Below are 140,507 nucleotides of genomic sequence, written 5' to 3'. Positions count from 1 at the left end.
CCTTGATCTCTCTGGATCTTGACACCTGTCTTTCTCCAGGCCAGGCCTCCACTGAACCCTCATTCCTAGTACCCCCAGCAGGAAGCCAGCAGTCCATCTTTCCCAGAACCTTCTCAGTTAGAAATCAAACTCACCAGAGCAAAGACAGAGTTTTCTTCTAAATTTCTCCAACTCTGCCCTTTAAAACTGCGCTCACACCTTCAGAAAAAATTAAGAGAGCCTGAATGTGTGGAGAGCAGCGAGAGGAGCCAGAGGAAATGTCCCAAGGACCCTGTTGGTCACTCAGCCTGATCTCTGGGAGCCAGCGGAGAAATCCAAAGACTTAGAGTGCTGAAACTGAGAAAGAATCCAAGGACCACCAACCAATGGGGAGCCACCATAGCGGTAGCTGAGGTCCTACCACCAGAGCGAGTCAGTCTCCCTGGGTCTGCTCTGCTTTCCAGGAACTTGGGACATCTCTCAGTGCTACAGAACTTGTTCAGGCTCATTCTCAATCACCCTAAAAGATACTGACTTTTGCGAAAGCTGCCCATGATGGAAAGAAAGCCCTACCCATGGGCTCCTCTTGCACCTGAGCTCCAGAATGGAATTTGCTTGTTGTAGCAGGTGTGGCCGAAAGGGCAGGAAATGCAAAGCAAAGGGACAGGGAACTGCAGTGTCCTCTGGAGCTGGACTTGAGAACTTACAGGATGAGAACAGGGAGGAAGCTGCAGTTCAGGGCAGCTGCTCACAATCAAGATTCCCACCCAGCAGGGACAGCATGGGAGGAGCCCCAGGCAGAGCCCTGCAGAGACACTTCCCACACTCACAGCAGTGAAACTAGCAAGCTGCAGGGGCTCTCCAAATGCCCAGGGGTGTCCTGCAGATTAGGTGTTCTGTTGCTGCCCAGAACAGGGCCTCTTCCCAGTGCTGATCTGATACATTGTATCCCTTCCAGGAATCCCTCCCCAGAATGTCTCCCACAGGTCCCCCTTTGAGTTAGGATTTCTATTACATTCCTCTAGAATTCTCTCAGCATCCCCTGAATTAGAAGCTGAGCATGTGTATAGCTGGGAATGTGGTGAGTTGTCACAGTGGGTGCCTAGCAGGGTGGAGTCCTGGGGTGGATCCTGAGCACTGTGCACACCCAGGTGTGCTGACAGGTGCATGTGCCTGTCTTAGTCACTCTTCTGTTTCTGTGATAAACGCCACGACTGAGGCACCTTATAGGGACAGTGCTTGACTTGGGACTTGCATTTTCAAAGGGTTAGAGGTCATGGCCACCACAGTGGGGAGCATGGCAGCAAGCAGGAAGGCATGGTGCTGGGGCAGGAGGTGAGAGGTCACACTTGAGACACAAACCTGACCAGAGACAGAGAGACACTGGGGATGCCCAGAACGTATTGAAATCTCAGAGGTCACACCCATGTCACATATACTCCAATAATTCCACATGTCCTAATCTGTTCCAATCAGTACCACTAGCTGGGTACCAAGTATTCAGTGATAGGAGCTTATGGAGGCCATTCTTACTAAATCACCAGAGGACACACTGCTTTGGAGCTGGCAGCAGGAGAATCAGGAGGTCAAAGGGCATCCTCAGCAATAGGTGACTTTGATGCCAAGACAGCCTGAGATACATGAGAATTATCTAAAAACAGAAACGCTGCATAAGGGAAACAATGAGCCATCCCCATTTTCAGTCCCAACCCCACTCCTGCACGCCTATCTCATGTGTTCCTTATATTCTCAGATCTACTAAAATATGATATACGGAGTGACAGCGGATATGACACCGCAGTCTGAGTTTTGTTGAACGGTGTACTGATTCTTCTGAATTGTTAACAATTATGGGAAATTCTTTACAACTTTCTGGTTTTGTTTTGGAGGTTGGACATCCAGACTGGGCTGGAGCTCGCTCGTGTTCAGCGTGGTCTCCAGTTGCTGGCAGTACTCCTCCCTCAATCTAGCAAGTGCAGGTGTTAGAGGGATGAGCAACCATCTTTGTCTTTTACAGATTTGAACTAGTGCCTCCTCTGTTTCTTCCTAAGGCCTTCTTGGGAATCAAAATAATGAAATGCTCAGACAGCCATCTACCTCTCCGTGAACTTTCTCTGCAGCCACAATTTCATTGCCACACTGTGCAAAGATTTGACTTTGTGGTCAGGTCTGCCACCAGCCTCGAACCTCAGTGACAAGAATGAACACAGGAGACCACGCTGCTGAGCAGTGAGGCAATGTGTGTGAGTCTAACTGTGTCAATACACGCTGACATTTATTTCAACACAGGAAAGGCTTTCCCATGAAACAATTAGGGAGGAAATAATATGCAAAAAGGACATTGGAGAGCTTCGAAAGTAGAATATTTTTTCTTGAATGAATTCATAGTTTCATAAAAGTAAAATGATCTGGGCTTTTTCTAACCATAAATAAAAAACATTGAGCCTTTAACTCGTGATCCTAGAGAAGCTAAATAAGAATGTGAACCCCCCAAAAAACATATAGTTATCCACCTGGATACTGGAGGTAGACAAGATTGCCGGGCAAAAATTGGGAACTTGGGGTGGGGTGGGAAAGGGGAGATGGGGAGAGAAAAGTGAAAAGGAGAGGTAGGGGAGAGCTTGGGGGAATGGGATGGTTGGGATGGAGGAAGGGTGGATATGGGAGCAGGGAAGTATATATCTTAATTAAGGGAGCCATTTTAGGGTTGGCAAGAGACTTGACTCTAGAGGGGCTCCCAGGGGTCCAGGGAGATGTCCCCAGCTAGTTCCTTGGGCAGCTGAGGAGAGGGAGCCTGAAATGGCCCGATCCTATAGCCATACTGATGAATATCTTGCATATCACCATAGAACCTTTATCTGGCGATGGATGGAGATAGAGACAGAGACCCTCATTGAAGCACCGGACTGATCTCCCAAGGTCCAAATGAGGAGCAGAAGGAGGGAGAACATGAGCAGGAAGTCAGGACTACAAGGGGTTCACGCACCCACTGAGACGGTGGGGCTGATCTATTGGGAGCTCACCAAGGCCAGGTGGACTGGGACTGAAATAGCATGGGATAAAACCGGACTCTCTGAACATGGCGAGCAATGAGGGCTGCTGAGAAGCCAAGGACAATGGCACTGGGTTTTTTTTTTTTTTTATTATTAAAGATTTCTGTCTCTTCCCCGCCACCGTCTCCCATTTCCCTCCCCCTCCCCCAATCAAGTCCCCCTCCCTCGAAAGCCCAAAGAGCAATCAGGGTTCCCTGCCCTGTGGGAAGTCCAAGTACCTCCCACCTCCATCCATGTCTAGTAAGGTGAGCATCCAAACTGCCTAGGCTCCCACAAAGCCAGTACATGGCACTGGGTTTTGATCCGACTGCGTGTACTGGCTTTGTGGGAGCCTAGTCTCTTTGGATGCTCACCTTCCTAGACCTGGATGGAGCAGGAGGACCTTGGACTTCCCACAGGGCAGGGAACCCTGACTGCTCTTTGGACAGTAGAGGGAGGGGAAGGGGAGTCAGGGGAAGGGGAGGGAAATGAGAGGCGGGGAGGAGGCAGAAATTTTTAATAAAAATAAATATAAAAAAATCAAGGAAAAATAAATCGATCCGCATCTTTTAAAAAAAAGGTAGAACCCTGCATAGCGATGTTTTGAGTAACTGATGCATTCTCTGCCAGCATGTAGTGCTAGAATCTCCAATCTACATGCCGCTCTGTAACTGCCTCTCTGCTGTCACACATATGGAGCTACACTAAAAATGAGTCCCCAGGAGCTGCCTTGCTGGTGCCACACTAACCTAAGTGAGTTTTCATGACAGAGGATCCAGTCTTTCGTCACCTGTCTGTCCTGCCTCCTGCCTGGAAATCAGAGAGTCTGGCTATAGGCTTCTGCTGGGAACCCAATGCCAGCTTCACCCTAAAAAGTATTAGAGAAAATGTCTCTGCCACAAGAACCCTTGAAACTCTCCAGATATCCCTCCATTCAGTCTTTCCTGGTGCCAGGTCCTGAACTCTCCTGGAAACAGCATGGTGTGCCCTTTCTGTGTCTCTGCCTACTTAAGGCAATCTGAATCCAAATAGACTCCTTATTGTGCAGTAATCCCTCAGAGTGTCCCCTTGAACCAACTACCTCATCCAAAATCTGGCACTGTCCTCTTTAAAAGCAAAACAAAGAGAGCAGGGTCTTCCTCTGTAACTGAGCCTGGCTCAGATGCACAACCACCGGTCTCTGCCTCCTGAGTGCTGGGGCTGCATCCAAACCATTATGGAGGCTCTGGTACTCAATCTCAGCAATTCTTTATTACAGTCACAGCAAGGAGACAAAACAGACATCTTATTGGATACAATTTACATGAGGTAAGTTCCTAGAAACATTCTATTGTCTATGTTTCACAACACATCACAAGGTAAAGTTCATTGGCATCACTGTTATCACCTTCACTGTAAACTGGAAACCATAGGATTTACAAACTTGATAGGATCTAAATAGTACAATAACACTAAGGATCTGAAAAAGTGTTGGTATCTACTCCCCCAGGCCCAAGACTTCAGGGAGCACCAATGGTCTAGGATCCAGGGAGGAACAGAGACTAGGGTATTAGAAGCCTAGGAAGTCTGCATTGGGGCAGTTGTTTGTTGGGGCAGCAGGCTGGTTTGTGTATAGCATGAAGACAACGGGCTACGCAAAAAGCATTACTTTGCATACACAGGTTGGAATGAGGGCAAGAAGGGGTTATCAGTTCAAATACCAAAGAGTGCCTGCCTAGGTGGAAGTGCAGGGAGGGAACAGGAATGTTGCAGCAGCAGAGGTGGCAGGTCCTTTAGTTTATCAGCTGACAGACTGCTAGCAAAATAACACGTGTTGTTGCTAGCTTTCGGGCAGGGAAAAAAAAGAATTGCTGGCTTTTTAAAATGATGTGACCTTTTGTCCCTTGAAGTGGATCCAGGTTTTCCAAACCAAGTCAGGTTGAAGGTCCTATTCCTATGATAAATCTCTCAGAGATTTCGAGCTACAGTCACACCCAACTGACATGTTTGATTCAGGGGTTATCAGTTCAAATACCAAAGAGTGCCTGCCTAGGTGGAAGTGCAGGGAGGGAACAGGAATGTTGCAGCAGCAGAGGTGGCAGGTCCTTTAGTTTATCAGCTGACAGACTGCTAGCAAAATAACACGTGTTGTTGCTAGCTTTCGGGCAGGGAAAAAAAAGAATTGCTGGCTTTTTAAAATGATGTGACCTTTTGTCCCTTGAAGTGGATCCAGGTTTTCCAAACCAAGTCAGGTTGAAGGTCCTATTCCTATGATAAATCTCTCAGAGATTTCGAGCTACAGTCACACCCAACTGACATGTTTGATTCTGAAATTTCTCGAAAGCCAAATACACACACACACACACACACACACCATACTGGAGTAGACTTGATGACACATTCCAGGACCTAACTAGCAAAGTCAAATATTAGGAAAGTCAAATATTAGGAAAGTCAAATATTAGCCCCCCTCAGCCCTATCCAGTTGCCCATTGCAGCATCTAAACCCAGTACAGCATCTTTGCCCCCACACTAACCTACAACCATTTAGTGACTGCAAAGTAGATGTTTTATTCTCAGTGAATTTATTTCCATTTTAATACTTACATAATACATTTTGCATTTGTGTATACTACCACATGTGTGGGAGGCAGGGGTTAATCTGTAGGAGTTGGCTTCCCTTTACAGGTGGGTTTGAGTGACTAAGCCCTGTCTGCAGGCTTGCTTTTACCCTCGGGGCCTTAGAACAGACCCCACATTTATTTTTTTACACCAACCAAGAGTATAGGAACACGATTCATATAAAAAATGCAAAAATAAAGTGACATAGGTATAGGCCTTTGAGGATGTCATTCAGGGCTACACTGCTATGGGGAGTGGCAGAAATGGAGCAGAGGAAGGTACTCAGAGCACACAAAGTCTTAGTGGGCGCTGTTGGAGATATTTCCTTCTTAGGTTTTGATGAAGCACAGCATTGAGGTTAAACTGATGTACCACTAAGGGCTCATTCCTAGGCTAGACACTCCGACATATATTTTCAAAAGTAATAGACAAGCTGGAGAAGAACTTTCTGTCATCTTCTGTCAGTGACAGAGGAATGGGGTTGTGGAGACTTGGCAGAGCTGAGACAAGTGGCTAAGGGGCAGAGCACCTCCTCAGCATGCACAAGGCCCTGGCTGCCATCTGTGGCACCACAAAACAGTAAGTGAGGGTTAGCAGAGGTCTTACCTTACCTTGTGAGTAAGAGACATTGTGTATGGGAATCTGGGAAGAGATAAATTACTATAACCTCGTAAACAGACAAGCAACTGGATCAAGAAAAAGAACCAATACTGGTTTGTATTTAGAAGTGAAGGTCACTGAAATGGTAAGTCAAAAGGTAGAAAAAGTTAAAATGATGCCACAGACCTCAGACATATGGGATACATCAGATACAGGGACACTGTGCAGACATGGGTGAGGGCTTAGGAAGGTGGCCCACAGACTGTCAATGGCTCTGAACATGTCATAGGATTAAAATATGGATAAACAGCATTAGGGAAGTTTGGTTCATAGAATCTATAGATGAGAGATCCATGGTTGGAAACATCATAAAATGAGAGAGTGCAAGCTTCTCGGTCCAGGAAAACTCCAACACGAGTGGGAGGATGAGTCAGAGAGAGGAGCAAGACACTGGCATTGTGGGTGACAGAACACTCTTCAAAGGCATTATATACAGACCTGTCCGTCATCCCTATAACCCAGTAGCCATATTTGGGCTGATAATTTGCATGCTGTTTATCATCAGAATCATCTTTAACTTCATGTTTAGGTTGATAATTCACATATTGTCTGTCCCCAAAATCATGTTTGTATTCATCGTCAAAGGTGAAAGGGGAAAAATGTACATGTCGTTTAACATTAGAATTATATTTGATGTTGAAGTTCTTTTCATTTGCTGCAGAAAGCTGGGGTTTAGCACATTTTCCATTATTGATTCCCAGGAGCCAGGCGTCACATCTAGACACGTCTACTTCCCAGTAATGTTTCCCTGAGTGAATAGCTGGATACCCTAGGACACCCAATTTGTAGGTCTTAGAAATCTGAGAATTTCTTTTATTACCATTTCGATGTTGTATTTGTCTTTTGTCTTCATTAATGACAATGTTTTTATCTTGTGTTTGATTCAGGGTCACGTGAACTGCAGAAAAATGAGACATAAATTAAGAGTCACATGGGAGGCAGGGTACTGCCTTATTGGTGAAAGAAGGAGCAGAAGCCTAAGGCGAAAGTGAGGAGGAACATGGAGGAGCTGAGTTTAAAGTCAAAGAGAGGCAGATTTCTGTGCATATTGGGAGCAGGAACATAAAACATAAGTATTAGTAGAGAAAAAAACTCTGAAAGACATTGAGACGAGAGAGGCTGATGGTGCGATTTCTCCTTACCCCAGTGGTGCTGGGCATCCAGGAGCCCTGAAATGATGAAAATGCACAGCATTAAATGCAAGCAAGGGAATCAGAACATTAAAGTCAATGTGCTCTGCAGAGTGGGGGAAGATCTGGAAACTGTGACATGGGACGGGATGAATGATGATGTCCATTATATATGATGACATCACTGGGACACACTTTCTGTTCTTCTGAGTTCCTCTACCCATGATCAGAAACATCACTTTCTGTCCAGAGAGTGCAGCCCCAGCCACCCCTAGAGTCCCCCAGGTAACCACAGAATGTAGCTGCTCTCACCTTGAAACACTTGCAGCATGCCCTTCAGATCCGGAGCTCGGAAGATCTTTCTCTGTTTACTCGGGACCATTTTGGGCTGTTTCAGTCTTAAGTTCTGACTCCTAGGGACAAAAGATTGATATCCACATCTCAGATAGTGTGACCTCTAACCACTATGGACTTCCTATTACTCCCTATTATTCTAACCATAGAGGTCCTGGAGCTCTCCTGAGAATTCTGAGCAGGGAAAGAGAGGGTAGATACTAACTATGCAGATGTGACACACTCATGACCTCTCCTATACTTGCTGAGTGATGTTAGTAAAGTCGTGATCCTTACTTGTACATCAAACGACTTGTTCCCACTCTCCCTTTCCCCCACCCCAGAACCCCTACTAACGTAGGTAAAAAAAAAATAATGTGTGGGCTGGGCATGGAGTCACAAGCCTTTCATCCCAGCATTCTAGAGGCAGAGGCAGGTAAATTTCTGAGGTCAATGTCAGCTTGGTCTATAGAATGAGTTCCAGGTCAACCAAGGCTACAGAGAGAAGACCTGTCAGAAAAACTCAAGCAATAGGCAGGCAGGCAGGCAGGCAGACAGACAGAGAAAGAGAGAGAGAGAGAGAGAGAGAGAGAGAGAGAGAGAGAGAGAGAGACAGAGACAGAGTCAGAGAGACAGATAGACAGACAGAAATAAAGAAAGAAGCAAATAAATAAATGCGGTTTTACAGGACAGGCTAAAGTCAGGGTGCAGAAGCTGCTCCGGGGTAAGAGAGTCACATGAAAAATTATCTGGAGAAAGCCAAGACTTCAAACACTATGTTACTATGGACACTCTTGGCCAGATCTGAATCTTTAAGATTTTTTTAAGATGACCGTTTTGGAAAAGAAGAAAGGAACATCAGACTCATGCTGACATGAACTTCATATGTTCAGAAGGAGCCTGCTGCCGACAGCCTGGGTGTGACTCTTTACACACAAGGGCACAGCTTTCCAATCTTCTGAAGTATGTGGTTCACACGGAGCATTGTGCCCACTTTTCTATCCCCATGCGAAATACACAAATCCACAAGAATTTTTCCCAGTATACAATTCCGTGAGCACTGCAGACAAGGAAGATAGGGATCTAGGATGAATCTGTGAATCAAGTACCTGTGAGCTGCAGACAGCCAGACACAAGCACAGAGCGCGGACAGAATGATGGAACCACAAGGAGTCTGAAAGCTCCTGTGGCTCCATTTGCCTCTTCCCACTGCTGAGCCTGACTCTGTGACTCCCCTTACCCAGACCCCTAAAAGAGAATCAAATCAGTCCCCAGTAGTTACAAAACAGTCAGAGCCTGTCTTTCCCTACATCCTCCTCCTTCTTACTGCAACTTCAGAATAACACTTTGTCTAAATTCCCCCAAACCTATGAGAGATTTATTCTAGTCAGATATTAAATCATTCTCATCACACAACAGGGCTATTCTTCCATGTCAGCCCACACATACCTTGTTAGGACATGATTCACACCCTAGAGAGAAGGGAGAAAACAAAGTCAATAACATGTTCTGCATGTTCTTGCAAATCCTGGTCTCACTCTCACTGGGTGCAGAGACAAAGTCAAAGAGAATCAAATCTGTCACCAAAAGTTCTCCAAGACATGAAATAAAGACGATGCTAGGCTCATTAATTGTTTTATAAGTATACTAGTACAATATTTTCTGTCTCATACTATAAGAATTTGGAGACCAAAGCTGAATAAGTGAAGGTTTGAAAACTTACATAGGTTTTGCTGTGCATACAACTAAACATATAAACACATGTGTCTTTTCCAAGTTTCATGTCAGCTACCTATCACCATCCTTGCAACTAACATATCTTAGAAGCTTATTTCCATATTATTTCAGTCATTTAGACACAATTTAATATGTTAACAATGAAGAAGCCACAAGGGTCAGAAGCTTAGATTGTTTGATACTTAAGTCCAGCTAATCATCTCTCTCTTTCTCTTTATCTTCTTTCTCTGTAGTTTTCCTGGGAAAAGAAGTCACTCTAAAGAGACATGTGTGCCTCTCAATTTGACAAACCACTGAATCGATGACTCCCTCTAAAAGTGGAAATTCTCAGGGAATCTCACACTGGGAGAAGGAAAGCACCGATACCAGATGCAGAACTGACCTCCTAAAAGATTTCATGCTGTTTTTGTTACTTGCCAGACCACGTAAGGTCTGAGTCTGTACCTGATAATGATGGGAGAATGATGGACAGGACCACACCTTGACAAGGACTACTCATGTGTGCATATATTTGGTCTCTGTTTAAACTTTGATCTCACTTAGAGAAAATGAAGATGGACAGTGGGCTTTTTAAAAATATTTTTGTCCATCTTCCAAATGTGGCTACATTAATAAATATCCCTTGTCTGCCTTCCAATATTAACTTGGCTCTTTTATATTGGACAGATATCAATGCCTGACCAACCAGGTCCACTTTGATATGTTTAGTAGACAGCTCTGTGAGTCCTTCGTCCCCAGATTGAGGCCCAACACTATGCAAGTGTTCTCACATGTGCGGATTCCATTGGATATTGGTAGAGTTAACTAAAGTTAAATTCTTCGAGAAATGTGATCTTTCTCCTTACAGATAACTATTACTAGGAGCTCCTTGGGTGTGGTTAAACTTCCTACGGAAGTCCACTTTCCGTAGTGGATTTGGCGTGGTTTAGGCTTCTACAGGTCTTGGGTTTGGTGTCAGAGCCAATCCCAGGTCTTATGTGCTGCTGCTAAGTTGTGTCCAGAAGACGCTGTTTCTCTTGTACTCATCCACCACCTCACGCTCTTGCATGTTTTCTGCCCTCCTTCTGCAATGATCCCTGGGCCTTTAGATTAGAAGTGGACTATGTATTTTCCATTTAAACCTGTAAATCCTGTAGTCTCTTCCTCTATCCACCTTGACCACATTTGTTTTTCACTATGTAACCCTGCTGGCCTGGAATTCACTACGTAGACCAGGATGGCCTTGAACTCACCTACCTTCATTTGCTTCTGCGTTCTAACTGCTGGGATTAAAGGAGCGAGCCAGGACACCTGGATGCAGGTTGGGAAGCTTATATCTTATTTTCAAAGCTGTGTTCTTCTCATGTTTTTGTTTCTGTGTATGAGAAGCTCTCATGTCCTGGGATCACAGGCAGTAGATGCATGTAGTTTATATAACATAACCCATTAAATGTGGATCCATAGTAAAAAGAATTCTGAGAGAACTAGAATTCTAGTTATAGAAGAAAACTGATGTTAAACTTGTCCTCACTGAGACATCTGTATGCTCACGTTCACTGAGTCATTATGATAGCAGATAAAATAGAGTCCACTGGAAAACTACAACCAGAGGAATGGAAAAAATATGATATGATAAACATGAAGGTTAAAATATTAGACATTCAAAGCAAGTATTGCCATTTGTGGCAACATGGCTGCACTCGGAGCATTTATGTTATACTAAACCAGCTGAGTAAAATAAAAAAAAAAAAACAAAACACTAAGTGATGCTATTTAAGTAAGTGTCATATCCAAAAACTGATCTCACAAGAGTAATGATTATTATTTGGGTCATTAGGGGCTGGAGGCAGAGAATGGTAGGCAGATTCTGTGACCAAGATATACAATTTCAGGCTTGCAGAGTATGGTGGCTGTAGTTACTACCTATCTGAACTAGCTTAGTTTAGCCAAAACATGTCTAATTCAATCTAATACAGGTGATAAATGAGTGTCCTCGATAATAGTTAAATCAACATGATGGAAACCAAGAAATTAAAGGAGCATGAAAATTTCCTGGAAGTACCAAGAGATTGACAATTCAGACAAAAGCAACAAATTCTTACCGAGATTTTCATCACCAGAATATACCTTTGGTTTAAATGATTTAAAAGTGCGATAGAGATAAAATACAATACAAACTTTATACCTGTTAGAATAAAGAAGACACCTTTCATCTCAGAAACTCAAAGACAGAGGAAAGAAAATCTCCGAGATCTTGGATGGTAACTCCCCTCCCACTGACCAGACCACTGAATCAGGGCAGTGGGGTGAAAGGCTTCAAATATCCAAGGGGAGAAACCATTTCCAGTAATTTCAAATTCAGATAAAGTGACTAATGACTGTCGGATATGCTTCATGCATGCTCACATTTCAGCAGGGGAGTAACTACCCATGATGCAACAGATCTTCTCTACATGGTTCTGTTACTGTACTGTACTTGATAAACTAAAACATGCAACTTCCTCTTGTCATCCATGCTTGCAGTGATTCCCCAGCCTTTGAAACTGATTCAGGAAAGAGTTCGGGGAGGGTCCAGAGAGCCCTACTGTCCTCACCAGGGAGATCACAGCAGCACAGAGGGAGGGAAATGGCTTCCAGGTGTCCTGACTCTCAGATGCCGACCTCCTGCAGTCTTACCTGCAGCATCTCCATGGTTGAACACTGCAGGCTATGCTCCAGATCTGAGATGAGGTCTCTCACTGACTCCCTCTGCTTCACCAGCTCATTTTGAGAACCTTCCAGGATGTCTAGGATGTCTTCCTTTTCTTTCATCAGTTTCTCCACCTCATTCTTCTCCTTGGAGTCCAGGAATTCCCGCAGTCCTTTAAACTCCTTCTGAACGTTTTCTATCTCACTCTGTATTTGGTTCTTCAGGGATAAGAAAACCGAGAGTTATTCAGACTGTCCTAATATGACTGAGAGACAGAAAAAAATTTGTTCTAATTGGGAGTTCTCATGGGAAATGAGTTTGGCTTGGGAAGGGAATCTTAGGTAAGCATGTGTCTTTTTTCAGTATCTGTTCATGATATTCCAAAATACAGATCTTAGGTCATATTTACCATGGTCTTTTATCCAAATTGGGATGCAAGGCTGTGGCTCAGTTTTCACACAGGTGTCCCTGATCCCTATTCCTGTCTGTATACTCCTCATTCTGCCTCTGAACCCCTGAAAAAAGTAGCCCCAAGGATAAAACTGTGACTGTTCCCAAGCATCTTCCCAACAATCAGAGTTCCATAACGCACCACAGGATCGAGTCCCAGGACTCAGAACCATTCACACCAGGCCCCCGCCATGGTGTCAGCTCCTCAACAGCCAGGCTCAGCTGTGATGCACTCTCTGTGCAGTCCCAGCTCTAAGGGAACAGGCAGAGAGGACTAATCACGGCCTCTTGTCCCCATCAGCCTCCAGGGAATGAAGAGCCAGGGAGCTTCTTGCCCAGGTCCCTTCCAGGCATCAGGTTAACTCCCTTAGGAGGTAGGGTCCCCACTTGCCTCCCAGGTAGTTCTCTCCTTTTGAAGGTCATCTTCCCAGTGGTCACATCTTTTCTCGTTAGCCATCTGCAACTCCAGGGCAGCCTGGAGCTTCCCCTGTGGGAGAGGAATTGTAGCAGAGTCAAGCTGTGTGCTTAGTATGACAGCTGCTCCTAGCCAAATGCCAAGAAACCCTTCTGGAAAGACAGGAGGTCTAAGACTGTTCTCTTTTTAGTATCTTGTGCCATGATTTGTGCACATAAAGTAGGCAAATGTTCATCTTTAGCTCAATCAATTTTTGCATTTACACACACAAGCCCCAGACAGACAAGACACAGAAATGTGTCCCAGTCTGTCATTCCACCAAGCACAAACTGGTTTGATGGAGGAAGGTCATTGGCTAAATAAACTGCCTTGGCCCTGATAGGTAAGAACATAGGTGGGTGGAATAAACAGAACAAAATGCTGGGAGGAAGAGGAAGTGAGGTCAGAAATCATGCAGCTCCTCTCAGAGCCAGACACGATAGCTCTGCTCTCTGAGGCAGACGCCATAAAGCGAGCTGCCAGATCAGACATGCTGAATCCTTCCCGGTAAGACTGATGCTACACAGATTATTAGAGATGGGTTGATCGGGATATGAGAATTAGCCCGTAAGAGACTATAATTAGTGGGCCAAGCAATGTTTAAAAGAATACAGTTTCCGTGTAATTATTTTGGGGCATAAGCCATGTGGGTGGCCGGATGCCGGGGATGCAGCCCCGCAGCTCTTACTACACTGGTTACTTTCATTCAGTTATCAATAAACTGGAATAATTTTGCTATGTTTTCTTGTCTTTCCTATAAATGTATACATACATCATATGCCTTGCTGTTGATACATGCACATTCTTAAAAAAAAAAAAAAACTGGATCTTACTATGTAGGCCTGGCTGTCCTGGAATTTCTGTCTAGACCTGTATAACCTCAAACTCAAACTTGCCAGAGTTCTGGGACTGAGCCAAGCCCTACCATACTGGTCACATGCACTTTCTTTTGTCATTTCTTTTTCTTTTTATGAACTGTAGTTTTTTTCTGTATTTAATATATTTTTCTTCACTGAACTTTTTTTATAAAATATATTTTGTTTAAGATTGCCTGGCCTGTACACCTCACAGTTTCTTTCTACCTGCTCTCCCATTCAGATCCATATTCTGTATGTCTCTTGCTAAAAAAGAAATAGTCATCTAGGAAATAATAAGGAAATAAAAATAACAACAAGAAGAAATACTTTGGAATTTGACAAAACAATAAAACCAGAAAAAGAGCAAAATGAAAAACATCTTCAGGAATATTAACCTTCATCAGGCGATGAAAGGAGACAGAGACAGAGACCCACATGGGAGCACCAGACAGAAATCTCAAGGTCCAAATCAGGAGCAGAAGGAGACGGAGCACGAGCAAGGAACTCAGGACCACGAGGGGTGCACCCACACACTAAGACAATGGGGATGTTCTATTGGGATCTCACCAAGGCCAGCTGGCCTAGGTCTGAAAAAGCATGGGATAAATCCGGACTAGCTGAACATAGCGGACAATGAGGAATACTGAGAATTCAAGAACAATTGCAGTGGGTTTTTGATCCTACTGCACGTACTGGCTTTGTGGGAGCCTAGGCAGTTTGAATGCTCACCTTAGGAGACCTGGATAGAGGTGGGCAGTCCTTGGGCTTCCCACAGGTCAGGGAACCCTGATTGCTCTTCGAGCAGATGAGGGGGGGAGGACTTGATCGGGGGAGGGGGAGGGAAATGGGAAGCGGTTGTGGGGACGAGGCAGAAATCCTTAATAAATAAATAAATTTAAAAAATTAAAAAAAAAAGAAATGCATATAAATGCAGAGACACACAAGGTTTCCAACTCATGGGAATCCCATAAAAACCCAAGCTTTAACATAAAAACAAAGGAACTGTAGAGTAGAAAAAGCAAAAAACAAAAATAAAACAAAAAAATAATACCAAAAATCTCTCTCAAACAAAAAACCTAAGAACAACAACAATAACAACAACAACACAAACATAGCAATAAAACGAAATCCCCAGTATTGTTTGACATCCATCAATCATAGGTGCCTAAGTAGAAAGAGAAGCTCACTAATATGCTAAGTTTCATTTTCCAAAGGAGCAGAGAGGTAGGTTGAGTCTCTTTGAAAGGACTGACACCAAGGTAGCTCACTCTAGTTACTTTATCCAAACATGTACAAGGTTTATAGGGCTGGGAATTAATGAAGCTATCTTGCTCTTGCTACCTTTGATTTGTAGCAAGGAGGGCCTTTGCTCATTTCCTGGCAACGCAGTATCTCAGACCCGAAGTAATCACACAGAAAATATATTACTTAGATTACTGGTTGGCCCATTATCTCTAGCTTCTTACTGGTTAACTCTTGGGTATTAATTTAACCCATCTCCATTAATCTGTGCATCACCATGAGGTCATGACCTACCAGCAAAGTTTCAGCACATCTGTATCCAGTGCTAGCTTCATGATGTCTCCCTCACTCTGCCTTCTTTCTCTCAGCATTCAGTTTAGTTTTGCCTTGCCTAGCTAAGTTCTGCACTGCTATAGGTCCAAAGCAGTCTCTTTATTCATTAATGGTAATCACAGCAAACAGAGGGAAATCCCACATCAGAAAGGAGATATCCTACACAAATCTCAGCGTTGTTTGACTATGGCTAGGAATAATCAAAAGTAAAACCTTCAGTTCTTCCAGAAGTATTTTAGGACCGAGTTTTGTGCAGCTGCAAACTCTCATGTAACACCAAGTATAGATTCCCCAGATAACATTCTTCAAGGTTTAAACACTCTCAGAGCACTTTCTCTGCCTCTACTGATTAACACAAACATAGCAAAGGCTTTGATGAATCATTTCACTCAAAGCTAGACATAAAGGCTTAACTGTACATATCACCACAGTCCAGACTTAACAGCTGAGAGGAAGAACCTCCAAATATGGGTTCCCTTAAAGTTGTTCAGTAGTCAGTCTACTGCTGAGAAGCGGAGCTGTAAAAATGGTTCATTTCCCCATTGATACTCCATTGGAGAAAGTAAGTTTTCATTTACAAGTAGCTATCAATTGCAGATTGCTTCTGGGTTAGGGATGTCTCCTGTGCCCACTTCTCCCATCTTGAAAATCCCATCTGGTGCAAACCCTGGTAGGCCTGGTGCATGTTGCAACAGTCTCTGGTTGGGACAAATGCCTATATTCTGGGATTTACCTCCTGCAGGAACTGGGTAAGACAGAAACCCTCCAACAAATGGTACCAACATGTGGATGCCGGTATCCACATAAAGCCTGACAGAGCTTGGGAAGTAATTCTAGACAGAAAAGAATAGAGTTAAGCATGGCTTATTGATAGCAACATTTTCTCAGGTGGGTTCTGCTTGCTAGAGGCAATCATTTAAGAGAGGCTTCCTGACTCAGCTTTAGCTGCAAAACCCTGCAGCTCTTTAAAAGGTCCATTCCTCGGAGTCCTGAACAGCCACAGCAGAAGCAAAATGTGAGTGCCTTGCTGAAAAAGGTACTGAGCCATGTGGCTAACATAGACAAGGATAATGAGCTAATATAAGTCATAAGAATTAATACGAAGCCTGACTAATTGGCCAATCAGTTTATAACTAATGTAGACCCCTGCATGATTTCTTTGGGACTTAACGACTGCGGGAACTGGGCAGGACAGAAAACTCAGTCAACAAGTCTCCATAAATTTACATGTGGACTCAAAACAAACAAACAAACAAACAAACAGACAAAAAACAACCCAGAAAACATAGATCCAACACAGAACTTGCCTCTGTGCATCTCACTATGGAATTCTTTCCCCTTTTCCCAGACATTTCAACTGCCACACACACATTGTCTTCACTTCTGTATGTCAATCATTTACTAGTTACATGGTTGGAAGTCACTGGATTGGATGTTGGGTAGTGTGAATGAATCTGACATAAACAATGAAGTACGACAAATATGGAATAAATAACCTGTTCTACAAGTGGCTTTTCTTGATCATTGACTCAAATTCATAGGGAGAGTTACAAAACAGTTTTTCCATCTTAATATTTGTACTCCAGGTGGATTCTTATACAATTTAGTGGAATAAACCATCATGTCCTTTTAGGACTCTAAATAGAATGATGTAACTACCCCAGAGCCTATGATGTCCAGGTAATTGACCTGTCACACCAAGTGGAGATTTCCCATCTGTTACTGCCTCCTGCTCTGTGTCCCACACCCTCCCACTTCCTACCTTGTACTTATTGGCCACCTCTTCAATGAGAGCTGTTTGGTGACCACGGTGCTCCTGAGATCTCTCACAAAGCCAGCAGATGGCCACCATGTCCTTCTCACAGAAGAGCTGGAGTTTCTCTCCATGCTTTGCACAGACATTCACCTTCTGCTCCTCCTCTGGGCTGGACTTGAACTCCTTGAGCCTCTCCACTATGTTGGCCACATGCCAATTAGGCCTCAGATTCCCAAACAGGTAACATTCTCGGCACACAGGGCAGATGCCCTCCCCTTCTTTGCCTTTGCTGGACTCATAGTTCAGAGTGATGCAGGCTCTGCAGAAGATGTGGTTACAATTGACACTCACAGGGTCTTTCAGAAGCTCCAGGCAGATAGGACAGGTCACCTCCTCCTTGATCATCCCCAGGACTGATGAGGTCATTGTTGCTGTGATGCTGAGTCTTTTTGTCTGTACTCCTGACACTTCTGCTCAGGTACCTGAGTGACTGGGTGGATGAGAAGGGGGACAAGTAAGCAAGGGAAAATCAACATGGAACCGCGAAGAGATCAATGAATGCCCTCGATGATAAGGGAAAAGAAGAAAGGAGAGAAATACAGAGAGAAGTTCAGTGACATGGCAAAGAAGAATGCTGTCATACTTTCAAGTCCTCTGCTGTATTTCATCCAAAATGACTAATTTCAGATGCAGGATTGTTATTTCCTTTCACTGAAGACCAGGAAGATCGTGTTTCCTTCTATCACCTCGTGTAATCGACATTCTATTCTTTCCTTTCTTTCCCAGGACAAAATCACATCTTCAGTGTTACAAGCACCAAACTACTCACTTCTCCCCCACTATACTTCCTCCTTCATCAGCACTAGTCAGTGAGACCCTCTGATCCTGTTTACCAGTCTCTTACCAGAGAGACTGGTGCTGACGTGGAGTGTACACAGCTCATCTCCTGATTCACATAGGCAATGATTTTTCTTATTGTTTATGAGTGTTTATTACTTTGTAGACGATCCTAGTAGACTTCTTGGCACCGACGTGAAGCAGGTCACACCTACTTGTAACTCCAGCTTCAAGGAATCTACCAGCTGTAACCACCCTACCATCCTTTCAAATGTGTATACACACAGGCAGGCCCACAAATATACAACTCAAAACAAAATGAAACCTAGTTTACTTGTTTTTACTTTTTCTTTTTAGACCAAAGTGTTTGGTTTTGAACCAAAGGCTACTCCTCTTTTCCCTTCTGTCAGGTTCAGTGTATCTGCTTTTATTTTGAGGTCTTTGATCCACTTAGATTTAAGTTTTTTGCATGGTGATAGATATGGATCTATTTGCATTCTTCTACATGCAGATATACAATTAGACCAGCACCATTTGTTGGAGATGCTTTCTTTTTCCATCCTATATTTCTGACTCTTTTGTTTTGGTTTTCTGAGACAGGGTTTTTTAGTAGCCATGGAGCCAGTCCTTGAACTTGCTCTGTATACCACCTGGCCTTGAACTCACAGAGATCTTCCTGCCTCTGTTTCTCAAATGTTGCGATTAAAGGCATGCGGCACCACCACTGTCTTATTTCTGGCTTTTTTTTTTTTAAAATTAAAAATCAGGTGTCCACAGTGTGGTGGTGGTGCACACTTTTAATCCCAGCACTCAGGAGGCAGAGTCAGGCGGATCTCTGTGAGTTTGAGGCCAGCCTGGTCTACAGAGTGAGTTCTAGGAAGGCTCCAAAGCTAGAGAGAAACCCTGTCTTAAAAAAAAAAAAGTTAAAAAAGAATCAGTTGTCTAGAGGTGTGTGGATTTATGTCTGAGTTTTCAATTCAATGCCACTGATCACTGTGTCTATTTTTATGCCAATACCATGTTGTTTTTATTACCATAGCTCTGTAGTGTAACCTGATGTCAAGGATGGTGGTCCCTGCAGTTCTTTTATTGTTCAGGATTTGTTTTTCCATATGAAGCTGAGGACTGTCCTTTCAAAGTCTGTAAAGAATTGTGTTGGAATTTTTATGGGAATTAGTTGAATCTATAGATTGCTTTTTGTCGGATGGCCATTTTATGTCCATCCTACAGATCCATGAGCATGGGAGATCTTTTCATCTTCTGATACCTTCTTCAATTTTTTCAAAGACTTGAAGTTTTTATCATACAAGTCTTTTACTTGCTTGGTTAGAATTACCTCAAGAAATTTTATACTATTTGAAGTTATTGTGAAAGGTATTGTTTGTTTCCCTAATTTCTTTCTGAGTCTGCCTGCCATTTTGTACAGAGTTCTTTTTCATTCCTGAATCTATGATGGTGCCATGGCCTGCCCTGCCCCGCCCTCCCTTGTCCCACAATCCCTCCTGCCCTGCTCCCATCCAGTCCCCCCCTGCCCTGCCCTGCCCCGCCTCAGAGTCAGAGTCAGAGGCACATTCCTTCTCCTTGGACCTAAGCAGCTATGATGGGCCTGAGGGTCTCAGGTCATGCTTTGTAGTAATCTCCATCTGTGGTGGTCTGAAAGAAACCGGCCCCCAAAGGGAGTGGTACTACAAGGAGGTGTGGCTTTGTTGGAGTGGGTGTGGCCTTCTTGGAGGAAGTATGTCACTGTGGGAGTGGATTTTAAGATTTCCTTTGCTAAAGTTGTGCTCAGTGTGGTAGACAGTTTACTTACTATTGCCTGAGGATCAAGATGTTGCCTGAGGATCAGTTCCTCCTCCAGCACCATGTCTGCCTGCACACCACCATGCTTCCCACCACGACAATAATGGACTAAACATCTGAAATTGTAAGCTAAGCCCAATTAAAAGTTCTCCTTTATAAGAGTTACCATGGTCATGGTGTCTTTTCACAGCAATAGAAACCCTAATGAAGACACCATCTATCAGTATTTTGGTGGTGAGAAACTTATAAAGCAGCTTCTATATGCCACAGTGGTTCATTTCACACACCCATGACCTCATAGACACTCTGAGCACATATCTAAGAGAGGCTACCATTGGCCTTCATACTTTGGAAGGGGAAACGATCAAGTCCCCTACAATCCTTCCTACTAAGGATGCTAGCAAGCTGCATAGCTGTTGCTGCTGTCATAAATGCCTGCAGTTGAGGCCATAGAGACATTTTCAGACGTGGCAAGCACTGAGCCCTGCCGTTAGAACCATATGAAGACTCCACCACTGTGCCCACTTAGGATCAGAGCCACCTAATCAAGTGCCACCCTTATATGGAATGTGTAAATCCTTCCCCATAGATTCTAAACAGAAAAATTTGCAAGAGTTAGTTGCTCCATAATATGCAGGCATTAACACAGACACACACACACACATAGGCACACACCACAAACAAAAAACAAACAAACAACAAAAACCAAAAACATCAAAAAGTGAGAAACATCACCTTATCAAAGGACTATTATGATATTCTAGCATTGACTTCAGGCGATAGAAATAATGAACAATCCAGACAGAAATTCAAAATAACAGTTAATGAGGAAAACCAGAAAATTGACAATTCTATAGAAAAAGCACTAAAATTCTAGAGTTTAATAATTCATTGAATGAAACTGACCCTGAAATAGATTCAACACAGACACCCACAATCAAGCAAAAACTCTATCAACAGAGTTAGCTCACTTGGAAGTATCATGTCGAAACAAATAAAAAACCAGTAAGAGTAAGACAGAAAAAAAAAATCCTACAAACAAACAAATGTGGAATCCATTAGTGTTGAGCAACTACCAGTGAGCATGGGGCTAGCCTTAGAGTGTTGCTGATATGCCAGTGAGCACAAGGCTAGCCTTGGAGTTTTACTGATATGCACAGGGAGCACGGGGCTAGCCTTGGAATGTTACTGATGTACCCAGTGAGCACTGAAGAAAACTTATTTTCAAAATTTAAGGGAGGGGCATGAAGTTGGATTGAAGGAAAGGAGGGGAGAATCTGGGAAAAGCTGGGGAAGGGAAAAGAATATGATCACATTTTAAAAAATATTTTTTAGAATAAAAAGATAAATAAATAAATATACCCATCTCAAAGTATCATGTAAAAGACAGAGGTCAAGGAGAGAACAAAGGGGCACTGTTCAGAGTTCTAAGTGCTCCACAAGGAAATGAAACAGAGAGAAGGCAGACAGGAACTCAGCAAGGGATCGCACTCACCCAGCCACGCACAGGACACTCCCCCCACTGACAGACACACACACACACACACACACACACACACACACACACACACGAACACTGCTCTAGAAGGAACCTTTGGGATACAAGACTGGGTCTCTTGATGTAAGAAGGCTGAAATGAAATATCTTCTTTAACCTCAGTGGTATAAAACTAGAAATCACTACAAGAGGGATTTGGGGAAAACTCACAGACACATGGAAATTATACAACATTATCTAAACTAATGAGCAAAGAAAAAATCAAAAAGAGGTTTAGAAGCATTCATCTCAAGGAATTCCATTGGGTACTACAGACAGTCTAAGAGGGAAGCCCACTGGGACAAAATTACATTAAATAAATAAAAAACAAATAAAGTCTCAAGTAAATAACTTAATTCTTGACCTCAGGGAAGTAGAAAAAGAAGACTAAGCCAAAACTTATATGATGGGAAGAGAATGCAGAAAACAGAAATACAACAAAAAGAACAGAAAGACTCTAGGAAAATGTAAGGAATCAACATCTCAATTGTTCTCTCTCTCTCTCTCTGTCTCTCTCTCTCTCTCTCTCCAATTCATTTGAGGACAGGATTTTCACTATGCAGTCCTGGCTGCCCTGGAACATCTATGTAGATCAGGCTGGACTAAAACTCACAAAGATCTTCTTGCCTCTGCCTTCCTAGTATTGGGATTAATGGCATGTGCCATCTACCCAACCAGCACAATATGCAATGAAATAAACAAAACCAACAGGATCATAAGGTTTGTCGATGTCTCCTGGGTGCCCAGATTAGCTTTGATAAAACCGTGAAATCCCTGATCAAACTGGTTAATCTCATGGTTCTCACGATATTTTATAATTAGACGTTTTCCAAATCAATCAAGAATCTAATTTCCATTATTCAGAGGTAGAAAAGGGGGTGGCAGCAGTAATGTGCACCTGCCTCTCTAGTGACGGGAGGTGGGGATGGGGGCCGACTGAGGGGTTGAAGACCAGCCTGGGCAACAAAAATGTATCACCTCTCTAAGAGACAACAGGAAAGCGGTCACTTCTGGGAGAATCTTCAGATATGCTACTCTAGCGAGTCTCCTCCTCCTCCGTCTGCCCATCTTCGAAGACCCCCTTCCCATGGAACTGGACCCAAGGCTTGAAAAGAGCCTACCCCTGAGCTAAGTCACAAACATTTTAAAAAATATTTTATAAAAGAGGCTCATTTCTGATCCTCTGGCCTTTTGTGTAGCTGTAATCTCAACCTGGACTGAGCACTGCTTCAATTTTCAGGAAATGGCTGAAGGAGAAGAAAACAACAGCGGTCATGTCCTGGCTTGGGGCTATCACAGGGAGTCAGTGACTAGCTAACAGGCTCACAGCCTCCAGCTCTAAACCCAGAGAGGAGCCCTAAGAGTTCCTAGGGCAGAGATTCTCAACCTTCCTAATGCAGTGACCCTTTAATACAGTTCCTCACGTTGGAGTGACCCCAACCATAGAATTATATTTGTGAAAAACTCAAGGAACCCCAAAGGGGTCGCGACCCACAGGTTGAGAATCACTGTCCCAGCGACTGCGGAAACACCACATTATAACACAAAAACATATTCAATAAAAGAGGCTCTGACTTAGCTTAGCTGTAGAGAAAGGAACTGTGTTCGTCAAGGTACAATACAAATTTATAGATTATGAAATGGCAGGAGGCGGCTGGATCTGGCTAAAAGCCATCTCTAAACTAGGCCTCTCCCCCTCCCCCACCTGCAGTCCCTTCCTCAGGCTCCTCCATCTGCATTTTCAGCTCGAGCCCAACAGCCCCTCCCTCTTCATCCTCCTTTTTAGCCTACAAACTCACCTAAGCCAAAGCAATGCTTTTCTTGAAAAAATCCTTCAAACTCTGCCCCTAATATTGCTCAGCAAACCAGCAGCCAGCCTGAAAGTGGTAAAATACGGAGAATTAACGCACCAATCCAGAACTTCAAAGTACTTCCGACTCCAAGGAGAAGAAACGAAAGTTTGAGCCCAGGAAGAGAAAGAGAAACTACAGAAGAAGGACTGACCAATAGCATGCTTCCGCATAAGCATACCCAGCTCCACCTACTGAAGGAACTCCCCTCAGATCAGCACAGCCTGTCTGGAGAGCGCAGACAATCAGATCTCCCACCCTTAACTGTTTTGTTTTGTTTTGTTTGAATTTCTGAAGCCAGATGTTCAGGGTCAGGTCAAACTGACCAAACAAGATCCAGACCTGTCTGGAAAGTCTTCTCTTGGGCTCCTCTTGCACCTGAGCTCCTGGCTGGGTTTTGCTTTGTGTGGCAGGTGTGGCCCTAAGGGAAGGAAATTAAGGTGAGGGACAGGGAACTGCAGTGTCCTCTGGGGCTGGACTTGAGAGCTTACAGGATGAGAAAGGGAGGAAGCTGCAGTTCAGGACAGCTGCTCACAATCAAGATTCCCACCCAGCGTGGGAGGAGCCCCATGCAGAGCCCTGCAGAGACACTTTCCACACTCACAGCAGGGAAACTAGCAAGCTGCAGGGGCTCTCCAGCTGCCCAGGGGTGCCCTGCCGATTAGGTGTTCTGTTGCTGCCCAGAGCAGGGCCTCTGCCCAGTGCTGATCTGATACATTGTATCCCTTTCAGGAATCCCTCCCCAGAATGTCTCCCACAGGTCCCCCTTTGAGTTAGGGTTTCTAGTATAGACAGTTGCTATTGCCTCAGTGTCCCCTGAATTAGAAGCTGAACATGTGTAGAGCTGGGGATGTGGCTGAGTTGGCACAGTGGATGCCTAGCAGCGTGGAGTCCTGGGGTGGTGGATCCTGAGCACTGTGCACACCCAGGTGTGCTGACAGGTGCATGTGTCTGTCTTAGTCACTCTTCTGTTTCTGTGACAAAAGCCACGACTGAGGCACCTTATAGGGACAGTGCTTGATTTGGGACTTGCAGTTTCAAAGGATTAGAGGTCATGGCCACCACAGTGGGGAGCATGGCAGCAGGCAGGAAGGCATGGTGCTGGGGCAGGAGGTGTCACACTTGAGACACAAACCTGAGCCAGAGACAAAGAGACACTGAAATGCCCAGAACGTATTGAAATCTCAGAGGTCACACGCATGTCACATATACTCCAATACTGCCACACCTTCCAGTTTGTCCCAAACAGACGCAATAACTGGAAATCGAGTATTCAAAGATATGAGCCTATGGAGGTCATTCTTATTCAAACCACCACAGGATTCCACTGCTTTGGAGCTGGCAGCAGAAGGATTAGGAGGTTGAAGGGCATCCTCAGCAACAGGGAACTTTGATGCCAAGACAGCCTGAGATACATGAGAATTATCTAAAAACAGAAACGCAGTATGAGGAAAGCAATGAGCCGTCTCCACTTTCAGTCTCCCCACCCCCCACTCCTGCATGCCTATCTCATGTGCCTTATATTCTCAGATCTATTAAATATGACATACGGGGCAAGAACGGATATGACCGCATAGTCTGAGTTTTGTTTAACAAACCTGTCACCTCCTCCTCTTTCTATTCTTATTTTTAGAGACAGGCTCTTACAGTGCACCCCAGCCTGACCTCTAGCTGAGATTTAACTCCCTCACCCTCCCCAGTGCTGAGCCCCTGGACTTTTGCTGTTGTTTTAATTTGGTCTTTGCACTTGAGGGATTGAACCCAGGACCTTGTAAATGCTGGGCCAGTGTTCCATCCCTTAGCTAAACCCCTAGCCCAAACTCCACATCTTGATGAGGTCAAGAGACTGAACTGCTGTTCTTGCTGTGAACACAATGGCTGCCAATCGATATTGTAATCTGAATCTTCTGAATTGTTAATGATTATATAAAATTCTTTGCAACTTTTGTTTGGTTTTGTTGTGGAAGCAAGGATTTATTTCACATCTCAGACTGGGCTGGAGCTCTCTCCTGTTCATCGTGGTCTCCAGTTGCTGGCAGTACTCCTCCCTCAATCTAGCAAGTGCAGGTGTTAGAGGGATGAGCAACCATATTTATCTTTTACAGAGTTGAACCAGTGCCTCCCCGGTTTCTTCCTACGGCCTTCTTGGGAATCAAAATAATGAAATGCTCAGACAGCCATCTACCTCTTCGTGAACTTTCTCTGCAGCCACAATTTCATTGCCACACTGTGCAAAGATTTGACTTTGTGGTCAGGTCTGCCACCAGCCTCGAACTTCAGTGACAAGAATGAAGGTGACCAGGAGTGCACAGCACTGACCACGCTGCTGAGCAGTGCGGCAATGTGTGTGAGTCTAACTGTGTCAATACACGCTGACATTTATTTCAACACAGGAAAGGCTTTCCCATGAAACACAATTATGGAAGAAATATTGAAAGATCCCCAGAGCTGGGAATACTCTCACTCAAGTCTCGGGATAACACAACCCCCCAGTAACTCACGAGAGACCGTCCTTGCTGCAATCTCAGGAGGCTTTAATGATGAGATGAGAAGGAACCAGTGCACTGGGTCAAGACTCATAACCCACGGAGGGGGAGAGTTCGACCCCGAGTGAGTGGGAGAAGCGATTTTTAACGGAAGAAACCACAGCCCAGTGATCCGGAATTGGCAGGGAGTGTTTCACAGAAAATTCCGAAAATACCAGTGAAGATTTCAAGGGGGCAACCCCCTCCCTCTCAGGACCACTGCCAAGGTCATTATCTGCTAGTTCGTAAAATGACAATCACAAGGGGGAAACTCTGTTTCTCAAGATTATTCTCAAGATTACTTACAACCTAACTTCATCTTCAGCTAGTTCCTGAAACAGTCACTAAACTGGCTAATGCTAGATTCCTGATTCTTCTTTTCCTACTTGGATTTTTGGCTATTTTCTTCCTGCTGGGGAGGTCTGGATTTATCCAGGTCTTTCAATATGAACCAAAAAGAACATTGGAGAGATATGAAGATAGAACGTTTTTTCTTGAATGAATTCATAATTAAAAATTTACATAAAATCATCTGTTATTTTTTGTTTGTTTTGGTTTTTCAGGACAGAGTTTCTCTGTGGCTGTGGAGCCTGTTCTGGAACTAGCTCCTGTAGCCAGGCTGGCCTTGAACTCACCGAGATCCCCCTACATCTGTCTCCCCAGTGCTGGGATCAAAGGCATGAGCCACCACTGCCCTGATATTTTATAATACAGGTTTTGTAATTCTACAAACAAAGCTTGGTGATGTTTTGATGGCTGATGCATACTCTGCCAGCATTAGTGCTAGAATTTCTAATCTACAAGCTGCCCTGTGACAGCCTCCCTGCTGTCACACATAGAGACACCATGGAGCTCCACTCAAAATGAGTCCCCAGGAGCTGCCTTGCTGGTGCCACACTAACCTAAGTGAGTTCTCATGACAGGGCATCCTATGTTGTGTCACATGTCTGTCCTGCCTACTGCCTGGAAATTAGAGAGCCTGGCTGCAGGCGCCTACTGTGAACCTACCCCTCCATCCTACAAAGTCTGAGCCTTGTTCTTCAGCCACGGGGACCCTGATGCTCTCCAGAGATCTCTCCATTCAGTCTTTGTTAGTGGTCCCTGAAGTCTCCTGGAGCATTCACCATGGTGGGTCTTCTCTCTCTCTGTCTCTGTCTCTCTGTCTCTGTCTCTCTGTCTGTCTGTCTCTCTCTCTCGCTCTCATGCTCTCTCTCCCCGCTTCTGCCCCTCTCTCTATTTATGGCAATCTGACTCCAAACAAACTCCTTTTCACACCAATTCTCCAATGTGTTTCCTTGAACCAGCTCCCTCATCCAAAACCGGGAACATTCCTCTTTAAAGGTGAGAGAAAATGCAGCAGGTTCTGACTGTAACTGAGCTTGGCTCAGATGCACTGCAGCCTCCTGTCTAAGCCTCCTGAGTGCTGGGACTGCATCTAAACCATTATGCCGGGTGTTGTTCCCTTGCAACACTACAATTCCCAGCATCCCTCTGGACTCCAGCACACGCAAGCGCGGGACACATTTCCCAAAAGCCTTTGCATCCTCTGTTAAAAGCAAGGACAAGCCACAAGTTCGGCCCTTCTTATCCCTTCCCTTTGTCCCTTCCTTTTACTTTTCCTAGTGTGTTTTCCCCTCCCATTAAAAAGTGTACCACGTGGTACCGCCGCGTGTCTGTGTCTTTTCTTGCGTAACCCTCGTCTAACCCGCAGGAATTAAGAACAACCCGCAGGAAATTAAGAACAACACCGGGCTCTGGTACTCAGCCTCAACAATCCTTTATCACAGTCACAGTGAGAAGTAGACAAACATACGCCATGTTGAATACCACGGACATGCCGTAAGATCCTAGAAGCATTCTATTGTTCACATTTCACAACACAGCACAAGGGAAGTTTACAGCATCACTGGCATCTCCATCATTCACTGTACAATGGAAATCATAGGATTTACATATTTGATAAGAAATGAGTGTAGAACCACTACAATTATCCTGTCAAAAATAAATGTGAAAACCAAAATATAATCATGGATATCTACCGCATATTATAGTAAATTTGACATCAGGATTGAGATATCTTCATGTGTCCCTTCTCCCGACTTTTGCATGGTATCAGAACATAAACTCAGTAGTTATCAGAACAACCATCTATGGAGTGTTCACTGGATGCTTTGTATGCATTGAACTTCCTAATAAAACGCTTACATAACTCATTTTAGATTTGTGAATGGGTCTAGGCCTGCGTGTACTGCATATGTGTCAACACAGAGGATAATCTGTATGTTGGAGTTGGCTGCCTCCTTCTACCATGTGGGTAAAGTGATGGAACTCAGGTCACTGGGCTTGGGGATGATGCTTTTACCCTCAGAGCCTTCTAACACATCCAGATTTTTTTTCTCACACTGACTTATAGTATGTATATTCTCTTTATAGAAAAAATTTAAAAAACAACAAATAATAACAAAAAACAAACAAAAACAAAAATCCCATAAAGCATAGGCTTTTGAGGTTGCTGTTCAGGGTTGCACTTCTATGTAGAGTTGCAGGATTAGAACCCAGCTACTCTGAACACAGTCTTAGTGTCTTGACTGAAGTTTTTTTGTCCCACTCGGTCCTGCAGTCATTAAATCCCAACGAATCACACAGATGTCTACAAAAGTTATAAACTGATTGGACCATTAGCACAGGCTTCTTCTGAACTAATTCTTATAACTTACATTAGCCCATAATTCTTATCTGAGTTAGCCACGTGGTTTGGTACCTTTTTTGGTGAGGTAATCACATTTTGCTTCCTCTGAGGCTGGGTCACGACTGCAGACTGCACTTCCCTCTTCCCAGCATTCTTGTTGCACTGCCTATACTTCCTGTCTGGCTACTGGCCAATGAACATATATTAAACAAGTACAAGAAAGAAATCTTTACAGGGTAAAACCATTGTCCCCACAGCATTAGTGGTTACTATTAGAGATATTTCCTTCAAAGTTTTGATGAAGCACAGCAATGTGGTTAAACTGACCTACAACTAAGGGCCCATTCCTAGGCTAAAGAGAACCTACATGTAATTTTCAAAACTAGTAGAATTGCTGGAGAGGAACTTTGTAGTTGGAAGCTGCTTGTTTGTTCCTGGCTACAACAACCAGAATAATCACACAGAAGCTAAAGTAATTATAACATTGCTTGGTGTATTAGCTCAGCATTCACACTAAGTAACTCTTACATCTTAAATTAATCCTTTCTATTAATCTGTGTATCACCACGAGGCTGTGGCAAACCGGGTAAGGTTCAGGGCATCTCTTTTCTTTGTCAGCTACATGGCATCTCTGTGACTTCACCTTCTCTCTCTCTCTCTCTCTCTCTCTCTCTCTCTCTCTCTCCATATATATATCGTTTCTGTGGCAATGTTCTTCCCTTCCATAAGCCAAATCATCTCTATTCATTAGAAATGAAAGCAAGACATATACAGAACTACATCCCATACCATGACTTTCTGTCATATTCTGTCAGTGACAGAGGACTGGGGTTGTGGAGACTTGGCAGAGCTGAGACAAGTGGCTCAGGGGCAGAGCAACTCCTCAGCATGCACAAGGCCCTGGCTTCCATCTGTGGCACCACAAAACAGGAAGTATGGTTTAGCAGAGGTCTTACCTCACCTTGTGAGGAACAGATATTGACTTTGGGAATTTGGGAAATAATGAATTATTATTGCCTTGTAAACAGACAAGCAATTGGATAAAAAAAAAAGAATCCATACTGGTTTGCATTGAGAAGGGAAGGTTATTAAAATAGAAAAACCAAATGGGAGTGCCAGTGCTCACTTAACAGGCCAAGGTCACCTGATATGGCTGCAAGGAACAGAAACAGACTCAGGTTGAGGAACCACAGAAAAAGGCTTTGACAATTTTATTGAGAACAATCAGACTTTTATTCCTTTATCAGAAACAGATCATAGTGGCAATTGCCAGGATCAATGCAATTTGCTTGTCAAAAAACAATGAAGATTGCAGGTTATACAGGGTACTCAAGATTAATGTCTAATATCTATTGTCCTATCAAATTTCCATGCTTCATTGACTATTGGAGGAACAAACAAAGAATGCAATATAGCCTGAATGTTTCATGCCTAAGTGAGTGCATTCATCTTTTGGGTTTAGGAAGGCACAGCGTACACCAGGAGCCACAGACTCTAACATGAAAAACCTATGACTCATGCCTCTCAAGGCAGCTAGGCCAAGGCAGTTTGATGGTTCTCTGCATTCAAAGACAAAAAAAAAAAAGTTAAAATGATCCCACAGAGCTTAGACATATGAGAGACATCAGACATGGGGACACTGTACAGACATGGTTGAGGGCTTAGGAGGGTGGCCCACAGACTGTCAATGGCTCTGAACATCCCATAGGATTAAAATATGGATAAACAGCATTAGGGAAGTTTGGTTCATAGAATCTATAGATGAGAGCTCCATGGTTGGAAACATCATAAAATGAGAGAGTGCAAGCTTCTCGGTCCAGGAAAACTCCAACACGAGTGGGAGGACGTGCGTGAGAGAGGAGCAAGACACTGGCATTGTGGGTGACAGAACACTCTTCAAAGGCATTATATACAGACCTGTCCGTCATCCCTATAACCCAGTAGCCATATTTGGGCTGATAATTTACATGTTGGTTAACATCAGAATTATATTTGCCTTTGATGCCCTCTTTATTCACTGAAGGAAGCTGGGGTTGAGCACATCTTCCATCATTTATTCCCAGGAGCCAGGCATCACATCTAGACACGTCTACTTCCCAGTAATGTTTCCCTGAGTGGATACCAGGAAATCCAAGGACACCGAAATCATAGGACTCAGAAACATGCAAATTTCTTCTATAACCACTTCTTTGTTGTATTTGTCTTTTGTCTTCATTAATGATCATGTTTTCATTGTTGCGTTGACGCAGGGTCACGTGAACTGCAGAAAAATGAAACATAAAAATTAAGAGTCACATGAGAAAAAAGGTACTGCCTTATTTGTGATTTAAGTAGCAGAGGCCTGAGAATAAAGTGAGAGGGAAATTGGTAGAGCCATTTTTAAGGTCAAAGAGAGGGAGATTGCTGTGCATATTGGGAGCAGTAACATAAAATGTAAGTATTAGTAGAGAAATAAACTCTGAAAGACATTAAGACGAGAGAGGCTGATGGTGTGATTTCTCCTTACCCCAGTGGTGCTTGGCATCCCGGAGCTCTGAAATGATGAAAATGCACGACATTAAATGCAAGCAAGGAATCAAAACAATAAAGTCAATGTGCTCTGCAGAGTGGGGGAAGGTCTGGAAACTGTGATATAGGACTTGATGAATGATTATGTCCATTAAATATGATGACATCCCTGAGACACCCTTTCTGTTCTCCTCATTTCCTCTCACCTTGAGACACTTGCAGCATGCCTTCCAGATCCGGAGCTCGGAAGATCTTTCTCTCTTTTCTCGAGATGATTTCAGGCTGTTTCAGTCTTAAATTCTGACTCCTAAAGTCAAAAGATTGACTCCACATCTCAGACAGTGTGACCTCTAACCACCATGGACTTCCTATCAATCCCTCTCATTCTAACCATAGAGGTCCTGGAGCTCTCCTGAGAATTCTGAGAAGGGGGAGAATTGGTAGATACTAACGCTGCAGACATGAGAGACACACCCAGGACCCCTCCCGCTTACTTGCTATGTGATGTTGGGAAAGCCTTACTTTTCTGGAGAAGAGCTCCTCACTTGTACAACCAAATACTTGCTCCCTGAGTTTGTATCCTTCCCTCCCAGACTCTTAAGAAATGATGAATTGGCGAATTTCAAAACAAATAAAACTTAGGTGGCTAAAAAATCTTATGTGGGCTGGACATGGAGTCAGAAGCCTTTAATCCCTTTACTTGGAATGCAGAGGCAGGTAGATCTCTGACCTCAAGGCTAGCCTGGTCTACAGAGTGAATTCCATGTCCGTTAAGGCTACACAGAGAAATCCTGCCAGAAAAACAACAACAACAAAACAGACCAACAAGCAAACAGATAGAGGGACACAAAGAAACAGAGAAATACATAAATGAATAGATAAATAAGTAAATTTGTGCTTTCCAGGACAAACTAAAATCAGGGTACAGATGGTGCTCCTTGGTAGAGAGTCATGGAGTGTGGAGAACACACTGGAGAAAGCCAGGACTTCAAACACTTTCATCAGTCTGGACACTCTTGGCCAGTTTCTGACTCTCCAGGTTCCTTTTTAAGAGATGACAGTTTTTTGAAAAAAAGACTGAAATATCAAACTAACGCTGATACTGAATATCCAGACCTCAGAACGAGGCAGTCCCAGTCACTCAGTAAGATGTATCTGCCCCTTACCTAACCTTAGTTGTGGCCTGACCTTAGAGCTGGACCTCAGTCCCAGCTATAGGGAGAAACCAATCAGAGCCCAGCAACACCTGCCACACAGGGCAAGGCCAATCAGAAATAGACAAACAAAACCAGACGTCCTCAAGCTGAGAATCAATACTGCAACTTTTTATGGCTTGAGCCAACCCCAAGTGTGTAACTATGTCATTTTGGAGGGATTGGATCTGTAGCTATGCAGTGCAGGTTTGGAATTTTCCAAGCTCTCCTCTTTTTTCCTGGCCACCATACCCCCTCCTTTTTTTCTTTTGCATCAAATTTTGTCTCTTGGTGGTATTTTGGAGATCAGGACTTTGGACACAAGAACATGAGTTTGCTGCCGACAGCCAGCGTCTAACTTCTTACACACAAGGGCACAGTTTTCAAGTCTTCTGAAGTGTTTGTTTCACAAGAAGCAGTTGTACTCACTTTTCTATCTCCATGAGAAATACACAGATCCACAGGAATATTTCCCAATATACAATTCTGTGAACACCACAGACAAGGAAGACATACCCTATCTAGAATGAATCTGTGAATCAAGTACCCGTGAGCTGCAGACAGAGCCAGGCACAAGCACAGAGCACGGACAGAATGATGGAACCACAAGGAGTCTGAAAGCTCCTGTGGCTCCATTTGCCTCTTCCCACTGCTGAGCCTAACTCTGTGACTCCCCATTTCTTAGACCCCTAAAAGAGAATCAAATCAGTTCCCAGTAGTTACCAAACAGTCAGAGGCTGCCTTTCCCCACCTCCCCCTCATTCTTATTGGAAATTCAGAATAACATTTGTCTAAATTCCTCTATACCTATGAGACATGTATTTCAGCTGAATACTAAATCATTCTCAACAGACAGTAGGACTGTTCATCCCTGTCAGCCCAAACATACCTTGTTAAAACATAATTCGCACCCTAGGAAAAAAGAAAAAAAAACATAGTTAATAGCATGTACTGAATGTTCTTGTAAATCCTGGTCATTGGCTCGCTGGGTACAGAGACAAAGTCAATAGAGAATTAAACCTGTCACCCACAGTTCTCTAAGACATGATATGCACATGATGCATGGCTCTTTACTTGATTTATATGTAAGCTAATAGACTATTTTTCTGTCTTGTACTACAAAACTTTGGAGAACAAAGATGAGTAAAGGATCGTTTGAGACCTTACATAGGATTTCCTGTGTGTACAACTAAACACGTGGACAATGACACTATTCATGCTCCATGTTAGCTCTCCTTCACTTAACTTAAAACTAACATGTCTGAGAAGCTGATTTCTACATTATTTTAATCATTTAGATGAAGGCGTAAGTCACAAACAATGCCACACCAGTTTGGAATTATGATTAATAGGGTGGTATTTATTTAAAGGGGAAAAAACTTACAGATCACCGTCCCAGACAACAGCCCTCTATGCAACCAGGAAGGGAGTCTAGTCGCCAGCGCCAGCTGAGCAGGAAGTGAAGAGAGAGAGGAGAGGGAAGTGGCCGCTTTTTTAAAGGGAGAGAGACCACGCCCCAGTGGGCTGGTATCTCAGCGGCTATAGGCTGGAGGAGTGGGAGGACCTCCCGCAACACCTCCCCCTTTTTTTTAAATAAGAGAGTTCTAAACCTACTATGAAATTATATACAATAAGTACAAATATCCTATTCTAACTAGCTTAGTTCTTGTATAATAAATAACTTGGCCAAGTCATGAGAGAAAGTAACTACATTTATATACTCTTCAACCCCATCGAAGATCTGAGAAGGGAAATAATGTTACTTGGGTAATTAGGAAGCTCAGTAAAACAACTTCCAAAACATGCAACAAATCACAGAGACAACTAGCTACCTGGGCAATCACCCAAAGTCACGTTAGCAGCGTTGAAGCAACCAACTTTGGCTAAGGCCTAACATAACTGACATACCATTTTCAAAGGCAAGCAACTTTTCAAAACTATCTTACCCTGTCTTGGCAGGATATGACAGTCGTGTTTTATCCATTGATGCATGCTCTGTATCTCTGTCAGTGGTTGAGGTATGGGCATTTCTTTGCCCAAAGGCCAGTTCTGCCAAAAAGAAAGGCTCCAGGTGGAGTATCTTTGGCGCTCAACATTCTCTCGGGAATAGAGTGGTGTTGCCAGGAGCAATTGTGTCTCACTACCACAAAACTCTGAGTTAGACTAAAGGCCATTTTCTACAGCTCTTTGAAGAAGTTGAAGATTATCTATCTATACTGAGTATAATCTCTATATATCTAAAGAACCAGATTAGTCTAATTATAAATGACAAACTTAGATGACTATTAATCTACATAATTCTCAATATCTATCTAACTTAAAGACTAAGACAATAAACTACTATGAAGCAAAAGAGGACAATGACCTCCAAATATAAACAATGTACAAATATACATTGCAGTAGGTAAATATATATCAATACACAAACATTATATAAGATCTTAATCAGAGGTAGAAATGTACACTGCAATATGGTAAATATATACAATATATATATCAATACAATATATGTCAATACATAAAAAATGTTTTAAAAAGAGGTAGAAACATGCATGCAGATATAGTCAATATAATTTAACTTTATATCAATATACAAGAATTTATACCAATATATTTGTCTAAAAACAGTAACTCACAATTACAAATCTATTATCCCATCATCCCTCTTTTTTTTTTTCAAAATGATCCCTGAGCTTATAAAATTCCTCCCCCAACCCTCAATCGTATACTAATTATAATCAACCCCTAAATGATGTCCCTAAACCCAAGGGCAAACTTTACTGAGAGAGGGGACGTCGTCCTCCACAATTACTTCCAGCTGTCATGGGGGCGACGATCTTTCTGGGGGATCCTGTGAAAGTAAAATGATGGTTAAATTTCAAGATCAATGTCTTTTAAAATTGCCAATAGTCTCTGAGTATTTTGTGCAGGTCTGGTCAAAATGTTGTATAAGATGGGCACCATTTCAGCTAACCAAGTTGGAACTGTCTTGTGCAGCTGGTACCCAAAGCAGGTCTTGTAGTAGCGCTATCAGTATCATGACGTCATAGCAACCAGGTGGAGTTGTTGTTATGGGGCCCCATCTTCTTCCTGGAAACTTCAAATGTCACTTCAGGAAAAATTCATTGTTCATTGTGAAAAACTTAAACATTAATCAGATAGAAATATATAGACATATATATATATATTTTCACTGAAAGGCATGATAGATATATTCAATGAAAAGTATGATAGATATGAAGAAAAGCAAAGATGTTTTCTAAACTCATATTTCTTTCTGTCCCATATCATGGCTATTGACATGAGACAGAAACTCCAGAACCGTATTAATTGTACATGGTGCAACTTAAGTTTTTTAAGAACTGCTTAACATTATAAGAAACGCTCCTATTTCAACAGAGTGGCGCCCAGACATGATGGACTAAATCCACTTAATAACCTGAGAAGGCTTAAAAATAAGGGAGAGAGAGTTTAACACAGATTTTTGCTCTTTGTTGGTGGCGTGCTGTAGAGAGATTTCCTGATTCGGGATCAGCAGCAGAAAAAACGCTGCCGTCATTTTAAAGCGCATCTTCCTGGGGCTGTGCTGCCAGTGCAAACTCTGGCTTTAAAGCATCTGAATGGCTTTTATGGGACTGGTTGTTTCTGTTCCCCCTTGGGATTGGAAGGAGAGTGCTCTGAGACTGTGCTGATGGCTCAGCGCTCCCTGCCTGCACCTGGGCAGGGAGCAGAATCAGGCTTAGGCAGGCAGAAGAGCATGGCAGATTCCTGCCGCCATTCAGACTATGCAGTGCTCTGCCTGTCAGATTTGGCTGTAACTTGGATGAAAAGAATTTCTGTGCTGCATGCTCAGTCTCAGAATTAAAGTGCTGAGTACCGCTCCTACCTGGCGGCCCCAGAGCTAGCACAAAATGGTATGTCCTCCATGTTGAAATTTTCCTGACTCAGCAGTAGGAAAAAACTGGCTGTTTTAAAATGCTGGCTTTCTGGGCTGTGTCGCCATTGCAACCTCTGTCTGTCTCCTGCAGGAGACAGAGCTTTTGAATGGAGCATTTGGAGTAAAGTGCTACGATTTGTTTGATGGCAACTAGACTGCTGTGTGCCTAAAAGGGGGACATTGTGTGCGGCAGCTCAGAGGCACAAGCAGCTCAGCCATGCTAGTGGTGCAATGTGCAAGGATCAGAGGCAAGAGAGGCTCTGCCATGTTGGACTGGGCGGGGCCAGCAGGCAATACCTGTTTTTGACCTAGGAATGTCATAGCTTAGATTCTTTAGTGCCTAGTGATTTAAAGGCACAAATCAAAAGTGCTCCTGGATAGTAAAAAATTGCAGATTCAAAATAGGACAGATTCAGACCACTAAATGAGTCACACTGTTGGATGAATGTACGTAGGCTTGGGAGAGAGAAGAAAAAGAATATACAGAATAAAGTTAATGGTTTTTTTTTTAAAAAAGGTAAAGTCTTTAAAGAGACCAAGTACAGATAGTTAAGAGATTAAAAGAAAGAAAAAAAATAAGCCATGTAAAAATGGAAAATTCACAGAGAGTCTGGATTATGTACATTGTGTTTTCTTTAAAATTTTTGACTTGAAGGAGCTAAGTACAGAGAGACATTTCATTACATGTGCTGCCAAGCTAAACCAGAATGGATATAAGGGTATTACGATTTCAAAATTTGGGTCTAAGGATATGATGCTTTGGAGAGGGTCTTCTTTTGTTTTCACAGAGCACTAGACCCTGTGGATTGCTTCCATACAAATATGGTATGATGGACCAGGTCTTCCTGAAAGGTTGCGTGAACACCCTCAGAAAATTGCTCTGCTCAACTGCCAACTGAGATGAAACTAGCACACAGGTTATACCATGAACGACCTCATTAACAATGCCCCCATTCAGCAGGAAGCAGTTTGGAGAGAAAAAACTTCGTCCATGTTCCCAAATATGGTTTATAAATGTTCTTTAACATTTAAAGGGGGATATGATATAGATATGAATAATTTGTATTAGTATAGATTTTGCTTTATTGATAGAGATTTAAGGTCAATTTTGTTATATGTATATGCATATTTCTGCTATTGATTAAGATATTGTGATTGTGTAGTTCATTAAAAAATGTAATGTATAATTAAGAAATATAGGTTAATGGATAATCATCAGTAATAGTCAAGCTTGTAGTCATGTTAGTTAGATTTTCTAGATATATAGAGATACATTTCAGTTAGATAGACATTCTTCATATTTTTCAAAGACTGCAGAATATGGCATTTAATGTTTTAATAACTTAGGACTTTTCATGACAATGAGACATTCTGCTCCTGGCAGCACCAATCTACTTCAAGAAGAAGATGGGCATCGAAGAGGATCCTTATGGAGTTTGATAGCCATTTGGGCAAGAAACTGCTCTTGCCTGGACTATTGCATAAACTGGACACAGAGAACCCGCAGAGAGAGGAATACTGAACTTGCCTAAAGGTGAGATGATCTTTCGGGGTTCCTGATTCATGAAGGAGTCTGCAAGACATTCTGCAGGACACAACAGATAGTGACTGAACTGACTTTGAATTTTCCTGCTTCATGGAAATGTCTGCTGGATACTATGGGCCTGAAGGCTGAAGATTGATGCCCCAATGGTACAGAGGAATTTTGGGTGACTGTACAGGCAGCGAGATTTCTCTGTCATCTCTAGAGTTTTAAAAGTTGCTTACTTTTTGTTTGCTTAGGTAATATTGTATTCTTCTGGAGTCTTTGATGGAGTTGAAGAATAGATAGATAGTTATAGTTATAGTTTTCCATTGTTATGATAAAAGATTATATATATATATTTTTTTAACTGTGATTCTTGCTTAATAACTGTTTTGCTATATGTAATTTTACTATGTTAAAGTTAAAGGCTTTCTTTTTTGTTTAAACAGAAAAGGGGAAATGATGGAGGAGGGTCATCTTTCTATCTGTTGATTTCATTGGTTAAGCAATAAAGAAACTGCCTGGCCCTCATAGGTTAAAACATAGGTTGGTGGAGTAAACAGAACAGAATGCTGGGAGAAAGAAGTGGAGTCAATTCTGATCTTTTTTTTTATTTATTATTTTTTTATTAAGAAAAGAAGGAAAAAAACATAAACAAAAAACAAGTTTCCACCTCCTCCCAGCCTCCCATTTCCCTCCCCCTCCTCCCACCCTTCTCCCCCTCCCCCCACTCCTCTCCCCCTCCCTCTCCAGTCCACAGAGCAGTCCAGGTTCCCTGCCCTGTGGTAAGTCCTAGGTCCTCCCCCCTCCGTCCATATCTAGGAAGGTGAACATCGAAACTGGCTAGGCTTCCACAAAGCCAGCACATTAAGTAGGATCAAAACCCTGTGCCATTGTCCTTGGCGTCTCATCAGCCCTCATTGTTCGCCATGTTCAGAGAGTCCGGTATTATCCCCTGCTTTTTCGGTCACAGTCCAGCTGGCCTTGGTGAGCTCCCAGTAGATCAGCTCCACTGTCTCAGTGGGTGGGTGCACGCCTCGTGGTCCCGACTTCTTTGCTCATGTTCTCCCTCCTTCTGCTCCTCATTGGGACCTTGGGAGTTCAGTCCAGTGCTCATGTGTGGGTCTCTGTCTCTATCTCTATCCATCACCAGATGAAGGTTCTATGATGATATGCAAGATATTCGTCAATATTGCTCTAGGATAGGGTCATTTCAGGTTCCCAATCCTCAGCTGCCCAAGGAACTAACTGGGAACCTCATCTTGGGCACTTGGGAGCCCCTCTAGGGTCAAATCTCTTGCCCACCCTAAAGTGGCTCCCTTAAGTAAGAATTGTGGTTCCGTGCTCCCCTATCCACCTTTCCTTTATCCCAATTCTCCTGATTCCCCAAGTCCCCCCTCCTTCCCTTCTAACTTTTCTCTCCCCATCTCCCCTTACCCCCATCCCACCCCACCCCCAAGATCCTAATTTTCTCCCTGGCAATTTGGTCTACTTCCCTTAGCCAAGAGGATAACTATATGTTTTTCCTTGGGTTCACCTTCTTACTTAGCTTCTTTAGGTTCACCTATTGTAGACTCCGTGGCCTTTATTTATAGCTAGAAACCAATTATGAGCGAGTACATCCCATGTTCATCTTTTTGGGTCTGGGACACCTCACTCAGGATAGTGTTTTCTATTTCCATCCATTTGCATGCAAAATTCGAGAAGTCATTGTTTTTTACCGCAGCGTAGTACTCTAGCGTGTATATATTCCATACTTTCTTCATCCATTCTTCCATTGAAGGGCATCTAGGTTGTTTCCAGGTTCTGGCTAATACAAATAATACTGCTATGAACATAGTTGAACAAATGCTTTTGTCATATGAAATAGCATCTCTTGGGTATATTCCCAGGAGTGGTATTGCTGGGTCCAGGGATAAGTTGATCCCGAATTTCCTGAGAAACTGAAACACTGACTTCCACAGTGGTTGCACAAGATTGCATTCCCACCAGCAATGGATGAGGGTACCCGTTCCTCCACAGCCTCTCCAGCAAAGGTTATCCTTGGTGTTTTTGACTTTAGCCATTCTGACAGGTGTAAGATGATATCTCAAAGTTGTTTTGATTTGCATTTCCCTGATTACTAAGGAAGTTGAGCACGACTTTAAGTGTCTTTTGGCCATTTGAACTTCCTCTGCTGAGAATTCTCTGTTCAGTTCAGTGCCCCATTTTTTAATTGGGTTAATTAGCATTTTAAAGTCTAGTTTCTTGAGTTCTCTATATATTTTGGAGATCAGACCTTTGTCTGTTGTGGGGTTGGTGAAGATCTTCTCCCAGTCAATAGGTTGCCTTTGTGTCTTAGTGACTATGTAATTTGCTTTACAGAAGCTTCTCAGTTTAAGTAGGTCCCATTTATTCAACGTTGCCCTTAATGTCTGTGCTTCTGGGGTTATACATAGGAAGCGTTCTCTTGTGCCCATCTCCTGTAGGGTACTTCCGACTTTCTCTTCTATCAGGTTCGGTGTGTTCGGCCTGATATTGAGGTCTTTAATCCATTTGGACTTGAGTTTTGTGCACGGTGATAGATAAGGGTCTATTTTCATTCTTCTACAGGATGACATCCAGTTGTGCCAGCACCATTTGTTGAAGATGCTTTCTTTCTTCCATTGTATACTTTTAGCTCCTTTATCAAAAATGAGGTGTTCATAGGTTTGTGGGATAAAATCCGGGTCTTCTATACGATTCCATTGGTCGACTTCTCTGTTTTTATGCCAGTACCACACTGTTTTCATTACTGTAGCTCTGTAATAGAGTTTGAAGTCAGGGATGGTAATGCCTCCAGAAGATCCTTTATTGTATAGGATTGTTTTGGCTATCCTGGGTTTTTTGTTTTTCCATATAAAGTTGATTATTGTCCTCTCCAGATCTGTGAAGAATTTTGATGGGATCTTGATGGGGATTGCATTGAATCTATAAATTGCCTTTGGTAGAATTGCCATTTTTACTATGTTGATCCTCCCAATCCATGAGCAAGGGAGGTCCATCCATTTTTTGGTAACCTCTTCAATTTCTTTCTTCAATGCCTTAAAGTTCTTGTTAAATAGATCTTTCACTTCCTTGGTTAGATTTACCCCAAGATATTTTATGCTGTTTTTGGCTATTGTGAATGGTGAAGCTTCTCTGATTTCCCTCTCTGCTTCCATATCCGTTGTGTATAAGAGGGCGACTGATTTTTTGGAGTTGATCTTGTATCCGGCCACATTACTAAAGCTGTTTATCAGCTGTAAAAGTTCTTTGGTGGAGTTTTGGGGGTCACTTATGTACACTATCATATCATCTGCAAATAACGAAAGTTTAACTTCTTCCTTTCCAATTCGAATCCCCTTGATTCCATTATGTTGTCTTATTGCTATTGCTAGAACTTCAAGCACTATATTGAAGAGGTATGGCGAGAGTGGACAGCCTTGTCGTGTTCCTGTGTTAAGTGGGATGGCTTTGAGTTTCTCTCCGTTTAATTTGATGTTAGCTGTCGGCTTGCTGTATATAGCTTTTATTATATTTAGGTATGACCCTTGTATCCCTAATCTCTCCAAGACTTTTAACATAAATGGATGTTGAATTTTGTCAAATGCTTTTTCAGCATCTAATGAAATGATCATATGGTTTTTTTCTTTCAGTTTGTTTATATGCAGGATTACATTGATAGATTTTCGTATGTTGAACCAGCCCTGCATCTCAGGAATGAAGCCTACTTGATCATAATGGATAATTTTTCGGATGTGTTCTTGGATTCGATTTGCCAGTATTTTGTTGAGGATTTTTGCGTTGATATTCATGAGTGAGATTGACCTGTAGTTCTCTTTCCTGGTTGAGTCTTTGAGTGGTTTTGGTATCAGAGTAATTGTGGCTTCATAAAAGGAGTTTGGTAATGACCCTTCTGTTTCTATATTGTGGAATACATTAAGGAGTATAGGTATTAGATCTTCTTGGAAGATATGGTAGAATTCCGCATTGAAACCATCTGGTCCTGGGCTTTTTTTGGTAGGGAGGTTTTTGATAACCTCTTCTAATTCTTCGCGACTAACAGGTCTATTTAGATTGTTCACCAGGTCCTGATTTAACTTTGGTATATGATATTTATCTAAAAAACTATCCATTTCCTTTACATTTTCCAATTTTGTGGCATATAGGCTTTTGTAGTAAGATCTAATGATTCTCTGAATTTCCTCTGTGTCTGTGGTTATGTCCCCCTTTTCATTTCTGATCTTATTAATTTGCAAATTCTCTCTCTGCCATTTGATTAGCTTGGATAGTGGTTTGTCAATTTTGTTGATTTTCTCCAGGAACCAGCTTTTTGTTTCATTGATTTTTTGTATTGTTTTCTGTGTTTCTATTTTGTTGATTTCAGCCCTCAGTTTGATTATTTCCAGTCTTCTACTCCTCCTAGGTGAGTCTGCTTCTTTTTTTTCTAGAGCTTTCAGGTGGGCTGTTAAGTCTCCAATGTGAGCTTTCTCTGTTTTCTTTAAGTGGGCACTTAGTGCTATGAACTTTCCTCTCAGGACTGCTTTCATTGTGTCCCATAAGTTTGAGTATGTTGTTTCTTTATTTTCATTGAATTCCAGGAAGACTTTAATTTCTTTCTTTATTTCTTCCTTAATCCAGGTATGGTTCAATAGTTGACTGTTCAGTTTCCATGACTTTGTATGCTTTCTGGAGGTAGCATTATTGTTGAATTCTAACTTTAATCCATGGTGATCTGATAAGACACAGGTGGTTACTAATATTTTTTTGTAACTGTGGATGTTTGCTTTGTTGCCGACTTTGTGGTCGATTTTCGAGAAGGTTCCATGAGCTGCAGAGAAGAAGGTATATTCTTTCCTATTTGGATGGAATGTTCTATAGATGTCTGTTAAGTCCATTTGATTCATTACCTCCATTAATTCTCTTATTTCTCTGTTAGGTTTCTGTCTGATTGACCTGTCCATTGGTGAGAGAGGAGTGTTGAAGTCTCCTACTATTAGTGTGTGCGGTTTGATGGCTGCCTTGAATTTTAGCAATCTTTCTTTTATGTACGTGGGTGCTTTTATATTAGGGGCATAGATGTTCAGGATTGAGACTTCATCCTGATGAACTGTTCCTGTTATGAGTATAAAATGCCCCTCTCCATCTCTTCTGATTGATTTAAGTTTGAAGTCAACTTTGTTAGAGATTAGTATGGCCACACCTGCCTGTTTCTTAGGTCCATTTGCTTGATAGGCCTTTTCCCAGCCCTTTACTCTGAGTAGGTGCCTGTCTTTGTGGTTGAGGTGTGTTTCTTGTAAACAGCAGAATGTTGGATCCTGTTTTCTTATCCAATCTCTTAGCCTGTGCCTTTTTATAGGTGAGTTGAGTCCATTGACAGTAGGCGATATTAATGACCAGTGGTTGTTAACTCCGGTCATTTTTTTTTTAGTCGTAGAGTTTGTGTGTTTCCCTTCTTTGTTTTGTGTTGGTGAAGGGTCTCTAGATGTCTGAGTTATTGTGGTCATTGTTGGACTCCTTGGTTAGTGATTTTCCTTCAATTACTTTCTGTAAGGCTGGATTTGTGGCTGCGTATTGTTTAAATTTGTTTTTATCCTGGAAAATTTTATTTTCTCCATTTATTGTGAATGAAAGCTTGGCTGGGTATAGTAATCTGGGCTTGCACCCATGGTCTCTCAGTTTCTGCAGTACATCTATCCAGGACCTTCTGGCTTTCATGGTTTCCATGGAGAAGTCAGGTGTAAGTCTGATAGGTTTACCTTTATAAGTAATTTGGCCTTTTTCCTTTGCAGCTCTTAATATTCTTTCCTTATTCTGTATGCTTTGTGTTTTGATAATTATATGGCGAGGGGATGTTTTTTTTTGATCCAGCCTATTCGGTGTTCTGTATGCTTCTTGCACCTTCATAGGAATATCTTTCTTTAGGTTGGGAAAGTTTTCTTCTATAATTTTATTAAATATATTTTCTGGACCATTGAGCTGCCCTTCTTCTCCTTCTTCTACTCCTATTATTCTTAGGTTTGGTCTTTTTATTGTGTCCCATATTTCCTGAATGTTTTGTGATGAGAGTTTGTTGGACTTGCTGTTTTCTTTGATCAGTGTGTTTATTTTCTCTATGGTATCTTCAGAATCCGAGAGTCTTTCTTCTATCTCTTGTATTCTGCTGGTTATGCTTGTTTCTGTAGTCTCTATTTGTTTACCTAGATTTTCCATGTCCAGCCGGCCCTCTGTTTGTGTTTTCTTCTTTGCCTCCATTTCAGTTTTCAGGTCTTGAACTGTTTCCATTATCTGTTTGATTGTTTTTTCTTGGTTTTCTAGGGTATCATTCACTGATTTATTCAATTCTTCAAACTTTCTGTTATATTTCTCATCCATTTCTATAAGGGCGTTTTTTACATGCTATTTAAGGGTGTCAATCACTTTCATGAAGTCAATCTTTTCTCCTTCCTCTTGATTAAGGGGTTCTTTTCCTCCCGTTGTGAGGTCGCTTGTTTCTGGTGGCTTCATGTTGCTTTTCAGCTTGTTGGGCAAATTCTTGCCTTGACTTCGGCCCATCTCTTCTTCCAAATGCTCCCTATGGATCTTCTTTTACCGGATCAGGTCTCCTTGCCTACCAAACGCTGTCTCTCCCCAATGTTGGCTCTCTGGCGACGAGAGATCAGGCCTCCGTGCTGGTTGGGCAGCTCGCAAACAAAGCGCCTACCCCGCTTGGTGCAGGCAGGCCACAGAAACAAAGAAACTGCTGCCCGCCCGGGAGCCCCGAGTACTCGGACCCAGCGCCCAGATAGGCTGGGCTGGGCGATGCCACGCGCCAAAAGAGGGCAGTGGGGCCAAAGTGGGGAGGGCTCTGGACGGAAGCTGGGTGGGCCAGGAAGAAAGAGGCAGCAACCAGGGAGTAGAGGCCCTGCAGAGAGCCCAAGCAGGACAGGGGGCCAAGAAACCCCCGAGCTCCCCGTCCCAGGCTGGCGCCGTGGGCCAGAAACTCACCCCAATGCTGGGTCTCCTGGCGCCGAAAGATCAGGCCTCCGTGCTGGTTGGGCAGCTCGCAAACAAAGCGCCTACCCCGCTTGGTGCAGGCAGGCCACAGAAACAAAGGAACTGGAGCCCGCCGGGAGCCCCGAGTACTCGGACCCAGCGCCCAGATAGGCTGGGCTGGGCGATGCCACGCGCCAAAGGAGGGCAGTGGGGCCGAAATGGGGAGGGCTCTGGACGGAAGCTGGGTGGGCCAGGAAGAAAGAGGCAGCACCCAGGGAGTAGAGGCCCTGCAGAGAGCCCAAGAAGGACAGGGGGCCAAGAAACCCCCGAGCTCCCCGTCCCAGGATGGCGCCGTGGGCCAGAAACTCACCCCAATCGTCAATTCTGATCTTATTTATTTTCGTGTTCTCTCTCTGTCGTTTAATTAGTTTGGATAGGGGTTTGCCGATCTTGTTGATTTTCTCCAAGAACCAGCTTTTTGTTTCATTGATTCTTTGGACTGTTTTCTGTGTTTCTATTTTGTTGATTTCAGCCTTCAGTTTGATTATGTCCAGTCTTCTACTTCTCCTGGGTGCGTCTGCTTCTTTTTTTTTTTTAGAGCTTTCAGGTGTGTTGTTAAGTCCTCAATATATGCATTCTCCATTTTCTTTAAGTGGGCACTTAGTGCTATGAACTTTCCTCTTAGCACTGCTTTCATTGTGTCCCATAGGTTTGAGTATGTTGTCCCTTTATTTTCATTAAATTCAAGGAAGACTTTAATTTCTTTCTTGATATCTTCCTTGACCCAGGTGTGGTTCAGTAGTTGACTGTTCAGTTTCCATGAGTTTGTCGGTTTTTTGGGGGTAGCGTGGTTGTTGCCTTCTAACTTTAATCCGTGGTGATCTGATAAGACACAGGTGGACACTGATATTTTTTTTGTATCTGTGGAGGTTTCCTTTGTTTCCGAGTATGTGGTCAATTTTTGAGAAGGTTCCATGAGCTGCAGAGAAGAAGGTATATTCTTTCCTATTTGGATGGAATGTTCTATAGATGTCTGTTAAGTCCATTTGCTTCATTACCTCCAATAATTCTCTTAATTCTCTATTAGGTTTCTGTCTGATTGACCTGTCCCTTGGAGAGAGAGGTGTGTTGAAGTCTCCTACTACTAGTGTGTGTGGTTTGATGAAAAGGGGGACATAACCACAGACACAGAGGAAATTCAGAGAATCATTAGATCTTACTACAAAAGCCTGTATGCCACAAAACTGGAAAATACAAAAGAAATGGACATTTTTTAAAAATAAGTACCATATACCAAAGCTAAACCAAGACCAGGTGAATGATCTAAATAGACTGGTTACTCGCGAAGAATTAGAAACGGTTATCAAAAATCTCTCTTCGAAAAAAAGCCCAGGACCAGATGGTTTCAATGCAGAATTCTACCAGAACTTCCAAGAAGAACTAATACCTATACTCCTTAATGTATTTCACAATATAGAAACAGAAGAGTCATTGCCAATTTCCTTCTATGAAGCTACAGTTACCCTGATACCAAAACCACACAAAGACCCAACCAAGAAAGAGAATTACAGATCTATCTCACTCATGAACATCGACGCAAAAATTCTCAATAAAATACTGGCAAACCGAATCCAAGAACACATAAGAAAAATTTTCCATTATGATCAAGTAGGCTTCATCCCAGAGATGCAGGGCTGGTTCAACATATGCAAATCTATCAATGTAATCCACCATATAAATAAACTGAAAGAAAAAAATCATATGATCATTTCATTAGATGCTGAAAAAGCATTCGACAAAATTCAACACACCTTTATGATAAAGGTCTTGGAGAGAATAGGGATACAAGGGTCCTACCTAAATATAATAAAAGCTGTTTACAGCAAGCCAACAGCTAACATTGAATTAAACGGAGAAAAATTCAAAGCCATCCCACTAAGATCAGGAACACGACAAGGCTGTCCACTCTCTCCATACCTCTTCAATATAGTCCTTGAAGTTCTAGCAATAGCAATAAGACAACATAAGGGGATCAAAGGGATTCGTATTGGAAAGGAAGAAGTTAAGCTTTCGTTATTTGCAGATGATATGATAGTATACATAAGCGACCCCAAAAATTCTACCAAAGAACTCCTACAGCTGATAAACACCTTTAGTAATGTGGCCGGATACAAGATCAACTCCAAAAAATCAGTTGCCTTCCTATACACTAAGGATAAGGAAGCAGAGAGGGAAATCAGAGAAGCATCACCTTTCACGATAGCCACAAATAGCATAAAATATCTTGGGGTAACTTTGACCAAGGAAGTGAAAGATCTATTTGACAAGAACTATAAGTCTTTGAAGAAAGAAATTAAAGAAGACACCAGAAAATTGAAGGACCTCCCTTGCTCTTGGATTGGGAGGATCAACATAGTAAAAATGGCAATTCTACCAAAAGCAATCTATTGATTCAATGCAATCCCCATCAAAATCCCATCAAAATTCTTCACAGATCTGGAGAAGACAATAATCAACTTTATATGGAAAAACAAAAAACCCAGGATAGCCAAAACAATCTTATACAATAAAGGATTGTCTGGAGGCATTACCATCCCTGACTTCAAACTCTATTCAGAGCCACATTATTGAAAACAGCTTGGTATTGGCATAAAAACAGAGAAGTCGACCAATGGAATCAAATAGAAGACTCTGACTTTAACCCACAAACCTATGAACACCTGAGTTTCAATAAAGGAGCTAAAAGTATACAATGGAAAAAAGAGAGCATCTTCAACAAATTGTGCTGGGAAAACTGGATGTCAATCTGTAGAAGAATGAAAATAGATCCATATCTATCACCATGCACAAAACTCAAGTCCAAATGGATTAAAGACCTCAGTATCAGTCAGAACACACTGAACCTGATAGAAGAGAAAGTGGGAAGTACTCTACAGCACATGGGTACAGGAGACCACTTCCTACGTATAACCCCAGCAGCACAGACACTAAGGGCATCATTGAATAAATGGGACCTCCTGAGGCTGAGAATCTTCTGTAAAGCAAAGGACACCATCACTAAGACAAAAAGGCAATGCACTTTCTGGGAGAAGATTTTCACCAACCCCGCAACTGACAAAGGTCTGATCTCCAAAACATATAAACAACTCAAGAAACTAGACCGTAAAAGGCTAATCAACCCAATTATAAAATGGGGCATTGAGCTGAACAGAGAATTCTCAACAGAAGAACTTCAAATGGCCAAAAGACACTTAAGGTCATGCTCAACTTCCTTAGCGATCAGGGAAATGCAAATCAAGACAACTTTAAGTTACCATCTTACACCTGTCAGAATGGCTAAAATAAAAAACACCAATGATAGCCTTTGCTGGAGAGGTTGTGGAGAAAGGGGTACACTCACCCATTGCTGGTGGGAATGCAAACTTGTGCAACCACTCTGGAAAGCAGTGTTTCAGTTTCTCAGGAAATTCGGGATCAACCTACCCCTGGATTCTGCAATACCACTCTTGGGAATATACCCAAGAGAGGCCCTATCATACAACAAAAGTATCTGCTCAACTATGTTCATGGCAGCATTGTTTGTAATAGCCAGAACCTGGAAACAACCTAGATGCCCTTCAACGGAAGAATGGATGAAGAAAGTATGGAATATATACATATTAGAGTATTACTCAGCAGTAAAAAACAAGGACTTCTTGAATTTTGCATACAAATGGATGGAAATAGAAAACACTATCCTGAGTGAGGTAAGCCAGACCCAAAAAGAGGAACATGGGATGTACTCACTCATATTTGGTTTCTAGCCATAAATAAAGGACATTGATCTTATTATTCATGTTCCTAGAGAAGCTAAATAAGAAGGTGAATCCAAAGACAAACACATAGGCATCCTCATGAATATTAACCTTCATCAGGCGATGAAAGGAGACAGAGACAGAGACCCACATGGGAGCACCGGACAGAAATCTCAAGGTCCGAATCAGGAGCAGAAGGAGACGGAGCACGAGCAAGGAACTCAGGACCACGAGGGGTGCACCCACACACTGAGACAATGGGGATGTTCTATTGGGAACTCACCAAGGCCAGCTGGCCTAGGTCTGAAAAAGCATGGGATAAATCCGGACTAGCTGAACATAGCGGACAATGAGGAATACTGAGAATTCAAGAACAATCACAGTGGGTTTTTGATCCTACTGCACGTACTGGCTTTGGGGGAGCCTAGGCAGTTTGGATGCTCACCTTATGAGACCTGGATAGAGGTGGGCAGTCCTTGGGCTTCCCACAGGTCAGGGAACCCTGATTGCTCTTGGAGCAGATGAGGGAGGGGGACTTGATCGGGGGAGGGGGAGGGAAATGGGAAGCGGCTGCGGGGAGGAGGCAGAAATCCTTAATAAATAAATAAATAAATTAAAAAAAAAACCTTGACTAGGGGCCATTTCCTGGGAACCGGGGTAAGGACCTGGCCAGAGCCCACCCACCTGTCCAGTGTTTAATTAAAGTGTGCTTCAAATTTGAAAGAAAAAAGAAGCGGAGTCAAGGAGTCGCCATGGTTCTCCCACTCCAGAAAGACACAGGTCAAGATCATTCCTGGTAAGCCAGCTCGTGGGCTACACAGATTAATAGAAATGGGTTAGATCGATATGTAAGAGCTAGCCAATAAGAAACTGAAACTAATGGGTCAGGCAGTGTTTAAAAGAATACTGTGTCCATGTAATTATTTTGGATAAAGCTAGCCGGGTGGCGGGACACAGCCCGCCGCTCTTACAACATTTAGACACATTTTAATGTGTTTGTAATGAAAATTGTCTGATCCTCAAATTCAACTAACCATATCTCTTGCTCTCTTTTTCTCTTTCTGATGTGGGATATATGTGGGATTCATCTCTGTATGCTGTGAATATGTTTTATTACCATTGGTTAAAAAAGAAACTGTTTTGGGCCTATGGCAGTGCAGAATAAGGCAAGGCAGGAATTCTAAGCAGAGATAGAGGAGAAAAGAAAATGGAATCAGGGAGATGCCATGTAGCTGTCAAAAGAGAAGCCACCCCAGAAACATACTGGTAAGCCCAGAGTCTTGTGGTAAAATAGACCACAATAGGAATTGGTTATTTTAAGATGGAAGAGTTAGTTAATAAGAAGCCTAAGCTCTTGACCAAATGGTGCTGTAATTAATGCAGTTTCTGTGTGATTATTTCAGACTTGTAGAGTATGTTGGCTGAAGTTACTAGCTTAGTTTAGCCAGATATGTCTAATTCTATTTAATATAGTTTATAAATGAGTGATATCAGTTAAAATTAAATCAATACAATGGAAACCAACAAATTAAAAGCATTTGATAAGTTATCAGAACTACCAAGGTCTATAAAATTCACAAATGAGATGAAAGAAACAAATTCCTACAGAGATATTTATTACCAAAATATGTCTTTGGTTTAAAGTATTTAAAATGCAACAGTGATAAAATACAATACAAAAATTATACTTGTAATCATAGAGAAGACACCTTTCAACTCTGCAATCAAAAACAGAGGAGGAAACACTCTCTGAGATCTTGGGTAGCAACTCCCCTCCCACTATTCACATCACTGAATCAGAGGCAGTGGGGGTGAAACTCTCCAAACATCAAATTCAGATGAAATGTCAAATTACTGTTAAATATCTTTTACGCATGCTCACATTGCAGTAGGATAGTAACTACCCATGATGCAACAGACCTCTCAAGTTCTGCTACTGTACTGTATTTAAAAACTAAAACATGCAATTTCCTTTTGCATTCCATGTGAGTAATTCCTTCCCAGTTTCTGAGATTGATGCAAGAAAGAGTTCTGGGAGAACACACAGAGCCCTACTGTCCTCACCAGGGAGATCACAGCAGCACAGCGGGAGGGGAATGGCTTCCAGGTGTCCTGACTCTCAGATGCAGGACCTCCTGCAGTCTTACCTGCAGCATCTCCATGGGTAAGCATTGCAGCTGACAGGCCAGATCTGAGATGAGGTCTCTTGCTGACTCCCTCTGTTTCTCCACCTCATTTTGAGAATGTTCCAGCCTTTTCAGAATGTCTTCCTTCTCTTTCATCAGCTTCTGCAGCTCATTCTTCTCCTTGGAGTCCAGGAATTCCCGCAGTCCTTTAAACTCTTTCTGAACATTTTCTACATCCCTCTGTATTTGGTTCTTCAGGGAGAAGAAAAGAGAGAATTATTCAAAATTATAAAATTTATAAAAATAGAGTTATTCCTAATGGGACTGGGAGACAGAAAACCACTGTTCTGATGGTGAGTTCTCATGGGGAATGAGCTTGAGTAGGTAAGGGAGTCTTTGGGAAGCATGTGTCTCTTTTCAGGGTCTGTCCATGTCATCCCCAAACACAAATCTTAGTTCACCTTTACCAAGATTATTTGAGCCAAATTGGGTAGCAAGGCTGTGGCTCAGGTTTCACACAGCTGTCTCCTACTCGTATTCCTGCCTGTTTACTCCTGATCCTACCTCTGAACCCCTGCAAGAAGCTAACTCCAGGAAGAGAACTGTAACAGTTCCACAGTTCCAAAGGATCTTCCCAATGATCACAGTTCTAGAAAGAATCACAGGAGTGAGTCCCAGGACTCAGTGCCATTCACACCAGGCCCCCGCCATGGTGTCAGCTCCTCACACAGCCAGGCTCAGCTGTGATGCACTCTCTGTGCAGCCTCAGCTCTAAGGAAACAGGCAGAGAGGACTAATCAAGGCCTCTTGTCACCATCAGCCTCCAGGGAATGAAGAGCCAGGGAGCTTCTTGCCCAGGTCCCTTCCAGGCATCAGGTTAACTCCCTTAGGAGGTAGGGTCTCTACTTGCCTCCCAGGAAACTCTCTCCTTCTGAAGGTTGGCTTCCCACTGGCCACATATGTCCACATTATCCATTTGCATGTTCAGGGCAGCCTGGAGCATCCCCTGTGGGAGAGGAATTGTATCAGAGTCAAGCTGTGTGCTTAGTAGGACAGCTGCTACCAGCCAAAGGCCAAGAAACCCTTCTGGAAAGACAGGAGGTCTAAGACTGTTCTCTTTCTAATATCTTGTGCCATGATTTATGCCCATAAATTAGGTAAATCTTCAGTCTCCAGCTCAATTCATTCTTGCATTTACACACACTCAGCTCTATATAGACAGACACAGACATCTCTTTTAGTCAATCATCCCACCAAGTACAGACCTGTCACTTTGATTCTGCCATCAGAAAACTGGGGAAATTTTGTTAGTTCTCCTGTTCTTTCCTATAAATATATACATACATCTCCACTCTTACAACTTGCACTGCAAAGTTTTTTTGAACCTGGATCTTATTTTGTAGCCCTGGCTGTCCTGGAACTCCTCTGTAGACCTCTATACCCTCAAATTCATCAGCAGTCAGAGTTCTGGAATTGAGTCATGTGACCCTATACAGGCCACACAGACACACTCCTCACTGCCGTATGCCATTCATTTACTAGTTCCACTGCTGATAGTTACAAGACTGAATTTTAGATTGTATGAATGAACCTGACATGAACATTGAAAAAAGTCTACACAAAGTGGACACTTCCCATCTGTTACTGTGTCCTGCTCTGTGTCCCACACCCTCCCATTTCTTACCTCGTACTCATTGACCACCTTTTCAATGAGAGCTGTTGGGTGACCACGGTGCTCCTGAGATCTCTCACAAAGCCAGCAGATGGCCTCCATGTCCTTCTCACAGAAGAGCTGGAGTTTCTCTCCATGCTTTGCACAGACATTCACCTTCTGCTCCTCCTCTGGGCTGGACTCGAACTGTATTAGCCTCTCGACTATGTTGGTCATGTGCCAATTAGGCCTCAGATTCCCAATCAGGTAACTATCTCGGCACACAGGGCAGATGCCCTCCCCTTCTTTGTGTTTGTTGGACTCATAGTTCAGTGTGATGCAGGCTCGGCAGAAGCTGTGACCACAATCTGCACTCACAGACTCCACCATGAGATCCAGACAGATAGGACAGGTCACCTCCTCCTTGACCATCCCCAGGACTGATGAGGCCATTGTTGCTGTGATGCTGAGTCTGTCTGTCCGTAGTCCTGACACTTCTCCTCAGGTACCTGAGGGACTGGGAGGATGAGAAGGGGGACAAGTAAGAAAGGGAAAATCAGCACAGAACTGTGAAGAGATCAATGAATGCCCTCGATGATAAGGGAAAAGAAGAAAGGAGAGAAATACAGAGAGAAGTTCAGTGACATGGCAAAGAAGAAAGCTGTCATACTTTCAAGTCCTCTGCTATATTTCAACCAAAATGACTAATTTCAGATGCAGGATTATTATTTCCTTTCATTGAAGACCAGGAAGATCGTGTGTCCTTCTATCAGCCTCATGTAACCAACCTTCTGTCCTTCCTTTTCTTTCCCAGGACAAAATCACATCTTCAGTGTTACAAGCATCAAACTACTTACCTCTCCCCCAACTGTACTGCCTCCTTCATCAACATCAGTCAGTGTGACCCTCTGATACTCTGCTTGCCATTCTCTTACCAGAGAGCCTGGTGCTGACGTGGAGTGTACACAGTCCATCTCCTGATGCACATAGGCAACGATTTTTCTCATTTTTTAACTGTATTTATTACTCTGTAGAAGATCCTAGTTGACTTCCTGGCACCCACATAAAGCAGGTCACAGCTACCTGTAACTCCAGCTTCAAGGAATCCACCAGCTGTGACTATCCCAACCATCCTTTCAAATGTGGATGTACACACACAGGGAGGCCCACAAATACACAAGTCAAAACAAAATGAAACCTAGTTTATTTGTTTTGTTTCCCCTTTTTTCTTTTTAGACCAACAGTGTTTGGTTTTTACTGTAGGTCTCTTGGAAACCTAGCCTCTGGTTCTTGGTTACCCATGCAATGTCTGGTATGGGTTCATTCCCTTGCTGCAGGCCTTCAGTCAAATCCAACCTTGCTTGGCTACAGCCACCAGTTCTGTGCCACCACTGTGCTAGCATATCTCACAAGCAGGACAGACTGTAGGTGAAGGCTTTGTGACCTGGTTGGTGTTTGCATTTCTTTTGGTAGCCTGCAGAGGACCTTCCTTCACCAGAGAGACTAGAATGTACAGGTGAAGGCTCCATGTAGGCACCAGCTCAACTTCTTCATGTTCAGTGAATTCTGTGGGTGTGCTCCTAGGTAAGGAGAGTCCACTGTCCTTTTCTAGAGGGCAACCTTTTGTCTTATAAAGCATGATTAATAAAAACTCAGAGAGAGATACTGAGGTTCAATTCGAAGATCAGAAAAGCAAAACAGTCAGTGACTGGCTCTTACCTCTTCCTCAGTCCTAAATGGTGATCCTGCCTCCAGGGATCTTAGGATGAGCCCTATCCTGAGCTATAACCTCCTGTTTTATAATCCTCTTTAATTCTGGGTTTACTGGCAAGCACACCTTCTGCCTGGTTTCTATAGAAAACTAGTGTGGCTACTTGGATTAAATATGTATGTCACTGTTGCCTGGTAAGTGAGGCTGACTGTCTGTGGGAATTTTTTGCTTTCTAAATTTCAGGCAAACTTTACTTATTAAAATACAAATTAAATACCACTATGTCCAACAACTCTATTGAATGAAATAAAGTCCAACCATTGAAAGCCTTGTTTGATGACAAGCAATTCCCGTTGGGACTTCACATCCTCCATTAGTAGGGGACCTCATTAGGATTTATTAATATATATTAAAATATTTATTTGATATATTTTAGGACGTTTCCCTTGCACTAGGTTGCTGTATCATCCTTCAAATGCTCCCCTATTCCAGCAAAATTTATCTTTCTTAAAAAAAGATACTAATAAAAAAAAAAACTAAGTTTGTTTAGTTCAAAGAATATGACTACAGACAGAGTGTTTGTTTTGTGGCTGGAGTATGTGATGGATAAGGAAAACTTCATTCTGTATAGACATACAACATTCTATATTCCTAAAAGAGAAGATTCTGGCTACTCTCACTCCTTGCTACCCTCCCTCAAATTGTAAAAGTGCTATGAGATAAGTAACTGCTTCCTCTGGCTTCAGGAACCCACTTACTGCTATGTGAGAGAGCTCCTCACAGCTGAGGGAGTACAAGCAGTTTCTCACTCACTACACATTCCACACAAATGAGATGATTGCACTGCCCACCTTAAAACACCCCTCCTCCAGTTCATGTGTGACAAGCCTTTGATTTGTCCTTTAGGCTATTGTTGTCATCCTACTAGGAGTAATTAACAAATCTAGGTAATTATAATTTAAGTTGAGTCTGTGGTCTTTTCCTGGTGAATTTGAGCTCTGTAATGTTATGCCCAAACCGGCAAAGTCCCCACAAAAGCCAAATAGGAAACCAAGAGTCCCATATGTAAAAGCAAAGAGCCTTTATTTTAATAAAGTTTGCAAACTCGATTTCTCTCCATGTCCGACGTATTGGAATAAACAGAGAGCCCTGAGCTCAATTAGAATTGGGTTTTTATAGTAATAATGTGGGGGTGAGGGGTCTGAGGTTCAGGACTTCTGATTGGATGACATTTGTCTAGAGTTGTCCTGGTGAATGTGTGCTGGCAGGTAATCCTATTTACAGCTTTGAATGTTCTGTTCTTGGGCAGTGGTTGGGTAATCTCAGCTTGTGTTTCCTCCTGCAACCAGGCACTTTAGGGTAAACTACTGAGACTCAGGCCTCTTACTTAAATTTAGGGATGGCCAGAGTTCTACTCTGGCAGGTGATAATTGGTGGAAGTAAAGAACTTCTTTGGGTGACCTGCCCATTCTTAGCTTATCATTGTTGACCCCTACAAAAACAAGTAAAACACTTTATTTATTTATTTATTTATTCATTTTTTAATTATGTTTACATCCTGACCACAGTGTTCCCTCCCTCTTCTCCTCCTAGTCCTACTCCCAAGCTCTTCCCTTCCACCCTCCCATCAATTCCTCCTCCCATTATGTTCATCAAAGGCAGGCCTCTCATGGATGTCAACAAGCCATGGCCTATCAAGTTGCAGGTAAAAGCATTTTTTTTTTACGATGAGACTTCAAAGTACTGAAGTCATATGAAAAATGGTTCTTTTTCCAAATAGGCTGGGCAAACAAGTTGTCCCAGGACTCAATTACAAAGTAGCATTTTCTGGAACAACCTAATGTGTATTCACTATATGCTGGCGAGTTTAAAACCTGGAGAACTCTAATGTGTGCATTGTAATATCTCATATCATAGAGCAATAAAGAGAGTCGATGCCTAAGATAAGGCGGGAGGGGTCCACAACTGATGAAGAAAAGGGGAGAGCTAAGGGAAAGAGGATGGGCTCAAGACAATCCTCCAAGTCAACCTGGACTCAGGAAACCTGGCCCGTGTCCTCTGGTGTCTACATTAGCTTGAGTGGAGCTGGGATTCCCTGCTCTCTGTCCTTTCGTGGCTCTCAGGATCTTCCTATCAGCAGACATCTTTCAGTCTTTATAGCATTAAAATCAGTCAAGAGCTTGTGTTGTTCCTGAAAGGCAGAAATGTCCTGGGTTGCAGCGTTCACCTGTAACCCCAGTGTCTATGGAGGGTAGAACAGGGCAGTTAGATGTGGTTAGCCTGGGCTATATAAGGTTACGGTGTCACAAATGAAAAGAAAGACTGTGACTTGAGTAAGTGTGGATTTCCAGTGTTCTCACACATAGTATCTTTCTTCCCCTGTCACCTCCTCTGTCTCTTTACTTGGAATCGAATCCTGCGCCAAGCACAAACTGGAAAGTACCTGCCAACCCACGAACTGCACCATGATAATCAAGAACACTATTTGGCTCTTCCTTTGTTTGTTTGTTTGTTTGTTTGTTTCTTTCTTTCTTTCTTTCTTCTTTCTTCCTTTTTTTCTTTCTTCTTTCTTTCTTTCTTTCTTTTTTCTTTCTTTCTTCCTTCTTTCTATCTTTCTTTCTTTGTTCTTCTCTTATTTCCTTCCTTTCTTCTTTTTTTTAAGACATCTTTTGTATCCGAAGGGATGCCTTGAAGTTTTGATTTTTCCGCATCATCTTTCTTTGTAACAGGAATAACTAGTCTGAATTTCATTTAGGCGTGCAGACATGGACGAAGGAAAGGCAGGCAAGGGTAATGACCTTTAAGTGACATTAGCTTAATGTCACTTCTGTCAATTCTCTACAGACTTGAGGCTTTAAACAGTACAAGTGAATGTATGAGAGGCTCCAGAAAGATTGGGACTTCCAATTACAGAGACAGAAGCAAAGGGACCGATAGAATAGCACCATCAGTAAGTACTCTATTACACAGCGAGACCTTCAACTCCACATTCAGACACCACTCTGACTTTACTCTGTGCAATTTGAAATTTTCTTTGTCAAGGCCACACCTCCCTCTGCCCACTACCCCACTCAGCAAGGAGCCAGCAGTTCTTCTTTCCTGGCCCTTATCAGTTTCGAATTAAACTCACCAGAACAAAGAGTGTTTTCTTCCAAATTCTGCCCTCTAGATATGCTCTGAGGTCTTCAGACACCAACCAAAAAATCCTGAATTTGTGGAGAGGAGCGAATGGGGGGCACAGTGTCCTAGGACTCTGTCCTAAGTCTGATGTCTGCTGAGCCAGAAGAGAAATAAAAGTTAAGATACTAAGGGCTGAAACTGAGAAAGAGAAACTAAATAACTACCAGCCAATGGGATGCTTGCACATTGGTATCTGGGGTTCTACCATCAGTGGAATTCAGTTCCCTTATGTCAGCTCTGCCTTCCTGAACTTCTGAACTTAGGACACAGTGCTACAGGAAGTTGTCAGGTTAGTTGTTCAGGCTCATGTTACAATCATCTAAACATGTCTTGATCCTCTGGAAAGCTGCCCCTATGGAAAGCCTTCGCCATGGAGGAAGCTGCAGTTCAGGGCAGCTGCTCACAATCACTGTTCTAGAGAATCCTGATTAATACAGTGCTAAATCAGGGGTGGGAGGTCAGAACTTGGAACATGAACATGAAGCAGAGGGTAAGGAACATTGGTAAAGGCCACATCTATGGAAATTTCAAAGTCTGCTCCCAGTGACACACCTCCTTCAATAAAGCAACTTGTTTATTCCTTATCCTCTCTGACCTACTGATAAGTGACAGAAGGCGTGGCAGATAAGCAGACATGCCACCACAATTTGAATTTTACTTAACATACTTGTTTTTCCTCCTTCTTCTCCTCTTCTTTTGCAATATGGTCTCATAGTAGACCCTAGTTTCACCTCTGAGCTCCTGCTCCCTCAGCCTCCCCAGTGCTGAAATCATGAGCTTCTGCTGTTCCTGTTTTAGTTTGATCTTTGCCTTTCTAGGGATTGAACCAAGGGCCTTTTGAATGCTGAACTAGTGCTCCATTGCTGACCTAATCCCTCGCTGAAGCTTCATATCTTGATCAGGTCATGAACCTCTGCTGTTGTTCTTACTATGGACACAATTGATGTTATACAAATGTAATATGTACCTATCCTTCTGAATTGTGAATAATGATGTAGAAACCTTTTACCATTTTTGTTTTGTTTTGTTATTGAGGCAGAGTTCTTCTCTGTATTCAAGCCTGGGATGGAAGTCACTATGTGCTTAGGATGTTCTTTCCAACTCCTACCAATATCCCTATCTTAAACTCCTGAGTACAGGGATTACAGGCTTGAGGAATTAGGTCTTCATCCCTACCAAATTTTAACCAATGTGTTCTCTGCTTTCTCCCTAAAGCCTTCTTGTGTTAGTGATGAATCTGTCCTACTACTATGCTCTACCTACATTAACTGCTTTGCTCAACTGTTTTCTCAAAGTGCAGGAATGTCACTGCACTGATTTTTAAGCAAACTGTGTATGGGCTGTGAAAAAAATCACAAAACTTTCATGGAAATTGTTTTCCAATGATTCTGCAGAATACTTAGAATGTGAGCCTTGCCTACATGCTTAGCCGGTGATAATTTGTACATGGTAGGAAGAGCATGGTGTATTCAGTTTCCTGTTGGTCTTTTGTCTTTGATATTGACTACTTTATCTCACTATAATTTTAAGAATGCATTTCATTTGAGGTGTCTTTTCAATTTTTTGGATGAGTTCAAAGAGATAAAGTTGAGAAGAATGAAGGGATAGACATGCAATTGGTGGAAGTGAGTTCTAGTAAAGTAAGCACGATATACTCACAGTAAGTCTTCTTTTAAATTCATCACACATATTTACTTAATCTATACAGAATCGAGTAGATAAAATCAGATTCATGTTAGTGAAAAATATCTACAAAATATATTTGAGAAGCAAAACAAGACTGCCTCTTAACAATTCCTATCCTCACGAGAGACGTGGGCTGTAGAAATAAAGCAGTGTGTTTAGCAGAAACTAGAGGATATCTGGATCAATTTTTCAGTTATTTCATATGCATTCTGAAAGAGGTAGATTTTTCTGCACACCTGAGAACTGAATCATGATAACCAGGTGTGTAATAAGGGCAGTTGCATATGTAACTAAAAAAATATTAGTCTCAAGACCAGGAAATGTACTTCTACAAGTCTGAGGAGGAAATGGCCATGTTGTACAAGGATAGTGGCCTTTTGTTCTGTCCTGGCTACCTAGCTATCTTACACTCAAAATAACCACACAGAAATTGTATTAATTAAATCACTTCCTTGTTCATTAGCTCTAGCCTCTTATTGGCCAATTCTTACATCTTAATTTAACCCATTTTTAATAATCTGTGTATCTCCACGTGACTCTGGCTTACCAGCAAGATTCTAACCAGCGTTAGTCTCAGACCAAAGATTCATGGCGTCTGCCATTCTGCACTTCGTCCCAGCATTCATTTCTGTCTTCTATGCCTTCCCAAGTTCTGCCCTATCAGGCCAAGGCAGTTTCTTTATTCAACCAATGAAAGCAACACATAAACAGAATGACTTCCTATACCATTTCCCCTTTTCTGTTTAAACAAAAAGGAAGTCTTTAACATAGTAAAATTACATATAACAGGTATCAAGCAAGGATTATAGTTACAATATTTAGATTTATTTTATCTTTTGTCATAACAATGGAAAACTATAACAAAAACTCCAGAAGCATATAATATTACCTAAGTAAACTGGAAGTGCATTGTAAGCAACTTCCAAAACTCTAGAAATGACAGAGACATCTCACTGCCTGGACAGTCACCCAAAGTTCTTCCTTCCCATTTGGGCATCCTTATCAGCCTACAGGTCCATAGTATCCAGCAGACTTTTTCAAGAAGCAGGAAATTTCAAAGACAGTTCAGTCACTTTTTTCTGTGTCCTGCAGAATGTCTCACAGACTCTTTTATGAAGCAGGAACCCTGGAGGATCATTTCACCTTTAGGCAAATTGAGCAGTCATTTGTCTGTGGGTTTTGCATGTCCAGTGAAGCAGTCCAGGCAAGAACAGTTTCTTGCCCATATGGCAAGCAAACTCCATAAGGAGCCTCTTCTATGCCCATTTTTCTCTTAAAGTAGTGGTGCTGCCAGGAGCAGATTTTTTTTCATTGTCATGAAAAGCCCTAAATATTAAAACATTTTAAATGCCATATTGTGTAGTCTTTGAAAGATATGAAGAATGCCTACCTAACTGAAATATATCTCTATATTTCTAGAAAATCTAACATGACTATATGCTTGACTATTATCAATGATTATCCATTAACAGCCTATATTGCCTAATTATACATTTTTAAATGAACTACACAATCACAATACCTTAACCAAGTATACATATAACAAGATTGACCTTAAATTTATATCAATAAAACAAGAACCATAGCAATGTAAATTATTCACATCTATGTTGTATCTCCCTTTAAATGTAAAAAAAACATTTATAAACAATATTTGGGAATATGGGTGCAGTTTTTTCTCTCCAAACTGCTTTGTGCTGTAGGGGGGTGCTGTTGTGCTAGGTTCAACTCAGTTAACAGTTGGGCAAAGATTTTCTTTGTGGGGGTGTTCACAGTGACCTTTCTGGAGGCCTAGGTCCATAAAACCAAATTTGCATGGAGACAATCCACAGGTTCTCATCTTCTGTGAAAACAAAAGAAATACCTCTTTTCCAAACATCATATACTTAGACCCAAATTTTGAAGTCATAATACCTTTATAATATACATGTTGATTTAGCTTAGCAGCCCACACAATGAGATGTGTCTCTGTACTTAGCTCCTTTACAGTTAAAAAATTTAAAGAAAACAAATACAATAATATACAGAATCCAGACTCTGTAAATTTTCCATTTTTACGTGGCTTATTTATTCCCTTTAATCTATGACTATCTATACTCTGTCTCATTAAAGACTTTACCTATTTTAAAAAACATTAACTTATTTTATGACTCTCTATACTCTTCTCTTTCCCAAGGCTATGCACATTTATCCAACACTGTGACCCATTTAGAGGTCATTTATGTCTGAATCTGTCCTATTGTGAAAATGAAATTCTTTACTATCTAGAAGAGCTTTTAAAATGCCAAGCAGCTTGGTTCCAGCTGCTCTGGATGTTGACTCCACCTCTCTTCCATTTTAAAATGGTGGATGTACCACCAGTGCTAACTCTTGGGCCACTAGGAAGGAGCCGCACTCAGCAGTTCAACCTGAGAATGAGCATGCAGCACATAAATCCTTTTTATCTAAGTTACAGCCAAATGTGCCATGCAGAGCACTGCACAGCCTGGAAACATCTCGCTATATGGTGGCGGGAATCCGGCATGCTCTCCCGCCTGCCCAAGCCTAGTAGATCTGTTCCTGCCGCCCGTACAGGCAGGAAGAGCTGAGCCATGGGCATGGTCTTAGCTACTTTGATCCCAACCCTAAGTGGGCACACAAACACCGAGGCTTACAAATGCTCCATAGCTGGAGTTTGCACCGGGGACAGGGCCCAGGAAGCCTTGTTTTAAAATGGCGTAGCTTTTTTTCCTGCTGCTATTGCTGAGTCATGGAAATCTGTTTATGGCACGCCACCAGCAAACAGCAAAAAGCTGTGTTAAACTCTGTTTTTCTGTGTGTCTAGAATTAAGCTCTCTCAGTTTTTTAAGTGGATTTAGTCCATCACGTTGGTGCCAAATCATTGTACCAGGTGGGTAGCCTTTTGTTCTGTCCCAGCCACTTGGCTAGCTTACACCCAAAATAACCACACAGAAATTGTATTAATTAAATCACTGCCTGGCCCATTAGCTCTAGCCTCTTATTGGCTAATTCTTTTTTTTTTAATTTATTTATTTATTAAGGATTTCTGCCTCGTCCCCACAACCGCTTCCCATTTCCCTCCCCCTCCCCCGATCAAGTCCCCCCCCCCTCATCTGCTCGAAGAGCAATCAGGGTTCCCTGACCTATGGGAAGCCCAAGGACTGCCCACCTCTATCCAGGTCTAGTAAGGTGAGCATTCAAACTGCCTAGGCTCCCACAAAGCCAGTACGTGCAGTAGGATCAAAAACCCACTGCAATTGTTCTTGAGTTCTCAGTATTCCTCATTGTCCGCTATGTTCAGCTAGTCCGGATTTATCCCATGCTTTTTCAGACCTAGGCCAGCTGGCCTTGGTGAGATCCCAATAGAACATCCCCATTGTCTTAGTGTGTGGGTGCACCCCTCGTGGTCCTGAGTTCCTTGCTCATGCTCCGTCTCCTTCTGCTCCTGATTTGGACCTTGAGATTTCTGTCCGGTGCTCCCGTGTGGGTCTCTGTCTCTGTCTCCTTTCATCGCCTGATGAAGGTTAATATTCCTGAGGATGCCTATGTGTTTGTCTTTGGATTCACCTTATTTAGCTTCTCTAGGAACATGAATTATAGGCTCAATGTCCTTTATTTATGGCTAGAAACCAAATATGAGTGAGTACATCCCATGTTCCTCTTTTTGGGTCTGGCTTACCTCACTCAGGATAGTGTTTTCTATTTCCATCCATTTGTATGCAAAATTCAAGAAGTTTATTGGCTAATTCTTACATCTCAATTTAACCCATTTCTATTACTCTGTGTATTTCCATATGACTCTGGCTTACCGGCATGATCTTAACCAGTGTTTGTCTCAGTCCAAAGATTCATGGCGTTTTCCATTCTGCCCTTCTTCTCAGCATTCGGTTCTGTTTTTTCCACCTACCTATGTTCCGCCCTATCTGTCCAAAGCAATTTCTTTATTGAACCAATGAAAGCAACACATAAACTGAAGGATCTTCCACACCAATCTAAGACCCAGGTTTTTGCTGTATTTTGAAGTCTACTGCCAATATAAATATACATCAAGATTGCATTATGGTGCACCAAGTGTAGTAAGTGATTTTAATATTTATACCTTTTCTTGGCCAACCTATTAGCATTGCAGTGTTCTAGAATATGGTAGCTATAGGGCATGCTACAAAGGCACAACACTAGGCTGGTGAGGTGATCACTTTAGGGGAGGGAATCCTTCTCGGGGTTTCATTTTTTTTTTCCCACAGGGTAATGGGAAGAGGAAAGATTCTGAACACATCCCAGACAGAATCCCTTTCCTCCAAACATCTAGCTAACAATGCATGTAAGCCACAAGCAGCAGGTCAGGACTGTTAGTCACATTGGTTTAGAAAGCCCTTGCAAATTTGCAACAGGTCCAGGATTTACAGTCCTCCACACAGGACAGGTACCACAAAAATGTGGCAGGCTACACACATGACTTAATAAAATGCTAAGAGCTGTGTATCCGGCAGATTTATGAAATGTGATCAATAGTAATAATTTCAAAGTAGATTATATTTCTTATAAACCTTCATGGGAAATGATCCAGCATTTCTAGTAGCTGAAGGTGGGAGATTATTTATGAGGCTATTGGAAGGTGTTGTTTCTGTTTCTGGTGAACTCTGACAGTAATAAGATAATCAACTTTATGAATTTCTTTTTTTTTCTTTTACTGTCTGACCCCTTGATTAGTTAATGGTGATAGTTAGAGTAAGCTACTCTATTATAGGAACTGTCTTCTATTTTTTGGAAAAATTTAAATTTTTGAATCCAGTTTATACCATGAATGTTACAGAAGTTTACAAATAAAACTTTTAGCAAAGAGAAATGTCCTTTGGCCTTTATTCAGTCCAGTAAGCAATTCAACAAGTGTCAGTCTGACACCAGGAAGTCTTAGAGAAGAGGTTCATCCACTCTCAGCATCATGGTTGACATTTGGATCCTAAGCTTGGCTCTCCACATAGACACACTAACTGACTGAGTGCTTCACTTCTGAGCACATGCCAACAAATTATATAGTCTGAGCTGTTGGAGGAAGGTAATTGGTTAAGTAATATAGAAACTGCTTGGCCTTATAGGTTAAAACATAGGTGGGAGGAGTAAACAGAACAGAATGCTGGGAGGAAGAGGAAGTGAGGTAAGACGCCTCAGACAGACGTGATAGCTCTGCTCTCTGAGGCAGACGCAATGAACTCTGACCCAGGATGGACGTAGACTAGAATCTTCCTGGTAAGCGCACCTCGTGGTGCTACATAGATTATTAGAAATGGGTTAAGAGGTTGAAACTAATAGGCCAGGCAGTGTTTAAAAGAATACAATTTGTGTGTTATTATTTTGGGGCATAAGCTAGCAGGCAGACGGGGTGCTGGGGACGCAGCCCCGCTGCTCATATTATAACACTGAGCAAAAGTTTACACTCCCAGTAATCACTGTTTTCATCAGACTCCTCACACTTCTAACATTAAATAGCTTGAAATATATACAGAAAAATAGATTTAAAATTATCTCTTTAAAAATTTTTTTCTTTCTCTTTTATTGTATGTACATTTTTGTTGTTGCTGTTGCTTTTTCCCCCTGTGTAGGTCAGAAGAGGATATCCAATTTCTCTGGAATTTGAGTTACAAATGGGTTGTGAGTCTTCATGTGCATTCTGGGAATGGAATCCAACACTCATTCCATCTTCTATAGGATGCTGGTAGTCAGGTGTGGTGGTCATTGTTGTACAGGTTGAGAAAAGAGGAATGTGAGCTGAAGATCACTGTAGGCACCATAACAAGACGTGTTTGCAAGAAAGATCCAAAGTGCTGTGCTGTGGTGACACATGCCTCTAATCCATGAATTCGGGAGGCAGAGGCAGGGGGATCTCTATGAGTTTGAGACCAGCCTGGTCTACAAGAGGTAGTTCCAGGACAGGCTCCAAAGCTACAGAGAAACCCTGTCTTGCAAAAAAACAAACAAAGAAAGAAAGAAAGAAAGAAAGGAAGGAAGAAAGAAAGATCCAAAGGTACTGGATGCAAGTAAATGCAAAGACTGCCAAGATACCTGTGAGGCTGAAGACTCGGAGAGGGTGAGTCCTGTGACTTGGGATGATACAGCAAGATAAAATCTTCAAAACTGGCATGGGGTATAAAATGAGATCTTGTCACAGAAAAACTCTACAGCGGTCAGTTTTTCAAATGCTAACACAATCTTAATGTTGAAATGCTAATTTCAGTTTAAACTGTCTTTATAGCCGAAGTGAAAATGGTAGCTAGCCAAATACCAGGATACCATGGCCTGGGAAGTTCTACAAACAACAGATGAATCAGCCATTATTGATATTCAGTATTTTCTGTTCTGACTGAGAATATTGGACACTTAAATTGCAAAGATCATATAATCTGTATGCCATGGAGAAAATCCAACTATTATAGATGAATACATATTAATACTTCATTTGTTAGTATATAGTGTGGAATGCGACATGGTTATTATTTATTTATTTATTTATTTATTTATTTATTTATGTGTGTTTTGATATAGTTGTTGTCAGACAGGATCTCCTGTAGCCTTGAACTCCTGGTCACTCTGCCTCCACCTCACAAGTGCTGTGATTACAGGCATGTAGCACCATGCCTATCCCTAGTGGCGATTTTTTAAGAGGTTAATGCAATTTGAGAGTTTTATTGAATGTGGGACATAAGATATTTCTGTTGTTCAGTGTGTCCTAGTGATGTTCTAGCACAGTGAGAACTTGGCTAAAGTGACCTCTATGGCTTAACAAAGTATTCTTAGAAGCCATGGGTACTCATTCAGCAATCACAACCCCTTCCCTGATAGATGACATAACTGTAGAATTTCATGGCCGAGGAGTACCTTGGCAGCTCTTGGGTGAAGAATAGGCAGAGATCACACCATGCAACAGATCTCCTGCAAGAATTTTATGGTGGCAGGGGGCATAAGCCACCTTGAGCATGGATAGGGGAAAGAGAGGGTTCGGGAGGAGGTAGTGATAGCCTGGGCTACATAAAGGGTATGGGACCTGCGGCAACAGCTGAGGTGTCCAGTTTGGTGGATGGAGATGACATGGCTCCTGGTAGAGTTCCTGAAGGTGGGCTGAGGGTTGACTTGGTTCCAACAGTAACATATGGCCATATGAAAATGTCAAATCTTTGTCTGATGAGTAGGATCTATTAGCAATTTCTTCATGTCCTGATATCACTCTTCATTGAAAACTCTTCAGTCTCAACCTGCCCTACCCTGGATCATCAAGTAGAGGCAGAGGTAGCAGTGGGTGATGCTCTGGAAATCCAGGCCAGGAGTTTCAGGGACTCATTCAAGACCTGGTTGCCTATGTTTTGGGCTTATGAGAAGGTTCAGGTCTCAAAATCTGGAGTGATCATTCTTTATGAATCACTTATAGAATTAATGGAAGATGTAGCTGGAAAAATAATTGACTCAAAGTTGATTTTGGATTCTCTGGTTGTGGTATCAGAAAACATAAATTTCTGTTGTTCAAATGATCTGGTTTGTGTTGGGTAGTGGGACTGAGGACTTCAAATCCCATCACTCGGGAGGTAGATGCCAGCAGATCTTTGAGTTTGAGGCCAGCCTAGTCTACAGAGTGAGTTCTAGAACAGCCAGAGCCACACAGGGAAACCCTGTATACAAAATCAAAACCAAAAACTTGTTTTGCAGTATTTTGCTACTACATGTTTATACCCAGCTGTAGTAATAAGGGCGGCGGGGTTGCGTCCCCAGCACCCCAGCTGCCTGGCTAGTTTATGCCCGAAATAACAACACACAAACTGTATTCATTTAAACACTGCTTGGCCCTTTAGCTCTAGCCCTTACAGGCTAATTCTCACATCCCAATCAACCCATCTCTAATAATCTGTGAGCACCAGTCTTACTGGGAAGATTCTAGCCTACATCCATCCTGGGTCGGAGCTTCATTGCGTGTGTCTGCCCAGGAGCTGGGAGCATGGCGTCTCTCCTGTGGCGTCTGCTCCCGAGAGGAGAGCTGTCGAGTCTAAGCTCACTTCCTCTTCCTCCCAGCGTTCTGTTCTGTTTACTCCTCCCACCTATCTTCTAACCAATGAGGGCCAAGCAGTTTCTTTTTATTTAACCAATGACCTTCCTCCATCACCCAGCAGACATTAGTAGCAGATTAAAGAGGAACTCATGAAAACCCACGACTAACCATTGCAGAAACAGTGGGAGTATCTGATCATGAGTTTAGTTTGCCAGTAGCTCAGAACTGCTGAGATAAGAGGTTGACCACAGTTGCTTGGCAACATTACAGCATTCTGACATTGCAGATCCCAGCTCTTCACAATCCTTTTGCTTTCATTTTTAATGATTCTCACAGTGTTGTGGAAGTTTCTTTTTTTCCTTTTTTAAATGTCATTTATTTTTTCTCTATTTACATTCCAACCAGAGTTATCTCTCCCTCTCCTCCAAGCCCTCTTTCTTGTTGACTGGGGCTTCTGTCTCGCTCAGTCCCACAGTTGTTCAGTCCTAAGAAACACACAGACACCTACATTAATTATAAACTGATTGGCCTATTAGCTCAGGCTTCTTATTAACTCTTATAACTCATATTAGCCCATAATTCTTAACTGAGTTAGACACATGGCTTGATAATTTTTTTTGGTGAGACAGTCACATCTTGCTTCCTCTGCATCTGTGTGATAGCTGCAGATTGAATCTTTCCTCTTCCTAGAATACTTCTGTTCTCATCATCCTGCCTATACTTCCAGCTTGGTTACCCCACCTTTAATTCCAGCCTGGCTACTGTCCAATCAGTGTTTTATTAAAATACAATTGACAGGTACAGATCATTGTCACACAACACTTCTTTGCCTCAACCCCCTCCCCCATCTATTACTCCGAAGTTGAGGTCTCACATGGGAAGTCAACAAAGTCTGCCACATTAAATTGGAGCAGGACCAAGCCCCCTGCAACCTCCCACCCAGCATAAAGGCTGAATGTGGCATTTCACCATAGGGAATGGGCTAAAACAAGTTAACTCCTGTGTCAGGGATTGATTCTGGTCCTACTTCCAGGGACCCCTCAGATAGCCCAAGCTTCACCATTGTCTCCCATGTATGGAGGGCCTAGTTCTATCCCATGGAGGCTCCACAGCTGTCAGTGTAGAGTCCATGAGTTTCCAGAAGCTGTCTCTGTAGATTTCTCCATCATGATTTTGACCACCCTTTTCATATAATCCCTTCTCCCCCTCTTTGATTAGATTCTCAGAGCTCAGTCTGGTGCTCAGTTGTGAATCTCTGCATCTGGTTCCATCAATTACTGGAAAAGTCTCTATGATGACAGTTGAGGTATTCAGGTATCTGTTTTCAGTGGAAGGCCAGTTCAGGAATCCTCTCCACTATTGCCAGGAGTCTTAGGTGGAATCATCTTTGTGGATTCCTGGGAATTTCCCTGGTACCAGGTAGAACCATAGAACTATATAGCATGGTATTTCTGCCTTCTGGCCAATTTGGGCTCCTCATTTTATCTCCTAACCATGATTAGACAAAGAATAGAAATGTTAAGATTTGCTAACTGGGCATATCTTGTCCTAGGGATAAAAAAACAAAACAAATACAAACAAGAAAACAAACAAAACAACAACAAAAGAAGCACACATAATTGAGAGAAACAATGGGCCCATAAATCACAATCCCAGAGAACCTAGGCAACAATGAGGACCCTAAGAAAGACATACATAGATATAATCTACATGGAAAGTAGAAAAAGACAAGATACCCTGAATAAATTGGGAGCATGGGGACCTTGTGAGATGGTTGAATTTGAAGGGAGAGGTAGTGGGGGAGCAGAGAAAAATGTAGAGCTCAATAAAAGTAAGAAAATTATACAGCTTAAGGAAGTCTCATCCTTTTTTCAATCCACAGATATTAATGCCCAGTGACATGTTTTTATTCATGAGATAAACACACTACAGTACAGGTAGTGGGGACTAGAGCTTATTAATAGCAGGACAGAGGAAAGGGAAAGAGGATGGGCTCATGACAGTCCTCCAAGTCAGCCGGGACACAGAAGGCCTGTCCTGAGTCCTCTGGTATCTACATTAGCTGGGGTGAAGCTGGGATTCCCCATTATCTGTTCTTTCATGGCTCTCAAGTTCTTCTAAACAGGAGATATCTTTCACTTTTTATAGCATTAAAATTAATCAGGAGCTTGTGCTGTTGGTGAAAGGTAGAAAAGTCCTGGGGCTGCAATGTTCACCTGGAACCCCAGTGTCTGGGGAGGGTGTAGCAGGGCAGTTACATAAGATTTGCCCAGGTTGTATAAGGGTAGCATGTCCCAAAGCAATAGAAAAGCTATCACTTCTTGAAAGTGCTCTATCACCGTTCTCACATCTCTTTCTCTCTCTTTTGCCTCTTCATCCAATTTCCTGTTTCTTACCTAAAATTTGAGGTCTGACTTGCATTTGAATGTGTCCCCCAGTCCCCACCCTCACCCCAAAACTGCCCAATAAGCTAGAGATTCTGAGTATTTTTTTTTCTTTCCTTTAGACCTGATCTTATTGTGTCCCCAGGCAGGCTCTGGTCTTTGGACCTTTCTCCATCATCTTTCTTTGCAGCTGGCATTAGTAGTCCAGACTGAATTTCATTTAGGACAGCTCAGAGGTTAAGAACACTGCCTGCTCTTCCAAACGCCCTGAGTTCAATTCCCAGGTACCACATGGTGGCTCATAACCATCTGTAATGAGATATGGTCCCTTCTTGAGAAGGAGAAATGGTCAATCGTCCTCATCAACTTAGACATGAAACCCAATATGGACAAATTCAATAGGATCACCATATATGGGCTCCCCATGCGTGCTTCAGCATTGCCGGGTACAAATTTTATTTAAGTTTACTTCATTTATGGCAGATATGGACCAAGGGAAAGGCAAGAAGATATGATTAATCACTTTCAAGTAACATTAGCAACTCTCTACAGACCTATGGCTGTTTCATAGTACCAGTAAATTTATAAGAGGCTACAGAAAGATTGGGACTTCTAATTACAGAGACAAAAGCAAAGGGATTGAACTCATAGAATCATGGGTAAATAAATTGTTATAAAGAAACCTTAAACTCTTTTCAAACATCATTCTGACTTTTCTTCTTTAATGAGGTTGGCATGGAGGATATGACAGACAATAGTGTTAGTCTTTCAACAAGAAATTTTTGTTGCAGCCCAAAATTAACATTAGGAGAGAATTGAAGGAACTCCATCTATAGAAAAGCCTTGAACTCTCTGTATCTTGACACCCGTCTTTTCCGCCAGGTCTCCACCTGAACCCTCATTCCTAGTTCTACCAGCAGGAAGCCAGCAGTCCATCTTTCCCAGCACCTTCTCAGTTGGAAATCAAACTCACCAGAGAAAAGACAGAATTTTCTTCTAAATTTCTACAACTCTGCCCTTTAAAACTGCTCTCACTCCTTCAGAAAAAAGTGAGGGAGCCTGAATGTGTGGAGAGCAGCAAGAGGAGCCAGAGGAAATGTCCCAAGGACCCGGTTGGTCACTAAGCCTGATAAAAGTTAACACTTAAAGGACCAACCAACCAATGGGGAGCCACCACATCGGTATCTGAGGTTTGACCACCAGAGGGAGCCAGTCTCCCTGGGTCTGCTCTGCTTTCCAGGAACTTGGGACATCTCTCAGAGCTACAGAGCTACAATCATCCTAAAAGATGCTGACCTTTGCGAAAGCTGCCCTTGATGGAAAGAAATCCCTCCCCATGGGCTTCGCTTACACCGGAACTCCTGGCTGGGTTTTGCTTTGTGTGACAGGTGTGGTCCTAAGGGGAAAAAAGGCAAGGTGAGGACAGGGAACTGCAGTGTCCTCTAGAGCTAGACTTGAGCACTTACAGGATGAGAACAGGGAGGAAGTTGCAGTTCAGGGCAGCTGCTCACAATCAAGATTCCCACCCAGCATGGGAGGAGCCCCATGCAGAGCCCTGCAGAGACACTTCCCACACTCACAGCAGTGAAACTAGCAAGCTGCAGGGGCTCTCCAGCTGCCCAGGGGTGTCCTGCAGATTAGGTGTTCTGTTGCTGCCCAGAGCAGGGCCTCTGCCCAGTGCTGATCTGATGCATTCATTACATCCCTTCTAGGAATCTCTTTGCAGAATGTCTCCCACAGGTCCCCCTTTGAGTTAGGGTTTTTATTACAGTCAGTTGCTATTGCCTCAGTGTCCCCTGAATTAGAAGCTGAACATGTGTAGAGCTGGGGATGAGGTTGAGTTGGCACAGTGGATGCCTAGCAGGGTGGAGTTCTGGGGTGGATCCTGAGCACTGTGCACACCCAGGTGTACTGACACGTGCATGTGTCTGTCTTAGTCACTCTTCTGTTTCTGTGACAAACGCCACGACTGAGGCACCTTATAGGGACAGTGCTTGACTTGGGACTTGCATTTTCAAAGGGTTAGAGGTCATGTCCACCACAGCAGGGAGCATGGCAGCAGGCAGGGAGGCATGGTGCTGGGGCAGGAGGTGAGAGGTCACACTTGAGACACAAACCTGACCAGAGACAGAGAGACACTGGGAATGCCCAGAACGTATTGAAATCTCAGAGTTCACACCCATTCCACATATACTCCAATAATTCCACATGTCCTAATCTGTTCCAATCAGTACCACTAGCTGGGTACCAAGTATTCAGAGATAGGAGCCTATGGAGGCCATTCTTACTAAATCACCAGAGGACACACTGCTTTGGAGCTGGCAGCAGGAGGATCAGGAGGTCAAAGGGCATCCTCAGCAATAGGTGACTTTGATGCCAAGACAGCCTGAGATACATGAGAATTATCTAAAAACAGAAGCGCTGCATAAGGGAAACAATGAGCCATCCCCATTTTCAGTCCCAACCCCACTCCTGCACGCCTATCTCATGTGTTCCTTATATTCTCAGATCTACTAAAATATGATATACGGAGTGACAGCGGATATGACACCGCAGTCTGAGTTTTGTTTAACGGTGTACTGATTCTTCTGAATTGTTAACAATTATGGGAAATTCTTTACAACTTTCTGGTTTTGTTTTGGAGGTTGGACATCCCAGACTGGGCTGGAGCTCGCTCGTGTTCAGCGTGGTCTCCAGTTGCTGGCAGTACTCCTCCCTCAGTCTAGCAAGTGCAGGTGTTCGAGGGGTGAGCAACCATATTTGTCTTTTACAGATTTGAACCAGTGCCTCCACTGTTTCTTCCTAAGGCCTTCTTGGGAATCAAAATAATAAAATGCTCAGACAGCCATCTACCTCTCCGTGAACTTACTCTGCAGCCACAAGTTCATTCCAACTCTGTGCAAAGATTTGACTTTGTGGTCAGGTCTGCCACCAGCCTCGAACCTTAGTGACAAGAATGAAGGCAGCCAGATGAGCACAGCACTGACCACGCTGCTGAGCAGTGCGGCAATGTGTGTGAGTCTAACTGTGTCAATACACGCTGACATTTATTTCAACACAGGAAAGGCTTTCCCATGAAACAATTATGGAAAAAATAATGCGCGAAAAGGACATTGGAGAGCTTTGAAAGTAGAATATATTTTAACCTGAATGAATTCATAGTTTAATAAAGGTTTCATAAAGGTTTCTTAATCTGTAGAACCCAGCATGGCGATGTTTTTGAGTGGCCGATGCATTCTCTGCCAGCATGTAGTGCTAGAATCTCCAATCTACATGCCGCTCTGTAACTGCCTCTCTGCTGTCAAACATAGAGACAAGATGGAGCTAAACTCAAAATGAGTCCCCAGGAGCTGCCTTGCTGGTGCCACACTAACCTAAGTGAGTTTTCATGATAGAGGATCCAGTCTCCCGTCACATGTCTGTTCTGCCTCCTGCCTGGAAATCAGAGAGTCTGGCTATATGCTTCTGTTGTGAACCAAACGCCACCTTCACCCTAAAAAGTATTAGAGAAAATGTCTCTGCCACAGGGACCCTGATACTCTCCAGATATCCCTCCATTCAGTCTTTCCTGGTGCCAGGTCCTGAACTCTCCTGGAAACAGCATGGTGTGCCTTTTCTGTGTCTCTGCCTACTTAAGGCAATCTGAATCCAAATAGACTCCTTATTGTGCAGTAATCCCTCAGTGTCCCCTTGAACCAACTACCTCACCCAAAATCTGGCACTGTCCTCTTTAAAAGCAAAACAAAGAGAGCAGGGTCTTCCTCTGTAACTGAGCCTGGCTCAGATGTACAGCCACCGGTCTCTGCCTCCTGAGTGCTGGGGCTGCATCCAAACCATCATGGAGGCTCTGGTACTCAATCTCAGCAATTCTTTATTACAGTCACAGCAAAGAGACAGACATCATATTGGATACAATTTACATGAGGTAAGTTCCTAGAAACATTCTATTGTCTATGTTTCACAACACAGCACAAGGTAAAGTTCATTGGCATCACTGTTACCACCTTCACTGTAAACTGGAAACCATAGGATTTACAAACTTGATAGGATCTAAATAGTACAATAACACTAAGGATCTGAAAAAGTGTTGGTATCTTCTCCCCCAGGCCCAAGACTTCAGGGAGCACCGGTGGTCTAGGATCCAGGGAAGAACAGAGACAAGGGTATTAGAAGCCTAGGAAGTCTGCATTGGGGCAGTTGTTTGTTGGGGCAGCAGGCTGGTTTGTATATAGCATGAAGACAACGGGCTACGCAAAAAGCATTACTTTGCATACACAGGTTGGAATGAGGGCAAGAAGGGCTTATCAGTTCAAATACCAAAGAGTGCCTGCCTAGGGGGAAGTGCAGGGAGGGAACAGGAATGTTGCAGTAGCAGAGGTGGCAGGTCCTTTAGTTTATCAGTTGACAGACTGCTAGCAAAATAACACGTGTTGTTGCTAGCTTTCGGGCAGGGAAAAAAAAGAATTGCTGGCTTTTTAAAATGATGTGACCTTTTGTCCCTATGAAGTGGATCCAGGTTTTCCAGCCCAAGTCAGGTTGAAGGTCCTATTCATATGATAAATCTCTCAGAGATTTTGAGCTACAGTCACACTGAACTCACATGTTTGCTTCTGAAGTTTCTCAAAAGCCAAATACTAATATATACCTACAACATACTGGAGTAGACTTGATGACACTTTCCAGGACCTAATTAGCAAAGTCAAATATTAGGAAAGTCAAATATTAGCCCCCCTCAGCCCTATCCAGTTGCCCATTGCAGCATCTAAACCCAGTACAGCATCTTTGCCCCCAAACTAACCTACAACCATTTAGTGACTGCAAAGTAGATATTTTGTTCTCAGTGAATTTATTTCCATTTTAATACTTACATAATACATTTTGCATTTGTGTATACTACCACATGTGTGGGAGGCAGGGGTTAATCTGTAGGAGTTGGCTGCCCCTTTACAGGTGGGTTTGAGTGACTAAGCCCTGTCTGCAGGCTTGCTTTTATCCCCGGGGACTTAGAACAGACCCCACATTTATTTTTTTACACCAACCTAGAGTATAGGAACACGATTCATATAAAAAATGCAAAAATAAAATGACATAGGTATAGGCCTTTGAGGATGTCATTCAGGGCTACACTGCTATGGGGAGTGGCAGAAATGGAGCAGAGGAAGGTACTCAGAACACACAAAGTCTTAGTGGGCGCTGTTGGAGATATTTCCTTCTTAGGTTTTGGTGAAGCACAGCATTGAGGTTAAACTGATGTACCACTAAGGGCTCATTCCTAGGCTAGACACTCCGACATATATTTTCAAAAGTAATAGACAAGCTGGAGAAGAACTTTCTGTCATCTTCTGTCAGCGACAGAGGAATGGGGTTGTGGAGACTTGGCAGAGCTGAGACAAGTGGCTCAGGGGCAGAGCACCTCCTCAGCATGCACAAGGCCCTGGCTGCCATCTGTGGCACCACAAAACAGTAAGTGAGGGTTAGCAGAGGTCTTACCTTACCTTGTGAGTAAGAGACATTGTGTGTGGGAATCTGGGAAGAGATAAATTACTATAACCTCGTAAACAGACAAGCAGCTGGATCAAAGAAAAGATCCAATACTGGTTTGTATTTAGAAGTGAAAGTCACTGACATGGGAAGACAAAAGTAGAAAAAGTTAAGATGATCCCACAGTATTTAGACATATGGGATACATCAGACACAGGGGCGCTGTGCAGACATGGGTGAGGGCTTAGGAAGGTGGCCCACAGACTGTCAATGGCTTTGAACACATCATAGGATTAAAATATGGATAAACTGCATTAGGGAAGTTCGGTTCATAGAATCTATAGATGAGAGCTCCATGGTTGGAAGCATCATAAAATGAGAGAGTGCAAGCTTCTCGGTCCAGGAAAACTCCAACACGAGTGGGAGGATGAGTCAGAGAGAGGAGCAAGACACTGGCATTGTGGGTGACAGAACACTCTTCAAAGGCATTATATACAGACCTGTCTGTCATCCCTATAACCCAGTAGCCACATTTGGGCTGATAATTTACATGTTGGTTAACATCAGAATCATCTTTAACTTCATGTCTAGGTTGATAATTCACACATTGTCTGGCCCCAAAATCATGTGTGTATGTAAGGTCAGTCACATCTTCCTGCGGATAATTTACTTGTGTAACACCAGAATTATGTTCATAGTTCAATACAGAAAGAAATGGATATGGTGTATAACCTAAGTCATATTTGTATTCATAACCAAAGGTATATTCAGGCTGACAATTTACATCTTGGTTAACATCAGAATTATATTTGACTCTGAAGCCCTTTTCATTCACTGTACTAAGCTGGGGTTGAGCACATCTTCCGTCATTTATTCCCAGGAGCCAGGCATCACATCTAGACACATCTACTTCCCAGTAATGTTTCCCTGAGCGCAGAGCTGGAAACCCCAGGACACCTAAATCATAGGACTCAAAAACTTGCCAAGTTCTTCTATAATCACTTCTATGTTGTATTTGTCTCTTGTCCATGTTAATGACAATGTTTTTATTGTTGGGTTGACGCAGGGTCACGTGAACTGCCGAAAAATGAGACATAAATTAAGAGTCACATGAGAAACAAGGTACTGCCTTATTTGTGATTTAAGTAGCAGAGGCCTAAGAAGAAAGTGAGAGGGAATTTGGTAGAGCCATTTTTAAAGTCAAAGAGAGGCAGATTGTTGTGCATATGGAGAGCAGTAACATAAAATGTAATTATCAGTAGAGAAATAAACTCTGAAAGACATTAAGACGAGAGAGGCTGATGGTGTGATTTCTCCTTACCCCAGTGGCGCTGGGCATCCAGGAGCCCTGAAATGATGAAAATGCACAGCATTAAATGCAAGCCAGGGAATCAGAACATTAAAGTCAATGTGCTCTGCAGAGTGGGGAAAGGTCTGGACTGTGACATAGGACGGGATGAATGATGATGTCCATTATATATGATGACATCACTGGGACACACTTTCTGTTCTTCTGAGTTCCTCTACCCATGATAAGAAACATCACTTTCTGTCCAGAGAGTGCAGCCGCAGCCACCCCTAGAGTCCCCCAGGTAACCACAGAATGTAGCTGCTCTCACCTTGAAACACTTGCAGCATGCCCTTCAGATCCGGAGCTCGGAAGATCTTTCTCTGTTTACTCGGGACCATTTTGGGCTGTTTCAGTCTTAAGTTCTGACTCCTAGGGACAAAAGATTGACATCCACATCTCAGACAGTGTGACCTCTGACCACCATGGACTCCCTTATCACTCCCTATCATTCTGACCATAGAAGTCCTAGAGCTCTCCTGAGAATTCTGAGCAGGGAGAGAGTAGACACTAACTCTGCTGAGATTAGACACACTCATGACCCCTCCCACTTAGTAGCTTGTGAAGTTGGGAAAGCCTTAGCTCCTCACTTGTACAATTAAATAATTTGCTCCTGCACTACCCCCTAACCAAAAACTCTTAAAAAAAAACAAACGATGAATTAGTTACTTTAAAACAAACTAAACTAAGGTACCTAAAAAAAGGTAAATTGTGGCCAGACATGGTGCCACATGTCTTTAATCCTTGCACATAGGAGGCAGATTCAGGAGGATCTCTGAGTTTGAGGCTAGCCTGGTCTACATAGTGAGTTCCAGGACAGTCAGTGTTACAGAGAGTAATCCTGTCTCAAAATAAAAAATAAAAAATAAGGAGATGTTGGTTTTCAAGTCTAGAGTGCAGAAGTTGCTCTTGGGTACAGAATGTGGGAAAGCCAAGAATTCAAACCCTATTTTCAATATGGACCCTATTGGCCAGCATCTGATTCTTCTGATTATTCAAGTTTTTTTGGTACAATTACAAAACTTGGCAAAGGCGATAGGACCACCAAGTTAATAAGAAGATGAGTCCCACATGTTCAGAATGACCTGAAGTTGACAGTCTCATGTTATTTTATATACAAGGGTACAGATTTTCAAGTTCTTCTAAAGAATGTGGGTCACATAGAGCAGGTGTTTTATCTTGGCCAAATATTGTGCCCAGTGACTCAAGTCTGTTTCTGAAAAATCTAAGTTCAACCACAAAGGAACTCAGGATCTCTTCTATTTCCATAAGAAATACACAGATGCACAGGAATTTTTCCCAGCATACAGTTCTGTGAACACTGCAGACAAGGAAGACATACCCTATCTAGGATGAATCTGTGAATCAAGTACCTGTGAGCTGCAGACAGAGCCAGACACAAGCACAGAGCGCGGACAGAATGGTGGAACCACAAGGAGTCTGAAAGCTCCTGTGGCTCCATTTGCCTCTTTCCGCTGCTGAGTCCGACTCTGTGACTCCCCTTACCCAAACTCCTCAAAGAGAATTAAACCTGTCCCCAATAATTACAAGACAGTCAGAGCTGCCTTTCCCCACCTTTTCCTCCTTCTTATTGGAACTTCAGAAAAACACTGTCTAAATTTTCACAAACCCATGAGAGATTTATTCTAGTCAGATACTAAATCATTCTCATCACACAACAGGGCTATTCTTCCATGTCAGCCCACACATACCTTGTTAGGACATGATTCACACCCTAGAGAGAAAGGAGAAAACACAGTCAATAACATGTTCTGCATGTTCTTTCAAATCCTGGTCTCACTCTCACTGGGTGCAGAGACAAAGTCAAAGAGAATCAAATCCTTCACCCACCGTTCTCCATGACATGATGTAATTATGATGCATGATTCATTATTTGACATACATGTAAACTAAGAGACTATTTTCTGTCCCATACTACAAGGTTTTGGAGAACAAGATGAATAAGGAGTCGTTTGGAAGTTTACATAGGATTTGCCGTGCATAGAAGCAAACACATAAACACGTGACTTTATCCATGTTCCATGTCAGCTCTTCATCACCTTGTTTATAACTAACAATATGAGAAGCTGATTCCTAAATTATTTGAGTCACCTAGTCATAATTCAGTATGTTAGTAATGGAGAAGTCACAAGAACCAGATGCTTAGATTGTCTGAGAAGTAAAACCAACTAACCACATTTCTCCTTCTCTGTTTCTTCCCTTTGTGAAACAGTCCTGGAATTAAAAGACAGTAATCTAAATCTGTGTGTCTCTCAATCTGACAATCTGTTGTAACAACGACAACAAAGAAATGGGAATTTTCCCAGGAATGTCACACTGGGAGAAGGAAAGGAGCTCCAGCCTAAGGGACAGCTGTCCTCCTAACAAGACTTCCAGCAGTTCAAATTACTTGTCAGGCCACCCTAAAGTATGAGACTGTAACCTAAATAATGATGGGAGAATGATGGACAGGAGCACACCTTGACATGGGCCATTCATATGCCCATCCTTGGCTCTTTATTTAAACTTTGATCTCCCTTAGGGAAACTGAAGATGGACAGAGGCTTTTTTTTTTATCTTGTTGTTTATCTTTCAAAAGGAGCCACATTAATAAATATTCTTTTCCTGCTTTCCAATATTAATTTGGCTCTTTTGTATGTGTTTATTGAGGTCAGATATCAAGACCTTGTGAGGACCTGACTTCACAAACTCCATTTTAAAGAAAGGGCTTCATCTTAAGTCCTATAATGAGCTGGGGATGGGAGATCTCAGCTCCAGAAATGTGCTGCCATAGCAGAAATTTGAACAAATGCCATAAAAATGGCCAATTTAGAAGATAGCGAGCAGAGCCATGAGATTTAACAAGGTCCAGATGTTCTTGGGAGGCATCCTGTCCTTGAAGATACCTTGTCAGCTATTAATGGCTCTTTGTTAGATTTTCTCAACCAAAAACTGACCAGTGGTTTCAGAATCAATGTTACCCTATTCCCTCCTTACCCACTGCCAAGACGGAAGGACATGAACTCCCCTGATTACAGTGTTTCCCCTTTAAAAGTTCTACCCTTCCAGGGCTCTCTGTCACACTTTCTGCACCCACCATGCTCTGGGTGCTGGAAAGGTGTTGGTCCAAACTTAAGTTTGAATGTTACTAAAAACCTTCATGTAATTTGCGTTGGAAACCCGGCTCTGAATTCATTTGGGAACCAGAAACTTGGGCATAACAACCTGACTCACCAGATCCACTTTTAGTATGTTAAGGCTGTACCTCCGTCAGTCATCTGTTCTGGATTTGAGACCTAACAGTATCTGAGTATTGCTGCATGCTGCACTGGATATTGGTATATTTGCCAAAATTTACACACTTTGAGAAATGTGACCCACTTTATCCCAGCAGCTGATAATTGCCAGTAGCTCCTTGGGTGTGGTTGAACTTCCTAAGAAAGTCCACGTTCCATAGTGGCATTTGGTGTGGTTTAGGCATGCACAGGACTTTGGCTTGGTATCACAACCAATCCCAGTTCATATGTGCGGTTGCTAAGCTGTGTCCAGAAGACGCTGCCTTCCTGGTAGACCTTCATCACCTCTGGCTCCTATCCCCCTTCTGCCCCTTCTTCTGAAATGATCCCTAGCTCTTTAAATTAGAGGTGGAGCATATATACTCCATTTAAAGCTGGACACTCTCTCTCCACCTTGGCCTATTGTGGCTTCCACAGTGTAACCCTGCTGGCGTGGAACTCTCTATATAGATTTGGCTGTCTTTGAAGGTACTTAGCTTCATTTGTATTCCACTTGCTGGGATTAAAGGAGTAAGTTAGCACACATGGCTGTAGGTTAGGAAGCTTATACTTTCTTTTCATTGTTGTGTGCTTCTCATATTTTTTTCTGTGTGTAAGAAGTTCCCAAGTCCTTGGATCTTAGTCAGTAGACGCTGGCTACACATGGCTTTATTTATATAACATAAACCAACAAAAGTAGATTCCATAGTAAAAAGAATTCTGGGATAGAACTATTCTAATTATAGATAAATTCTGATGTTCAAACTTGTTCTCATAAACACATCTACAAGCTCATGTCCACTGAGCCATTAGCACCGTAAAAACAAAACAAAGTCAACTGTAGAACCAATCAACAGATGAATGGATAAAAATGATATGATAAGCATATATATTAAATTATGTGTCATTCAAAGCAAGTATTGCCGTTTGTGGTAATATGGCTGAACTCAGAAAATTTATGTTATACTGAATCTGCTGGGCACAGGAAAAACAATATTAACTGATATTGTTTCATATGTGTCATGTGCAAAACTTGGTTTCACAAAGTATAGGTTAGATTTTGGGTCATCAGGGGCTAGGGCAGAGAAAGGTTTTCAGATTCTTTGGTGAAAATATGCAATTTCAGACTTGGAGAGAGTTTGGTGGCTGTAGTGAGTATCTATGTGAACTAGCTTGGTTTAGCCAAATATATATAATTCCATCTAATATAGGTAAATGTTCTAAATAATAATTTAAATAAATACAATGCAGGCCAATAAATCAAAAAAGTATGAAGAAAAAAAAAGTATGAAGAATTCTTAGAACTACCAAGGTCTATAAGATTGATAATTCAGATGAAAGAACCAAATTCCCACAGAGATATTCATCACAAAAATATGGCTTTGCTTTAAATTATTTAAAAATATGATGGAAATACAACACAAACTTTATACCTGTAAGCATAAAGAAGACACCTTTTATCCCAGCAACACAAAGACAGAGGAGGGAAACCTTTCTGAGATCATGGATGATTTACAATGTTAATCCTAAAATTCGCCAGAAAAAACAGTTCCACCATTTTGGCTGAATTTAAGCAAGCTTTTATTAAAAATATTAAATACTGACCAAGGTGAAATATGGCCAGAACCATCACCTGGAAGACTTTCCAGGTGTGTATGGAGACACTTGTTGGCGGAGCTTATAAAGGGCAAAACTCACAGGCCACCATACTTGCCCATAAGGCTTTGGTGTTAGTTTCTAAGAACTGCCACTCCAGAATCCCAGAAGGTTACTTGGTCCATGGGCAGGTGGACCAACAACAGCCACCCTCACTGAGCCCCACCCTTCCTCTCCTAGGAATCAGAGGGAATATGGGTGAAAGTCCCGATTGGACTTTCTGTGGGAGTCACAAGGTCTACTAATTTCAAGTACAGGTGAAGTGACTAGCTTGAAGGTTGGATATGCTTCCCACACGCTCAGCATTGCAACAGGGTGATAACCACCCATGATGCAACAGATCTTCTCCTCAAGGTTCAGCTTTTGTACTGTACTTGATAAACTACAAATGCAACTTCTTCTTGCCATCCATGCTTGCAATGATTCCCCAGCTTTTGAAACTGGTTCAGGAAAGAGTTCGGGGAGGGTCCAGAAAGCCCTACTTTCCTCATCAGGGAGATCACAGCAGCACAGAGAGAAGGAAATGGCTTCCAGGTGTCCTGACTCTCAGATACTGGACCTCCTGCAGTCTTACCTGTAGCATCTCTATGGTTGAACACTGCAACCGCTGCTCCAGATCTGAGATGAGATCTCTCACTGACTCCCTCTGCTTCACCAGCTCATTTTGAGACACTGCCAGGCTGTTCATAGTGTCTTCCTTCTCTTGCACCAGCTTCTCCACCTCATACGTCTCCTTGGAGTCCAGGAATTCCCTCAGTCCTTTAAACTCTTTCTGAACGTTTCCTACCTCACTCTGTATTTGGTTCTTCAGGGATAAGAAAAGAGAGAGTTATTCAGACTGTCCTAATGGGGCTGGAACACAGAAATCCACTGTTCTGATGGGGAGTTCTCACAGGAACTGAGCTTGGGAAGGGAAGGCAGTCTTAGGACAGCATCTGTCTCCTATCAGTGTCTGTTCATGACATTCCAAAACAAAGGTCTTAGGTCACCTTTACCAAGGCCACCTGAGCCAAGGTGGGTATCTGGGTATGCTTCAGCTTTCACACAGCTACTTGCAATATTCCTCATTCTACCTCTTAATCCCTGAAAGAAGCTAACCCCAAGAATAGAACTATAACAGTTCTCATACATCTTCCCAACGGTCACGGTTCCAGAAAACACCACAGGAGCAAGTCATAGGACTCAGTGCCTTCTCACCAGACCCCTGCCATGGTGTCAGCTCCTCACACAGCCAGGCTCAGCTGTGATGCACTCTCTGTGCAGCCCCAGCTCCAAGGGAACAGGCAGAGAAGACTAATCAAGGCCTCTTGTCCCCATCAGCCTCCAGGGAATGAAGAGCCAGGGAGCTTCTTGCCCAGGTCCCTCCCAGGCATCAGGCTAACTCCCTTAGGAGGTAGGGTATCCACTTGCCTCCCAGAAAGTTCTCTCCTTTTGAAGGTCATCTTCCCAGTGGTCACATCTTTCCTCATTAGCCATCTGCATCTCCAGGGCAGACTGGAGCATCACCTGTGGGAGAGGAATTGTAGCAGAGTCAAGCTGTGTGCTTAGTAGGACAGCTGCCCCTAGCCAAAGGCCAAGAAATCCTTCTAGAAAGACAGGAGGTCTAAAACTGTTCTTTTTTTTAAATATCTTGTGCCATGATTTGTGCACATAAAGTGTATAAATTAAGTGTCCAGCTCAATCCATTCTTGCATTTATACACACACAAGTCCCATACAAAGATACAGATATCTCTCTAAGTCAATCATCCCACCAAGTCTAAACCTTTATTTTGTTTCTGGCATTAGAGAACTGGAATAATTGTATTAAGTTTCCTGATCTTTCATAGAAACATATACAAACATCACATGAATTTATTTTTTTGAAATTGGTTCCTCCTATGTAGCCTGGCTGGTCTGGATTTCCTGTGTAGACCAGTATACCCTCAAACTCAGCCCCTGCCTCAGCCCCCAGAGTTCTGGGACCAGTTATGCTCCTCCACACTGCCACATGCACATCTTTCTGACTTTTATTTTCTTTTTAAATTTCATGTGTGTTGGTGTTTGCCTGTATATCTGTGTGAAGGTGGAGGATCCTCTGGATGTGTTAAAACATGTGCACCCTGAGAATTGAACTCAGGTCCTCTGAAAATACAGCCAGTGCCCTTAATTGCTGAGTCATCTCTCCGGGTCTTTGTTTCTTTTCTTTTTAAATTGTTTTTTATTTTTGTAGTTAAGATTATTTTCTCTCACTGAAATGGATTTTTTTCAAACAACATATTATGATTACAGATTCCCCTGCCCCTACTCCTCCCAGTTCCTCTCCATTTCCCCTCCTATTCAGATCCACAACATTTCTGTCTCTTGTTACAAAACAAACAGGCTTCTAAGAAATAATATCAGAATAAAAGAAAATACAATGAGAGAAGTCAAAAAACAAGCACACTGGAATGTGGCAAAACAAAGAAACCAGAAAAAGAGCGAAATAAACAGCACAAGAAATGCATAGAGATGCAGAGACACACAGGTTTCCAACAAACGGGAATCCCATAAAAACCCTAAGTCTTAATATGAATGCAAATTGCTAGTAAAGTAGGGGAAAAATGCCCTGACTTAACATTATAAGAGAAAGAACCTCTAAATATGGATTCCTTTTTCTCTGTGCTGGTCATCTATCTACTGCTGGGCACAGGACCTATCCTTCCTTACAAGTGAGTGGTTTATTTCTCCAGTGAGACTCCCTTGGAGAAAAGTAAGTTTTCATTTACAAGTAGCTATCAATTGGAGATTGCTTCAGGGTTAGGGATGGGTCACGTGCCCACTTCTTCTAGCTCTAGGATCCCATATGGTGCAGACCCTTGCAGGCTCTGTGCATGCTGCAAGAGTCTCCATGAGTTTACATGTGCACTCACAAACAAGCAACAGAAAACAAAGTCCCAACATGGAACTTGCCTCTGTGCATCTCACTAGGGAATTCTTTCCCCTCCTCCCAGATGTTTCAACTGCCACACACACATTCTCTTCACTCCTGCACGTCATTCATTTACTAGCCCCATGGTTGGAAGTAACGGGACTGGAATTTAGGAAGTATGAATGAATCTGACATAAACAACGTAAGAAGATAATTATGAAGTGAATTAGCAGCTGTTTTGTTCTTGGGTTTTTTTTTTTTTCATCATCAACTCAACTTCTTGGAGAAAGTTCCAAAACATTTTTTTTTCCATCTTAATCAACTCCAGGTTGATTCTTATCCATTAAGTGGAATAAATCATCATGTCCTTTTAGGACTCTAAAAGTAGGAAAGGATAGAATGATTCAACAACCCCAGAGTCTGTGATGTCCAGGTAATTGTCCTGTCACACCAAGTAGAGATTTCCCATCTGTTACTGTCTCCTGCTCTGTGTCCCACACCCTCCCACTTCCTACCTTGTACTTACTGGCCACCTCTTCAATGAGAGCTGTTTGGTGACCACGGTGCTCCTGAGATCTCTCACAAAGCCAGCAGATGGCCACCATGTCCTTCTCACAGAAGAGCTGGAGCTTCTCTCCATGTTGTTCACAGACGTTCACCTTTTGCTCCTCCCCTGAGCTTGTCTTGAGCCCTGTTAGCCTCTCCACTATGTTGGCCACATGCCAATTAGGCCTCAGATTCCCAAACAGGTAAGTAACTTGGCACACAGGGCAGATGCCCTCCCCTTTTTTGATTTTGCTGGACTCATAGTTCAGTGTGATGCAGGCTCTGCAGAAGCTGTGACCACAGTCTGCACTCACAGGCTCCACCATGAGGTCCAGACAGATAGGACAGGTCACCTCCTCCTTGATCATCCCCAGGACTGATGAGGTCATTGTTGCTGTGATGCTGAGTCTGTCTGTTCGTACTCCTGACACTTCTGCTCAGGTACCTGTGTAACTGGGATGATGAGAAGGGGGACAAGTGAGAAAGGGAAAATCAGCACTGAACCGTGAAGAGATCAATGAATGCCCTCGATGATAAGGGAAAAGAACAAAGGAGAGAGATTCGGAGAGAAGTTCAGAGACATGGCAAAGGAGCATGCTGTCATCCTTTCAAGTTCTCTGCTATATTTCATCCAAAATGACTAATTTCAGATGCAGGATTGTTATTTGCTTTCACTGAAGACCAGGAAGATCATGTTTCCTTTCATCTGCCTCATGTAACCTTCCGTCCTTCCCTTTCTTTCCCAGGACAAAATCACATTTTTAGTGTTACAAGCATCAAGTCTCCCCTGTTGTTCTTCCTCCTTCATCAGCACCAGTCAGTGTGAGCCTCTGATCCTCTGCTAACCAGTCCCTTACCAGAGACCCTCGTGCTGACTTGGAGTGTACACAGTCCATCTCCTGATTCACATAGGCAATAATTTCTCTTATTGTCATTTAATAAATGACGTGTGTGTTTGCACACATAGTTAAGCTAAGTTCTGCACTTTATGTATACAGATTGCTGTTACGAGGCTCATTTTGTCTTCAATACAGTGAAAGGGGATGAAAACCATCCCTTTGGAGTCTTCTTTCAGAGGTCCCTGTTGTACATCATAGAATTAAAGAAAAGTGATGATAGCCAGGACAGTATTGATAGCCAGAAAATCAGGTGTGTGGAATTATGTCTCCAAGCACTAGCATTTCTGAAGAATCTTCTGTCTATAAATGCTGAGATTTTGACTCAAGAAATTTGCGAGGACATCGATGGGAAACTCCAGGTATGTACTGCAGTAAAATGCTAGAAAACTGAGCTTAAGACCACATAAAAATTGTAGTTCAAGTCAACAGATTTCCCCCTACAATATGTATTATTAGTTCAACAGGCAAAGCCAATGGATAACCCACCCTTCATCAACAAATGAATGATAAGGAACTCTTCCCATCCTGTTCATGAAAGTATTTGATAGCATACACCATTGTTTCAGGAATAAAAATCCTAAAAATTCTTGTATATAGACATAAATTTCCTTAAAGTCATACATGAAAAGCTCCCTGCTAATCACATAAAAATTTAGGGTAATGGAACAACTTTTCTTTAAAATCATGTATAAAACAAGAATGATTATTGCTACCACATCTGTTCAACACAGCTGGGGATGTACCACCCATACAAGAAGACCGAAACAAACAAATAGGCAAGTCATAAAAGGCATATAAAAGGAATTGCTTCACAGGTAAAAATCCTATCAGTAAAGAAGTAATATCCAGTATAGAAAAGTCACAAATAGTGAGGAGCCCAAAAGGAGATTAAGAAGCTGGGCCTGGTGGTACAGGCCTCTCAACCCAGCTTTTTGTGAGGCTGATGACAGGGAATGGCAAGTTCAAGGTAATTGTGGCTTTATAGGAAAACAGTGTTACATTTGAAACATAAGGAATGGGATGGAGGAGGGCTAAGTGGATAAAAGCACTCCCTGACTCCATTGCCACACCCCATATGGCTGCTCACAAGAGCTCCAGTGGATTTGACACCCTCATCTGGCCTTTGAGGGCACTGCATCCTTATGGTGCAGAGATATACATGCAGGCAATCACCCTTGCCCATAAAATAAAAATAAAAGCCAATAAATTTAATAAAGGAAAGAATAAGATCAGTTATATTCATCAGAGTATCAAATTAAAAAATGAATGAATGATTAGGAAAATTAATTATTGCAAGATGAAATATCTGCACATAAAATTATAAGACTATTCAAAGAATCAAAGTTGTTACAATTACATGCTGTAATATTGAGTTGGGAGTGTCACCCCAGCCCCTGGCCGGGGAGTTGCATTGGTCTGGACTCCAACTCCCAGCCTGCCAAGCACTGACCCCTCCCCGGGGGAGGGTCAGGACCACTCTCACAGGGTATTTAGAAAGCTGCATAGAGAAGGAACACTTGGTTTTGGGTTTTGGGTGTGCTCTCCCTCTGTCTACCATCCCCGCCTCCCGCCATGCTCCCAGCCACCCGAGAGTGCTACATTTATTAAATGTGGACATTCTTAATTCGGTCTAATCTGATTTGATTTGAGTTCTTTGTGCCAGCGCAGAGGCCTGTCTTTAGATTTTTCCTAATAGATGGAGTTCCTCCACTAAAAGGGTCTATCTGCGCCCCCCAGGCCCAGGGCCCAGGGTCTGTCCCCGCCTCCCCAGGCCCAGGGCTCAGGGTCTGTCCCACCCCACAGGCCCAGGGCCCAGGGTCGCAGGCTGAAAAGCACCTTCCACCAGGCAAGATTGGCTTCACTCTGTGAGTTCCCCTTTTTACTTAGGCTAGTAGGGTTCCTGCGGTGACCCATTTGCTTTTCGGGCTTTTGCTGAAGTCAAGGGCCCATGCCAAAAGCCTGATCCATGTGACGGAAGCCAGGGACTTTCACTGAGGTGAATATTGCTTGGCCAGGGATGTCTGCCATTCAATTTTCACAGCCCTGTTTTCAGCTCAAGGATTGTCCTGGCAGATGCACTGTGACAGACTTGAGCTCTATGATTAGGCATAGACTTTTAAAATGGATTCCTAAAACCCCTTAGATGGCAGTTTACAAAAACCCTTTTAAATTGAGGCTATCTAAAGCTCTATAACCCGCGGTTTCTAGATGCGCACTCCAGCCCCTCCGCCCTTCTGCCTCTCCTCTGCTGATTCACAGCCTGCAATTTGTCCTGTCTCCCATTTCCGCCTCTCCACAGCTCTTGGGGGCTCTGGCACCATGCCTGGAGGCACGGAAATCTAAATCCGACTCCCTTTCCATGGGCCTTTGGAATGGCGCTCCCCCATCAGTTGCTTGCTATGCCTCCCTGGCTTCTGCTGTCTACCATGGTATCACACTGGGCCCCTCCCCCTCTAGCTGTTTGTTGTTTGTTTTACTCTGGGACTCTCTACAGTGGATCTATTTTTTTCCCCTGTCCTTCCACTTTAAAACCGCATGAATGTTTCATCCTTAGTTTCTGTTCCCTCTTGCAGTGTCTGATAGCCTGATCCTTAATGGGATCACCTCTGTGCTTTTATGGCTTTTGCTGCCTGCCTATGCCAAAATTTTGGGTTGGTCAGCTTACAAAGTACTTTATTTGTCTCTCTGTTAAAATAATATGGTCTGTGTAACTTTATAAATGTTTCTGTGTGCATGTGTGCTCATTTTAAGATTCTTTGACTTATTAAAATATTCTTTTTAACCTTCTTACATTTACTAGCATTAATAAACTGTAATTAACTGGGTAAAATACACACCTAAATTTAGCTTATATGCCCAATTTAAATAACAGGTAATGGTACCTAGTTCTTGGTTGCATTTACAGACCTGAGAGTATGGCATTTATTAAAAGAGCTTCTCACACAGACACGCAGTCCCTGCAGCACCCTATAGCTCCTCTAAGAAGATGCATGGTTATAGAAAGACCTTCTGTGTTCAAGCTTGCCCTTGGCCTTTGGCAAAGCCACTCACACAGCAAAAAGTAGCCTTTCCCCTCTTCAGCTTTTTGGATGCTTCACCTGGGGAATTGTACTCAGCAGCTAATGGAAACACATTGCTTCTAAGACTGGTGTTCTCCAGTGACTAAGGAGAGGATCTGGGATTACCTGCATAGCTTAAAAACTGTCTCATTTCTGCTCATTTACCCCCCTCAGATCTGTCTATGGCATTTGATAATTTAAGGTACTGTTAACTTATTACTTCACCCATGACATTTAATGAAGTTTCCTGCTAAAATACAGACTGGTATGCCTCTTTAACAGGCTTCATAGTCCAGGATTAATAGGTTTCAGGTGTATCTTCAGAGGTTCAGAGTTCCCAATTGCCTCTAATTGTCCTCTAAAATGTTCATACCTTTTAACCTAAAGCAATAGTGTTTTGCTATGACACCAAGATGTAAATCTGTCCCAGTTCTATTATAATACACAGGTTCCAGGAAAAGTTCTACTGCTATATCAAAAATCAGGTCTAGTGAAAAACTAACAGTCTCCAGAGCCTACACTAACCTCAACCAGTTTCAAGCATATTTTATAGGTCATTCCTGCTGCCTGCGCTAAGACCAACCCACAAAGTGCTCCCAGACAATGCCAACACCTGCACCAGCTCCTGGGACTTCACCATTTGTACCAACTCTTCTTGATCAAGGACACCTGCCAACTAAAATCTGGTTTTAACTACTATTGTGTCCCATCGATGGCTAGCCCTATTTCATAGGACCAATAATAACAATATATATCCTAGCTACCTGCCTTCTCATCTCCCTCAAAAAGCAGCTGCCTGAGGACTCCAGGATGACAGCAAACCGGATGCTGTTCTAGCTACTCCTCTCATGGAGCATGAGCATGCCAACTCTCAGTTCTTCCCTCTCTCACGTTGCCCCATGCCTACAGGAAGTAGTCAGACATGAGCCAATGCCCCTTTATCTGAAGAGAGCCTAAAATATTGGTCATAAATATCACCTCAGCTCCTTGTCACACCCCTATATCCAAAGAGTCTGGAATGTAATATTAAGTTGGGAGCATCACCTCAGCCCCTGGCCTGGGAGTTATGTTGGTCTGGACTCCAACTCCCAGCCCAAAAAGTGCTGACCCCTCCCTGGGGGAGGGTCAGGATCACTCCCACAGGGTATTTAGGCAACTGCCCAGAGAAGGAACATGTGGTTTTGGGTTTTGTGTGTGTTCTCCCTCCCCCTCCCACCTGAGAGTGCTACATTTATTTAACGTGGGCATTTTTAATTTGGTCTAATCTGGTTTGATTTGAGTTCTTTGCATCAGCGGAGAGGCCCATCTTAAGATTTTTCCTAACACATGTAAGAACACCTGTATTCATGGATTTGAATACTGTTAAAATGTCAGTACTAGGGGCTAGCCAGATGGTTCATGGGTTTAGAGAACTGGTTGCTCTTCCAGAAGACTTTGTTTCTGTTCTCAGCACCCACAAGATGTTTCACCACTGTCTATATCTCCAATTCCAGCATAACTGACACCCTCTTCTGGTACCTGTGGGCACCAAGCATTGAAGTGGTGTACAGACCTATATCCAGGTCACCCATAAGCATAAAATTGCATTAAAATAACACAAATAAATGCATTAATAAAATGCCCACACCCCCTAGGGCTCTGTGGTTATGAGTGCTTACCATGCTTTTAGTCCTCGTTACTGTGACTGCTGCTGTGAGGAACGTGACCAAAGCAACTCGGGGAGGAAAGTGTCCCATGTCACCGTTCATCACGGAAGGAATTCAGGACAGGAACTTAAGCAGAGCATGAACCAGAGGCTGGAGCTGATACAGAAGCCATAGGGAGGGGTTGAAAACTGATTTGCTTCTCATTGCCAGCTCAGTCTGCTTTCTTGTGGAACCCAAGACCATCAGTCCAAAGATGGTACCACCTACAACGAGATGGGCTTTCTCCCATCAATTGCTAATTAAGAAAATCTTCACAGACTTGGGTACTTGCTGATTTTATGGAGGAATTTTCTCATTTAGGGTCCTTCCTGTCTGATGGCTATGCTTTGTGTCAAGACGACAGAAAACAAAGCTGGACACATGATATGAACCACAAGTGTCATACAGTGAATGCACAGATGACAGATTCATAGACAACCCACAAGTGTACAACGCATGGGGAACCCGACTTGCAAAGCTTCGGGAATACTTGTCATTTGGACAGACACTGTCGATTCTGTACAAATCTTGTGAAATCATGACATTTCTCCCTTCCATAATGGGATTCACCCCAGAATATCCCAGCAGTGTATAAATCATTCTTTAAATCTGACTTTTTGTATACTGGCAACTGTATGCCTTTCCCCACACTATGGGGCCCTGGTGTGAAAACATTCACTCAGCCAAACTTTTGTTCTAATGGTCAGATCTACATAAAGCTGGACAGGACTTACTGAAAAGAAAGGAGCCCTGAGCAGGAGGCACTGAGCAGAGAGACAATGTCTGCTCTTACTGATAAACAGGTATGGGTAGCCCTGAATACTCTTAACAGCAGACTCAGGAAGGTATAATCTCCTGGCCTTTGCTCTTACTCTAAGAAGTTATTAATATTCTGTACTTAAGTTCGCCTTTCATTTGACACTAAAGTCTTAATCTAGGAAATTAACTGTTTGTACCTTTATTCCTAATACAGGAAAAAAGCTTGGGTTGCTAAATTGTAGTATTATGAGCAGCGGGGCTGCGTCCCCAACACCCTGGCCGCCTGCTAGCTTATGCCCCGAAATAATTACACGGAAACTGTATTCTTTTAAACACTGCTTGGCCCATTTCTATCTAGCCTCTTCTAGGCTAATTCTCACATATTAATTTAGCCCATTTCTAACCATCTGTGTTGCACCCCACGGTGCGCTTACCGGGAAGATTCTAGCCTACGTCCATCCTGGGTCGGAGCTTCATCGAGGAGCATGGCGTCTCTCTGAGGCATCTGCTCCCGAGAGGAGAGCTGTTGAGTCTGAGCTCACTTCCTCTTCCTCCCAGCATTCTGTTCTGTTTACTCCTCCCACCTATGTTTTAACCTATGAGGGCCAAGCAGTTTCTTTTTATTGCTTAACCAATGAAATCAACAGATTGATATATGACACTCCCACATCACTAAATAGCCCCAGAGAAAGAAATTCCTTCTCACCTGGGTGCCAGCAGATACAGCACCCTGATGCTTAGCCCAGGAGGCCAACCTGCATCCTAATCCTCCTGGTATATGCTCTGGTGGGAAGCTTCACGGTCATGCTCCTTCTGATACACAGGACACCTACCTTGCCAGTCTTTTATCCATCTTGTTAGTCCTAAGAAATGCATACTTGACATCATTGATATTTACCATAAAATTATTAACTGTCTGTGTGGGCATAGAGACTTTGTAGGATGGGCAGAACAGTGAGGAACATTGAAGGGGAACATTAAGAGAGCATTGAAGAGAGCATAGGAAGAATAAATGGGACATGGTAAAAAGACTTATCTGAGCTAATTTGTTTCATTTACCCTTAGACCTTCTTAGGTTTTCACCTGCCATAGCGATCCTTCTGAATCCTGAGAGTCTTAGTGGGGCTTAACCCCAACAAAAACCTGATAGACACTGAGGATCCAAGTTCAGGTCCTGCCACCAGTAAGGCAGTTCACAACTCTCTGTAACTCCATCTTCAGCAGACACACAAATATCCAGTTTATAACAAATTTAATCTTTTTTAAAAGCTATACTAAGGAATAATAGCTAGGTTTGTTCAATTCAAACAACAAGAGAGAACTTGTTTCTTTTGAGTTCGGAGTAAAACTGATTCTTTAAGAATGATGCAACTGCTGCATGGTGGTGGTGCATGCCTTTAATCCCAGTACTGGGGAGGCAGAGGCAGGTGGATCTCTGAGTTCGAGGCCAGTCTGGTCTACAGAGCAAGTGCCAGGACAGCTAGGAATATTACACAGAGAAATTCTGTCTCAAAAAAAAAAAGAAAAAAAAAAGATGAATGTCAAAGTATTGATTGTTAGAAAACTAAGAACCACTCACATTCATAAACCAGGTGCTCCCCCAGCAGCCTTCAGGGACTCATTGCCAGGGAATGCACCAAGGCCAGGGAACGCGCCATCGCCAGGGAACGCGCCACCGTCAGTGAATGCGCCATCGCCAGGGAACATGCCATCGCCAGTGAACGCGCCATCGCCAGGGAACGCGCCATCGCCAGGGAACGCGCCATGGCCAGTGAACGCGCCAGCGCCAATGAACGCACCACGGCCAGTGAACGCACCAGCGCCAGTGAACGCGCCATCGCCAGTGAACGCGCCATCGCCAGTGAACGCGCCATCGCCAGTGAACGCGCCATCGCCAGTGAACGCGCCATCGCCAGGGACCGTGCCATCGCCAGTGAACGCGCCATCGCCAGTGAACGCGCCATCGCCAGGGACCGTGCCATCGCCAGGGAACGCGCCAGCGCCAGTGAACGCGCCATCGCCAGGGAACGCGCCATCGCCAGGGAACGCGCCATCGCCAGTTGCCAAATGCGACACATTTCTATTGTTGACACCAGTCACATGCCCCTTACAAAGCCCTCTCCTTCACTGCTTGCTGTCCTCTTTTCCATCTCAGAGGCAGCCATTTGCACCCCAAACCCAATAAATCTCTTGTGCAAGGTCCCTTAGGTGGTGTGACCATTGTAGCATTGCTGGCACTCTGATCAGCACAAAAACCCTAACAATGATGTCACAGGAGAAATGCTCCTTTTCCAAATAAGCTGGGCAAATAATTGTCCCAGGCTTCCTTTACTAAGTAATATCTGGGACGACTTAATGTGCCCTTCTTAGATATTGGCAAATTTAAAAACTGGAAGACCCAAATAAGTGCAGTGCAGTATCTCATAGCATATGACAGTGTAGAGGGTTGATGCCGAAGGGCAGAAGAGAGGGGGTCCACAACTGATGAAGAGCAGGGGAGAGCAAAGGGAAAGAGGATGGGCTCATGACAGTCCTCCAAGTCAACCTGGACACAGGAGACCTGGCCCCTGTCCTCTGGTGTCTACATTATTAGCCTGGGTGGAGCTGGGATTACCCGCTCCCTGTCCTTTCGCGGCTCTCAAGCTCTTCCTATCAGCAGACATCTTTCAGTCTTTATAGCATTAAAATCAGTCAGGAGCTTGTGCTGTTCTTTGAAAGATAGAAAAGACCTGGGGCTGCAGTGTTCACCTGTAACCCCAAGGCCTTGGGAGGGTGGCACAGGGCAGTTCCTTGATGTTAGCCTGGGCTGTATAAAGGTATCATGTCCCAAAGAAACAGAAAAGCTGAGACTTCTAGAAAGTGTGCCCTCCCAGTGTTCTCACTTTCTTACTCTGTCTCCTTCCTTGGAATTGAATCCTGGGCCTAGAGCAAACTTAAAAGTTCCAGCCCAACCCGTTAAGTGCAGCCTAATAAACTGCATCTTCTCGATGTTTTCCCTTTTTTCTTCAGACATGAACTCATTAGGTCCCCAGCAGATCTTAGACTTTGGACCTTACTGCATCAGTTTTCTGTGTTGCTGGAATTACTAGTGTGGGTTGAATTTCATTTAGGCACGCCAGACATGGATCATGGGAAAGGCAGGTAAATGTAATGACTTTTAAGTAACATTAGCAGACTTGAGGCTGTTTCATAGTACAAGTAAATGTATAAGAGGCCACAGAAAGATTGCGATTCTAATTGCAGAAACAGAAGCAAAGGGAATAAACCCATAGAACCATAGGTAAATACACTGTTACACAGAGACTTTGGGACACCACTGCGGCTTTCCTACAACAGTTGGGGTTGGGGAAAACACATATGGACAGCATGTCTGTCTGGCGACAGGGGATTCTTACTGCAGCCCATAATTAAAGATTGGGAGAGAAGAGAGTGAACTCATCTGGAGAAATACCTGGATCTCTCTGGATCTTGAAACTGGTCTTTCACAAGGACACTCCCTAATGTGGTTCCTCAACCCCCTGAGCACTCAGCAGGAAGCCAACAGCCCCTCTTTCCCAGCTCCTTCTCAGTTTTAAATTGTACTCACCAGAACAAAGAGTGTTTTCTTTAAAGTTCCTCCAAATTCTTCCCTCTAGATTTGGTCTCACACCTTCAGACACCGATCATGAGTTCCTGAATCTGTGGAGAGGAGCCAATGGAGGCCAGAGTAAATGCCCTGAGGGTTCCGGCACTATGTCTGATCTCTGGTGAGCCAGCAGAGAAAGGAAAGTTAAGGTGTTGAGGACTGGAACTGCGAAAGAGAAACTACAGACCCATCAACCAATGGCGTGCCACCACGTAAGTATCTGAGTTTCTATAACTAGAGGTAGCCATAGGTCAGCTCTGCCTCCCTGGAGCTTGGGACATCTCTCAGTGCTACAGAATTTGTCATTTCACTTGTTCAGGCTCATGTCACAATCACCCTGAAATATCCTGACCCTCTGGAAAGCTTCTCCCGCTGGAAAGAAAGCCTTCGCCATGGGCTCCTCTTGCACCTGAGCTCCTGGCTGGGTTTTGCTTTGCAAGGCAGGTGTGGCCCTAAGAACAGGAAAGACAAGGTGAGGGACAGAGAACTGCAGTGTTCTCTGGGGCTGGACTTGGGCACTTACAGGATGAGAACAGGGAGGGAGCTGCAGTTCAGGGCAGCTGCTCACAATCAAGATTCCCACCCAGCAGGGACAGGGTGGGAGGAGCCCCATGCAGAGCCCTGCAGAGACACTTCCCACACTCACAGCAGGGAAACTAGCAAGCTGCAGGGGCTCTCCAGCTGCCCAGGGGTGCCCTGCAGATTAGGTGTTCTGTTGCTGCCCAGAGCAGGGCCTCTGCCCAGTGCTGATCTGATACATTCATTACATCCCTTCCAGGAATCCCTCCCCAGAATGTCTCTGCAGGCACTATTTGAGTTAGAATTTCTATTACAGACCTCTGCTGTTGGGTCAGTATCCCCTGAACTGGAAGCTGAAATGTATAGGGTGGGAATGAGGTTGAGTTGGCACCATCCATACCTAGGAGCTCTGTGGTTGATTCTCAGCACTGAACAACACCAGTTGTGGTGGCATATGTATGTAGTCAGCTCAGTTACGTTTATTGCTCTGTGTCTTAGTACCAGTTTTTATTGCTGTGAAGACAGACAATGACCAAATGAACTCTTTTTTTTAATTATTTTTTTTTTAAATTTTACATGCTAGCTCCATTTCCCCCTCTCTCCTCACCTCTCCCCATCTCCCCACTTTTCCCATCCAATGTCCTATCCCGTCTTCAGAGGAGGCAAGGCCTCCCTTGGGGAGTCAACAAAGTCTGATTTTCCAAGTTGAGACAGAACCAAGCCCCTCCTCTCTGTATCAAGGCTGAACAAGGTATCCCATCAAAGGGAATGGGCTCCAAGAAGCCAGTTCTTGCACCCAGCATAAGTTCTGGTCCCACTGTCAGGGCCTGGAGAGAGAGAGAGAGAGAGAGAGAGAGAGAGAGAGAGAGAGAGAATCTGATCAAATGTCTAGTTTCCCACTAGCTCAGAAATGTTGGGGAAGGACTGGAATTTAAAATAATAAAATACATGGACAGCCATCTAGCCCAGAATGAAATTATCTGCAGACAAAGTTCAAGTCCCGTTTGGTCCTTCTGGACTTCCATCAGCCTCCAACCCCAGGGAAAAGGTTAAAGATGACCAGGTGAGCATAGCACTGGCCACGCTGCTGAGCAATGCCACAATGTGTGTGAGTCGAACTGTGTACACACTGACATTTATTTCAACACAGAAAAGGCTTTCCCATGAAACAATTATGGAAGAAATATTAAGCAAAAGGAACACTTGAGACCTATGAAGTTACTTATTTTTTTATTAAACATAAAGTTAGATTTATAATTTGTTTAAAAAAAATCTGTGACTTTATAATCTATTTATTCTCCTTCTTAAAACAACGCATGGTGCCCACGGAATGAAAATCAGGACGTGACTGCTCCAAGGTAAGGTTGAGGAGAGGATTTTATTGCAGATACGAGGGAACCTGTAGGAAAATCCAGAGCAGGGAGGGAAAATAGTGGACCGAACCTGGCCAGCACATGGAACTGAGCCCTGAGAGGAGAAAGCAGAGGTGGTGGTGGGAGAGCAAGAGAGGCAGAGAAGACAGAGAGAAGAGAAGAGAGAGTAAGTGGGCCAAGAGAGCCCATGGCTGAAATGTCAGGGTTAGATAGGGAAGAGAGCTGGGGGAAGGGAAGGGAAGCCCCTAGACTGGAGTGGTTGAGGGTGTGGTGGGGAATGGCAGTCAGGATGACTCTGTAGCAGGTACTTGCTGAGGGCCTAATAATGACCTTTGCTTGGCATGGTGATAGGCACAGTAGTCATCTATCAATGGAAGAGACATGTGTTCTTTGTCAGAGGTTAGGAGAATGACTCAATTCAGGGCACAGGGACTGTTTTCAAGTCCCTGAGGGATTTCAGACTTTTGTATGAATAACAGACTTTGAGAACAGGAATATCTTGGGACCTGACACTCACCCCACCCCTTTATTTCAGCCAACAACAGCAGAGGCACCCTTGTCCTGGAAAACCACCGAACATGCTAGTCTGGGAATCAGGAAGGCCCTCTTCACTTTCCTTCCTGTCCCCCAATTCCCATTCCTCAGTCTTAACCACCTGCTGGTCAGTCCTTCCTCTCTGTCCTCATTCCCCAAGGGCTCCCCATACCCTCCAGTACAGCATAAATAATAAAAACCCAGAGACAGATATTGGGGTTCAACCTGAAGATCAGAGAAGCAAAATAGCCAAGCCACTAGAGAGCTCTTACCTCTGAAATCTTCAGACTGAAAGAGAGTGAGTTCCTGTCTCACCCCACCTTATACTCCTCTCTAGTGCTTGGATTAAAGGTGTGCACCACCACCGACCAACTTTTATGGCTAGCTAGTGAGGCTGCTGGGATTAAAGGTGTGTGCTGCCACTGCCTGGCCTGTATGGCTGGCCAGTGTGGCTGTTTTGCGTTCTGTTTTTGTCTCCAGACAAGCTTTACTTATTAAAATACAAATAAAATATCACTACCATCCAAGGCCCAGCCTTCTCCCCTTTATCTTTGTGTCAGCTGCCAATACCCAGAGTCACTCCCTATCTGGCAACCAGCTGGCCAAGCAGACTGAGCACTGGGTAAACAATCCTCAGTCTTCTTTCTGTTCCCCATTTCCTGTTCCTCAGTCTCATCCCTGCCTTATAGCAGCTTATCTTCCCTCTCTGCCATCACTCCCTGGGGACTCAGAAGATCCTTGTGGCAAACCCAGCCTTCCTCCCTCCAGTAGATCCTCCCAACTGTCCCCCCACCTTACCCTCACCCTCATCCCCACCCCCACCTCTAGCCTATCCCCATTCCTTCTTGCCAGCTCTAAGTATCTAGAAACAAGCTGTGCCTGGGACCCCTAGTCACCACTCCTGGGAGAGACCAAGAAGCACCCCCTATCAGGGAACCCTCACCCACCACATTCTCCTAAGCTAATGAGAGGGCATCAGAAACCAAGGAACAAAACACCCACCCAACAAAGACAAGACCATATATCAGCACCTAGAATTGCAACCATCCCAAACACAGACACTATCACAGAAACACAATCTATCTCCACATAACCCAGCAACCGTATTGCAGCAGGCCCTCAGAAATGTAGTATAGCTGTAGCACAAGACAAGGGCTTCACATTGCTGTTGTGAATATGATCAAGGACCTTACTTGTACATGCAGGGAAAAGCAGTTGTGCACATAAAAACAGAAAATAAAGAGACAAAATTTTGGATAATGAGGATGCCACTACTTATCAAAATAAAAATTTCTGTGGGGTTTTAACTTCTTTAAATTTATTTTCATTTTAATTTTTAGCCTGTGTATATGTCTTGGGATGTCAGATCTCTGGAACTGGAGCTAATAGCTCTTGTGAGCTGCCATGTGGAGGCTGGGAATTGAACCCATGTCCTCTAGAAGAGTCACCAGCGCTCTTAACCACTGAGCCATCTCTCCAGCTGTTATTCTTTTGGGGATAGAAAGACCACACATGCACAGAGGATTGCCGGACTACAATTCCCAGAAGCAGTCAGCGTGCGACAAGAAGACTGCGCATGCGCAGAGGATACAGCAGAGGATACAGCTTCCCACCGGACTACAATTCCCAATTTGACAAAAAACCACGCATGTGCAGGGCATATTTCCCAGACACACCAGGCTCCCCCTTAAAAACGGAGAACGCCATGACTCGCGCCCCTTTTTTCTCTTCACCCCCGTCCCTCACCTGTCGTCACCCCCCCATTAAAGTTTACCAACGTGGGACCGCCATGCGCCTCGTGTTTCCTTTCCAACCCCACGGAAAAAACAACACCAGCCCCACAATTTCTTTTTAGTAAGCGAAATAAAACAATAAAATTTGCCTTTCAGGTTTAATTTTTAGAGTATTTGTGGTATCTCTACTCTTTCCTATCACGTAAACTGTAACACAGACTGATGTGCACTGCGATACCTGGAGACTCTGCAGGGATGGCTCAGGGACTCCCTAACAGTGGTGCTTGGGTGGGGTCGCCAATAGCTGGAAAGCTACTTCCTAGTTGTAGAGGAAGTGCTTTCAATGGTAGGCTATTGCACACAGCGTTTGCTATCATACAGTGTCAGGAGCCATTTCAGAATTCTCCTTTCTCACAGGGCCTTGAAGTAAAAACCTTGAGACAAAAAACTTAAAGTTAACTGAAACAGTGTGTGCTAATCTTAGAGACTCAAGGTCCGAAAAAGCACCATAGAGTGCCCTCATTATTCCTTGCTTACCGCTAACAACAGGTGTTCTAGCCACTGACCTTGCAACTACTCCACTTAGCTGCCAAGCTGCCAGTCCCTCCTTCCCTTCCCCCTTCCCCCTTCTTCCTTTCCCCTTTCCCAATTCCCCCTGCCCGAGTTCCTCACTGAGGAGTATATAAGACAAAAAGCTTGCTTCAATAAACAAAGACCTTGACAAATTGAGAACAGAATCCTGTTTGGCTTGCTTGGTCTTCTTCCTCTTTCTCGCCCATGTTCTTTCAGGTAGTGCCCCTTCAGACCCTGGAGTAACTGGACCTGCTGGGCGGGTTACAATACAGCCTTCATGGCACTGAGGCATGTTCCTTCTAGTCCTAGTTTCTTCAACACTTTATTTTCTTCAAAAAAGGTGTTATACTTTTTTCGAAGGTCCCTTTCCACATCAGTGGAGGCTCACATAGTTTTGGTTCTCTTGTCTTTTGGATTTTGTAGAAATTCTGCAGAAATCTTGTGAAATGGTGATATTTCTCCCTTCCATAATGGGATTCACCCCAGACTATCCCAGCGGTGTATAAATCACTCTTTAAAACTGACTTTTCGTGTACTGGGAACTGTATGCCTTCTCTGACACCATGGGGACCTGGAGTGAGAGCATTCACTCTCTCAAGCCTTTGTTCAAATAGTAAAGTCTACATAAAGCTAGACCCCACAATTGTCCTTGACAAGAAAGGAGCCCTGAGCAGGAGGCACTGAGCAGAGAGACAGCAGGTCTGCTCTTAGTCATAAACAGGTCTGGGTGGCCTTGAATTCTCTAGCAGCAGACTCAGGAAGGTGTAATCTACTGGTCTCTGCTCTACCCTAACAAGCTATTAATATTCTGTACTTATGTTCACATTTCATTTGATGCAAGGTCTGAGTCTAGGAAATTAACTGTTTGTACCTTTACTCTTAAAATATATGGGGGGAAAAGCTTAGGTCATTAAACCAGCCCTAGAGAAAGAAATTCCTTTTCCCTTGGGTGCCAGTGAATACAGCACCCTGATGCTTAGCCTCTGGGGTAGGGGGCAAGCTCCAACCTAATCTTCCCAGTATATGCCCTCCTGGGGAACTTCATAGCCATGCTTCTTCTGAGATATAGGGGGCCTACCTTGTCAGTCTTTTCTCTATCCTGTTAGCTCTAAGAAATGCATACTTGATATCATTGCTATTTACCAGAAAATTGTTAACTATGTCTGTGTGGGTATAGAATCTGGAAACCTTGTAGGATGGGCAGAACAGTGAGGAACATCAAAAGGGAAACCATCAAGACAGCATTGAAGAGAGCATAGAAAGAATGAATGGGAGATGATAGACCTATGTGAGCTAATTTATTTCATTTACCCTCAAACCTTCTTAGTCAGGATTTCACCTGCTAGAGTGATCCTTCCAAATCATCAGAGGCTTAGGGGGCTTAGCCCTATCATAAACCTCGATACATTGCATAAAATTGGTTGGTTTGAGTTTGTTGAACCCACCAGGCACCTCTGGAATGAAACCAACAGGGCTGCACAGCATGAGCCTCCTAATTTGTTTTGTAATCTAACTTCTTTGATTGTTCTCCAGCATCTTTACAGATTTGATCCCACTCATTTCCACACTCCCTTTCTACATTGTTTTAGTCATTTCTGGAAAGGTTAGTGTCAGAAATGCAACCAACATTTTTAATATTTGGATCCTACAGTGGAAAAAAATTCTACAACACTGTCATTTGGACAAAGCAGCAGCCTATATAATGGCAGATGTTTATCAGCTACACATATGATAGAAGACTAATATCCAAAATATATATAAAAAACTTAAAAAACCCTGAACATCAATAAAATAACCTAACTAAAAATTAGATTACAGATCTCAATAGCACTCAGTGGAGGAAAGTTAAATGGTTGAGAAACACTTGAAAAGTTTAACATTCTTAACTATCAGGAAACACAAATCTAAGCTTTGAGATTGCATCATATACCCATCAGAATGGCCAAGATTAATATAACAAATGACAGCTCATGCTGATGAGGATGTGGAGTAAGGGGAATAGTCATTCATTGGTGGTAGTATTGAATATATATATATATATATATATATATATATATATATATATATGAAGGTGATCTAAATGCAATTGTCAAATAACAGGGTAGACAGAGCCCTGTTTAGACATCTCTTATTACCAAACGAAGATTTCAGTATAGCGAATAGGTTATATCTAGTTGAGTTATGGAACAAAGAATTCCCACGTGAAACCCCAATGAACACAGGCTGTTGCCAAAACTATATGCTGTTCTCCACAAACTGACAGCAAGGCCACATTGCTGTAGACAATAGCTACAAAAATTCCTGAGTCATGGAGCAGTTGAACTGGTGCCTCCATAGAGACTTCACCCCTAGGTGCTAGTGTCCTTGGTTTCAGAATTTACTTTACATGCTACCAAAGGACAAAGATAAACATTAACACAATTACAAAGCCTTGAATCTACAGTGGTGTCTCTTCTGCAAAACACACTAGTGCCATGGTGGCACAAAGCTTGTGGGAGTAGTCAACCAATGGCTGATTGTTGTGGTTTAAGGTCCACTCCATGAAATGGAGCCCATATCTCACACTGCTTGGGTGACAAAGAATCTGAGACTAGATAGTTTAGGGACCTAGGCGAGAATCAAATACTACTGTTCTACTAAAGTAATGTAGTAATAAAGACATTCTGCTATATCAGTGGTTCTCAAGCCATGAGCCACAACCCTTTTGGGAACAAGTGATCCTTTCACATGGTTCAGCTAAGACCATCAGAAAACACATACATTTTCATTACAATTCATAACAGTAGCAAAAACTACAGTCATGAAGTAGCAATGAAAATCATTTTAGGGTTGGATGTCACCAAAATGTGATGAACTAATTTAAAGGATTGCATCTTTAAGAACATTGAAAATTACTGTGCTACATATTATATCAGCACCTAATCAGCCATCATCAGAGAAGCTTCTTCTTGCAGCAGATGAGAACAAATGCAGAGATCCACAATCAGACAATAGGCAGAGTCAGAGACCTTGCAACGCTCAGCCCTAAATGGGATCTCTCCCTCCAATCCCTCCATGCAGTGCTCAGAACCCTGCAGAAGAGGTGGTAGGAATAGTGAGAATCAGAGGGGATGGAGGACACCTAGGAAACAAGGCCCTCTAAACACGGCAGGACCGACGGCCTCCTGAACTCACAGAGACCGTGGCAGCGTGCACAGGCTAGCACAGGTCCTTACCAGATGGGGCCTTAGAACTGAAAGGAGAAGTGGACACAGCTCCATCCACAATCCAGAAGCTATATTCAATTAATAACCATTTGCAAACTAAAAAAAATAAAATCTTTTCTCCAAAGGAGTCTCACTGTTGAAACAAATTACTTTTCAAGGTAGGGTGCCTGCCCAACACTAAACGGACAACAAAATAAACTCGATGGTACCTTTGGAGATTCTTTGTCTTATCGTGTTGTATCATGGTATTTCTTTCAACCTTACAGGTCCTTTGGGTATATACCATGGTTCTCAGTTTTGTGTCTTTATGAGATTCCTGTGGGTGTGAATGTGTATGCTTCTGTGTATGTGTGTATTTCTTATACTGAAGGGGTTAAACTCTCCCACCCTCACAACCGAATTTAGGTTTCAGTTCTCTAAAAAGTAGCCTGCACAATGCTCTCAGGGTCACCACCATCTTGTATGGATGAACATATGCTGGAATAGTAATAAGCGCTCTTTGTGCTCACACACTAATTGAGTCTGTGGTCTTCCTTCAGTGTTTCCTTGGACCCTCCAATGCTTTTTCTTTGGTACTGTTCCTTTGGTTTGTCTTCTTTGTCCTGTTCCAAATGGTTTCTTTTAACTTTATCTTACCTGATTTTATTATAATTTCTTAGATGCTTGTTTGTTTTCTAAGAAGAGACAGAAAGGAGGTGGATGGGAGAGGAGGTGGAGAGCAATAAGGAGGAGTTACTGGAACGGAAATCATAGTTTGAATATATTGTATAAAAATCTGTTTTCAATAAAAAAGAAGAGCCTTATAATATCAACTCCATTTTGTAAGGCTAATTTAGCACTTTTGTTCTTCATTTATATATTATGTAGTATGCTCTGTATTGTTCAATTGTTCCACTTAATTGCTGAGTAGAATTCTTTCATATGACAATATGCAATGAACTTATTGATGGTTCCATTGATAGGTAGTGTCTTGGCTTTTTAGATGTTAACAAATAAAGATGTGTTATGGACATATATGTTCAAGTCTTCTTGTAGATGTAACTGTTGCTTTTCTTGTGAATTTACCTGAAGGTTGAATTCCTTTGTGCTGTGGGAAGGTCCTTCTATATGCTGGGAATGTCTGTTCTCATTTGCTGAGAATAAAGCAGTTTTTGCCTATGGCAAGGCAAGCTATGATTAGGCGGTTCAATCAAACTGAGGACTCAGAAAAGTGGCGGGTTCAGGCAGATGCTCTGAGCAGTCCGAAAAACAAGATGTGAAAGTCCGGTAAATCATGGGCCACGTGGTGATACATAAATTAATAGAACTGAGTTACTTTAGACATAAGAACTAGTTAGTAATAAGCTTGAGACATCAGCAAAGCATTCATAGTTAACGTAAGACTCTGTATGGTAATTTGGAAAAAAAATTGTCAGGTCAGAAGGAAGAGCGAGCTCCACCTCCATTTACACCGTTGTTATGGGATGTATTAATTGTATACAATTATAGATTACATCATGATGCTTTCCACATGTGTGTATAATGTATTGTGATTGTGTCCACCCTCCTTATCCCTGCCTGCTTCTTATTGATTTCCTTCCTCTTCCCACCTAGTATGCTTCCATTCTCACAGGTGAGGGTTAGTAGACTTCTTACAGGAGCCTCACCAGGAGCTTCAGCACTGGAGAAAGCTCTCACTTCCCCAGCAACCAACAGGTCACTGTCTATAAGTCGTCAGGATGGGTGGGGCCTTGGGAACTTCTCCCACCTCTATGGCTGAATGTTGACATGCTCACGTCTGGTGTAGGTAGTCACCCAATGTGCTAAAAATTCATGAAGGCTGGAACATAAAACAGAACAAAACAAAGAGTTTATGAGTGTCATGGCCATGTCGTGCTCTGAAGGCAACTTTGCTCCACAATCCACCGCTTCCTCCAGTCTGACATGCTTTCCGCTTCCCATTCTGTCTTGTTTCCTGTCATCATATTCTTGGCAAGAGTAGAATTCTAAGTCATTGCAGTATTGCATCTTAGAGGGGTGTATGGATTTTTAATTGTGGCTTTTTCAAGTCTGATTGAATTTGTAATAGTAAGGACTTTTGACATGTATAAACGGACTATTTATTTACATATTTATTTCATGAAATGTTATTCAAAATGTTTCTCATTTTTCACTAGGATGTTTTAGCTAATTTATATTATTGAAATGAGACTTTATAGATTTTGCCCATACATCCTTAATCATATACATATATAAAGAAAAATTTCTATTTTTCCTTCATCTATCACTTTTAATGGTCTGAACGTCAAATAAAGTTCATATAAAATGAATGAAATATATGCCAAATAGGGCAACTCTCTTATTTTTTCCAAATTTCTTCTAATCACAAGGTTTATTAAAGGAACACGAGGCAGAAGAAAAGAGCCAAAGGACAATTTGACCATGATATAAAGTCAGAAGCAACTTATAAAGAGCCCCAGTTCCAGTATGCTTTCGCTAAATACTGCTCCCTAGACATGACAGAGAAAATACATCCATGAAATTTCAACAGTACTGTTTTCAGAACAAGATTGGTGTACTGACGACACCAGGTGATATGCCCACATGGATAGGGACATGCAACAATAATGAAGAGATCATGATATTAAAAGTGAGAAGGGACATGGGAGGAGTTGAAGGGGAGAGGGAGGAACAAGAGTGATACAGACACCATTATGCCTGTGAAGTTATGATCAAAATTTAAAAATATCCTGTCAAGAAGGGAGAGAAGTAATGTTTCTGACTTTGAAAAAACAAGAGAATTTTGTTTTACAATTTCCCAAAAGAAGACCAGCTTTTATGACATTTTACACTTTGTACTGCAGGTCTGTACTTTAGAATAGCAAAGGCATATATTGCATTTGTTGTTTTATACCATGGAGTGTTCTATGGCTTATTTTCGTAATTATTTTTAATTATAGGCTAATTTATTTATTTATTTTTATTTTATATATACATGTTTAGCCTGAAAGTATGTGTGTGCACTACATATGTTCCGTGCTGACAGAGACCAGGAGAAGACATCGGAACCCTCTGAAATGGGGTTTAGGTGCTTGTGAGTCTTATGTGGGTGCTGGGAAATGAATTCAGGTCCTCAGAAAGAACATCCAATGCTCTTAACCACTGAGTCACTGATCAAGGACAGTGAGGTCTTTTTAGTTTTTAAAAAGTAGTGGCTATAGAATGTTCATATAATCTTCATATAGTAAAGGGTGTTTTTATTTTTAAGTAAGTATGAGGATTATAATCGATTATTGGGAAAATGAATGAATCCTACTGATGAAGAAATACATTTTTAATATTAATAATATAAAAATCTGTACCATAAAGTAAGCAAATATTTTCCATATTAGTGTATTGATTCTATGTGATCAATATACATACTTGTATATATTTGAAAATCAAGAAACTGTCAGTGACACGTGATAGAAAGGGCAAAGAAAATTTGGAGACTGAATTGTATAGTTTATTCTTCAATATCAAGAATCTAGAACATGCTAAGGTTATTCATATGGACTTGGTGCAAGTTTATATAAACTGAACAAAGGACACTAAAGCTATAGGAACACTCTAAGACATCTAAGATTTCTGTCTCAACCGACTGCATAATTTGACTCTAGATGAAGCTCCCAGGGACACAATGTCTAAAGGCTATTAAAACACACAAGATACGCTCCTCCCCAAGGGAAATGGCACAAGTCCTGCCCCTTGTGTGAAAATGGGAATGGAGGGTTCACTCCACGCCAGTGACCTCCTGGGAATTTGAGAGCACAAAAGTTTTCATTTTCCTCTCGCTCGAGTCTTTCCCTTCTGAAAGTGTGCTCACTTTCTTCCGAGTTCTTTCCATCACTCGTGTGAACCGAAAAGAGACTCCACTCTGGTGAGCTGACAAGTGCAGTGGTTTAGTGAGGAAGGATCCTATATCACATGGCTTCTAGTTCTCTCAGTGTCTGAGAGACCTATCTGTGGGAGAGGGGACCTTTCTGAGACCAGTGATTCTCTCTAAAAATATTTAAGGTCACATTTACTTATTTGTGGTACATGTGCGCATACATGTATGTATGCATGTGTTAGCACACATGCAAATGTGCACACAGGCATACACACATGCATTTGTGCCATGGTGCACATTTGGAAGTAGTCAAAGGGCAACTTGTGAGAGTAAGTCTCTTCCTTCACTGTGTGGGTTCTAGGGATCTGAGGCTTGTCAACAAGTGCCATTACCTGCTGAGCCGTCTACCTGGCTCCACACCAGTTTTACTCTATGTTAAGGCAATATCATAATAGGAAGCTACTGATTTCAAGTTAGAACAGCTAGTGTACTCAGAAAAAAAATTCCCAATATCTCAGCACAAGTCTTTTGGCAAGAGAATTGAGTTTACAGTATGTTCTGACTAAACCAAGATCCCTTGGCACTGATGCTTTGACCCTTCACAGTTTCAGTGATGAGTGGTTGTTTCTTTTTCTCTTTGATGTATTTCTCATGACTCTTCTTTGCTACTGGAAAGGCAAATCTATGCTCTGATAGGCTGAACTTAAACTTCTTAAATTACTGAGATGTTTTCACTTTGTGGGGCTTCCAGAGTTTACTTGTTTATGAGTCAAAAAAGATAACATGGCCATCATTTAAGGGAGAACATTCTGGAGTGTCTGCTGTTGCACATTGTTCAAAAAAAGTTCTGTGCTCTTGGTAGTTTATTCTGCACTAGGCAGTGGACTGGGGCTTAGAAAACCCATTCACAGGGCCTGTGTTTGTCAATGGCCACCTGCATTTCTTCAGGTGGTCTCAATGTGGTCACGTCGGCTGCTCAAGGCAAGTGCCAATGACAAACTGTGAAAGAGTAGCTCACTTATGTAAAGCACTGACTGGGGACCTAGAAGACATGTCACAAGGCCTAGGAGGCCCCAGGTTTCCTTTTCCTGGGCAGAAGACTACAGATCCTCACCAGGACTTAGTGCGAACTGTTATGAATTTCTGCCAAGTCACCTCCCTGCCCTTGGAATGGCTTTGAATCTTTACTCTGGCTAATTGCTTAGGTCTTGGATAAGTGCCAGCTCTCTCTGACACTTGCCTTTGTATGACTCAGAAGCTGTAGATCCTCGACAGTGGGGGACTTCCTGGTATGGATGGCGCGATTATCATTCACTTCTACCTGAAAGAGAAACTGTCTGAAACAGATGGCAGAAACTGAGTTAGAATTCACAGGGCATTTTCCTAAGTGTGGGCCCTGTTCAGTGCAAAGCTAGATTCTCACAGGTACATACCAGCAGACCAGAAAGGAAAACTGTGGGGCAGAACTTCTCTATGATTCTTTACTTTTGCCCTAGGAGATGAGGCTCAGAAGATACTGGACAAACTCCTCTGTCGGATTTTTGGTTATGGAGGCTTCCTCCACACCGGCAGTGGAAGTGTCTCTTCTGCTAACCATGGAGAGGTGAGATCACTTAATACTTTGCAATAGGTTCTCAGGGCCTAAATTTTAAGACTTTTCCAAAAGCATCCTGTGGGTTCATGACTTCTTCCTAAAGGTGGGTTAATAGTGCTTCCCTCTGTGTGTCTTCAATGATGAATGCTCTTGCATTTGCATATTCAAAATGCATAATCGATATCCAACCACATTTCAGTCACTTAAGTGAAAGCTCCCACGGCACCCAGCATGAGAACCTGCTCTTTCATTTATTCATGTTAAAATTTATTTAAAAAAATATCTTTTTTTAGCTCCATCCATTTTCCTTGAAAATTCAAAACATTGTTTTGAGTTAGGTAATCCCGACACAGAAAGACAATTATCACATATTCTCACTCATAGGTGGTTTTTAAATATAAAGCAAAGAAGACCAGCCTACAAACCACAATCCTAGAGAACTTAGAAAACAGTGAGGATACTAAGAGAGACTTACATGGGTATAATTTACATGGGAAGTAGAAAAAGACAAGGTCTCTTGAGTAAATTGGGAGCATGGGGACCCTGGGAGAGGGTTGAAGCGGGGAGGAGAGAGGCAGGGAGGGGAGCAGAGAAAAATGTAGAGTTCAATAAAAATCAATAAAAAAACTATCTTTTCTCGTTTTACATGACAAATCCATTTCCCACTCCCTTTCCTCCTCCTGCTCCCTCTACCTTCTGCCATCAGCCCCCATCCTATACCTCATCCACTCTTCAGAGAGATGGAAAGGCTCGCCATGGGGAGTTAACAAATTCTAGCACATTACTTTGAGGCAGGACCAAGGCCCTCTCCCCTATATATAGGCTGAACAAGGTATTCCTCCAGAGAGAATGGGTTCCAAAAAGCCAGAACAAGCAGTAGGAATAAATCCTCCTCTCACCACCAGTGGCCGCACAGTCTGCCCCAGCCATACAACTGTCATCTGCATTCAGAGGATCTAGTTTGGTCCTATGCTGATTCTCTCGCTCTCAGGCCAGACGAACAGTTTCAGTGGGTGTCTCCACCATGGTCTTGGTCTCTTTGCTTGTATTCTCACTCCTCCCTCTCTTCGACTAGACTTTGGGAGCTCAGCCCAATGCTGAGCTCTGCTGTTTTTATCTGCATCTGCTTCCTTCTGTTACAGTCATCCATTCTTCTTTCATGAGCTTGCTCTTTGAGCACACAAACCCATCAGTGATTTTTACAAATGTCTTGTCTGAAGCACAGGATCTACCCTGGAGAAGGCAGTTGTCTTCTTTCTTCACAGATCATCTCCATCCAGTACAGCATTAAAAAAGAAACTGAAGATTTATTTTAAATTCTCTCTCTCTGTGTGTTCATGTGTGTGTGTGTGTGTAAGTGGTATGTAGACATGAGTGCAGGTGCGTGTGGAGGCCAGAAGAAGTCAGATGCCCTGGAGCTGGAGTACAGGTGATTGTGCTCTGTGCTACGAGGGAGTGAGCCCAGAATTCTCAGTACTGCTCTGGAGAACGGTACTCTATCGTCACCTCTGAGCCATTTCTCCACTCCCAGTATCACATTTTTAATGTATGTATTTTTATTTTTTCTCTATCTTTCCTCACTCCTTTCCATTTTCCCCATCAGATATGCATTTCCTCCTTTTAAATTGGCCTATATTAAAGAGTTTAATTACATGCAATTTCTGACTCACATAGTGACCTTTTTATAATATTTACTAATTGATATGAATACATTCTGAATGAAGTGAAGCCATTGGCCAATAGAATGGGCAATGAGTACTTAGTCTACAGGCATTTCTTCATCTTGATAATAGGAAGTGCTTCCATGAGGAATGCTGATCTGTCACCAGCATTCCTCACTGGAGTGGGACTGTTCCCTTTCATAAATGATTCTGAAAGAATCTCTGTCCTCAGGCTCAAGAACCAGCAAGTCCCACAGAGGCCATGAACAACCTAAGCTGTTACAACCCAACTTCCTTCATCCTTGTTGGGATACCCGGGTTGGAAAAGTTCCACATCTGGATCGGGATTCCCTTCTGTGTCATCTATGCTGTGGCCATTGTAGGCAACTGCATCCTCCTCTACCTGATTGCCGTGGAGCAGAGCCTCCATGAGCCCATGTTTATACTCCTGTCCATGCTGGCCAGCACAGACCTCATCTTGTCCACTACCACAGTACCCAAACTGCTGGGGAACCTCTGGTTTGGCTCCCAAGAGATTACATTCTCTGGTTGTCTCACTCAGATGTTCTTTCTACACTTCAGCTTTGTAGTAGACTCGGCTACCCTGTTAGCCATGGCATTTGATCGCTACGTGGCTATCTGCTCGCCCTTGAGGTACAACACCATCCTGACCCCACAGGTCATTCTCAAGAGTATGGTGAGCATTATTGTGAGGAGCTTCTTGGTCATCCTGCCAGTTGTTTTCCTTCTGAAGCGGTTGCCATATTGCAAGACACTTGTTATCCCTCACACATATTGTGAGCATATAGGCGTAGCCAGGCTTTCCTCTGCAGACATCTCTATCAACATCTGGTACGGGTTTTCTGTTCCCCTCATGATTGTCATCTCCGATGTCATCCTGATTGCTGTATCCTACATCTTCATCCTCAAGGCAGTTTTCCTGCTCTCCTCCCAGGGTGCCCGCCAAAAGGCCCTGAGCACATGCGGGTCCCATGTCTGTGTCATCCTCATGTTCTACACACCTGCCTTCTTCTCCATCCTTGCTCATCGTTTTGGGCACAGTGTCCCTCGTAACATTCTCATCTTATTTGCCAACCTCTATGTGGCCATCCCTCCTGCTCTAAATCCAATTGTTTATGGAGTGAAGACCAAGAAGATCCAGGACAAATTCCTTCTTCTTTTCTCTTTGGGAAAGACAGATTGAGTGAGCTTTTAAACTAAAGTTGGCAACATTGGTTTCGTGAAACTTTTTATTTCCTATTTATTTGAAATGTGATTGATCATTCTATTCGTGTACAAAACAGGTGAAGAGGAGGGGAAAGAGGCCTACCAGCCCTGTGGAAAAATCAAGGCCTCTTTTGCTTTAGCTCATACACTTTGGTGGATGAAGTTGATGATCTCTGAGTTAATTGAGCAACATCACAATCTACTTTTGCCTTTCTTACTCATACATAATTTAAGGACTTGCATATCCTATCACCCTTGAGTTCCACAGCTTCTGAACAAAGGCAGTATGCTGTGCTTTTCCTTTATAAGTACTTAGCAATTCTAATCCTTTCTAATATAAATAATATGTTTTTTGCTTACATTGTTCTTTATGTTTCCTTTACTTATTTATAAAATGAATAAAAAAGACAAGCATCTCACTTTTATTCCTTTTTTTCTCTGCCCTTGTTGAATTAAATAGAATTGTTCCTTTTTTATTCCTAATTTTATTAATTGCATGTTTGAAGAAAAATCATTTTTTTTGGCTTATTGTGTTTTTTGTAGTAGTATATTCAACTAAAATAATTTGAAAGAGTAATGGCAGTTAGTTTAGTATACAGATGAGAATAGAGAGTTATATAGGTTATATTATATATTATTAGACATAGTATGCATAAAGGGGGTTTCTGTAATTCTGAACTCTGAACAATATATAAAATAATCTTGTGACTTCACATACACAGATTATTAATTCCTTAAAATTAATTTTTTCAAAATTGATAACCAGACTTTATGTAAGTACTCCTTTTTAAGCCACCAGAACTCCAGACCTTCCCTTTATAAAATGTGCGTCTCCTCTGTTTTCCTTTATCAATGGCACTACCAAAAGCATAGATGTTAAAGGAGAAACTTCTGGCATGTATTCTGTTCCCTCATGTTGCTGTGTAGCAAAAATAGCCCAGCATTTGAATTGGTGGTGATGGGGGCAATCACCAAGATACCTATCTTCTCTGGACATTTTAGAGTAGCATGCATACCTAATGACACTTGATTTCTGGAACAGGCCTTAGTACCTTAGGATTTTGAAGGTGAATGGATAAGGTGATACTTTCCCATACGAGGTGAGTCACTTTGTAACTTATCCTTTAGTGAGGCGTAGTGGCTCTGGTGGGTTCCTTGGTAGTACTCTTCCTCCCGTCCAGGAGTATTTAAATGTGGGGAGGTAATGTTTATGTCCTTCCAGATCTTGCAATTCCTAGAGGTAAAATGCTCATCTTGTTCTATTATGGTGAGATGCTGTGATCCAAGATTAACGGGGAAAGATGGGTGACTCTCATCGTTGGGAACAAGAATAATTTAACCATAACATAATTGATTGTTATTGTCTGGTCAAATTAGTTACTGTGGTGTGTCAAGAGCCCCCATTTATGCTTTTATACTATAACACTTAGTAAGACTGCATTAAACACCGGCCTAAGGATATAATTAAGAATACCCATGATTTCTTCCTTTTTAAGATTTATAGCTTCTTAAATGAGAAAGCCTCAGGAAACAAAATAAGATGGTGTAATCAGCACTCTGATTTGATAATCATAACTGCCTGTAAATATTTTCTAGCTTTCATATGGTGAGAAAAATGTTGGGGACAGTGGATAAACACAAGTTTTCATCAAAAGAGTGGCATTTGAGCAAATCAAACAGGGACAGAGGGACATAGTAAACTATGATCTCACTTGTGGTGTGGAGAAGGGCCATATGAACTTTTCTCACTGAGTCTCTCCTAGGATTGTTGCAGCCCTTCATCTGGCAAAGGGAATTATTGGCTGTCTTCAGATCACTATCTAGGAACCACATATCTACAATGAGATCAGTCACACCTAGGATCTGGCAAGGTAGGGGACTAAGAGATTTACGGGAATTCTTCACTGTGTACTGCAGAGGGGATATGCAGAGCTAAGAGTGTGAGTAGAATTCATCCACTCAGGAAATGTGGCCTTAAGTTAGCTTGACCTTGTTGTCCTTGGAAGATAACAAAGAAGTGAACATGTTTTTAATAACTATTAAAATTACTTTCTATAAGTTTTCAGTTGAGGTATAAATGCATATCATCTGAGCAATGCTTGTTTTCTACATTATAATTTTACTTGAATTTTACACTGTAATTACGGTCACAGTATAGCCTTGTTTTTTATTTTTGGATATGTATAACCACATCTTCAGGAATGTTTTTATATTTGAAGTCACTGGGGGAATGTGTATTTCTTGAATACATAACCTTAAATTAATCTTCAGGAATTATTTATGGTAAATTCTTTTAAAAATTGCTATAACAGCTCCTTAGAGCACCTGACACTTCCTAGGACTGGGTATCAATCAACCTTTGAGGGTCTTTGTTAAACTGACAATTGGTGTTGTTCATCTGTTAGAGAACACATTTAATAAAGAGATCGAATTTTCTTCTTTTATCCATTATCATATTCATATCTATTATATCTAAGTTTCCTTTGGATCAATGGGCCTTACTTTTATAATCCGTAAGAATATTTTGAATATTAGTAGAGTTATATGCCTTCATTTGAAGTCAGCATTGGTTGCTGTACTTTTGACGTGAAATCTGTTGTCTCATTTTCTTTACAGCAGCGGAACCATCCCATTTCTTTTCCCTTTTCTCCGTGTAGCCAGGCTGTCTTTGAATTGGGGATCCTCTTGCCTCAGTCTTCCAAGGGCTGGGATTACAGGGCTGTACTACCACATCTAGGCTTTTCAAGTTTTCTACTCTTTTCCTAGACACCATGTAGGTGTATATTTGATAGATGTGAGACACGCGGATAGTGCAGTTTATGCACAGCTTTGGCATATCCAACAGGAAACCTCACACCTTCATCTGAACCCTTTTGAAAACACCTTTGTATATCAGAATCTCCTGCATCTGGATCTTCTGATAATGGAGATACTGCCCAGAGTTCAGCATAAGTGAAAATCACTGTTGACACAACCTCTTGTATCTTCCTTTTTGGAAGTGATTGGCTTCCCACCTTCTTTATGCAGTGGTTGGGAAAGATAGACCTTAGATCGTACCTTTTCTCCAGAAACAATAAGCTCCTGCTTCCACAGTCAGCCTTGATGACAAGTCAACTAGAGGGAGTAAACTGGGAGATATTTTAAAAATATGTTTTGCATTTTCTGAAAGTAATTTCTGCATCTTTTCCAAAATTTTAATAAAAAAAAAAACTAGATGAGTTTATATTAGGAAACAGGTCTTGGCAAGAGTGGATGGTATGTGGGATGGAGCCATTGGTGTAGCATTAAGTAGATGCTCAGAGTGAGCATTTGCAATGTTGGAAACATTTAGAGACGAGGAGGGTTCTTGTGTGTGAGGGAGATAAAATTAAGATAATGTGTAGGGATGGAAAACCTAATTATGTTCAACAGTCTTTGGAAAATATCACACTAGAAATGGGTTGAATCAATAGAAAGACCAATAAGGTACTTTAGATGAAGAGGGCAGGCAGGAAATACCTAATCCCCAAACCAAGGAGGGACAGCTATATTTAAAATCAGAAACTTCAGAATGTTCACAGTAGGGGCCCAGTTAATGTCACCTCATTAGTAGAGATCACTTTGGTGTAGTTTGCACAAACAATAGTTAAGGATAGAGTACTGTAGAATTCTAATACTAAAGGAGAAAAAATAGAAATAATTAAAAAGGAATGGTACAGAGATGGGAGCAAAAGGGTTGTGTATCGGATAACAAATGTAACAGTTTTAAAAGATAAACTTTCAGTTACAATGAAGTCACACGAGGACAAGCCATTAAAAAGGTTAGACAGGGGCAGGAGTGACATTGTGTTGTGTTGCCGGGAGCCTGAGTATCTCTTGCTGGAATTTGCTTTGGTTGTGGATAAGGGGTGGCCTCCATCTTCTTTTCTGAGACAGACCTGGCATAGTCACTGTCAGACTGTCTTCTTTTGAATAGACTCCAGTCTAGGAGTATCCGAAGGGAAGAAGAAGCCACTGACACCTGCAGTTTGATGGAGGAAGCTCAGCAGCCTGCCTCTGTTTTTGGTCTGAATTCTCTACAGCAGTGAAGAGAACAGGACAGACTCAGAGGATTTGGTACAGTTGAGTGTGGAGAAGTAGGGAAGAACAGGGACCGTATGGTCTGCTTTGCTTTCAGACCTTGAGCCTATCTTCATGAAGCCCGACTAGCAACTGAATAATTAAACGGACCTCTGATTAATATTTAACCTTCTTTTATAATTTTTTATACTTGTGGTGATTGGACATAGGACCTCATACATGCTAGACAAGGGCTCTACCACTGAGCAGCCTACCTCATTTGTAACAATGAGGGGCCTGCTTGTTGAGGTTTCTATCCCTCCCGATACTCCACAGCCAGCAAGCCCCAAAGAAAATCACATAGAGATCTCCATAAGTTATAAAGCTGATTGTCCCATTAGCTCAGGCTTCCTATTAACTCTTGCAGCTTATATTAACCCATTATTCTTATCTATGTTAGCCATGTGGCTCAGTACCTTTTTCAGCCAGGCAGATTACATGCTGTTTCTTCGGTGGTCTGAACAGGAGTAGGAGGAATGGGCTTCCTCCTTCCTAGCATTCTCCAGTTCTCATCACGCCGCCTCTACTTCCTGTCTGGTTGACTCGCCTATACTTCCTGCCTGGCCAATCAGCGTTTATTTCAAACATGATTAACAAAATACAGACAATTCTCCTGCACCACTCTTTCAGTCATTGTGTGGTGTTATTTCATACACAAATTTCCCAAGGAAACTTTCTTGGGTTCCAATCAGCAGTCAGGATTGGATTCAGTCATACAACTTAAGTTTCTGGGAAAACATTTTAATGATGCATGTTAGATGATTGAAACTTTGGCAAAGGTTAATGAATAAAGAGAAAAGAGTGAGAGATTGAGCATTTCTGAAAGGAAAATGTATTGGGGAAGTTTGTGTGGATCATTGTAACTATCAGGCCATTTTTGTTTTCAGTTTATGACAGTCATTTAATCCATGCCCATAATGGCCACATTAAACCTCAGCAGCTTCAATCCAGACTTTTTCATTCTCCTGGGAATCCCAGGGCTAAAACTGTTCCTCATATGGATTGTGATTCCCTTCTTTATTATCTACCTTGTGGCCTTTGCAGGCAACAGAAACCTTCTCTAACTCATTTTTTTGGAGCACAGCTGCAGGGGCCCATGTTCTTTTTCCTTTCCATGTTGGCCGCTACAGATCTATGTAATACATGTGCTCCCCAAACCTTCAGCATCTTTTGTCTGGGTCCTCAGCAGATCATGTTTTCTGGATGTCTTACCCAGATGTTTTTCCTCTATTTCAGTCTTGCTATGGATTCTTCTATCCTGTTGCCATGGCATTTGATCACTATGTTTCTATCTGCTTCCCCATAAGATACACCACCATCATCACTCATCAGATTATTACTAAAATTGTAGTGACAATTGTCAGCAGGAGTTTTGTATCATCTTCCCATCAGTTAAAGTGGTTGCCTTTCTGCCGAGTGCTCATCGCTCCCCACACATACTGGGAGCACATAGGCATTGCTCGTCTGTCCTGTGCCAACTTCTCCATCAATATCTGCTATGGCTTTGTAGTACCTATAATGACTGTCATGTCAGATGTGATCCTGATTGACCTTTCCTACACTGTTATTCTTCATGCTGTCTTTAACCTTCCCTTCCGGGACGCCCACCAGAAAGCCCTTAGCACATGTGGTTCCCACGTTTGAGTCGTTCTTTTATTCCACACACCAGCCATGTTCTCTGCACTTGCCCACCATTTTAGTCACAATATCCCCCACTATTTCCATACACTGCTTGCCAGCCTCTATGTAGCCATCCCTCCTGCCATCAACCCCATCCACTCCTTCTCTCTTATTTGCTCAGAAAGGGGGCAGGCCTCCATCTGGGTCTCTTAATGAGCTTGGTTTTACTAGATTCCCTTTGGACCCTAGTCACAATGACATATGCATCCCAAGCAACAAGAGAAGTCATTTCTAAACATTCTAGTGAGTGATCCCAATTTTGATTATAACTGTCAGCCAGTAACAGCTGCCATCTGCATTAGTGACTCAGCTTGGACATCAGTTCAATTGAGACTCTAGATAGCTATAGTAGATTATGGAAGATGGATATGTACTCAATTCATTGGTACACTTGGCTACAGCATATTGTTGTACTGAATCATTTTACCACATGTGATAAAATTAGGAGATAAGATAAAAATGAAATTATTTATTTTTCACCAGAGTAAGTTCAAAGGTATCATGGTTGGCTAGGTTCAAATAAAACTTCTTCCCTCCCAGCAGTTTCAAATGATAACAGACTCTACATGTCTGCAGGGGATAGTATCATCTCTACCAAAGGCTGTGGGGATATTCATTGTTAAAAAACAGAGAACTACTAAAAATGTATCTAATACATTTTCATCTGGAAAAGAAACTTCCAGGATTCTTAAGAGACATTTCCCTGTAACATTATAACTCTTTGCACAAACTATACAGTAGACAATTTAGGAAGTATTTCGTAAGTGGAGACAACCCTAAAACACCCAGAGAGACTAGAGTTTCTAGAGCTGCTTATGAACATAACATTATCCAGTGACTACTTAAAGGAGCATTGATAGGTATTATTCAATGAACAGAAAGTTTTGAGCTCATAACTCTCCCAACAGCAGAGGGAGGGCTCAAAAATAATTTACTAATGACAACCCCACATGCTGTCAAAGTCCTTTTGAGGACACCACCAAGTAAAAGGCTCATGAATTGACAATTGCCAGAATCACCTAGTATCAGGCTCTGATACTTGATCTCCTGAGAATCACTTTTACTAAGAATGAGGCTTTAAACCCTACCAACTGTTCCCTGACCTTAAGCCTTGTTCTCAGTCAATACCTGATTGTCTGGAAACAGTTGAAGCAACATCGGGGTTGAGGGATGACTTAAAAGATGTGCCCATTCCATGTTTGGACAACACTGTCTTCACAGATGGGAGCAGTTTCATGAAGGGTGGCTCTGCTATGCTGGAGCTGCCATCACACTGGTTGACAGAACTGTCATCTGGTCCCAGCCATTACCAAAAGGAACACCTGACTAGAGGGCCAAACTGATAGCCTTGAACAGGCACCAGTAGAGCCTATCCAAATCATGAATCATGACACCAATGTAAGGGTTTTTTTCCAGCATAAGAGCATCTTGGCAGTTGGGAGCCAAGGAATGCCACAAAATCACACCAGACAACAAACCTCATGCAAAAGATATAAATCTTTTATAGAGAAATGGGGAGAAAGACAGAGTGACAGCTGCCTCTGATTGGAAAGAGAGACACCAGAGGTTTGCACAGATGGGTAGGAAATTATAGGGTTCTTGGAGCATGCACAGTGAGCTAGTGGAGAAGTACACCACAGCCAGAAGTAAGTATTGCTTGGCAATTAACTCTGAAACAAGGCCATTAACACTGAGTCATGGGGGCAGGAGTTTCCAAGTCTAGGAGCTGATGGTCATCTCTTCTTGAAAATGAGGGACGCGGCCAGGCAACACAACAAAGCTGCAAATTCAACTCATTATCTATCACTTTGAATTCTCCCTGTACTCGGCAATTCCTTCCTTTTTACTAAGTCACTTTCTCCAGTAGTCTGGCTCATTCTGGTTACATTATTTATCCAAAGTCTGTGAATCTGTTTTCCTTTTAGTGAAAGGCTATACTAACGTCTTCCTTTGAATTAGAAAAAAAAAAATCATACTTTGAAAGAAAATCTTGCCGTGGCTAGTGTGTATCCCCTGAGATCATTTCTGAAATGTACATCTATTTTTAGCATCTGGGACCATCAGTGCTTTGAGTCAAGCTCAGCCTCTCAGGACCAAGAACGCCATCGCAGGTTAGGGGTAAATAAGACCAGAACTCACATTCCAGGAACTGTTATTTGTGCTGCATTGACTTTTCTGTTGAGCGTTGAGACTGGGGTGAGTGTTCAATAAATACAATGGGCTGTAAATAAAGTCAAGAATAATTCTGTGAAAGCAGTAGGAGAGGTAGGGGAGGGCAGAAGAGATGACAGCCATGCAGAAATACTGATGCTATTCCTTTCTTTTCACTCCTCATAGGTCATCTCAGACTAATCTCCATTCTAAAGTAACTAGTTCCTTAAGCCCCTCAGTATTTGGGTAATTATAACATGTAACATATATCAACATTTCATAAGCAAGTGATGTATGTGTGTACACACATGCACACATGTATGAATCCTTCATGTGGCTGTCTGAGGATTTAATCTCTGGCTGTCTTTCTTGTGATCTCAAGATAGGGTGAATGGATCTCTAAGAGAAGTCATCCTTAAAACAACGAGGTGAGTATTTCTGGTGTCTTTAAAAATCTTCATTGTACATATTTAAGGTATAAAATATGATGTTATGAGGAATTACAGGTAAGAAACTTGTCTCTAAAGTGGAAAACCTTAGTCATAGCTTGCTCTCACTCACATCAGACCAACTGGATAAAAATAACAACTCTCATATTTTCTAATGGGTAGCATTGTTCTCGAGTTCTTAAGGCTCCACACAGTATCTCCAGAAATTCCAATTTATCTATGCAGTATTTAAACACAGATGATACCTTTTAAATTTAATTTACCTCATGTAGATAGCTCTGGAATATCATGTGTATAAATTTTGAAGTTGTGACAAGCAAATATATCCTTGCTGCAACATTTTCTTGTAAAAACTGCTGGTTAAACCTACCAATAGAAAATTTCCTTTACTAAATAGTGTACTCATTCTTGCAACCTTGCTCTGCTCTCCATAGTGCACAAAACATGTTTGCTCCTTATGTACAAAGGACCTCAAATGCTGCAATCATTCTTTGATCCCCAAGAAAACTGAGAAAAGCTCAGCAACTCTGGAAACTTGTTGGGGAGCTTTCTCATTTCATATACTGTGGGCATTTACGTAGCCCAGTTAAATGAGGACCAGCCTTGAATATGTTCGAAATGAGACCTTGATTTGAGGAATAGTGAAACCAAAGGTCCTGACACCCAAGGGCACAACTCAAGAGAGGACATACACTTTTCAATGTGAGCTTTACAAACGAAGTTATCTCGTTTTAGAACTAAGTACATAAGCCAATGAATCACACTTCCAAATCATAAGAAATAATAGTGAACATTTTAATTAATGTGCATCAAGTTATTTAGGCTACCTTATGGATTTCACATACCTTCTGAATTATTAATATATGCATGAAGGACTATTATCTGTATTTTACTAAGGATAGTTGGCAATTTTTAAAAAGTTAGTACCATTAGCAAGCAACTGTAGCAGAGACATATTTTCACCCAGACCGTCTACATCTAGGCTCTAGTTTTCAGCCTAGACTATAGAACAAGAGCTGCTGAAGTCAAGCTGCCTGAAAGATGTTTAAAGAACTTGAAGATTTGGATTTGGAGAATAGTTATCATTTCTTCCAGGAAGACTTCTGTGCGTAGAAGCTGGCTGTGCTATGTCTTCACAGTACACACCGAAGCAGCATTCTCTTCTCAGACGGGCATTCCTTGTTGCTTTAGTGTGTTTTCTTACTGCAGCTACATGTTGAATGTAGCATCAAGCTGTGAAATATCTGAGGCAGGCTTTCTCAAACCAACATGCCTTTCATATGGCATATTTCCCACACAAGGCTGTTTCTTTTTGTTTCGTTTTGAAGATCAGGTGTCTCTGCCTAACAGGCCAGTCACAAGTCTGTTTCTGTTTGTTATCTGACAGCTCTCCCACAGCACCCATCTGTCAGGACTGAGTGGCTCTGACATATTCTGCATTAAGTCAGGAAAGTCTAGAGATAGTCTACAAGCAAACTCATGCATATGCCATATCTAGAAACAGACATGTATTAGATAGATTCAGTTCAATTAAGTTATGTATTATTAATCTTAAAAGTTAATTAATCTTATACAAGCTATAGTATATTCAAGAAGAGGTGATAAAGAGCCTTTCCTGAAATATAGATATATACAGTATAGATATATACAGTGAAGAGAACAAGGCAGAAACCACACATCTGTGGAAGGAATGACTTATGTTGCTCTTAGAAAGTGTTCCCGGGAAGCATTTACCATTTTTCAACAATAGTCACTTTTCCAAGTCTATTAGAAAATGTAACTGCTGAGCTCAAGGATTTTCTCATTGTTTATTAAGAATTTATTGATCTAGTGTCAGTAAGGCACTCATGCCGGACATGAAGAAAAATTAAGACTTTGAAACTTTACAGTGTAATGAAGTATATGTGTGTGTGTGTGTGTGTGTGTATTAAGCAATTAAAAAATTTTACGTGTGTGTGTGTATCACTATGTGTGAGCAGATGCCATCTGACTGACAGCAGGGTTAGGTGACAGTGGAAATAGTCTTTGTGTAGAAAGAACGCCACATGAAAGGCATGGGGTTTGATGTTTCATAGCTCTCATGTATTTCATATCACTCGATATGATAGAAATATGAAGTATGTGGTAAAAGGTATGGTAAAATATGCTAGGGAGGAAGGCAGAAGGGAGCATAAGAAGAGCCTTGCATGCCTTGTGTTAGAATCCCGAAAGGCAAGATATTAAATATTCTATTTAGATAATGCATTTAGATTCTATTTAGGTGAATGTAATTGAGAAGCCATTTACAAAGTGGCATTCCATAGGTAGCAGCAGCAGAAACTATGACAATCTTTGGATTGAAGAAATAAAAGGAAGAGATAACTAGAGCCAAATATGACAATTCAGCTAAGGAAGCCAAAAGAATTAATAACACTTCTTCAAGAGAGAAGGAGAAATAAATGCCTACCCTTTATCTCTTTCCTCTCCAGCAGAGGGCTGCTATTTCCTGTGGTCAAATCCTTCCTCCAGTAAGAAACTGAGGAATGTAATCCATGCCAGTGACTCAGGGCCCAGAAAACAATACAAGATGGCAGAGGGCAAGCTAGAGAAATGGAATACAAAGTACCCTGCACAACATGGACACACTAAGAAAGGTTAAATCTGCATCAACATTGACTGTATTCATGTTATAATGTTTAGGACATGATGTAGAAGTCTTATTAAAAGATGGAGATCAGAGAAATGAGATAAACGTTGTTACTCAAAGCATTATAATAATATATAAGATGCAGGAAAGGCATGAATTTGAGCAGTATCAGTGAGAATGAAGGACAAGAAGTTGAAGGGCATTTAGTAGGCACAGATGGCATTTAGGATAACATCTGTTCATTTTCTGATGCTTTTAGGAAGAAGGTCTGTTCCCTGTATCATGATGCTCTCTGCCTCTGTCCCCAATGGCACTGCCTTCCACCCTTCTACATTTGTTTTGCTTGGAATCCCTGGGATGCAGGACCAGCATGTGTGGATAGCCATTCCCTTCTGCTCCATGTACATCCTTGCTCTGGTCGGAAATGGAACCATCCTCTACATCATTATAACTGACAGGGCTCTCCACGAGCCGATGTATCTCTTCTTATGCCTGCTTTCTATTACTGACCTAGTCCTATGTTCGACAACATTGCCTAAAATGCTAGCAATTTTCTGGTTCAGATCCCATGTCATTTCCTATCATGGCTGCCTCACCCAGATGTTTTTTGTTCATGCAGTCTTTGCCACAGAGTCAGCTGTTCTGCTGGCCATGGCTTTTGACCGCTATGTAGCCATCTGCCGACCACTTCACTATACATCCATACTCAATGCCGTTGTGATTGGGAAGATTGGGCTAGCATGTGTGATACGTGGCCTTCTTTTTGTCTTCCCCTTTATCATTCTCGTTGAACGCTTACCTTTCTGCGGACGTCACATCATCCCTCACACCTACTGTGAGCACATGGGCATAGCCAAGCTGGCCTGTGCCAGTATTAAGCCTAACACCGTGTATGGCCTTACTGTAGCACTTTCAGTCACTGGCATGGATGTGGTCCTCATTGCCACTTCCTACATCCTGATCCTGCAGGCAGTGCTGCGACTGCCCTCAAAGGATGCCCAGTTCCGAGCATTCAGCACTTGCGGAGCCCACATTTGTGTAATTCTTGTCTTCTATATCCCTGCATTCTTTTCATTTTTCACTCATCGCTTTGGCCACCATGTGCCTCCTCAGGTACACATCATACTTGCAAATCTTTATCTCCTTGTGCCTCCTGTTCTCAACCCCTTAGTCTATGGCATCAATACCAAACAAATCCGAACGAGAATACTTGACCTGTGTGTAAAGAGGAGGTAACAATAATCTCTACATGTACAAGGGACAAAAGAGTTCTGGGCTTGAGGTTGCTGCTTCTATTAATCTTACTTAGTAGGCCAGTATCATGTAATATGTGAGATTTTGAAGAGCAACCCCTTCATATAGATGGATCTTCAGGTTTTGAAAAGAAAAGGAATAGATCAGGAGGAATGTAGAGCACTTGAAAAAAGAGCCATGGAGATTAACTGTGTCTCTACACAGAAGCTCGTGTGTTAGAATTAGAAGGAAAGTAGGGTATTGTAGCCTGTGAGATCAGCTCCCAGAACTGCACCAGCGTTGCAGTCAGAATGCCTTTAAAGTCGTGAGGAAGAATTTCCCATCTATCTACAGAGACAAACATATACGTGCCATCTGACGGTTATGCTTTCGTTATTTCCAGCTCTTGTTCTCTGCTTCCATTCTCTCTGTTCATACAACCTATATACACATTCAACCGCAAATGCTAGGCAGGAAAAAACAAAGAATCCTCAAGCAGATGGCCTTCCTACGCATTTCTTTGGAGTGCTGGAACTGAAGTAAAAGTGGTTGTGAGCTGTGCCACATGGAAGCTGGGAATCGAACCCAGGTCCTCACGAAGAACAGCCAGTACCTTTAACCACTGAGCACTGTAGTACCATTACCAGACCTTCTTGATCATCAAGGACATCCATCCTACTTTTTAACTTCAGTATCTTTCTTTTCCATTGGTGTAACATGCAGCTTATCCATAGGTAGTTTAATTTATTCTGTGATGTTTAGTGAATAAGAGATATATCAACAGAGAACATAAACTCTTACGTCAGTATCATAAAACTACTCATACCATGACCTTTGCCATTTTACCCATTTTAAGCGTTACAATCCAGTGACATATCCTTACTATGCTGGGAGACCTTCAACTTTGTTTAGCAAGCTTTTCTTCACTACAAGTAGAAACTCTATTATCTGTCAGCAATAGCTACCCGTTCTTCAGTCTGCTCTGCCAATGAAGTTCACAGAGGACAATCTGTTGGAAGAGCTTTAAGAGAGTACGACTTATTTATCGGAATTGAGTTTCCATTAAAAATACTTATTAAGGAGCAACTGTATACTGGGTATATAGTCAAGTTTACAGGTAAACAGGTTTAAGTGCCAGACTTGAGGAAACTCACACCCTGGCTGGGTGGGGAGACAGTGATGTGATCTATGGAGAGCATGTCATTTGTGGTGACTCGGTATAAGAGGCACCAGAGTCTTTTATACTGTCAGCCATGTGGTGAATTCAGTAAGGAGTTCCATTGATTGCGGGTCAAGATCCAGCACTGAAACACTGAAAGTCATGTTTAACAATGGAAGGAACACGTGATTAAGAGCATGTGAAAAAACTCAAGCAATTAAAAAAGTTAGTAATATGCTAAGTGAGATTGTATGGGCTCTCTCTCAAAAAGCAAACACTCATCAAAATACATTTCTGTCTGTCTCTCTCTGTCTCTCTCTCTCTCTCTCTACACACACACACACACACACACACACACACACACACCCATGATCAAGAGTTGTAGTTTACATTAGATAGCAAAGAGATACTTAATGAAATTAGGCTGTGATTATAGTAAACATGTTTCAGTGAATTGGACAACCCTCAGGCACTCACTAAAATACAATGAAATAAGATAATAAACAATATTAGTCATGAAACAAAGAAAAACAGTGATACAAATCTTAATTGTTCTGTTATCTTGCCCAGAGGCTGTGTGTGTCATTGGTATGCAGAAAGGTGACTGTGTTGTGCCTCTCTCAGGAATCCCTGCTTCTGAGGAGCCTTGGTTGGAGATTTAGTATAACACACTCAGGAAAATGGACAAAGGTGTTGTCAGCTAAAACACTGGTGCAGGAATGAACATCTCAGAAAGAGGCTGACTGTCACCTGCACTTAAGAAATAATCTCCAGTAAGGATCAAGAGTAGCCCTTTTGTTTCTTGGTTTCTAACATAGTCAATACTCCTTTTTAAGATTATTTGGTAGAAGAAAAGCAGGCATTTGGTGAAAGGAGGTGGCGCTTACCTGTTGGAGATAATTTTAAATAACATCGATCAGTTTATCATATCTACCAGCATTATCAAAATAGTACAAAAAGAGACCATCCGATTTAAGTCTAAGATGAAATTAAGTTTTAAGAACTACCAGTGAGTGATTATTTTGATAACATAAATGTTTAGAGACACTGAAACCTTTATTAAACCATTGAGGCTTCTTATTTATCTGGTGATGTGTTTGATGAATAGCTTCTGAGTCTGAATTCACAGTAACAGTGGAAACAAACGCTTCATTAAAATTCAAAAAGCAAACACTCATCAAAATATATTTCTCCTGTACTGTAGAAAGAACAAAACTCTTATGATAGCATTACTTGAATTTGGAGAATGTAATGTTTAATTATTTCTACTATCATTTAAAAAATATGATTTTAAAATTAATTTTTTAGAATTTCATAGATGCGTGTAATATATTTTGATCATATTCAGCCCATCTGTTGACCTTTTTAAACACACAAGCAAATCTTTATGACATGCAGTCATCAAGTATAGATCCTAAAGTTTAAATGGAAAAGACATCTTAATGGTTTTTATTATTTTGAATTAGTGCCTTAGCGAAACCAAGAATAAACAGAACACTAGAAATGAATAAAAATGCAGTGTGTGAAGTCAAAAAAGAATTGTAAATCGTGTTAAAAACACAAAGTCACAAAAATTTGTTTATGAAACTTTTACTTTTTTAAACAGAGTTTTGATACAATTATTCAGTATGGCTAAAGCTAAGAAAAAAATTTAAAGGTCCATATTTTTTAACTACTAAATTGCTTTCTTCACTAACTTGAGGTTATAAAATTATTTTAACATGCACTTATAGAAATAGAAGTATATAGTTAGAAAAATAGTAACATAAGAATATAATGAGAAAATTGTAAATTCAGACTCATATTGATATATTAGTTTTCAAAACATGACCAGTTATAACAATACATTATTAAAAGGGCTGGTATATTACGTTGAATTTGTAACCTCCATAAATTTTAACAGCTTTTATAATGAACATAATATTTTGTAGTGAATGTTCATCTTTAGTTTAACTTTTCTCATTCATCTGACACTTTAATGTGTGTATAAGTATATAAGTATGCTTGTGTGCCCATGTGAGCCATGGCTTGTGTATGGAAGTCAGAGGACAACTTCCAGAACTGTTCTCTCCTTCTACCCTGTGGGTTGCAGAGATCTAGCTCGGATCATGAGCAGTGGCAAACACGTTTACCTTCTGAATCACCTCACTGGTCTCTAAATGTTTATATTAATTCTGTTATTTTTTTTGATGTATGGACACATGTTATGGGATGTGTGTGTGTGTGTAGATCAGAAAACATCTCAGGTCATTAGGCACAGGCCTCTGTAATAATTCCAGTAAACAATTTGGTTCACTACATTGGAGTTGGGTACAGTTTTATTCTAGTTCTGTTTTAAGTGTTTAGATATCTAAAATGAATAAGAACTCACAAACTAGGATATACTTTTAATTAATTTATTTGATATTAATTTACTTATTGATTTATCAGATGCTTATTATATTCCCATTATGTGCCAAACATTTCACAAATGTTTGGAATTATCAAAAATATGGAGAAATTAGGCTTTAGTTTCTATTCTATTGTAATTATCCAGAGAACGAGGTTAATTTTTTTTTCTGAAGAGGCTAGAGTCTTCTGGCCTATGACACTGGATTTTCTATTTAAGCTGCCTTCAGGAGTATGATGGGCCTCTGGATGTAAATGTGGGAAAGCAAAGCAAGGAGAAAGGATTCATTTGGTTGCTACCAGCAATCGGTATCTACCTGCCACTGTCACTTGTCAGGATCACCTGTAACACACAGGAGATTCATGGCAGAAATCAGGATTTCTGGATATTATTAAAACCACGACTTCCTTGAGGAAATTATAGCTGCTATGGCACATGATGAGGGTACACGTTCACAGTCAAGGCTATCTGCACTGCTCTATTGAAGGATGTCACGGGGACTTGATTCTAGTCCCCCTTTTGTGCCCTTGCTTCAATGTTCCTGACAATTATCTCTATTGTCATCTTTCTACTGGATCTGTCTGCAAGCTGGGTTTCATCAGAGTTTGACCGAGTCCAGCTTTTGTTGAGTTTTCCTGACTTTGTGATTTTGATTTTGTCCAATAGTGTAAGGAACAAATGAAGCCATCCTATCATCTTAATTCCTCATAGCTCCTTTCCAGGGTCACAAGAAGCTATAATCTACTTCTTCAGCAAAAGTCTTGAACACAGTGTACTGGATCAGCTGCAGCTCTCACTGTAGCTGGAGCTTTGCAGTTCCCACCCACCCCATCTGCTCTGTTGGAAACTTCCTCCACTTCCTCCCTGCACCTGGCTTCACAGGAAGTATCATTTATTTTCTGTCTGAATTCTGTATGTTTTCCCCCAGATTCTAAATATAGGTAAGAGCATTAAATAGGTTTTTCCCCATCTTATTTTATTTAGTATAGTCTCCCCCAAATCTATCTTTGTTGTGGCAAGAGTTAAGATTTTTTTCCCTTGGGACTGACAATGTTCTGACACAAACACACTGATGGTTTCTTTCACTAGTCACTCATTGACTCATTGTTAACTTTGATCTCCCTCTCTTCAATCAAGACTGAGTATTTCCAGAATTCCTAAGATCAACCAGCTTTGTCTTCTGGGAGTTCAGTCAATCTCCAGGTCAATTTTACCCATAACAGCTATGGGGACTTGTGGTTCTGTGTTGCAGGATGGGGTTGTCAAGGAGCTAATTCTGGAGACCTTCGGGGCCTCTGCTTAGGTGGCTTAAAGAGGCAAGTCACGGCTTCTGTGTGCCCAAGCAGAGATTGGAGAGATGCAGGGTGATGAGTGTGGATGCTACTTAAAATCTACCTCCACACGCATGCACACATGCACCTCGGAATATTTGCTGGAGACGGCTGAGACCAACTTCCCAGGTTCTCACGGCCTCACATTCAGGTAAGAGCGTGTTCCTGAGAGTCGGTTTGATACTCACAATGCTCTGCACAGCAAGTTTACTGAGCTTCACTGCCCAGTCACCCAGGGCCTACTTCCTCCTTCATTTCCATTGCCAAACTCTCTCTCACACACAAAACCTCCCTTATTTGCTAGAAATGGACATTCTTTACTTTTCAGATGTAGAATTTTCTATAAATTTGGAAGTATTCTTTAAACTATATTTTTTCTTGCTGCCTTTTTTTCCGATTTTTCTGGAAGTAATGTTTATTCTTTTTTGCATTTTTGTTCATTTTCTGACATGCTTTTTAGCTATGAATCTTAGTGATGATATATCAATTCCATCATATACTCACCAACATTTAAGAATATTTTGACAATGAATCACCAATAGTTTTTCCTTATTAAAAGAATTTCTCACAGCATAGATTCTCCTGACATTGATGCTGTCATATTAACACTGCATTGTTCCTGCACTCCATCGTATGGTACCGTGTTATGTAACATACACTATTATCATTTCAGATTACTGCACTCCATATATACTTCATGGTATACTCCACAGTATAGTACCATGTTATATAACATACACTATTATCATTTCAGATTGTTTTGTGGATTTTAATATTCCACTTTTTTTCCTTTTCAAACATCTGATTTTTGCTTTTTGAAAAATTAAACCCAGGCAGCTTTTCATTGTTCTCTTCAGGTACTTCACCAGTGTGCCACCATGACGCCTTGTAACAGCACTGGCCACCCTTCTTTCTTCATTCTCCAAGGCATCCCTGGGATGGAAGACAAGCACAGATGGATATCCATCCCCTTCTCCTCCATGTACTTCATCACTGTGATGGGGAACTGTACCATTCTTCTCACCATCTCCACTGAGCGCTCCCTGCATAAGCCCATGTTCCTGCTTCTCTTCCTATTGGCTCTCACAGACTTGGGAATGTCTACAACCACCATTCCTAAGGTTCTCTGCATATTCTGGTTTGGACAGAGTGAGATAAGCTATGAAGGCTGCTTGGTCCAGCTGTTCTTCATCCACTCCATCTCAGCCATGCAGTCATCTGTCCTGATGACCATGGCCTTTGACCGTTATGTGGCTATCTGCAAGCCCTTGCGTTATTCCACCATCCTATCCAATAGTCGCATTGGACTCATAGGCTTAGTGAGCTTGGTCCGAGCAGTTCTCTTTATCCTCCCCATGCCCATCCTCCTACAGCGTATGCCCTTTCGTGCCAGTCGAGTCATTCCCACCACCTACTGTGAACACATGGCTGTGGTGAAGTTGGTATGTGTGGATACCACAGTCAACAGGATATATGGTCTGGTCGTGGCCTTGCTGGTGGTTGGGATAGACATCTCAGCTATCGCTTCATCTTATGTGCTAATCATACGAGCTATCATGCATCTCTCTTCCAAGGAGGCTCACCACAAAGCAGTCAACACCTGCACCACGCATATCTGTGTCATGCTTGTCTCCTACACCCCCTCCCTTTTCTCCTTCCTGACTCACCGCTTTGGAAGAGGCATTCCACCTCATGTCCACACCATTCTTGGCAACCTCTACTTCCTTGTTCCTCCAATGCTCAATCCTATTATTTACGGTGTGAAGACCAAGGAATTCCGGGACAAAGTCACAAAATATTTATTTAGGATGAAGGAGCCTGTCATTTTTTCTCACCGTCACAAAGGCGTTTGATAATCTAGCAATTGTGAGAACTGTGAAGCAACGGCACGTGTACAGGGAAACTGACTAAGTGTAGAAATACATTGAAGTGTCAGCTTAGCAGCCAGGGTATTGATCCTTGGATAGAGAAGCTAAGACAGGGGAGGATTTCTCGGTTTCAGTAACTCAAAGGCAATGCAATTATCCCTTATGGAAAAAGATAATGATATCTGTTAATATCTAACAGTGTTGAGCAAACTGCTCATGATAACGCATGTAAAAGCACTTTGGAGACCACAATACACTGAATCCAAGTGACAGCTCATGGAACATTTTAGTACACGGTATCACTGAGCAAAGTGTAAGTGGTTCATTCTCGATAAGTGGTCAAATAGAATATTAAATATAATATAATATGTAATAATACCTTGCTAAGGCAAGTACAGTCAGGCTAGCTGCAGGGTTTTGTGTGTGTATTTGTGTGATAGAGAGGAGGTTGGGAGATAGAAAAGGTGTTTAAGAGACGTGAAAAGGGTCAAGGAAGTTTGAAGATGAATTTGGAGTCATTGTTTTATTATCCCAGACTTGATCTAGCACTTGGATGATAGCATTAACTGCTTCCTTTTGAGCCTGTGGTCTATATACTAGATACAAGCTCATATTTCTAGAGAAACTTCAGTAGAGAAGGAAAAAGCTGGGAAACTCTTGTTAAAATGAAAAGGTTGATATTGGATTTAATTAATTTCTTTCTAACAAGAACCTCTGAGTCAATGCTTCTCTTTCTCACAACTGAATTCAGCCTGTGAGAAGACCTTCTCTCTTTTTTCAAAGAGCTTTTTTTTTTTTTTAAATAAGTTATTTTTACTTCATGTGAATTGGTGTCTTGCCTGTATGTCTGTGTGTGAAGGTGTCAGAAGCCCTGGAACTTGAATTACAGACAATTGTGAGCTGCCATGTTGTTGCTGGGAATCGAACCCAGGTCCTCTAGAAGGGCAGCCAGTGCTCTTAACTGCTGAGTCATCTTCGCAGCTCTGAGAAGACTCTCCTGTGAAGGGACAACTCTGAGAACGTCTTAAGAGCCAAAGCTGTGAAAGTGAGCTTTACACGGGAAATTGTTATGAATTCATGCTTAACAACCACCAGACATAAAACAATCTATGGACTGAGTACAATCCCATGATTTATTCTGGGATTAGTATCCAATTCATTCCATGGTTTGCCCCATCTATTTTGTTTTGCTTTATGTCTCAGTACATACTTGACTGGTGTGAAACTTGCTATGTAGACCAGGGTAGCCTCAAACTCAGATCCACCTGCCTCTCTCTTCCCAATGCTGGGGTTAATGTGGTACATAGTGAAATTATGGCCCACAGATTAAAAAAAAAAAGTTTCTAATTTTTAGCACAAAAATCCCTTATCTTTGTTAAGAAAATCTGAAACCAACAGCTCTAGTTTATCCAGGCTTCTTTAGAACGTGTTCTTCAGGAAACAAAATATATAAAGCAATTATAGAAAGGGCTTCTACAGGTAGCATAGTTCTCAATTATTACATCTTTCTGAGTCTTAATTTTCATGCAAAGGGTAATAAAAATGGTGTCATTATTATTTTTCCCCATTACATTGTTATTAAAGAAATATGTATATTTGGTAAGGCAGTCAAATGTGCCAGAATATTTAATATAATCTAAAAGCTTCCTTCTACCTATATGTATATATATACATACATATATACTAGTTCTGTGATAAACTGAATATTTTTATCTGATATATGAGCAAGACTATATGTAAATCAAATATTTTTTTGTGATTGAAAGAAATTTTCACTGATTTGATAGACCAAGAACTTTAAAATGTTAATATATGAATTTTCTTTTCTCTCTTAAAGGCAGGGGCCACATTCATCTTTTTTTTTAACAAAATAGAATATAATATGATAAAACAAAAACTATCATATCAAAAAAAATAAAAGTCAACAGAAAAATAAAAGAGCCCCACAGAAGGCACGAGAATCAGAGACCCACTCATTTCCACATTCAGGAGAGCCACAAAAATACTAAATTGAAAGCTACAGTCTGTATGCAGAGGACAGTGAAGACCTGTATAAGCCCTGTGTGTATGGCTTCAGTCTCTGGAATTTATGTAAGCATGGCTCAGTTGTTTTAGAGGGCCTCATTGTCCTGGTGTTCTCTATCTCTGTCTGTCATCCTTATTCTTTTTGCTTCCTCTTCCATGGAGTTCCCTGAGTTCTGAGGGGAAGGATTTGATGGAGACACTTCATTTAGAAGATATACATTGAATATTTTAAACTTAAATGGAGTAAAAAGTTTACAAAGAATGAAGAGCAAAGCACTACTCATTTCCTAGGACCAGAAAATTAAAATCTTCACCAATGTATAGAAGATTTGGGTATTAATTGGGGACTGTTGCTTTCAGTTACAATGCAACAGAGCTGTCTGAAAAGCAGTTTAGTTTCCCAGCAATCCCACGCTGACTTACTCAAGCACCCTTGAATTCACTGCACTCAGGAGGCAGAGGCAGGCAGATTTGTGTGAGTTCAAGGTCAGCCTGGTCTACAAAGTTACAGAGAAACCCTGTCTCGGGAGGAGGGGAGAAAAAAGAAAATAAAAGCATGCTCTTGATATGAGATAGTCACCTTAAATGTCTTCTTTGAAAGAGGATTTACATGAAGTCAATATCATCTTTGAACAGGACTGAATTACTATTTACAGTTTACACAAATGGGAATTGTTGTGTCCAATGGAAGAAACAGGGTTACTCTAGGATGACTTTAGCCTTTACAGGGGAGTCAGCTTCTGGTGAACTGACTGACTATTGCTTCTAAAAGGCTTTTTATTGTTATACAGTTTACACCTTAGCAAGTCAATTTCCGCATACCAAAACCTCTTATCTGAAGTTCCTCAAAGAGACAAATGGCAAAGCAGTTGACTGTCACAGGATATCTAAGTTTTCTGAGTCTTCCCACAGCTAGGTTTTACAAAGAAAATACTCAGAGAAGATCTATATACTTCAATCAGAAGGTAGTGGACACAAAGGATAACTTGCACAAAAGGCAGATCAAAGCCAGGTGCTAATGTAATACTCCAATAAACTCTGTTATCTAGCCAGCTGCAAAGCTCTGTAGGAAGGACTTCCCACTACAGGGAAAATTTGAAGTTTATGTTGTTTTTTTGGTTATGTCTCTTTAAGACTATTCCACACCAACACAGATATATCTGTTTAGTTATTTCAAAGCTATAGAGCAGTGGTTCTCAACCTTCCTAATGATGCAACCTTTTAATACAGTGTTGTCGTAACCCCCAACCATAAACTTATTTTTGTTTCTACATCATAACTGTAATTTTACTACTGTTATGAATCATAATGTAAATATTTTTGGAGAAAGAGGTTTGCCAGCGGGGCCTCCACCCACAGCTTGAGAACCACTGCTCTAGAGAATGGTGTTGTTATGTCTGTGAACATAGTTTAAGCAATCACTGTTTGCCTGGGGGCTTCACCCCAGCTCCTGGTATAAGCTCTCCCCTCCCCCCAGGAGTTGACTCAGTCCAAACTCCACCTCCGAGAAAGCCTCCCCAGGGAAGGTCAGGACTACTTCCACAGGCTATTTAAACTGCCCCCCAAAGAATGAACACATTGCCTCTGGGTTTTGCATGGTCTTTCCATCTCCATGTTTTTCCAGGGCCACCTGGGAGTAAGGTAATCTATTAAACATGGGCATCTTTAACTCGGTCTGATTCGGTCTGACTGGAATTACTTTCATCAGCAGAGAGGCTCATCTAAGAGAAAATACCTAACAGTCACTTATTGATAGATATTTATTTCCAGGATTTTGTTGATTAGAAGACCCACATAAGGATTCTGTTATATAGATCTTCCATTCACTGTTTGCACAAATAAGAATTATTGAAGAATAAATATGTATAAATAACGCTATGGGAGAAAAGAGTATACACATTTTTCCTCTTTTCTTTGTTTTTTTTTGTTTGTTTGTTTGTTTTTGGTTTTTCGAGACAGGGTTTCTTTGTGGTTTTGGAGCCTGTCCTGGAACTAGCTCTTGTAGACCAGGCTGGTCTCGAACTCACAGAGATCCGCCTGCCTCTGCCTCCCAAGTGCTGGGATTAAAGGCGTGCGCCACCACCGCCTGGCTCTGCCTCCCATCTTGTTTTATTTTAGGTAAATATTTTCAGGCATTCCTTATTATTTTACTAAAGTGCTTAATATAAAAATAAACAAACTGCTATATAACATGAACAATGAAAAATTAATTAATTTATTTATTTTGCTTTTTTGTACTGAAAGAAAAGTAGCTATGGAAACCTCAGATTCTAATTTCCTTTGCCATGCTCTTGCCCAGCCATTGGCTTTTTAGTTACTACTTCATTTATCCCCACCCTGCCAAGTTGAGATCATTTTTTTTGTGTGTGTGATAAATGATAGAATTCTCTATAATGATCTGGGTTTTGTCAGATTTGCTATTTTATACAGTCAGAACTATGAAGTTATAAAGTCAGGAGTTCATCATAACATATAGTGATTGAAATTGAGGAAGCCCACAGGATACAGTAAATTGCTTCAGCACAAAATGAATTTCAGAAGAGTAGAATTGGATGGAGGTGTGTCAAGGTTTCCAAACTGTAGGATAAGTATAATAAAAGAAGGAAGGTTCTTATTTCTCCAAATACTTTGCAACAATTTATATTTCAACCAAGGCAGAGTTTAAAATATATTTTGTTATTGAGCATGAGGTGGTCACATAATTGTTGCCATGATTCTTGAGAGGGAAAGCTCTCCTATTAAGTATTCCACTTAGTCTTGCTTCACTATGTTTTTGGTTCTTGTGCTCTACAAATAGGAGTAACTGAATGGGAAGATACACCAGGTGGGTCAGGATCTGAACATAGCTGAACTGTTCATTACATGTATGGATGTGGGTACACCAAGAAGCCAAGCATTTTAAAGTTAATATGCAAGGCCTATTACTATAGAGCATGTGTTATAACTGAAAAGCTATATATAAAATGCCTGGGGTAACTAAGAGAACTACTCTAACATATGGTACTTCTACTGGAATCTGTCGGGAAAAAAGAAAAAAAAAGAAACAAATGTGTCCTTTCATTAATGAAGAAACATTTCAACCTTAACTGTTTCCCTGAATGTTACTTAGAGTTTCTTATTACTGAGTATATTTACTTACATGCTCAAAATTTTGCTCCTATAATTGTATCCTACAATCCTTCATAAATGAGATTATACTTGGAGGATAATGAATCATGAATTTTCTTAGATTGTACCCTGACATGCAGATCATTATGATGGCTGAAAGTTAGCATCAGGTAAAAATCCTCTCCGCAGTCTTGAAACTTCAACAGAAAATAAAATGACTTGAAGAAGCACCATAGACCTGTGATAATGCTACAGTTTCCTCCCATGAAAATACCCCCAAACACTCCATAAAAAATGTTTATGTTATGAGTGAATTGGGTTCTGCTTTAATAGATTGATGAGTGGTTTCTCTAGCACCTTATGTGGAAAATGCATATATATTTTTGTTTTAGGCATCTTTCTACTCTAAGCAGGACCAAGTAAAATCCAGGGGAAGGGTGTTCAAACTGAAAAAGCTTCTCTGCTCTAGCCTAAAAGAGTTGAAATTGCTGTAGAATTTATATGTCTTCCTCTAAGTGCATCTTCCTACTCTAAGCAGGACCAAGTAAAATCCAGGGGAAGGGTGTTCAAACTGCAAAAGCTTCTCTGCTCTAGATTAAAAGAGTTGAAATTGCTGTAGAATTTATATGTCTTCCTCTAAGCAAAGAAGACATTTAAGTAGGCTAAGGCGATGGTTGGAGGGGAAGACCACAAACATCTCACTCATAATTATCCACTTAAGATTTCAAACACCGTGCCATGTGCTGAAATTGGGGCTCAGAACTGTAAGACCTTTTCTCCCAACTTAAAGTTCAATGAGCATATCTGTTTAACTTTATACTAAGATGAGGATTAAAAGTTGTCCTTTTTTTTATACTTTCATCTTGTGCACCTTATTGTAGACATGACATTTTATAATTACCTTTTTACACTGATTCATGATCAGAAATTTTATTTATACAGTGTTTTAAAATACAGCAACAGAGCAATGCTTCATCACAATAATGTGAGTTGATCTTTATGCATGAGTTAAGCCACTCTGTATGAATTCATGTGACGCTAAGGACATTTCAACATTTCAAGAACAAGTAGTTTCTACCTCACATGCATTTTTTTTTTTAGGGTAGAGTTTTCTCTCACAGGAGTATTTTGAATTATGGATCTAGACCTGTATTTTACAATAAAACAATTCAAAATTACATCTTTCTATAGTCTACAAATCTGGACTGTACATGTCATACACACACATTTTCACAATAATATGATTAGTCTTGGGAAAATTCCATATCACTACCAAATTAAAAATGACTGAATAACTACTCTCCAGCTCCTGAGCAGTTTCCATAAAATGGAATCCAATGAGACACACACCAGAATCCTTTTAGCAAGAAAACAGTCACTAGAAATAAATAGTATTTGAGAATGGACACATAGGAAAAAAAAAAAAGGGAAACCAGTGCTTTGTGGTCTATTTTGTACAACTTATCTAGTGATATTACTGGGACTTGGATGGTTGTCAAAGATCTGGTCATATATCTTCAGCATTCATTTAGTTGATGGATTGTTACTGGGATTCACATCCTGTAAAGCTCATCGGCACAAGCATTTGGCCACCTTGTCTCGTATCTCTTTAATTTTTATACCATTGATAATTGGGTTGAACATTGAAGGTACAAGAAGGTAGAGATTGGCGAGAATAATGTGAGCGTGAGGTGGAATGTTGTGGCCAATGCGGTGGGTGACAGAGGAAAACAGTGCAGGCACATAAGTGATGAGGATGACAAAGAGGTGGGCTGAGCAAGTGTTGAGGGCTTTGAAAGTAGCATCTCGAGAGTTGAGGCGCACCACAGCCTGCAGGATGAGGGCATATGAGAAGCCAATTAGAAGCAGATCAAGTCCCACTACAAGCAAGACCACAAAGAGCCCATAAATTCGATTTGGTCTGGTGTTACTACAGGCCATTTTTACCACAGCCATGTGGTCACAGTACGTGTGAGGAATGATCATGCGACAGAAAGTCAGCCTTTGAAGTAGAAGAGGCATGGGCAGGATAAGGATCACACTCTTGGTGAGAGCCACCAATCCTAGGCGTCCAACTAGAGAATGGCTCAGTATTGTGTTGTAGCGTAGTGGCTCACACACAGCCACAAAGCGGTCAAAGGACATTGCCACAAGTAGGGCGGATCGCATCACTGAAGCTCCATGGATAAAAAACATCTGTGTGAAACAACCATGCACAGCTATGTCTCGATCACCAAACCAAAAAAGGCATAGAACCTTGGGCACAAAAGCTAGAGTAGAGGCTAGGTCAGTTACCATCAGCAGGGCTAGGAGCAGGTACATTGGTGTGTGAAGTGTGGGCTCTGTGACAACCAGGAAGAGGATAACACCATTGCCAATGAGAACAGCCAAGAGCATGGAGGCGAATGGAACAGAGAGCCACAAATGTTGTGACTCTAAGCCAGGCACACCCATCAGAGTGAAAGTCATGGAGCTGGAGTGGTTGAAGATTAACATGGCAGACACCGGTAGTAGTTGTTAAAGGAAGTTGAAATACCTGCCAATGAGACATGGTGTTGGTTGCTTTTACTGTTTTGGTTCTGATGGTTTTTTGACTTGGGACCCAGAGGAAAAATATCACAATGCCTTCTTTACAGTCCTAAAATCCACAGCCTCTTTCAGTCCCTTTACCAAGACCTCTTAGTGTTCGCATAATCAATTTTTATGGAGTTGGGGTTTGATATAAAGGACATATGAAAGGTCTTTATTTTCTCCTTGGGCATTTCAGCAGTCTTATGCTTTAAACAACCTCAAGACAGCGAGATGACTTAGCAGGTAAAGTGCTCACTATGCAAACTTGATGACCTCCTTTAGATTCTTGGAACTCATATAATGGTGGAAAGGGAGAAATGACTCCACAGAGTTGTTCTCTGACCTCTATACACACACACACACACACACACACACACACACACACACTCACACATACACACTCACACACACATACATATTCACACACACTCTCATACACACACTCACACACACTCATACACATTCACACACACACACTCATGCACACTTTCACACATACACACACTCAATAATGATAAATAAAACAAAAGGTTCTGAAGTTTTGAATAATAATAAGAGAAACATTTTTATCTTTTAATGAAGGCTGAGACAACCTGATAGAATCTCATATTTTCATTTGTATGATTTGTGGATACGGAATGAAAGGGGGAGGCGTGGGTACCCTTCTTCACTCCTTGTTCCAGGAAGGCAGAACTGCTATGGAACTGTTTTTGCAGATCATTTAATTTTACATGTCATCCTTCTTTCAGAGATGTCTCTGGCAGTCACATCCTTTCTCTCTCTGGGCCTCTCTCTGCTTGGCAGACAAACTATGGAAGACAAGGGTCTATACAGGGTCACTATGAAGTAACTGCCTCCCCTCATCTCTTTAACTGTGCACATGTACACTTTCTGGATAATTCCTTGAAGTATCACTCGCTCTTCCATTATTTCTGTCCTTCATATATAAAATGTAGACTCGTTTATATTTAATTATGAATATATACTTCAAATCAGCCTACTGGGTCCCCTACAAATACTCACTCATTCCTCAGTTTCATCATAAATCAGCAGGTATTTTCTTTCCAGGGTTCTAGGTAGTAATCAAATCAGGACAACATTCCACTACCACCAACTTTGGGGACAATGGAACATGCACGATGTGAAAGACAAGGGGGATGATTTGGGAAGACAAAGTGACCGGAAATGGGAGGATAAGAGAGGGTGGTTGGATGTGACTAAGAATAAAACATGATGCATGAAAATGTAAAGATGAAACCCATTACTTTGCACAATAACTGAAAAATAAAGAAAATGTCTATGTAAGACATTATATTTAAGTACGTTTCTTATACTTTGTTGGCCTTTCCTTATAAGAAAGTAGCAATCTCTATATTACCTATAGTTTCTATCTTCAGCTTTGTCCATTTCATTTATTTTCAAAAGCATAGACATTTAATATAAGTCTATAATCTATGCCTGTGTGTCTATAGGTTGAAAAATTTAGTATTATGGTGGGAAGTGATATTCAGAAACTTTCTGAGCTGATACAGCCAATCATATCATATTTTGTGTAGTAAAAGCACTTGCAGGCTATCCAAGCTTATTGTGCTGAAAGATGATCAAAATGATTAAGAATGCAATGAGCTTGTGGGAGATCGGCAGAAACTGAGCAAATGAGGTGAAGTGAGCCCAGCTGCAGCACTAGACATCCTGAGTAGTGACCATTCACGCTGAGTGCAGCTGAACATAACTTCTAAGAAGCATAATCGTGATGACTGATGATTCTTACAAGGAGTACCACCTCTTTGCTTGCATAAAGAATGGATCTGTGCTTCCCTGGACTTCTAACAAGGAGTTGATCTTTACTGGAGAGTAATAAGAAGAGAGGGATGAGAGGACAAAAACCAGGAAAATCCTTGGAAGAACAAATAGATACTGTCACCAATATTTCCAACATGTTAGAGAGAACACGACATGGGATGCATTTAGAAGAGGCCTTGTCTGCATGATAAGCAGACATTGAAAACATTTCATTCTGATGTGGGCCAGAACATCCCAGATGAGGGTTACCGAGGATAATTTATAAATCCTGAACAACACAAGATGGAATAGAGGCACTGATCTGGCTGTGCTGTTTGAGCTCCTTTGTTATACTAGAAGCCAACTGCTGAAACACGGGGCAGTTGTGTGACTCTGACAAGACTCTGTGACTGTCATGTGAGCAAACTGTACATCTGTCAGGATCTATATACCTTCCTGTGTGAGGTAGAAATATATAAACAGCTTATTGTAAATATTCTCTGCATAGTCTTTTTCTTTTAAAGAATTTAGAGATACAATGTATTTTGATTCATATTGCAAAACCTGAATTTATTCATAATTCGTTTGCTTTTCTTTCTATTGTTCCTTCTATAAAATTATCAAAAATCTCATTGTTTTTCATATATTTATCTGACTCAAACTGACTTTTACAACTAAAGTGCTTTGGGAGCACTGCCCCTTGCCTCTTACATTTATTCTTTCAACCCATTCATAAAATCTATGCCATTGTTGAAAGCAAAAGAATACACAGAAATTAAGTTGCCACATTTTCAAACCTTTAAAAATGATCTCTAATCAGAGTATTTGGACTAGATTTGGGGTACGTATTCAGCAAAAAATAATCAAATGGCACAAATTAATATTTTTATTGATTACAGAACTAAAAGATATAAACAAAGAATGGAAACAATAGTATGGACATAGAAATGAGAGGTACCATTAAAAATGCAAAGTTATGCACCATATTATTCTGTTTTACTTTCAATTTCTTCTGGGTAAACCAATGTCCTCAGGCCACCGGCTGATTATGCGCAGTCAAATGAAAGGCATGTTTGTGCATCTCATTGCTCATAGACAGCAGTTGTTAAAGTGGGGTATGCATGAGACCTTGTTCTCCATTATGCTGCCCAGATATTTGCTCCTTTCTCCTTTCCAAACCCAGCCCCACCAAACTCGGCAGTCATCAGATCACTCCATTTTCAGTCCTCGTTCATTCTTCTTTCCTTATCACATTTATTTTCTGCTTTTTGTACAGAAAAAAGTTGTTTCTTTGCTTTGTACTCTCTCTCTCTGTCTCCCTCTGTCTTTCTCTCTGTCTCTGTCCCTCTCTGTCTATCTGTCTCTCTGCTAATC

The 140,507-nt window shown here is 42.0% G+C and overlaps 6 protein-coding genes and 2 pseudogenes across 8 annotated transcripts; 4 read left to right on the top strand and 4 right to left on the bottom strand.

Moving 5' to 3' along the window:
* Positions 1–4,267: 4,267 nt before the first annotated feature.
* On the bottom strand, positions 4,268–23,349 carry LOC121458122 (tripartite motif-containing protein 30A-like). Of its 2 annotated transcripts, none has more exons than XM_041667252.1 (8): positions 23,316–23,349; positions 17,239–17,722; positions 12,982–13,077; positions 12,128–12,358; positions 9,185–9,207; positions 7,715–7,815; positions 7,415–7,441; positions 4,268–7,170 (listed from the first exon to the last, which is right to left on the bottom strand). In XM_041667252.1, the coding sequence occupies exons 2-8, from the start codon at positions 17,656–17,658 to the stop codon at positions 6,455–6,457; spliced, it is 1,614 nt and encodes a 537-aa protein (XP_041523186.1). In that variant the 5' UTR covers positions 17,659–17,722; positions 23,316–23,349; the 3' UTR covers positions 4,268–6,454. The 2 variants fall into 2 exon arrangements, with proteins under 2 accessions (XP_041523186.1, XP_041523185.1); XM_041667251.1 differs by having other exon boundaries at positions 4,269–7,170; positions 23,205–23,343.
* Positions 23,350–29,795: 6,446 nt separating this feature from the next.
* LOC121457890 (tripartite motif-containing protein 30A-like) lies at positions 29,796–52,637 on the bottom strand. The gene is made up of 7 exons (XM_041666953.1): positions 52,212–52,637; positions 51,438–51,533; positions 50,549–50,779; positions 33,060–33,082; positions 31,184–31,284; positions 30,976–31,002; positions 29,796–30,729 (listed from the first exon to the last, which is right to left on the bottom strand). Exons 1-7 carry the CDS (start codon positions 52,629–52,631, stop codon positions 30,131–30,133), a joined length of 1,497 nt encoding a protein of 498 aa, XP_041522887.1. The 5' UTR covers positions 52,632–52,637; the 3' UTR covers positions 29,796–30,130.
* A 20,399-nt stretch (positions 52,638–73,036) lies between these two features.
* Positions 73,037–94,758, bottom strand: LOC121458131 (tripartite motif-containing protein 30A-like). 2 transcript variants are annotated; one of them, XM_041667265.1, is made up of 8 exons: positions 94,355–94,758; positions 84,336–84,819; positions 82,342–82,437; positions 81,506–81,736; positions 77,713–77,735; positions 76,272–76,372; positions 75,974–76,000; positions 73,037–75,729 (listed from the first exon to the last, which is right to left on the bottom strand). In XM_041667265.1, the coding sequence occupies exons 2-8, from the start codon at positions 84,753–84,755 to the stop codon at positions 74,897–74,899; spliced, it is 1,731 nt and encodes a 576-aa protein (XP_041523199.1). In that variant the 5' UTR covers positions 84,756–84,819; positions 94,355–94,758; the 3' UTR covers positions 73,037–74,896. The 2 variants fall into 2 exon arrangements, with proteins under 2 accessions (XP_041523199.1, XP_041523200.1); XM_041667266.1 differs by lacking the exon at positions 84,336–84,819.
* Positions 94,759–109,698: 14,940 nt separating this feature from the next.
* Positions 109,699–112,040, top strand: LOC121457877 (annotated as a pseudogene).
* Positions 112,041–115,678: 3,638 nt separating this feature from the next.
* Positions 115,679–116,594, top strand: LOC121457394 (annotated as a pseudogene).
* Positions 116,595–121,949: 5,355 nt separating this feature from the next.
* LOC121457962 (olfactory receptor 52D1-like) lies at positions 121,950–122,903 on the top strand. The gene has a single exon (XM_041667059.1). It carries the CDS (start codon positions 121,950–121,952, stop codon positions 122,901–122,903), a length of 954 nt encoding a protein of 317 aa, XP_041522993.1.
* Positions 122,904–126,886: 3,983 nt separating this feature from the next.
* Positions 126,887–129,632, top strand: LOC121457393 (olfactory receptor 52D1-like). The gene is made up of 2 exons (XM_041666064.1): positions 126,887–126,892; positions 128,637–129,632. Exons 1-2 carry the CDS (start codon positions 126,887–126,889, stop codon positions 129,630–129,632), a joined length of 1,002 nt encoding a protein of 333 aa, XP_041521998.1.
* A 6,717-nt stretch (positions 129,633–136,349) lies between these two features.
* LOC121457465 (putative olfactory receptor 52P1) lies at positions 136,350–137,276 on the bottom strand. The gene has a single exon (XM_041666144.1). It carries the CDS (start codon positions 137,274–137,276, stop codon positions 136,350–136,352), a length of 927 nt encoding a protein of 308 aa, XP_041522078.1.
* Positions 137,277–140,507: the final 3,231 nt, after the last annotated feature.

Source organism: Microtus oregoni, unplaced genomic scaffold, assembly GCF_018167655.1.
Source record: "Microtus oregoni isolate MIOR12 unplaced genomic scaffold, Mior012 000016F_ref0000370, whole genome shotgun sequence".
NCBI lineage: Eukaryota > Metazoa > Chordata > Mammalia > Rodentia > Cricetidae > Microtus > Microtus oregoni.
The sequence above is the reverse complement of the archived record's forward strand: the minus strand, read 5'-3'. Positions and strand labels throughout refer to the sequence as shown.

Excerpts from the sequence above, each read along its gene's own strand:
- LOC121458122 (XM_041667252.1), bottom strand. The coding sequence starts at position 17,658 with ATGACCTCATCAGTCCTGGGGATGATCAAGGAGGAGGTGACCTGTCCT. Across the intron at positions 12,359-12,981 it reads AGGAGAGAACTACCTGGGAG|AACCAAATACAGAGTGAGAT; the intron begins GCAAGTGGGGAC and ends TTATCCCTGAAG. Across the intron at positions 7,171-7,414 it reads GGATGCCCAGCACCACTGGG|TTCACGTGACCCTGAATCAA; the intron begins GTAAGGAGAAAT and ends ATTTTTCTGCAG.
- LOC121457890 (XM_041666953.1), bottom strand. The coding sequence starts at position 52,631 with ATGGCCTCATCAGTCCTGGGGATGGTCAAGGAGGAGGTGACCTGTCCT. Across the intron at positions 31,003-31,183 it reads CATGCTGCAAGTGTCTCAAG|AGCTCCGGGATGCCAAGCAC; the intron begins GTGAGAGGAAAT and ends TCATCATTTCAG. Across the intron at positions 30,730-30,975 it reads GGATGCCAAGCACCACTGGG|TTCACGTGACCCTGCGTCAA; the intron begins GTAAGGAGAAAT and ends ATTTTTCTGCAG.
- LOC121458131 (XM_041667265.1), bottom strand. The coding sequence starts at position 84,755 with ATGACCTCATCAGTCCTGGGGATGATCAAGGAGGAGGTGACCTGTCCT. Across the intron at positions 82,438-84,335 it reads AGGTGGCCAGTAAGTACAAG|GTGATGCTCCAGTCTGCCCT; the intron begins GTAGGAAGTGGG and ends CCTCTCCCACAG. Across the intron at positions 76,373-77,712 it reads GTGAATCATGTCCTAACAAG|GAGTCAGAACTTAAGACTGA; the intron begins GTATGTGTGGGC and ends TTTTGTCCCTAG.
- LOC121457962 (XM_041667059.1), top strand. The coding sequence starts at position 121,950 with ATGATGCTCTCTGCCTCTGTCCCCAATGGCACTGCCTTCCACCCTTCT.
- LOC121457465 (XM_041666144.1), bottom strand. The coding sequence starts at position 137,276 with ATGTTAATCTTCAACCACTCCAGCTCCATGACTTTCACTCTGATGGGT.